Consider the following 144,179-nt stretch of genomic DNA (forward strand, 5'->3'; position numbering starts at 1 on the left):
GAGAGGACACAGGAGGGGGTAAAGAGGGCACAGGGGAGTGGGCTAAAGAGGACATAGGAATGGGGGGCAAGAAGGACACAGGAGGGGGGCTAAAGAGGGCACTGGAGAGGGGACAAAGAAAGGCACAGGATGGAAGGGGGCAAAAGAGGACACAGGAAGGTGAAAAGGAAGAGCTAACAAGGGCACAGGAGGGGGAGAAAGAAGGGCACATGATAGGGGCTAAAGAGGGAACATGAGGAGGGGGGCTAAACAGGGTACAGGATGTGAGGGGGCAAAACAAGGGAACAGGAAGGGGGCAAAAGAAGTGCACAGGGAGGGGTCCTGGAGAGGGCACAGGTTGGTAGGGGGCAAAAGAAGGACTCGGCAGGAGAGAGGGAAATGAAGGGCACAGGTGGTGGTGGTGGGGGGAATACACAAAGAGGTGCTGGGGGCACCGAGAGACATATACGGAGGGTCTGAGAGGAGACAAAAAGACACACAGAGGGGCTGAAGGGAGACACATACACACAGAGGTGCTAGGAAAAAAGACACACAAAGGGATTGGGGGAGAAACAGACACACAAAGAGGTACACAGAAAGGCCAGGGACCATGACAAACAGACACACAGAAATGCTGGGGGGAAGAGGCACAAGGGAAAAAAGTAACACAGAGTAACACAGAGAGAGGGATGGGGAATAAGAGACACAAAAGGGGTTTGGGGAGAAAAGACGACTGCTGGGGGAAGAGAAAGGTCTGCCAGCAACAGTAATTAAGGTGAGAAGAGCTACCTTGGGCTGGGTATCAGATAGTTATGTTATATCACAATATTGTAAAGGGGGGCCAGAGTGTTGGAGATAACCATCTCCAGGGCCCATTAGACTCCTTTGTAGTCTCTAATGGGGCCTTGAGTGGACTCTTTCTAACATACAGTAAACAGATTTGTATTATTGAAATCATAAAAAATAAAAAACTATGGGTGTTTTTCACGTTCTAAACTAAGATTGGGGTATCTGCCTCGGCTACCAAATGCTCTAGGTACGCCCCTGATGCCATAGATTGCATGTGCTGTATGAGAAGGAAAACTGAACTGAGATTTATGTGTTTTGTGAACAAAATATGCTTTTCTTTCTAACTGTCCTCATTGCCTAGAGTTGCCAGCCCTCCCCTGTTTACAATTGGAAGCTAAATACATTTTAGCACTATCACAGTCTTATATAGACTATATGGCAAATCAGTTTTGAAGACAATCATTTGCAGGGAACATTTTCTCTACATGGATAAATAGAAGAAGGATAGTGTACCTCTGGGGGAACTAGAGTAAAGACATAATGTATATATCTTATAAGGTGCCAGCCAACATCCAGACTAGATGATAGAGTATGAACAAAAAAATTAAAAATAAAATAAATAAATTGTATTATATCAATATGTTCAAAAGCTAACAGAAAGTTTAAGGTGCCCACACTTAAAGTGCTCTAAGTGCTCCTGTACATCATAAGTGGTGAATGCCTGCAGATAATTGGTAAGTAGACAATTACCCGCTCAATTTTCTCTACATGGTTTCAGTGAGGACAAGTTTTAACTATTACTATTTATGTGACATCACAACAAAATAATGCCACCTACAGCAGAATGCACTAGATCTGGCCTTTAAAGCAAGCACTCCTGCCACTAATTCATTAGCAAGTAAATTGTCATAGTTTCCTTCCACAGATATGTTCAGTTGTACATAGAGATTCCTTTTCGGGCAAAACTGCAATTCGGACGGATTGGGTGCAGATCAGGTGATCGGAAGAAATTCTGTTTTCTGTACAGCCACCAAACCCCCAGAATCTTGGGAAAAGTGACACACCTGACCCTGAATAAGCTTGTTTTCATTTGTAATTTGGAATGCCATTCCTGGCAAAACAATATAAAGCACACTCTTGGGTACACAGAAGCGACCACAAGGCAAAGAGTAGTAGCCAGAAAGGTTTAATGAAGGTCCAAAAATAATGACATAATTTGAATTAAAATAATGGTGTTGTTTGATTGAGACAGTTTGGCTCAGTGTCAATTTATGACTCAGGTCTTGGAATGTATAAATAAAGCGTTTAGAATAGATGCTGTGCATCCAAAATGATGCAGGATGGACACACAGTGTCAACATGCACAGCAGATTGATGCCTAGCAGATCCGGATAACTTGGCACTGTGTAGCTTCCATTTTATGCTCTAACAAGTTTTACAGTGTATCATTATAAATTGTAACTGTGATAGTGGTGTTTACACAGTGCTTTCTTAGTGTCATTTTAGCTCGTTTGAGCAGGGTCCTCTACAATCTATCGTTCCTGTAAGTTTTATTTTTTTTTCTATTTATAGTTACATTCCCCCCCGCCTTATAATATTGTAAAGCGCTACGGAATCTGCTGGCGCTATATAAATGCCAATAATAATAATAATATTAAATAGGAATACTAAATCAGAATATGAGGCACTGCTTTTTAAAATCACGCATTTTGGCAGTTCCGTAACAGCAGGACTCTCGTGGCAATTGCATTTAGTTGCATTCGAAGACTAGCATTGTCTTCGAATGCAGCTAAATGCAATTGCCATGCAGATAGCAAAATAAATTAAAAGAATATATTATTGTATATGCCCTAGTATTCTGAAATCAAATATCCTTCTGTTCTAATTGGGAAAAGAAAGGTTATTTTTTTATCTTTGTAAAGAATGTTTCAGTGCAATAAAGTTATTGTATTCTGGGCCCAGAGTCACCCTCTGTCTGCTGAGGTCACTTCCTGTGCTGCTGTCAGAATTGTCGATGTCAAAACACTTCATCGAGGAATCCTCCAACAGAGCACAGAGTGACAGAGCAATGAGCAAATTCCATTCTGATAGTGTTCACTGGTTGCCAGGTAACCATAAGGTGCAGCCAAGAAAGATGAGCCTGTTCAGTCCCTGCTCCCGTATATATAGCAGGGCAGCATGCACAACACAAACAAAGCTACAGACAAACACTACAAGCAGATCTGCAGAGACAGAATCCGGAGAGAACATCCACTACAGAAATGGGTAATTTCCTGAGCAGTCTCTATCAAGCTCTTATGAACTTCAATGGAACCAAGGCTCGTATCCTCATGTTGGGTCTCGATGCAGCTGGGAAGACCACAGTTCTTTACAAGCTGAAGCTGAATGAAACTGTGTGCACTATTCCTACAATTGGATTCAATGTGGAAACGGTTGAGCCCATTCGTAACGTGTCCTTCACTGTCTGGGATGTTGGTGGCCAAGAAAAGATCAGAGCCCTGTGGAAGCATTACTTTGTTAACACAGATGGACTGGTCTTTGTGGTAGACAGTGCTGACTGGGAGAGATTTCCTGAGGCAAAGAGTGAGCTGGAAGCCATTTTTGAGAATCATGAAATGAGAGGGGTCCCATTTTTGGTGATGGCCAATAAGCAGGACCTTCCAGGTGCCAGGAGACCAACGGACGTAGCTGAGGCACTGGGACTGATGAAAATGCAAGGTCACAAGTGGCATGTCCAGGGATGCTGTGCAGCAACAGGGGATGGACTGGTGGAGGGGCTGGAAATCCTCACGAACATGGTGAAAGAATTCCAAAAGAGCAGGCCATACTGAGCTCATGGCCAAAGACCATCTTATCTGACTTGAGTGCATACTCATTGCAAAACTCAGCTCTGCATTATGGCAAGAAGCACAAGATGTGAGTAAATGCACATAATTGACTGGTGGGCTCAGTGGCAATTTAAAAAAAGTGCAAAAACATAAAGCATTGACTTTTCAGCTCATACTGACTTTTCTAACTGCTGAAGAACTACAGCGAAAGGTGATGGAAGGGGAACTGGAACTCGCTAACTGATGGTCATCCTTTGGATTTAATTTTAAAAGTCTTAATTGGCAGAACCTTTTGCCAGTTTTTTAGTAGAATAAAGCAAAAATTGAATGATTCTATAAAATATGCATGGCGATGTTATACTATCTGCCTTATTTTCCAAGTAATGTTCTATTAAATTTTATTATTTTACAAATAAAATCTATTTATTTTTCCACAAAACTAAAATGCGTGTCTGTGAATGAATGGCATGTAGTATTCAATAGTTCATAAATGTTGTTAGCATGTTTCCATGAGAAAAGTTGTAGAGTCTTATTAAAATATAAAAAGTTTTTTATAAACTTGTTTTAGTCAAATAACTTCATATCTGTAAATGTTTAACAAGGTAGAAAAAATATATATCTAACCGTGTTTCAACAAATCAGTTGTCAATTCACTGTTTAGTGAACTGAACCCTAACTCAACTGCAGTACTGCAGATGGCCAGAGAGGGCACCTCACAGAGAATAAATCCATGTTAAGAATTATTCACTAACAGGGGAACCATCAGGGAGGTACAGGAAATTCCTGCCTTGCCTATCCCCCGTATTATAACTGTATACATAAATCTATACGGCTACATGGAATAAGACAATACTTGCATTTAATTTGCATTACTATGGGCATTTAACTGATGCTGGATGTTCTGATGCAGAGCGTGAGGACGGCCAGCATTAGTTGGTGCCCAAAAGTTGCCTACAAAGCAGGAAGTACCTCTAGTGGCTGTCTGACAGCCAGTAGAGGCAGTCTTAGTCTTGCAATGTAATTACTGAAGTTTTTTGAAAACTGCAATGATTTATATTGCAGGACTAAGAGGGAAAGAGACATTGATTGCACCCTGACCATTTTAATGAGCCGAAGTGGCCTGGGTGCCTATAGTGTCCCTTTAAATTTAGTACTGGAGTACATGGTATGTGTAACGGATCACCTTCCGTTGACGGATGCTCCTAGCGCTTCCTGAGGACTCCACGCACTGCAGATGACACCACAACCACCGCAGACTCCACAACCGCCGTAGCTTAACTGGAGCCGCACCGTCTTCCTTCCACCCTGAATGAACCTCCAGCATTCAGGACCGTGTGGGAAAGACCTCTCCTCCAAGGAGAGCGTAACAGGATCAAGCTCTCAAAAGAGCTAAGTGATTAAAGCTCCAGGGAATATGCAGAGCATAGCAATCCCCAGTGTGATATAGCAGTTCCCTCCAATAACGAGACAAGGCTACGTATTAAGGGTCAAGAAGAACTCTGGTTTAATGACAGGGACTCTGCTTTTATGCAGTGCTCCCCTGCAAGGGAGGCGCCCACAGGCAATTAGGTATTAACCAATCACATATCGGTTACATCCCACAGATTCCCTCCCCTCTGCTTGGGAGATAATTGAGTTTCCTACTGTATCTACTCAATTATCTCCAAGCTAAAACTTATACATTTTATACATTTCTATAACTTCTAAAATATACATGTCACAAACATAAAACATACATTTTCATAATCAATCCATTGAGGGGAACAACATATTAAAAAAATGGCACGAATCAGACCAGGGGTTCAAAAGTATTTTTAAAAACCCACTGCCAGCATGGCTTTCCGGCCCAAACCAGTTTCAGAGTCTTCTATCCTGGAGATAATTGAGAAGTAATCCAATTATCTCCAAGGACAGAGGCAAAACTCCATTAGCCACATGGCAGACAAAGTACAATAAAAGACATAAAAATACATACTGTTACATTTATCACATAGAACATACACATTCTACCTATCCCCAGATAGCTTAGATCTGAGCGCACATTATTACCGGATGGCGCTCAGATCACATACATACAGTTCAATCGCCATGGAGCCAAAGTCTTTCATACACGAGACACGTCTTTCAGTATACGACTGGGCTCCATGGCATAGCTATCTGGGGTAGCATGGCTTTAACAGTCCGCAGAAAGGCACAAATAAACCTTTCGGCAGGGAAAATAACAGGTTTGAACTGCAGGGCCATAGTCGCAGGGCAGGAGGCTAGCAATAAGTCCTCTCCAATGCCCAGTGGCAAATGGCAGTTTGTCACATATATCCCCTTTGGGGGGAAGACTAACCAGGCACCTGACCTTCTTTCGGTCAGTGCCTCCGTTAGTCGATCCACCAACCCACAATAAACCAGTGCCATAGCAGCCCCCCACAACAACAAAGTGCAAGAGTAGCCCACCCACAAGAAAGAGTTACTACACCTGGGGTGGTGGGTAGCTTGTCCATGTCCAGGTGCCTCACCATGGCTGTGCAGGAGACTGGTAGACTGCCTTGGTGGGTTGCTGAGTGGGCATAGACCAGCGGTACTCTGCCCTGGTGCCAGCGCTACCACGGAAGTAGCCTGGTTGGAGCCTGGTTGTGGGAGGGGGAGACCGACTGTCTCCCCTCTGGATACACCGCTCTGTGGCTGGGGGACAGGACCGAGCGTCCTTACCCCTTGTGCTGCAAGTACAGAGACTACGGTCCCATCTGCACCGTTGGGGGGTGTAACATCTCCCCTTGGGGGGTTAGGCTGCCGCTGGAGAGAGGGTGTAACAAGCTCCTCTCTCTGAACTGTAAACTGCCGCTGGGGAGAGGGGGTAGCAGGCTCCTCTCCCTGACAATCTCTCTGCTGGTGGAGAGGGGGACCAACCCTTTCAATATTTTGTCCTGCTGCTGGGGTGCGAGACTGATGGTCTCTGCTCCCTGCAGGACACTCTGCCGCTGGGGAGGAAGGACGGCACCTTCAGCTCCCTGGGGTACACACTGCCGCTGGGGAGGAAGGACGACACCTTCAGCTCCCTGGAAAACACACTGCCACTGGGGAGGAAGGACGGCACCTTCAGCTCCCTGGGGTACACATTGCCGCTGGGGAGGAAGGACGGCACCTTCAGCTCCCTGGGGTACACACTGCCGCTGGGGAGGAAGGACTGCACCTTCAGCTCCCTGGGGTACACACTGCCGCTGGGGAGGAAGGACAGCACCTTCAGTTCCCTGGGGTACACACTGCCGCTGGGGAGGAAGGACGCCACCTTCAGCTCCCTGCGATACACACTGCCGCTGGGGAGGAAGGACGGCACCTTCAGCTCCCTGGGATACACACTGCCGCTGGGGAGGAAGGACGGCACCTTCAGCTCCCTGGGACACACACTGCCGCTGGGGAGGAAGGACAACACCTTCAGCTCCCTGGGGTACTCACTGCCGCTGGGGAGGAAGGACGACACCTTCAGCTCCCTGGGACACACACTGCCGCTGGGGAGGAAGGACGGCACCTTCAGCTCCCTGGGGTACACACTGCCGCTGGGGAGGAAGGACGGCACCTACAGCTCCCTGGGATACACACTGCCGCTGGGGAGGAAGGAAGGTACCTTCAGCTCCCTGGGGTACACACCGCTGCTGAAGACTATATCCATATCCTCAACCTCCACAGTTGTCGCTCAAATACCATTGCCGCACTGTTCTCAGCACTCAACTGGCGCATTACTTTGGAGACCACCTCCTTTGAAAGGTCTGGGCCATAGCAGACCAACCACCTCTTTACCTCCTCAATGTAAGCGTCGTATTATTTTGAGGTGCTCTTCGCAGGGCTCTCTCCATGTCTGCTCCATGCTGCCGTAGGTAGGGACGCTGCGCAGTGGCTAGCGTTGCCCTCAATTTGTAACCCCAAACATTACCAGTGTCTCTGAGCTGCTTCTCCTCGCACTAGGACGCCATCCCATCGCTGCCACCAATGTAACAGCTACCCTGGTAGTGAGAGGGTATCAGCCGTTGTAGACGTCCTTTTTACCGGCAAGTCGCTGTGTAGTAATAGAGTTGGTATAATCCCATACAAAGATCCAGGGGGAGAGTCAGGTTCAGCTGTAAAAAGGCCTTGTCTCGTTCTTGGAAGGGGATTTTACTGCATTATTACCTTGCCTTTTTACAGCTGAACCTGACTCTCCCCTTGGATCTTTGTATGGGATTATACCAACTCTATTACTACACAGCGACTTGCTGGGAAAAAGGACGTCTCCAACGGCTGATACCCTCTCACTACCAGGGTAGCCGTTACAGTGTGTCTTCTAAGCCTTAAAGCGTTAGGAGTACAATACAAACACATATTTCTAAAGCTTTAGTGTCACTGTCCCAATTTAACAGTAGCCCCCACCCCTGTTGGCCATATTAAATAACACAAATGTTTTGCAAATGCTTCCTGATTGTGGCTTGCCTCTCTGCCTCCCCCAACATCATGATGGAGGCATGGCCTCCTCCACCAATGTCCAATTTAATGCTCCTGACAGCGGATTGGGGACCAGGATGCTAATGCACGGTGCGTGCCATAAGGGCATCACAGCTTCCCTGCAGGAAAGTATTGAATCAATTTGATTTCATTTGTGGAAGGTCTTCTAGTGGCTGTCAGTCTGACAGCCACTAGAGAAGGATTTAATCCGACAATGTAAACATTTACGATTTTGAAAAACTGCTATGTTTAACATTGCAGCATTACACAATGCTGCAAGACCACTGCACCCAAGACACTTCCTTGAGATGAAGTGGCCAGAGTGATTTAATGATTCTTTAAGAGGACTTAAACCAAGGATTGAAGGGATCTTGTAGTGCCAGGAATAGAAAGCTGTATTCCTGGCACCATCGCTCCCCCTGCCTCCCCCTTCCCTGGTAAATAAAGGGTTGAAAACCCCTTTACTTACTTACCTTATCCCATTGCCGGTCGACGCTCCGACCATTCCTCCGTCCCGCGATGAGAGGATTCTAATGCTCATGCGTGGCGAATGCTGTGTGCACATTAGACCTCCTCATAGGGGCATTGCTGTTTCCACTATTTCCCGTTTACCGTATTTCATGCAGTATTACTTGGCACCTTAGATACTATTAACTTTATTTTTGCACCATGGCACCTCGATCATACTACTAGTTATTTGGTCACTTTTTATTCGCCCAATTATTTTATTACAGGAACGGGTGGGATGACGAGCATTGCACAATAGGTTAGGGTTTGCTTTAGGGGTAATGGGAGCCCACGAAGGCATAATAGGGAAAGTTATTTGCTATCTTCCATTTCCCTCTGTTTTGTCCCCCCCCCCATGCTACCGTTCGATCACCCCCCTATTTTTCCACCCCATTCAGTACCCGTTATGATTTAAAGCTCTCTCCTTACCATCAGCAGAAGATTCAGCTACATCTCATTTATAACGCTTACTAATTATCAAATAGTAACATTCACAATGAGCAGAAGTTGCTATTGATACAATTACATTGATTACTGGATATATGCCTATTTGCATCTTTATACCTAACACTCAATATAAGTTATCTACAATAACCCATTGAGATAAACTAGGATCATTGTGCTGAAGGTAATGTAATTTTACATCTTTACCACTAAAGATATTTGTTTAAAGGGACACTCCAGGCACCCAGACCACTTCTGCCCCTTGGAGTGGTCTGGGTGCCAACTCCCACTACCCTTAACCCTGCAACTGTAATTATTGCAGTTTTTTATAAACTGCAATAATTACCTTGCAGGGTTAACTCCACCTCTAGTGGCTGTCTACTAGAAGGCCACTAGAGGGCACTTTCTGCTTCATAGCAAAGATTTTCTTTGCTAGAATGTCGCTGGACGTCCTCATGCTGTGTGAGGACCTCCAGCGTCGCCTAATTCCCCATAGGAAAGCATTTAAAAGCATTTTCCACGCTTTCCTATGGGGAGACCTATTGCGCGTGCGCGGCATTGCCGCGCATGCGCATTAGGTTTCCTCAGCCGGTGGGCGGGATCAGTCTCGCCCACCGGCTGACGTTATTACTGGGAGGAGCGACGCCGACCCGAAACCACCACCGAGGGACATCGGCGGGGTCTCAGGTAAGTGACCTGAAGGGGTTTTGATCCCTTCAGCTACCTGGGATGGGAGGTGGGAGGGAGAGGGTACCTGCAGTGTCAGGAAAACTGATTGTTTTCCTGGCACTGGAGTTTTCCTTTAATCTTTTTCAGGTGCCTAGTACATCTATAGTACATCTATTTTATATAAAGAACTAAGTATGTGCCTACTAACAATAATTTAAAAACCGTCATCCTGTATAACAATACAGGCTACTGACCTCAGTATACCAATTATATTGATTCTACTTAGAATTTATATGGGGCACTTACTACTTTAGCTGCATTAGTGGAACAGCCTTAGTTGTTTTAACCAATTTATGTTTTGTGTTTTTGTTCATAGTACTATTATTTCAGTTTTGTAGTCTGTTCCACTTGCCCCAATTGGGACTTTTTAAAATAAATCAGTGTATTGAATAAAAGTTACGTTTTATTATAGGTCTGACTCTACCCTTTTAGTATTCAATTTTTCAACACCAGGTGGTGCATCCTCCATTCCGTCTCTTGTTTGCTTATCTGGTTCTCCTCATAAAATAAAGTTAAATCAAGAAAATTAATTTCGCTCTTATTCCACTCTGCAGGAAATTTTAGATTATGTTCGTTATGATTCAAGTAATTAACAAAATCCTGAAATACAGAAGAAGGCCCCTTCCAATTAATAGTAACGTCATCTATATAATGCCACCAGAGCACCAGACTTGCCCTCCAGTCATGGCAAGACCACACAAATAAATCTTCCCACTTCCTCATGTAGGTATTGGCATAACTGGGGGGGAAACCTGGTGCCCATGGCGTTCCTCGTGACTTGTAAATAAAAATGTCCATTAAAGAAAAAATAATTATGTTCTAATATAAATTTAACCAAAATCAAAATAAAATCCCTCAAATTGTAAGGGAGATTAAGATCCTGACTCAAATAGTGGTTAATGGCTTCCAGGCCCAAGTTGTTACTAATAACGGTGTATAGAGATGAGACATCGAGTGTGGCCCAGCTATAATATGGATCTCACTAAATGTTCTCAATCGATATTTAGTGTCTTTGATATACTATAACGCCTCCTGTGCGTATTTTTTGTAAAAAGGAATCCAATGCAAATGTTGACAGGTTGGCCAGAATTGAATCCACACCACTAAAGATGGGGCATCCTGGGGGGTTAAATAAACGTTTGTGAATCTTAGGTAAAAGATTAAATATTGGAATAATGGGATATTTTCCGGAAAAAAAATCAAAGTTTTTTGAGAAATGGGGTCATTGAGCTTAGCTGTGTCCAATATAATCTCTAATTCCATATTGAACTTATTTGTAGGATCATTTCAGAGTACAGTGTAAGTATTTTGATCTCCCAAAAGGTTTGATGATTCTTTCAAATAATAATCCATAGACATAATGACGATACTTCCCCTCTGCCTCTCTAATGACTATGTCATCCCTTTTCATTAGTTGTTCCAAACTTAATTGTTCTTTTTTTAGTAAGGTTGTAAATATCTCCGGCCTCTCCTCCGACGTCAGAACACCGCGAGCGCCATGTGAGCATTAGACATTTAATGCTTTCCTATGGGGGATTTGAAGATGCTGGACATTCTCATGCAAAGCATAGGGACAAGTAAAACTCAACTGTGTGGTGTATACACTCACCCCAGTCAAATGGTGGAGCGCTATAAGCTAAAACACTTACCCTTAAAACAAACAGAAGTGTGGCCTAAAATTAATAAACGCACATATAGTGCAATATGACCAATACTTTATGTGAATAGTGATGTAATTTGATACACTCACGTTAGACAGAGCCTAATAGGAAACTCCTAGTGCAATATGCAAATTCAATAAAGTGCAGAATACAGAATATTGCAAACTGCTCACCTTATATAGAGCCTATGGTACCTGGATCTAAGTATGCAGACCCTTGTGTGTCCACATGAAGGATCAAAAATAGTACTATTTATTACAATATATAAAAAAGTAATAAACAACTAAACATGTATTTAAACAAAATTTAAATCAATATAGAATTCTCCAGCAGTCCTCCCCAAAAAAGTTTTGACGGTAATCGGCGGATCATACCGATTAGAATTTTTTGTTTTGAGAAATAACACACATACATTCAAATAAGCAGTAATATACCATACCACCCAACTATCCCTGTTTTGGAAAGACAGTCTCTAATTTAGGCCCAAATTCCTTTCCAGCTTTAGTATCCTAATGCCCCTCTTTTCTAAAAGCCTCATATTGATGATATTGTTACAACAAAGCTCCATAGCAATTATTTTCACAGTAATTTGTCTTAAAACTCCAATAAATATGTTTAGAAATTAGTCTTTGTAAATAAGATACAGTGTTCTTGTTCAAAATTACATTTTAGCTGCATAAATTGTTATTGATAAGTCACCTAACATTTATTCCGAACACCCCCACTCAAATAGCTAAAATTAAAGTGTCCCTCTGTCCATTTGAAATGTTAGAAGGTATGACATACATAGATAAACATTTATGTTCACTCATTCATACACATTCATATACACACATACATACACAGACAGACAGACACATTGATATACATACACACAAACTCATAGACACCATACTTCCCTAGTGTCCCTATTTTGGGCACAAATCTATCTGTCCCTCTTTTCTTTCCAAATGTCCCTCTTTTCTCGGAGCACTATAGTGCTGGTGGTGTGTCTGACTGCATAACAGAGTTCCACAGCAATAATGCTCACAGTAAGTTGTCTTTAAAATGCAATAAAAGAAATCTGTTTAGAAATCAATATGTGTAAATAAGATACAATGTTCTAAAATATATTTTAGTTGCATAAATAGTTTTTAGTAAGTGACCTAAAACTTATTTAGAACATCCCCCTGGCCATGGACACCCCCTCTCCCTTAAAGTGTACTCATTTGAAATGTTGCGGAGGTATGCAGATACCTAACGTAAAGAAAAAAATACTCACTGTTTTAAGTGCAGATACATATACACAAACACACATTGATAAACACACACTGACTTATATAAATACACACATATTTATATACACACTTTTCACAATTTTTATTTTATTCAAGTATTTTGGGGGAAGGTCTTGGGGGGGGGGGCGTGTGGTCACAGTAAGATTCACCTTGCCTCTTTTTTCTTTCCTTGAGAAGGGCAGCTGAAGCATCTTTGTACAAATTGTTTTAGTATAATAAAGTTATTGTATTCTGGGCCCGGCGTCACCCTCTCTCTGCTGAGGTCACTTCCTGTGCTGCTGTCAGCAGTGTCGATGTCAAAACACTTCATCGAGGAATCCTCCAACAGAGCACAGAGTGACAGAGCAATGAGGAAATTCCATTCACAGAGTGTTCACTGGTTGCCAGGTAACCATAAGGTGCAGCCAAGAAAGATGAGCCTGTACAGCCACTACTCCTGTATATATAGCAGAGCAGCATGCATGACACAAACAAAGCTACAGCCAAACACTACAAGAAGATCTCCAGAGACAGAATCCAGAGAGAACATCCACTACAGCTATGGGTAACTTCCTAAGCAGTCTCCATCAAGCTCTTATGAACTTTGGTAGCACCAAGGCTCGTATCCTCATGTTGGGTCTCGATGCAGCTGGGAAGACCACAATTCTTTACAAGCTGAAGCTGAATGAAACTGTCTGCACTATTCCTACAATTGGATTCAATGTGGAGACAGTTGAGCTCTCTCGTAATGTGTCCTTCACTGTCTGGGATGTTGGTGGCCAACAGAAGATCAGAGACCTGTGGAAGCATTACTTTGTTAACACAGATGGACTTATCTTTGTGGTAGACAGTGCTGACTGGGAGAGGTTTCCTGAGGCAAAGAGTGAGCTTGAAGCCATTTTTGAGAATCATGAAATGAGAGGGGTCCCATTTTTGGTGATGGCCAACAAGCAGGACCTTCCAGGTGCCAGGCAAACAATGGATGTAGCCGAGGCGCTGGGACTGATGAAGACACAGGATCACCAGTGGCATGTCCAGGGATGCTGTGCATCAACAGGGGAAGGACTGGTAGAGGGTCTGGAGATCCTCACCAATATGGTGAAACAATTCCAGAAGAAGAAGCCATACTGAGCTGGGAGTCAACGAGAATCTTATCTGACTTGATTGCATGCTCATTGCAAAACTCTGTATCTTGGCAAACCGCATGAAATGTAAATCAATGTCTGTTGACTGCAATGGATAGAACATGAGTGACAACCGCATTGAAGATCTGATTTTCAGTTCACGTGGATTCACGTGTATTTCAATACAGAAGAACTAAAATTCGAAGTGATGGAGGGGGAGATATTGTAAAATCTCCAAAGTATGCTTTGCTTTTTGAGTAATCTTTCTTCGAACATCTAATTGACCTCATACCAGACTAAAGCAAAATAAAAAAGCATGATTCTATATACTGTGTATAATTACAATGTAATGTCTATCTTATTTTCCAAGTATTGATGCAATATTACTAATTGTTCATTTTACAAATAAAATCTAAAAAAAAATTCTACAAAAAAAAATAGCTTTTTAAGTTGCTTTTTCCGATGTATTTAAGTGTAGGACGTGTTATTTAAAAATCCATCTCACAGTTGACTACTGCAAAAAAATGTATCCAAAAAATGTATCCTGGCATTATAGCGGTTAAAGGACCACTATAGTGCCAGGAAAACAAACTTGTTTTCCTAGCACTATAGTGTTAATAGGTCCCCCCCACCCTCATGGCCCTCTTCCCGCTGGGCTCCAGTGGGAGGAAGGGGTTAAAGGCTTACCTTTCTCCAGCGCCGGGCTCCCTCGGTGCTGGGGACTCTCCTCCCTCTTCTGCCAAATGCGCATTCGCGACAAGAGCCGTGCGCGCATTCAGTCAGTCCATAGGAAAGCATTCTCAATGCTTTTTCCTTTGGACGCTGGTGTCTTCTCACTGTGAAAATCACAGTGAGAAACGCGGAAGCGCCTCTAGCGGCTGTCAATGAGACAGCCACTAGAGGCTGGATTAACCCTTATGTAAACATAGCAGTTTCTCTGAAACTGTTATGTTTACAGCAGGCAGGATTAACCCTAGAGGGACCTGGCACCCAGACCACTTAATTGAGCTGAAGTGGTGTGGGTGCCTATAGTGGTACTTTAGGAAAATCGCAATGTGAGCCATTGTCAATTTCACTGTTCCATAAATATACCCCTCACACAATTGCAATACTGCTGATGACCAGAGAGGGCACATCTATATAATTGCTATTAGTAAAGTCTAAGAAGAAGAAGACAAATAAAAATTCACAGCAAAAAGTGAATTTTTATTTGTCCTCTTCTTCAAGCAGGAAAACATAGATTGTTAATGAAGTACTCTAGGTAACAATTAGTGTTTTAACAGTCAAACTGTGAAAAGGCTTTCTGTCAATTTTTGCTTGGCTTACGGTAGATTCTTTGATCTACCACTTAAGACAATAAGCAGGCAACATAAACACGGGGCTCAGAAAGTGTGTCCTTCTAGAGAAAAGAACAGGTTTACCTCTCATACACATACAACCTGCATACATGCCAGCTGTCCCAGATCTGGAAGGACAGTCCTGAATTTAGCTCTTTGCACTTCTGGTTTAGAGTATTTTTCTATGGTCCTCCTAAAATGCAATGCAAGCATGTTATTAAAATCAGGACACCTGATTACTAAAACATCAAGACATCTGGTGTGGGCGGGCAGGAAATCATTCACTAAAAGATTTTTTTTTACATACTGTAAATGGCATAAATTATGGCAAAGCTTTATAATGTACTGATCAATACAAGTAGGCAATTTGCAATAGGACACCAATGATCGGTAGAATGAGAGACTTTATTAATAACATGTATATAGCGCCAACATACTCCACAGTTCTTTGCAATTATTTAAATGAGATGGAAAGAAGGCCCTGCTCAAACTAGCTTGCAATCTATGAGAATTTGAGGTGGACAGGTTTATAGCATTAGGTGTTTTGCTCAAGGACACTTAATGGTAAGGGCAGCGCAAATAATTACTGAATATATTAAATTGGTCTTCATGGAAACCCCATCACCACATGATTTATCTTCATTTGTTGAACCTTTATCTGCATTGTTTTTATCTGCAAACATTGTAGGCAAATGAAAGGAATTAAAATCACCTGTAAGCAAACCTGGGCTGGCCATCGGGCAAATTTCCTGTGGGTTGCAAACCAATGGCCACGAGCCAAAAACACACAGGGAAAATTAAAGGAGCACTATAGGGTCATCAACACAAACATATATTTCTGACCCTATAGTGTTAAAACCACCATCTAGTCCCCCTGGCCCCCTCTTGCCTCCATAAATATAGTCAAATCTTACTTGTATTCAAGCCTGAAGCTGCTGGTTTTGTCTCTGTTTGCCTCAGAACAGCAAGCTGCCTGCTGACATCATCAGAAGTGTTGTCCTTATCCAATCACAATGCTTCCCCATAGGATTGGCTGAGACTGTGACGGAGGCAGATCAGGGGCAGAGCCAGCACAAGTCAAACACAGCCCTGGCCAATCAGCATCTCAGCTTTGAATGAATTGAATCAATGAGGAAAGTTCAGTGCCTGCATGCCGAGGGAGGAGATACTGAATGTTGTGATTCAAACTAGGCAAGACTGAGATAGCAGCTCTAGCGGCTATCTAAGGAGTGGCCAGTGAAGTTATCACTAGGCTGTAATGTAAACACTGCATTTTCTATGAAAAGACAGTGTTTACAGCAAAATACCTGAAGTGAATGATTATACTCACCAAAATAAATGCAAAGAGCTGTAGTTGTTCTGGTGACTATAGTGTCCCTTTAAAGCAATGCAGGCCCAAAGATGGAACTGTTATACCCCAACACTCCTAGGGGCCTAGAGAGTTTGAGCATGAATTGTTCCCGCAAGTGTATCAAAGTGTTGCACCGAGTTACTATGGAAACTCTTTGATACTCTCTGCAGTGGTAGACTGGAGAGAGCAATATGTGTGGTCTGCACCTGGAGGAGGTGCAGATCCCATGTTCCACATACTAGGTAGCAGGGAAAAGCATGTCCCTCTCCTTGAGCAAAGGTTGGCAAGAGTAATGGGTGAATTACATAATTAATAATGTTTTTTAATAACTTACCTTTACACACACACTAAAGCCAAAACATACTGCAGCACAGTTCTTGTCACCCATACACTTCCTATAGCCCGTATCCTCCCACACACTACAGCCCTAAACCTCCAACCAACCCCCTCTCCACCAAAGACTCTACAGCCTCTACCCCCCACACACACAACGGACCCTATGCCTCAACACACGTTGCAGACCGTAATCCCCTCACAAACACTATACAGTCTTTACCCCCCACACATACTTCCAGGGCCAGCTTCCAGGGCCGGTGCAACGATAAGGATGCAGTCAAGAGAGGGATGGCGTTAAAGTGTATTATTAAGGGACATATTTGTCCATAAATTGGAATTTCATTTCAGCATGCATAGTCAGGGCTGCCCATACTCTGAAACCTACTGAAGCACATGTCTATGGGCTGGAATAGGATGTAATCCCTCTTAACTGCTGCAGAGCTAACCACATCTTGCTCTAAAAGAGCGACACCTAGTGGCGATTAACGAAGTAGAAATTAGCATTGAACTGGTATTTCCGGTGAAAGCAACAAGTGACCCATAAGCAGCATGACAAAAAGCAATGCCCACAAATTAATCTAAACATGAACAATAAAAAAAAAAAATATGATTAACCAGCAATCACGCTGCATGAAAAACACGTCCAACAGAGAATACACATTTAAGAATGGAAACTCATTTGTCTTCTACACCCTTTGTAACTGTGCGCCCAAATTATCTTTTTGCAAATATATGTCTGTTAGTGCACCTATTGTACAGCTGCAGACTTTGTTGGCGCTTTATAAATAATAATAATAATTAGTAGAAGAGTAAGAAGATGAAGAGGACAAAAAGAATAAAGGAGGTAGTAGCACAAAAACTAGACGAATTAAATGATATGTAAATAAAGATATACACGGCAGCAAAACTAGTGCTGTTATAGTCTGTGGCCTGCAGGCTGGTGGGGGGTGGGGGGGGGCTTATAGGGTGTTCCATGCACTTAGGACCACCCGACGGTTATCGCTAAACACTGGTGTATCTGCAGTCTGGGAGGAAGTGACAGACGGTCACTTACTCCAAGCTACAGGGATAGCCGGGCAATAGAGAGTAGAAGGTGGGAGGGAACTGAGAGAGAAGGAGGCAGCTCCAGAGAAGAAGGAGGGAGCCAGCACCAGACACTCAGCCAGCAGCTAGACACCAGGCATGTCACCCTCCTGCACACAAAAGGTATGTAAACATGAGGGAGACTAAAAATATAAAAAATTATGTGTGTGTCATGGCATGTGTATTTGTCAATGTGTGTATCAATGTGTGTGTGCCTATGTGTCAGGCAGAGTGTGTTAGGTTGTGTTTCTGTGCGTCAGGGGGTGTGTATGTGTCAGTGTGTGTTTCTGTGCGTCAGTGTGTGTGTGTGTATCTTTGTGTGTATCTGAATGTGTGTATGTGTCAGTGTGTATCTGAGGGTGTTTATGTGTCAATGTGCATGTAGATCTCTTTACGTGTGTAAGTATATGGTAGGTTATATATGTATATGTGCATACACCCCAGTAATCAAACGCCAACACTTACATGCAAACACCGCCCTTCATTAATACTCCAAATTTATATACAAATGCATCCCTTCATTCAAACACCAACACTACACACACATGCACACCTACATTTAAAAGCCAATGCTACATACACCCTCTGCAATCAAACACAAACATTACACACAAACACACACCTGTATTAAAAAGCCCAAAGCCCAAATCCAAGCCTTTTGTGTACATAGAAAAAGTCTTAGATCTTTGAGTTCAGCTCATGAAAAATGGGGGAAAAAACAAAAGTGTTGAGTTAATAATTTTGTTCAGTGTAATAGAGCTATAGATGAGCTCAAATCAATCAGCATATTGAGATAATATTCCTGCTTACGGATATAAAGTGGTGATCCTCGAAAGCAGGAGATGGATAATTAAACAAGAAGAAAACAAAAAAACAGTATAGTGCATTATATAAAATTACAATGAAATAAAGAAACATAAAAAATGGCCACTCACATACTTTTATATATAGCTTTTTAAAAGCACAAATGTAGCAGCATAAAGTGGTGTAATCCCCGCTTCTGGATATGTTTCTAGTAGATGTCTACAGTGGTTAAGCACCCATAAAAGTATCCTAATTACAATGTATTGAGCAATGTATTAGATGGTATTATTCCAACCAAGGATATAAAGGAGACCAGGAGTATCTGCCAAAGAAATCCAGTGGACAGTCAGGAAAAAGCACAATCCATGAGTTATTATTACACTGTGTGCAGAATTATTAGGCAAATGAGTATTTTGACCACATCATCCTCTTTATGCATGTTGTCTTACTCCAAGCTGTATAGGCTCGAAAGCCTACTACCAATTAAGCATATTAGGTGATGTGCATCTCTGTAATGAGAAGGGGTGTGGTCTAATGACATCAACACCCTATATCAGGTGTACATAATTATTAGGCAACCTCCTTTCCTTTGGCAAAATGGGTCAAAAGAAGGACTTGACAGGCTCAGAAAAGTAAAAAATAGTGAGATATCTTGCAGAGGGATGCAGTACTCTTAAAATTGCAAAGCTTCTGAAGCGTGATCATCAAACAATCAAGCGTTTCATTCAAAATAGTCAACAGGGTCGCAAGAAGCGTGTGGAGAAACCAAGGCGCAAAATAACTGCCCATGAACTGAGAAAAGTCAAGCGTGCAGCTGCCAAGATGTCACTTGCCACCAGTTTGGCCATATTTCAGAGCTGCAACATCTGGAGCCCAAAAGCACAAGGTGTGCAATACTCAGAGACATGGCCAAGGTAAGAAAGGCTGAAAGACGACCACCACTGAACAAGACACACAAGCTGAAACGTCAAGACTGATTTTTCTAAGGTTTTATGGACTGATGAAATGAGAGTGAGTCTTGATGGGCCAGATGGATGGGCCCGTGGCTGGATTGGTAAAGGGCAGAGAGCTCCAGTCCGACTCAGACGCCAGCAAGGTGGAGGTGGAGTACTGGTTTGGGCTGGTATCATCAAAGATGAGCTTGTGGGGCCTTTTCGGGTTGAGGATGGAGTCAAGCTCAACTCCCAGTTTCTGGAAGACACCTTCTTCAAGCAGTGGTACAGGAAGAAGTCTGCATCCTTCAAGAAAAACATGATTTTCATGCAGGACAATGCTCCATCACACGCGTCCAAGTACTCCACAGCGTGGCTGGCAAGAAAGGGTATAAAAGAAGAAAATCTAATGACATGGCCTCCTTGTTCACCTGATCTGAACCCCATTGAGAACCTGTGGTCCAACATCAAATGTCAGATTTACAAGGAGGGAAACCAGTACACTTCTCTGAACAGTGTCTGGGAGGCTGTGGTTGCTTCTGCACGCAATGTGGATGGTGAACAGATCAAAACACTGACAGAATCCATGGATGGCAGGCTTTTGAGTGTCCTTGCAAAGAAAGGTGGCTATATTGGTCACTGATTTGTTTTTGTTATGTTTTTGAATGTCAGAAATGTATATTTGTGAATGTTGAGATGTTATATTGGTTTCACTGGTAAAAATAAATAATTGAAATGGGTATATATTTGTTTTTTGTTAAGTTGCCTAATAATTATGCACAGTAATAGTCACCTGCACACACATATATCCCCATAAAATAGCTATAACTAAAAACAAACTAAAAACTACTTCCAGAAATATTCAGCTTTGATATTAATGAGTTTTTTGGGTTCATTGAGAACATGGTTGTTGTTCAATAATAAAATTAATCCTCAAAAATACAACTTGCTTAATAATTCTGCACTCCCTGTAATAAAAAAGCATGTAAAATTTCTTTTAAAAATCTATCAAATCCCCTCGCCTTAGACCCATGGATCTACCTTTTAAATAGAACTATAGAGGGATGGACGAGAAGGGAGCAGAAATTAGTGCGGACGATAACCTTAAGTGCACGCAGAGCTGTAGCAACGGCGTGGTTAGCACCTGGAGGACCGGAGTTCGGAGGGGGTGATTTCTAGGATAAAGGACAGCAGAATCATGGAAGATCTCACTGCTAGGATGAGAGGAACTATAGCGACGTTCAAGAGGGTTTGGGAACCATGGGACAATAGTGTACTGGGCTCTGGGAATGCTTGATGGGATAGATTTATGATTTCAACCGAGATCCGATACAGCCGGATCGAGGTTGGTCTGGAGTTCCATTGCTCGTTCGTCTCCACCCTCCCCCTTCTTCTTTTTCCTCTTCTCCAATCTTACTTTTCTCTTTCTCTCTTATTTTCATGTTCTTCTTCTTGTTACATAACCCTTGGTATACGAGGGTACCTTCTCATATTTTACCTTTTTCTTACTAATATTGTCTCAGTCCTTATGGACATTGTTTTCTTTCCTCGCACAGGCATATGTGTCCTGATGGAGAGCTGGGGATGCCTAAAGTTCCCTCCTATTTGGGTAGAATTAGGGCTCCTGTTCGGGGTACAAGGCCTGATTAGCAATACAACATCGTTGACGAGAGGCAGGTAGTCTAGAATTCCAGAGGTGGCTTACCTTTAGGGTCAATGTTCTAATTTGAGCTCTGGAGGATGTTATATAACATTGTATACTTCTGCACAAGCTTTATCATTGAGCTGACATCGCTATACCTCTTGTAAGCAACAGCAAGGAATTGAAATGATGTAACTATAGAAAAATGAAAATCCTCGATAGGGGCAAGTGGTACGGAATTCATAAAGTGGCTTGTCGTATCTGCTGATATTGATATATTTATATCTCTGTGTGAGTTCTTTTATATTTTGGCTTCTGCGCAAGCCTTCAAGTTGTATAATTCTTGTATTGCCTATCGTGTGCAAAAATAAAGAATTAAAAAAAAAAAAAAAATCTATCAAATCCCCAGCATAGTACCCTGTGATCTTTCCCAAGGGAGCTCCCTAAAATCCAAGGTGTCATTTGAAATCTTTAATGTAAAATTGGTTGCTGCAAAAGGGGGGCTGGGAGGGTATCACAGCTAGATTTAAAATTGTGACCAGAAAATAAACTGGAAAAGTTGCTGTTGAGGGCAAATGTAGGGGAAATGTCACAACTTACTTAAGGACCACAAAAAGGCACCACAAACCATCTCAATAAAGTGGTTTGTGTGCAGTGGTCCTGTCTTTTTACATTGTAGGGTTAAATATGCCTCTAGTGGCTGTCTTCCTTACAGCCACTACAGGTGTTTCTGCTTCAAAAACCATTTGATTTAAGGAGCACGATGTTTAGCTGCACGTGTGTATCTTGTCCACAATTCTTCTCTAAGAGAAGTATTGAGTTGTACAAGATCTCAGAAGACATCAAGAGGCATGCAGAAGAAGGAGGCGAAGGTGGCTGTAGTGGAAGAGTGCCAGTGCTGGAAAAGGGGTAAGTAAAATAGATGTATCTTCACTTTTACACCAGCAGAGGGGGGTAAACAGATGTCAGAATCATATAAGGGAACTTATAGTGTCGAAAAAACTAATGGTATTGTTATTGTTTGGACTATATGTTTCATTTAAAAGTTACTCGCCAGTGCAAGCCATAGTATGCTCAACAGGGGTGAATTTCTACTTGCAAGGGCTAATTTTTATTCAGCCAATGGCTAGTGCAGAGTGGAAATTTTGATATTGATACATATCTGTATATAACTCTATAAAAAGCCAGCACTCAATGATATTCTTATTAAAAGATTACTTTTATTGGTATTCCAAAAATTACATTAAAAAAGTAAAAAAAGTCAGTGTTTCAGTTCTGCATGATAACTTTTCAGGATATACACACACACACACACACACACACTCTGTAACTGAATTCTCATTGTTTTTGTGTGTTTTTAAAACTTTATGCTTGTGGGCTTTAAAGTCAGCTTCTCGTTGATTCTCTAAGTATGTGTGTTTGAAGTTGATGCAACGGTTGACTTCATATCCACATAGTCTTTAACTGTGTCGGCGGAGAAGCATAAATATATACATAGATACATAGACACACACATAAATAAACAGCTATATATAGCTATAGAGGGGAGTGATTTTCTGCATGAGGTGTATGCCATGATTGATGAAGTATGAGCTCAGGGTGTGGGCTGGTTGCAGTCTTGGGAAGATAAGAAATCCAGGTGCCAAAGGTTACAGAGGCCGCAACATTGTGCGGAGACGGGGAACGAGGCTGTTCCATAGTACATGACGGACTTAAAGAGCTAGTTAAAGCACCTGCCATGGCAGGAATGGGCTACAGGAATCTGTTACTGTTACTTTTAATAGTGGAGTGTCTACTCCCACGAGCACAAACACAATGGCTGATTTTTGGGGATCGGAACAAACCTAAAGAGACTACTCCAGCTATGGCCTTAACAATCTCTAGTGAAGACACAGGTATGTGAGGGGCATAGTTTAAGCCTTTACCAGTCCTAATGCACGTTATTTGCCTTTTTTGGATTATCTAGCACAAATCATGTGTTTGTTTTGTCCCATATACCTTTTCCCAGATTGCAGCCTAGAAAACAATATGGTTTCTGGCATGTTCAAAGTAGAAACATAGAAAGGCATTTTGAAAAAGAGTTCTATTTTATGTTCAGATTTGCATTAATGATGAGGAAAAGTAGCAGTATAGACAATGGGCCAGAGCAATTTTAAATTTAGTTAAAACTAAATATAAGGGATGACAAATGTATATATAAATATTACACAGCTCACATTTTAGGCAATAACAAAATTCTTTACTCTAGTCTAGGTTGTATCTAAATCCCACCATGTCTACATTTTCATGTTTACTGTCTACTGATATGTTTACAGTATGTTTGTATGTTCCTCTGTCTCAAATTATGTTTGTATTTTCTTTTCTCCCATTCAATAGAATAGACTCAGTGTGATCTCTTCTTGGTGTAGTTGGCATTCCGATCGTCTATGTTCTCACACTTTATTGAATAATTTAGTATGGTCTCTCAGTGATGGTCTAGGTAAGGGGTCCTCAAACTGTGGCCCTCCAGATGTTGCTCAACTACAACTCCCATGATTCTCTGGCTATCCATGTAATTCAAAGAATCATGGGAGTTGTAGTTCAGCAAGATCTGCAGGGCCACCGTTTGAGGACCCCTGGTCTAGGTGATGGTTACTCATTTCCTTCTATTACACATAGTGCCATCTTCTCTAGCAGGGGTAATGCTGGCAGAGCATCAGGGGAGATGCAGTCCACAACATGTGGAGTGCTAAAGCTGTCTACCTCTGCTCTATACATATACAGTACCTCCCCAGGCTTTCCATACAAGTGAAACATATTAATATATATTATATTAAAGTTACCCCTTCTTGTGTATGCTCCCCTTTCAGACCCAGAATTTGAAGAAGATAGTGACGATATCCTACTAACCAGAGCTCTATTGCCTGAGACCCCAGAACCTCCAGGTATATATGAAGAGTTAGAAGATCTCAAATCCCAAAAAGAAATTTCTACAAAACCGACGACTCAAGATCAACCACATGCAGCAAGAAAGACAACAGTCTCCTCCACACAACATCCTGAAAGAAAAAATAAACTTGATGTTCCAGATGAGGAAATTGTCCACACCATACGAACTTCACACAGACCTCCAGATGTAATACATATCAAAGAGACGACTCCGCTCACTTCTCAGAAACAGACTACCAGTCAGCTCCACTCAACAACAAAAAGACCTCACCAGGATGACCTACTTATAAGCGAGGTAATCTCCTATGAAATAACTCTAATCGGGTAGTCATGTTAAAGTGTCAATAAAAAATTCAATTTCCCTTTAATCTCTGAAAAAAATAACATTTGCCAGTTAGAAATACATTTCTTATTTCTACATTAATCGTGGAGTTAAACATTTATGTGAAAGTAGTGTTTTGGTCTGAGATTTCTGAAGATTATTGATTAATGTTTATAACACATATTTTTGTATACTCTGTGTACAAAGCTTCAGTGAATAGTGTACTTTGCAGCAATACAAGTCTCAGAAATTATCTGTAGGCATGTCCCACGGTCAAAGTCTGGTGGTGATAACCTTCACCTACTCTATGTATTAAAAAAAAAAATCTTGAGTTGCTTAGACTGATAACTGTAAAGTGTAGATTTATAAATGAATGGAGTCCCTCCTATTTACTTAAGAAAAAGCCGTATTTGTTTTACATTTTATAAAGAGCGTTTCTGGGGCAGAGTTCTAGAAATGGGGCACTCACAAAGAACATTCCAATAGTTCCCATAGTGACATATTCATTTATATTGTTTTGCCTTAGAATTGTTCAACAGAGTTTAACCCCTTAAGGACACATGACATGTGTGACATGTCATTATTCCCTTATATTCCAGAAGTTTGGTCCTTAAGGGGTTAAAGGAACACTGACATTATTTTTTAATATCTTAATATAATCTTTTTCATATATATCTTTATAAGATGCTGTCTCATTCATTTCTTGATACGTGTATTTTTTTTTTTTCAAGGAATGATTTTGATTTAATTCTTTTCTTTCTGACAGTCATCTTTATGCAACTTTGGTCAGATTGTTAGTTATTTGACTCAATCCTTATTGCCTGACAGAAAATAGTGAACATAGTGTTGGATATCTGACAATCTGACCATCGGTGCATGAAAATTACTATTTAAACAAAAATGCCTAAAGAAACCACCAGAGGGCGCCAGACACCAGTTAATTAATTATAACATAACAATTACAAATAATTACCAATGGTATATTGTGGCGGTATACCCTCCAGAAGATGGGTTACTACCGCCCCTAGGACGTACCTTCCCAGTTGTGAATATCTCTAGAGTGATTATACCCTCCTGCATAGGTTACCGCTGCCTCACCCAAACACTAGTCGAGACTTAGTGAAGGGTGAATAAACTGTTTTATTAGGTCACTGCACACTGAATTTATACACAGACCCCTAGCATAGGGTCTCCATTCAAAATAACACAAGCCCGCCCAGGCTGGGAGATAAGTGTGTCAGCTCTCGGTTAAACTAATTATCTCCCGGACACAGAAATACTAAAAATAAACAAAAACATATAAAATACAGTAAAACACCCCCACATGTCATACATCCTTGGAAAGGTTTCTCTGGAGCGTCCACTCTGTCCAAAAAGCACCCTGATCGGATCGGTCTAGCCCGAATTAGATTAAAGTCCAGAGTTCAGCAGGACACTGCCAGCCTCCTATCCGGCACAGGGCTCCAGAGTGCTAAGTAGAGATTCACGGTCACCTAAAACCATAGCGCTTTCCGTGGGTACATGGAGCTCAACAAAGTTTTTTGTGTCTTGGATGTCTCATTACCCCCTCTATCAACCTTCCAAAAAGCGCCCTGCTTGCTGGTTCAGGGGCCGAGAACGCTCTGATTGAAGTTTCTTTGGACTGCAGCTACTCTGAGATCCGCTCTAGAGTTCCATAAGATTTCAGAGCTTCTCTTGGATCCTGCATAATGTGTCTTCCTGGCTTGCTGGCCATTATAGGTTGCTCCTGGTGCCGTAAACCAGTCTGGTTGGCTCGGGAGACACGGGATGGAGGGTCAGTATCTAGTGACAATAGTCTTTTTGGAGAGGGTGAGAGTTGGGGACAACAGTACCTGGATTAGGTTACCTGAAGGTTCGTCACAAATATAAACACTCTAAGTCAAATAAAATTCTGCACTTCCTCAGGAGCGGACAGCCTCTGAGGAAGTCCGGAATTTTACTAGGACGAAACATGCTGAGCTCTTTACTTTTGTGGCTTCCCACCTTACTAACAAGCAAAAAAGGGCTCCTTGACCTCCATGGGTGTTCAGGACTGGAGTCCTCAAAATCTCTTCTATGGTGGCACTAGAATCCGGTATTAGCAAAGCCTTTCTTGACCATTTCTTTGGGTTTGTACAATACCATTTGTGAGTGTGTTTATATGTCATTATTTTTTAACTTACTAAATTGTACTATATCATGATCGCTTTTCATTTCCCCTGTTTGAGATTATTTTAGAACTTGGAGTTCGACTAAGACTAAGTTCGTATGCCATTGGTAACTTTTTCTCATTGGTATATTATAATTAATTAACTGATGTCTGGCGCCCTCTGTGCCTATGGATGGTTTTTGTATGCATTTTTTTTATATGTTAATTTGGGGATTTTATATTGGAGTGATCCTTTGAATTAAAGCATTCATTAGCACTTGGGAGATTGTAAACTGCCAAAATTGCTTTATACTGTTGTTTCTTTGCATACAAATGGCTGTCAGAGATGGAATTGGTCAAAAGTAGACTAGTCATTTCTTAGTTAACCATAAATTCGATATACGGGAATTAAAAATTTATGAAATGGTATATTATAACAGAAATATTATATTAAAATATTAAGTAAAATGTTAACGTCAGCATTCCTTTAAATGAGTAAGTAGCATCTCTAGAAATTGGTACCTGGCATATTATAGCACCTTTGCAATGATCAAAATAAATATATTAACCTATAGGATTACCCACATAGATTACTTAAAGAGACACTTGAAGCAGCGTAGCATAGTGCAGTAGTGGTTATGGTACCAGGAGTGCACTGGTACCACCTATTGTAAGTAGTCAAAACATTTTAGGGCACTGCTCCCCACCTCCTGTCAGCCTTCAGGAGAGCCGAAAGCTCTAGTTTAGGACTTTCTGTTAGCTCTCTCTCAAGCTAAGTTAAGATCTGCCTGGTACCACTCCCTGCCTGCACTACTTCCACGAGAGAAGTAGGGCTCTGCAGGGCTGGTTCATTGGCTGAGAGCATCAGCGGATCTCTCTCAGCCAATGAGGTATGCTCTCCACCACCAGTCTTAGGTCCGTTCAAGACAGGACAAGATCTTGGTAAACACTCTTTTTGAGCTGAAACATTATTTACTATCAAAAAAGGTCTGCCTTTGGACATCATGCCAGTGTCCAGTCCTTCCTTTGTACTATTGTAGTGTTCCTTGAAAATTCTATGCAGTCAACTGAAGCTGTGTTCCATATTAGATAACCTTGTTGTACATTACCTTGTGATGTCAGGGGAAATCACACATAATTCGGAAGTATCTCTCCTTACATCACATTCTTATAGCATTTAGCCCCCAAACAAAAACGTATGCTATTCTATCTTGTTCCTTAACACTCACAGGAAACTGAGAGAGTGAAACCACCACAACCAGCATCTACACCAGCTATTAAAACTCCAGGAAACGGTAAAGAGGAAGAATTTAGGACACACTGGATAAAAGGGGATCTAGGTGAGTGTTCCATTTAAATGTAAACTAGTGATCATTTATATTTTAATGCTCACAGATACTTTCTGGTGTGGAATTAACACTTTGGTCTTATCTTCGTATAAGCTAACAGTCATTTATCCGAAAAATGTCTCATTTACTCTCAACTTCCTTTCTGTACATGTAGAAAAAGCACTTCTTATAAAATATATATTACTCTACTTCTTGGGTGGCTTGCCGTGATGTTAATATACAAATATTCTACAGTATTTATTATATTTTATTTATACTACTCAACTCATTTCCTTCACCACCATACCTTATACATCATCTTCTTTTTCTCCCCATAGGATCTTTTGAGGACAAAGAGCTTGATATATATCAGGTCATAGATGGAGTGCTAGGGATAACAAAGTCTCACTCAGATCCAAACAAGGTAACGCATCCTTCTCTTGGCTGAAGTCGATATTACTAGTGATGGGGCATTGTATGTTGGGTTATATTTCATAGGAATTTTCTCATCAGTATTGTGTGTTTTTCATAATGCACTAGTAAGCACATATAGCCTTAAAGGAACACTATAGCCACCTAAATTACTTTAGCTAAATAAAGCAGTTCTAGTGTATAGATCATTCCCCTGCAATTTCACTGCTCAATTCACTGTCATTTAGGAGTTAAATCACTTTGTTTCTGTTTATGCAGCCCTAGCCACACCTCCCCTGGCTATGATTGACAGAGCCTGCATGAAAAAAAAAACTGGTTTCACTTTCAAATAGATGTAATTTACCTTAAATAATTGTATCTCAATCTCTAAATTGAACTTTAATCACATACAGGAGGCTCTTGCAGGGTCTAGCAAGCTATTGACATAGCAGGGGATAAGAAAATCTTAATTAAACAGAACTTGCAATAAAGAAAGCCTAAATAGGGCTCTCTTTACAGGAAGTGTTTATGGAAGGCTGTGCAAGTCACATGCAGGGAGGTGTGACTAGGGTTCATAAACAAAGGGATTTAACTCCTAAATGGCAGAGGATTGAGCAGTGAGGCTGCAGGGGCATGTTCTATACACCAAAACTGCTTCATTAAGCTAAAGTTGTTCAGGTGACTATAGTGTCCCTTTAATTGACTGTATGTGTATACGGGACACACATATTTAATTTATTGTAAATTAATTTTCTCTTGATGGTACTTATGTTTACTGTTTTCTTGAAGGATTGAAAAGGTTACATTTTTTTGTATGTTATGCAACCAAAGGCAAAATAATCCTCTTTTACCTGTTTAAAAATTACAAAATTAACAGGAGAGGTGAACGGGTTGAATTTTTTGCACAAAAACAACAAAAACCTGGCATAGAGAACAGAATAGAAACTAAGTTGGAACTCATTAAAATTCCAAAACAATCAAAAGATATACATAAGACAAAGTAGGTAGTGACTACCACATCCTACCATGAACAGGCATCATCTTCTCTTCTCTCGAGATCAGAGTGTTCGAAGTGCGATAGTACTGAGGCCATGCAAGGCAAACACTCCACAGCAAAGGTGTTAAGTTGCTAGAAATGACTAACTTTGGCAGCAGAAAATGTTGTTTTGTGATTGTGTTGAAAACAAACTTGCAATACAAGTCAAATGAAAATAACTTGGGATTGTGATTCAGGCCTCAATAGTAAGTAATTGTAAGTGGACAACAAATGTTCACAATTTGGAGCAAACTAGCTCAACGGAAAAAAAAACTATTTAAAGTGGCAGTGTCACCATCTGGGTACTTTGCAACATTGAGGATCTGGTGGCCGAGGGACTGACAAAGGTGAGTTTTAAGCGAATTCCCTGCAGCCATCACTGGTGACGCTAGAGAGGATTCTAGAAGGCTGTAGCTCGGCCCCAGTCCCTACATTGTCTTGGTATATCTTTTGACTGGGATGGAATTTCAGTGAAATTCCAACACAGTCCATACGAGAGTTCCGTAAAGATTTTATCTTTATGAAACACTAATTTTTCGGGCAGGGATGGTGTGAGAGTGCCGCTTTAAAGTCGATTGTCAACTCACAGCTCATGTTTCAGCTAGCTGTTTAATTCTGTGTTTGAATGCCATTAGATGAAAATAAAGCAATGGATGGATATATTTAATGATATGCCTTCCTGTATTTCCTTTGTTTTTCCCAGTCCGATATTTCTGCCTGTGTATGTCCCGTTGTAACTGGACCACCAGGGCCAAAGGTTAGTAAAAATAAGTGTTTTAATATAAAGCACATTAAGTAATATTTATCTATCATAAACCCTCTGTAGTCCTTATGTCCTGAAGGATGAGATACTTCATACTTTAGAATAAGTATGCCCATTGGTAAGTCACCTGCCATTCTGGTACCACAACTTTGGTGATACTTTTTTCAGTCCATGCGTGACTTATTTCTCATGAAAGCTGTTGTTTCAATTTTTCAAGAACTGGTGAGCTAACTTCTGGCTCTCCAGAAATAAAAATGTAGAGGGTTTTGTATGAAGGTTAGTTTGGGCTCAAAGTTCTAAAAGTGGAACAATCAGCAAAAATATTCAATTTCTTTGTATAGTGATGGAATGTTCCCTCTCCTTGCGCACATTTAGAGCTTTGTATCAGAAGTTATCATTACACACAGCTGCTAAGCCAATGCCATATTGGGTATTAAACTAACAGGTATTTCCAAAGCCATGTATTTAAACTCACATGTGTGCGGTCAAAAACATCATGAAGTGTGTGCTTTGCGACCAGTAAGGACCTAAAAAATAAGTGATATGTCATCATATGGGTACCCATTCTAATTTGTGTGGATGCTTCCAAAAAAAAAAATGTTTTTTGCTTAAAAAAAATAAAATGTATGTATATTTTCAGGAAAATTTTCATAGTTACCGTAATTTTCTTTCCTTTATTATTCATTGCAACATTGTTTTCTCTCCCTGAATTTTATTGGACATGTTACTTGACTGTGGATCACAGGCTACTGGAGACCTACTTATATCTATGTCTTCATTTATTTTAATTGATGCTCCTGTCCTATTGGCTGAAGTGGGGAGCTAACCCATTAGTTAAATGCTGCCATGGTTAGCCAAGGAAAAATTATGAACATAAACATAGTGGAACCAAATATGGATTTTAAATGGGAGAAATTGTCTTTTTTCTGTATTGCAAATACATGTGTTTTCTTTTCTTTACAACTCTTTCGAGACATGGACAGAACATTTTTCCTTTTTCACTTGGACCTTGCAAGTCATTCATTGCCACTGCATATTTCTTCAAATGTATATTAAAGTCTTTCCATAATTTATATTTCAAAAATATCTATAATCTACTACTCCAAAGTAATTAGGCGTATTTATGAAAGATTTGTGTTTAACAGGGTGAAACAGGAGAAGTTGGTTCTCCAGGAGCTCCTGGACTTCCAGGTAGCCCAGGTCGCATCGGGGAGAGGGGATTAGATGGACAACCTGGACTACCTGGTTCTGAAGGACCACCCGGCCCACCAGGGATACCAGGGTACTCTGCAGCAGGGGCCTCCACTGCCCTTGATGAAGACAAAATGGTGAGGAGTATAAGAATAGATGTAAGAGGTTGACCATGATTTGTATATTTGCAATTTAATATAAACTAATTTCTTTAAAATGGGAATATTTTTCTTCCTGTTCATATTACAAAATAGAGACTTGCAAAAATAAATAGATATGCTTTTTCCATTCTCCATTATCTCTTAAACATAAGGCTCATTAATTAAGCCATGTTAATGCTTCTGCTATATTACATAATCTTATATCTAGTTGGAAATGGTGGGATAGTGAATATTCTCTTTCTGGTCATCAGTTATGAATATACCTAAATAATAACGATTAATTTAACTAAGCTATAAAGTCATATAGCGTATGGCAGGAATGGGATACTACAGACATACTAGGGTTTCCTGAGAAGCACTGTTTGACTTGTGGAATGCCCTTAAAAAGTACATTCCACTCTCCCTATCTCTACAGTCATTCAAAAAATCCCTAAAACACATAGCATGAGAGAAGCCTATCAGCTTGCCCATCAACTGCTTAACTTGTATGACCTTCCCCTGCCATCTCCCATCTATAGGGCGCCTTCCTCCCAAACATCCCTCCCATCCTTTCAAATATATATATATATATATATAGATCATTTCATTTCTTTTAGTGTAATTTCCAAATATGAATTTCATCCATATTTCTACATTTTAGTGTTAACTTTTGTAAATATTTATATTAATTCAGTTGTGATTTTTATTGATTCTATTATTCTATGTAAGATTATATATATATACATTAATTCAGTACGCACACACATATATACCTACATATGCACAAATGTATGCATACAAATACACACCTACGCATAAATCTTTGCACAATTACATTTCTTCTATAAGTTTTATTTTTTTCCCCTTTTTTCCTTCTCTTTATCTTATTATATATCAATTATCATCTACTGTGCTGCTTGTTTTTATATCTGTGTTTTCATTCCTTACTCATTGATTCTATAAGTCGGCTATTATATATAGCATTCCATTGACCCTTTTCCCAGTAGTGGAAATTGCATTTCTCTCATTCCTACCTACTTTGCCCATCATTGTTATTCATGTGTATCGTTTAATAATGTATAACTCTCTTTTCTAAACCTTAATTTTCTTTCTTTTTTTTTACCTAGCAGATATATTTAAGTCCCTCTTGACTGTTATACTTAATGGGATGCCCCATCGAAATAGGATGTTTTTTCATTTAATAAATGGTTTATCTTTGTCTTGCCAATAGTGTTGAGCGTGATATATCAGGAAAAATCTGAATCGTTGCTTCTCTATACTGTATGCTCTGTTGTTGTTTAGCTTTTCTCAGTATTTTTCTTTTAGAGCATGTGAGTGGAGACAGCATACAATATTTCTTGGGATGGAATTAGAGATTTCTTTAGGCTTTAGAATGCAATGTGCTCGGTCAATCAGAACTTCTGCAGTATTTTCTCCGTTCAGGATCTTACATTTTAGCTTGTCCACTTCTATTTCCACACTCTCCTCTCGGGTGTGCTCGGTGTCCTCGCCGGATCGTATTAATTCTTGGTCCGTCAGAGGGGAGATTGATAGCGGCATGAGAAAGGATTTCAAGCTTTGTGTTGCTTCTTTGTTCTCCTTCTTAAGAGTATTGGGGTTGGAGTTGGCTTTTTTGTTTTTGTCCATTTATTTATTTTTTTGGTATTAGGTCTCGTGGATCTCTTCAGACGTTCGGTCCTTCCTAATAGCTTGCGGGGTCCGGACCATGTCAGAGCGTGCGCGCTTACATCTTTTACCTGTCACATCCCCTTTCTAAGATCTATTGACCTGTATTTCTACATTTTCCACTGTGTATTTGTCCTTCATCCATTTAGGTTGTAAGCTTGTTTGGGCAGAATCATCTTCATCTACTGTCCCCATATGTCAAATGTGTTTTGGTAGAATAATTTGTATGTGTTATTTTAGCTATTGTACAGCGCAGCAGAATAAATATTTGTAATTATAATGTGTATAATAATTTGTATAATAATGTGTAATATAATGTGTATATAATATATAACTTCATCAAGTAACATAGTTGTGTTGCCTCATATTTTATATGTGTTGGCCCAACACAACCTACTTTCAAAAAACTACATACAATTATTTATTTGTTGCAGGTTTTTCCAGCAGTGGCTGGTCCTCCAGGGCCTAAAGGACAACGTGGATCTATTGGGTTTCCAGGCCCACCAGGATTACAAGGACCTGAAGGGCCACAAGGTCCCCCAGGGACTCCAGGACTTCCAGGTCTTTCTGGACATCCTGGAAATTCTGGTCCAGAAGGACCACGAGGAGAAGTAGGTCCTGAGGGTCTACCAGGTCCAAGAGGTTTTCAAGGGGCACCTGGGCTACAAGGCTTTGAGGGCCAGAGGGGACCTGAAGGCCAAAGAGGACCAGAAGGACCACCAGGACCTCAGGGACCCTCAGGAATAGAGGGAATGCAGGGACTCCCTGGCTCAGTAGGGACCCCTGGCATGATCGGATTACCAGGTTTGCCAGGAATGGATGGATCTCAGGGTCCTCCAGGTCCCGAGGGTCCAGAAGGCGCTGCTGGAATACAAGGTTTACCCGGGACAAAGGTACTGTAGCAGCTGAACAAATAATTTCTTCAATTTCTTCCATATAAATGTTTTATGTGTTTACTTTCTTAAGGTGTGTTGTTTTCTATATATGAATAACATATTGGTAATCAATGTAACATAAATCCTGAAAAATATTCAAAACTTGACCTCTGAACAAGAAGAACTGGATGGTTAAGTACATGCAGCATTTGGTTCTCACCATGTCCATTTGATCAGTCATCAATGTCTCATTTAAAAAACAAACAAACAAAAAAAAAAAAACAGGCAACAGGATTATAGCTTACGGTAAACATTTTTAGTGGCATATATTCTAGGAACAACACATTTCATGTACAATGGTGCCACTCATCTGATCTGAGAGCAAATGTAATTTCTGGACTATAGTACATAGAAGAGGATTGTCATAAATTATGTTACTTGTGCAGCATCTGACGTATTGATCAGTATTGCATAACTTCCAGTAATAGAAGACATCAGAAGAAGACAATGGCACCATGCATCTACTGGCCTTATCGCAGAATCCTATGTCTAATCGGAAATGGTGGAATAAGTGTCCCTATTTTGTGCCCAAATCCCTCTGTCCCCCTTTTCTGTCCTAATGTCCCTCTTTTCTACGAGTTCCATATTGTTGGTGTGTCTGAGTGCATGGGCGTAGGAACCCCCCAAAAATCTGGGGGGGATAGCATTTTTACTCGTCGAGTATATTCTGATTCCGTAAACTAGGAGTTGTTTATCCCATTGTACAGCGCTACGGAATTTGCAGTCGCTAAATAAATGATTAAATAATATACCCTACATTAAGCTGCAGTGGTTCTGGGGACTATAGTGTTTCTTTAATGTGAGGTAAATTAGAGATTAGTGCCACCAATAATATGCTAGATTGCCTACTTACAACCAGATGAGGATGATGATGGGCTCCAGCTGCAGTCTGGCTCCACTGGTCTGGTGTAGAACAGGCTCTCTGGAGGCTGTTTGTAACTGTGGTCACAAAAATCAATGTTCTGGGAGAACGGGAAGCAGCTCCATTTTTGGGGGGCCCTTTACACAGCTCAAGGTCTGGGTCCCAGGGTCCACCTTCATGTTCCACCAATGAGTTTGTTCACAGGGGGTGGAGTGTTTAGGGGATGTCCTGATATGTGTGTAAGGAATGCATTGTGTGAATCTGTGTTTGTATGTGTAAGGGCTGCAAGGTGTGTTTCTGTGTATGTACAGGATGCAGTGTGTGCGTCTGTAAGGGGTGCATTGAGTGTGTGTACGGGGTGCATTGAGTGTGTGTAAGGAATGAATTGTGTGTTTCTGTGTGTGTAAGGGTTGCATGATTGTGTGATTGTGTGTGTCACTCTTTCTCCCCCTCCCTCCCTCCCTCCCTCCCTTGTCACTCTCTTTCTCCCCCTCCCTCCCTCCCTTGTCATTCTTTTTCTCCCCCTCCCTCCCTTGTCACTCTTTCTCCCCCTCCCTCCCTCCCCCCCTCCCTTGTCACTCTTTCTCCCCCTTCCTCCCTCCCTGTCAATTCCCCTTTCCTACCTCTATTGTAGCGTGGCCGAGCTCTGTATGATCCGCGGGTACAGGGAGCTTTTGTTTCCTGTACCCGGCCGGATTAAAAGGAAGTGCACACTCAGTGTGCACTTCCTGTTAGTCCGGCCGGGTAGAGGAGACAGATGCTCCTTGTACCCGCGGACCATACAGGGCTCGGCCACGCTACAGTGAGGGAGTGACAGGAGGGAGCGCGTTCCTACGCCCATGTCTGAGTGTATAACAATGCTCCACAGCAATGATACTCCCAGTAATGTGTCTTTAAACGATAATAAATGCGTTTAGAAATCAGACTGTGTAATTAAGACACATTGTTCTTGTTCAAAATTACCTTTTAGTTGCATAAAGTGTTATTAGTAAGTCACTTAAAATTTCCCAGAACAGACCCACTCAACCCCCTACTTACACCCCAAAAATAAAAATATCACTCTTTGTCCATTTGACATGATGGAAGGCATGGTAGTGGTCAGAAATTCCAAAATTGCCAAAGTAGCTGAATTAGAAAAATTATCCAAGTTAATCTAGTTTTCAGTTTGGCTATTTGGCCTAAGATTTGAAATTCACTATGAATTAACAGTAAATTCTTTGCAATTCTCACATTAGTAAATAACCCTGCAAGTGAAAAGTCCCTTTCTTTCTTTTGTTACAACTATTTTGACTTAAACCAGTTTGAGTAAGCACAATGACATAATTTTATACTGAGCAGCAAATTCAGGATCATATTCAAAACGCTTTGTGCTAAGTGTAACGGATCACCTGGCACCCCGACTGGGTACCTCCGTTAATGGATGCTCCTAGCGCTTCCTGAGGACTCCAAGCACTCTGGCAGACACCACAATCACCGAACCGATGCAGCATATGACTCTTCTCAAGCATATGAATGCTGTAGACAGTTGAATAGGAAACCATACGAATAGGTTTGCACTCCTAGCAGTCAAACTGGAACAGCATGCAATAAATCCTTCCCCCAATAATGAGACGACACTTCACTTTGAGGGTAAAACAGGAACTCTGGACTGGCTCATCCAGCCTGGCTTTTATTTCCATCTCACACATACAGGCCACACCCAGGGGGAGGCATAAAATGACCAATAGTATCACGGGTGCAACCCACACATCCCCTCCCCTTAGTGTGACACATAATCCCATTATGCATACAGTTTAAAATATACTTTTTACACAACTTTCATAACTCTAAAACCATACATCACATTCACATAAAAATACATATCCACAATCAATCCATTCAGGGGAACAACATATTAAAAAATTGCATGAATCCGACCAGGGGTTCAAAAGTTACTAAAAGTATCTTTTGTCCCTTACTAGCCGCATGGCAAACCGGTTTAGACAGGTTTTACATAGGCCTCTATCCTGGAGACAAAGAGGGAAGTAATCCAATTATCCAGGGCTAGAAGCAGACTCCATTAACCACATGGTTACAGAAAGACATAAAACACTTTAAAATACAGAAAGTTACTTTTTATCCATAACACACAGACATTTCACATATCCCCAGATAGCTGGGATCTGAGCGCACAAAACTACCGAATAGCGCGCAGATCCTATTCACACAGTACAATTGCCATGGAGCTAAAGTCTTTCCCATAGTCTTTCATTATATGAATAGGCTCCATGGTATAGCTATCTGGGTTAACACATTCACATAAAGTCTGGTCCATAGTCCAAAGGCAAGAGGCGGGCAAGCAGCGCCCTCCAAGGACACGTGGCAAGGTCGGTTTCGCCACACTTCTCCCCTTTACCCCCCAGACTTACAGGGTATCTGACCTCCTGACGGTCAGTGCCCTTGTTAGTCCCGCAGCCCACCCACAAAACAGAAACAGCAGTACAGCCCACCCACAATAAATGGTTACTACACCTGAGTAAGAGAAAAACTTGCCCAGGTCCAGGTGCCTCACCATGGCTGTGTGGGGGACTGGTAGGCTGTTTTGGTGGGTTGCTGAGTGGGCAGAGCCCAGCGGTACTCTGCCCTGGTGCCAGCACTACCCCGGGAGTAGTCTGGTTGGGGCCTGGTTGCTGGAGACCGACTGTCTCCCCTTTAGATGCACAGCTCTGCTACTGGAGACCGACTGTCTCACCTTTAGATGCACAGCTCTGCTGCCGGAGGGGGAGACCGACTGTCTCCCCTTTGGATACATAGCTCTGCTGTTAGAGGGGGACACCGACCGTCTCCCTTTTGGATACTCTAAGCTGTCGCTGGGGAGAGGGGGTAACAGGCTCCTCTCCTGATAGAACACTCTGCCGCTGGGGAAAGGAGACTGAGCTCTCTATTCCCTGCACATTACTGATCCGCCGCTGGGGAGAGGTGGTAGCAAGCTCCTCTCCCATACATACTTCCATACTCTGTGGAGGGAGACCGACTGTCTCTACTCCCAATACAGTGTCCTGCTGCTGGGGAAAGGAGACTGGGCTCTCTCTTCCCTGCTGGACACTCTGCTGCTGGGGACCGACTGTCTCCCCTTTGGCTAAACAGCCCTGTCGTGGGGGGGCAGGACCGACCGTCCCTACCCCCTGTGCTGGAAGTGCAGAGACCACGGTCCCATCTGCACAGGTGGGGGTCTTACAGTCTCCCCCTGGTACATTAAGCTGCCGCTGGGGAGAGGTGGTAACCAGCTCCTTTCCCATTAGAACACTCTGCCGCTGGGGAATGGAGACTGGGCTCTCTATTCCCTGTACATTAATAATCTGCCGCTGGGGAGAGGTGGTAACAATCTCCTCTCCCATACATACTTCCAGTTTCTGCGGAGGGAGACTGACTGTCTCTCCTCCCAACACAGAGTCCTGCTGTTGGGGAAAGGAGGCTGGGCTCTCCATTCCCTGCTGGATACTCTGCCGCTGGGGAATGGAGACCGGGCTCCAAATTCCCAACAAATCACACTGCCGCTGGGGAGGGAGGACGGCTCCTTCAGCTCCCTGTAACTTGGGCGCAGAGACCATGGTCCCATCTGCGCTGGTGTGGGGCTTACTGTCTCCCCTTGGTGTGCTAAGCTGCCACTGGGGAGAGGAGATAACAGGCTCCTCTCCCTGAACCGTAGACTGCCGCTGGGGAGCAAGGACGGCCCCTTCAGCTCCCTGTAGCTTGGCCGCAGAGACCACGGTCCCATCTGCGCTGGTCAGGGGCTTACTATCTCCCCTTGGTGTGCTAAGCTGCCGCTGGGGAGAGGGGGTAACAAATTCCTCTCCCTTACACACTTTCAGCCGCTGGGGAGAGGGGATAACTGGCTCCTCTCCCTGAACCGTAGACTGCCGCTGGGGAGGAAGGACGACACCTTCAGCTCCCTTTTTGTCTGCTAGACCCTGCAGATACGCTGCCGCTGTTTTCCTTGTGCTCTGTATGTATTTCTCCTCTGGGGGTTCTGGTCCAAAGAAAGCCAGCAGCATTTTCATCATAGCGTCAAACTCCTGTTGACTGTAACTGGGCGCCATGCTTGCCCTGCCGACGTTGCTTCTTTTGTAGATAGGGGCGCTGTACGGGTACTAGCGTTGCCCTCCCTTTGTAATCCAAACGAACTGTGTCTCCGAGCTGCTTTACCTCACACTAGGACGCCATCCCACCGCTTGCCACCAATGTAACGGATCACTTGGCACCCCGACTGGGTACCTCCGTTAATGGATGCTCCTAGCGCTTCCTGAGGACTCCAAGCACTCTGGCAGACACCACAATCACCGAACCGATGCAGCATATGACTCTTCTCAAGCATATGAATGCTGTAGACAGTTGAATAGGAAACCATACGAATAGGTTTGCACTCCTAGCAGTCAAACTGGAACAGCATGCAATAAATCCTTCCCCCAATAATGAGACGACACTTCACTTTGAGGGTAAAACAGGAACTCTGGACTGGCTCATCCAGCCTGGCTTTTATTTCCATCTCACACATACAGGCCACACCCAGGGGGAGGCATAAAATGACCAATAGTATCACGGGTGCAACCCACACATCCCCTCCCCTTAGTGTGACACATAATCCCATTATGCATACAGTTTAAAATGTACTTTTTACACAACTTTCATAACTCTAAAACCATACATCACATTCCCATAAAAATACATATCCACAATCAATCCATTCAGGGGAACAACATATTAAAAAATGGCATGAATCCGACCAGGGGTTCAAAAGTTACTAAAAGTATCTTTTGTCCCTTACTAGCCGCATGGCAAACCGGTTTAGACAGGTTTTACATAGGCCTCTATCCTGGAGACAAAGAGGGAAGTAATCCAATTATCCAGGGCTAGAAGCAGACTCCATTAACCACATGGTTACAGAAAGACATAAAACACTTTAAAATACAGAAAGTTACTTTTTATCCATAACACACAGACATTTCACATATCCCCAGATAGCTGGGATCTGAGCGCACAAAACTACTGAATAGCGCGCAGATCCTATTCACACAGTACAATTGCCATGGAGCTAAAGTCTTTCCCATAGTCTTTCATTATATGAATAGGCTCCATGGTATAGCTATCTGGGTTAACACATTCACATAAAGTCTGGTCCATAGTCCAAAGGCAAGAGGCGGGCAAGCAGCCCCCTCCAAGGACACGTGGCGAGGTCGGTTTCGCCACACTAAGACACATTTGTTTTCCATGCTATAAGGCACTCTAAACATCATAACCACTACAGTGCCTCTCTAAGAAATCAATGGGCCATCTCCTGTACCCAATGACAACAGTCCCTGGAACCCTGATGACTCCTGTAGAGTTAGAGTATAATAAAATATGTAAATTCTAAATACCATTATTTTTGTTCTATAAACTTCCTTACTCTATTCTAGTCTAAGCTCCTGGTTCATGTAATGTAAGCATCTACAGATGAAAAAAATAATGGCTGATGCTTTCCTTCATGTCCCAAACAATATTTATATACCAATGAATCTATTTAGATTTTAACATTGCATGTATAAGCAAGTGGGCTGCTTTTTCCCATCGTGCGTCCAGCAGATTTTCGCTTCTCCAACATGTTGTTTATTGCCCACAATTCATATGAACTCTACAACATTTTGATTAGCTCAGGAAATACCTATGTGAGCAAAGCTACAGCATCATTAAAGGACCACTATAGGGTCAGGAACACAAACATGTATTCCTGACCCTATAGTGTTAAAACCACCATCTAGCCCCCCTGGGCCCCTCATGCCTCCATAAATATAGCAAACTCATACTGTATTCAAGCCTGAAGCTGTAGATCTGCATGCTGTTTGACTCAGAAAAAAACAAGCAGTCTGCTGACATCATCAGACGTGGTAGCTTGATCTAATCACAGTGCTTCCATATAGGATTGGTTGAGACTGACAAAGAGGCAGATCAGGGGCAGAGCCAGCATGATTCAATCACAGCCCTGGCCAGTCAGCATCTCCTCATAGAGATACATTGAATCAATGAATCTCTATGAGGAAAGTTCAGTGTCTGCATGCAGAGGGAGGAGACACTGAATGTTTGGATGCATTTTAGGCAGCCATGACTCAGGAAGGATCTCTAACAGCCATCTGAGGAGTGGCCAGTGAAGTTACCACTAGGCTGTAATGTAAACACTGCATTTTCTCTGAAAAGACAGTGTTTACAGCAAAATGCCTGAAGGGAATGATTCTACTCACCAGAACAAATTCAATAAGCTGTAGTTGTTCTGGTGACTATAGTGTCCCTTTAGTGGTATAGAAACCGGAGAAGGGAGTCTACAGGTGTAACACACTGTGGAGGAGTAATACCTTGAACCTTGTACCTCGAAGATGTAAACTTATGTATTTTTTTTATTATTTGTTATTTGTCACTTTCTTCTATTATTTTAATAGTGACTTCCTCACTAAATCTTTTTTTAATCCAACAGGGAGAGAAAGGTGATACGGGTATGCTAGGACTACCGGGTTCCATTGGCGCACCTGGTGAAAAGGGAGAAAGAGGTATGCCAGGTCCACCGGGATCCTCGGCTGACGCTAAGTGCTGCAATGTGAGTACCGAGTTGTATGTAGTAAATATCTGAAAAGCAAGTACAGAGCAGCGTATGGTTTAAGAGAAATGTAAAAAAATTTATTTGTATGCAGGAAAACGGCATTCCATCACCTCCTGAACAATATGCAGGACTTCCAGGATTAAAGGTGAGAATCATCTAAGTATATGCGTGTGCCATGTTATAAGAGGGTGCCCAAAAGTTCCAAACTGCAAATTTCATGATGATCCAACAGCCTTTAGTTCTAAAACATCTGAGAGTATAACTTTTGGGCTTCCTTGCTGTAAGAATTCTTATACCACAATTGGATAATATATGACTGTGTAATAGAGTTGATGTGTTTAAACACACCTTGACACTGTTTACATTTGCCAAAAATACTCCAGAATTCACAGATAAAGCCAGGCTCTCCAATGACACATCCATCTATTCTGTGTATATAAAGAACACAAAAATATAACTCAATACATTCTTGGCCATAAGGCATGCTTTACAGTCAAAATACGTCAATAGATATTCAAGGATTTTTTTTCCCCCACATCCCTTATTGATCCTACATGAGTCTAAATGTATGTGGTGGAGGGAGGGAATGAATTCTCAGATGATGATAAATGTGTAAAGAAATAAAAGAGAGAAAAAATAAACTATAGTGCAGTATCTGTGGTGTGAGTGGGTAGGAGAAAAAAAGGAAAGGCACTTACAGTTAGTGATGTCGCGAACACAAAATTTTTTGGTTCACGAACGGCGAACGCAAACTTCCGCAAATGTTCGCGAACCGGCGAACTGGGCGAACTGCCATAGACTTCAATGGGCAGGCGAATTTTAAAACCCACAGGGACTCTTTCTAGCCACAATAGTGATGGAAAAGTTGTTTCAAGGGGACTAACACCTGGACTGTGGCATGCCGGAGGGGGATCCATGGCAAAACTCCCATGGAAAATTACACAGTTGATGCAGAGTCTGGTTTTAATCCATAAAGGGCATAAATCACCTAACATTCCTAAATCACAATGGATATGGATTGACACCTGACATATGACATATTGACACCATGACATATGGATTGACACCTGTCCTCAGAGACCCTGATACACACTGACACAGAGCAGAATAGGGACTGTTCCCCCTACATAGGGTCACTTGGCAGATATGGATTGACACCTATCCTAAGGATCCCTGATACACACTGACACAGAGCAGAATAGGGACTGTTCCCCCTACATAGGGTCACTTGGCAGATATGGATTGACACCTATCCTTAGGATCCCTAATACACACTGACACAGAGCAGAATAGGGACTGTTCCCCCTACATAGGGTCACTTGGCAGATATGGATTGACACCTATCCTAAGGATCCCTGATACACACTGACACAGAGCAGAATAGGGACTGTTCCCCCTACATAGGGTCACTTGGCAGATATGGATTGACACCTATCCTAAGGATCCCTGATACACACTGACACAGAGCAGAATAGGGACTGTTCCCCCTACATAGGGTCACTTGGCAGATATGGATTGACACCTATCCTAAGGATCCCTGATACACACTGACACAGAGCAGGATAGGGACTGTTCCCCCTACATAGGGTCACTTGGCAGATATGGATTGACACCTATCCTAAGGATCCCTGATACACACTGACACAGAGCAGAATAGGGACTGTTCCCCCTACATAGGGTCACTTGGCAGATATGGATTGACACCTATCCTAAGGATCCCTGATACACACTGACACAGAGCAGAATAGGGACTGTTCCTCCTACATAGGGTCACTTCGCAGATATGGATTGACACCTGTCCTCAGGGACCCTGATACACACTGGGGGGGGACACCTATTGTCCTCCCCCCGCCCCCCACCCCTGCTTGGTGGGTGGGGGCCATAAAAATAATGAGGGGGGGACCTACTGTCCTCCCCCCGGCCCCCACCCCTGCGCGGTGGGTGGGGGCCATAAATCAACATGGGGAGGACCTACTGTCCTCCCCCAGCCCCCACTCCTGCGCGGTGGGTGGTGGCCATAAAAATAATGATGGGGGGGACCTACTGTCCTTCCCCCCGGCCCCCACCCCTGCGCAGTGGGTAGGGGCCATAAACCACAATGTGGGGAGGACCAACTGTCCTCCCCCTGCCCCCACCCCTGCACGGTGGGTGGGGTCCATAAAAATAATGAGGGGGAGAACCTACTGTCCTCCCCCCGGCCCCCACCTCAGCGCGGTGGGTGGGGGCCATAAATCACAATGGGGGAGGACCTACTGTCCTCCCCCCACCCCGGCACGGTGGGTGGTGGCCATAAAAATAATGAGGGGGGGGACCTACTGTCCTCCCCCCCAGCCCCCACCCCTGCACGGTGGGTGGGGGCCATAAAAATAATGAGGGGGGGGACCTACTGTCCTCCCCCCCCTGGCCCTCACCCCTGAGCGGTGGGTGGGGGCCCTAAAAAAAACAATAAGGGGGGGACCTACTGTCCCCCCCAGCCCCCACCCCTGAGTGGTGGGTGGGGGCCCTAAATAAAAATTCCCCCCCACCCTCCTTAATCAAAGGTGACTAGGGGTCCCCAAGCCCATAGTCACCCACCCCCCCACCCCCAAAAGAGTTACCCCCTACCTACTCCCCTCACGCTAAAAAATAGTGAAGGGGGAATAAAATAACTAACCTGTAAAGAAAAATTCAACTTACCATTCAACGTCTTCTTTTTTCTAAAATCTTCTTTTTTCAGCCCCAAAAAAGGCCAAATAAAAATCCATAAGAACCGACGCAATAAAAAAAAAATAAAAAAAAATCCATCTTCACCCATGGAGGGCTCCGCGCAGACTGAGCTCTGCAGGGCGGGGGAATGCTTATAAAGCCTTGCCACGTGTCACGATTCCGGGAACCAAAACACGCTAACATACACACAGAAAAGGTGCAGTACCGGACCTTAGAGTGTCCGGGCTAAGCACACAAAGAATAGTCAGGAGACAAGCCGAGTAAGGGGAACCAGAAGACAGAATAACGAGAGACAAGCCGAGGTCAAAGGTAGGAGAAAGTCACAAGGTCGGATAAACAAGCCAGAGAGTACGTAAACCAGAGAGAACCACAAGTAGAACAGCAATACTAGAAAGCAAAGACCACACCAGGGCAGAGAGAGATAGGAAAGGTAAGTATTTAAACCCATTGCTTAACTCTGGATAATTTCCAATCATAGTTAACAATCACACGTGGGAGATATTTATACCTCCCACTGTGATTGAGGCACTGTGCCTTTAACGCCGGGTCAGGTGGCTGACCCCGGCGTTTACAAAACTGGGCGGTCTCCCAGCGTGCAGCGTCATGCATGCTGCCGCTGGGGGACGAAGAGGAAGACGCGGGCGGCATCCGAGGGTGGGAGGATGTCGCTCGCCGAGCGCACGAGGAGAAGGGAACCGCGGACGGCTGGAGGGTGAGTGCCGCGAGCGGACTGCAGCCTCCGCTCGCAGCCGCCCGCGGGATCCTGACACCACGCCCTGCAATTAGGCTAAGAACACTCTGATTGGCTGGTTTAAGCCAATCAGAGTGCTCTTTGTCATTTTACACAGCGTGGGAAAATTCCAAAGAACTTTCCCACGCTGTGTAAAATGACACAGAGCACTCTGATAGGTTAGATTCCAAGCCCGCCAATCACAGTGCTCTGTGTCATTTTACACAGCGTGGGAAAGTCCTTTGGAATTTTCCCACGCTGTGTTAAATGACAAAGAGAACTCTGATTGGTGGGCTTGGAATCTAACCAATCAGAGTGTTCTGTGTCATTTTACACAGCGTGGGAAAGTTCTTTGGAATTTCCCCACGCTGTGTAAAATGACAAAGAGCACTCTCATTGGTGGGCTTGGAATCTAACCAATCAGAGTGTTCTGTGTCATTTTACACAGCGTGGGAAAGTTCTTTGGAATTTTTCCACGCTGTGTAAAATGACAAAGAGAACTCTGATTGGTGGGCTTGGAATCTAACCAATCAGAGTGTTCTGTGTAATTTTACACAGCGTGGGAAAGTTCTTTGGAATTTCCCCACGCTGTGTAAAATGACAAAGAGCACTCTGATTGGCTTAAACCAGCCAATCAGAGTGTTCTTAGCCTAATTGCAGGGTGTGGCAAGGCTTTATAAGCCTTCCCCGCCCTGCAGAGCTCAGTCTGCGCGGAGCCCTCCATGGGTGAAGATGGATTATTTTTTTTTGTGCTCGTTTTTTTTTTTTTTAAATTGCGTCGGTTCTTCTGGCTTTTTATTTGGCCTTTTTTGGGGCTGAAAAATAAGATTTTAGAAAAAAGAAGACATCAAAAGGTAAGTTGAATTTTTACAGGTTAGTTATTTTATTCCCCCCTCACTATTTTTTAGGGTGAGGGGGGTAGGTAGGGGGTAACTTCTTTTGGGGTGGGTGACTAGGGGCTTGGGGACCCCTAGTCACCTTTGATTGGGGTGGGGGGATTTTAATTACTCAGGGGTGGGGGCTGGGGGGGACAGTAGGTCCCCCCCTCATTATTTTTATGGCCCCCACCCACCGCGCAGGGGTGGGGGCCAGGGGGGAGGACAGTAGGTGTCCCTCCCCCTCATTATTTTTATGGCCCCCACCCACCGCGCAGGGGTGGGGGCGGGGGGAGGACAGTAGGTCCTCCCCCCATTGTGATTTATGGCCCCCACCCACCGCGCAGGGGTGGGGGCCGGGGGGAGGACAGTAGGTCCCCCCCTCATTATTTTTATGGCCCCCACCCACCGCGCAGGGGTGGGGGCAGGGGCAGGACAGTAGGTCCTCCCCACATTGTGATTTATGGCCCCCACACACTGCGCAGGGGTGGGGCCCAGGGGGGAGGACAGTAGGTCCCCCCCCTCATTATTTTTATGGCCCCCACCCACCGCGCAGGGGTGGGGGCTGGGGGAGGACAGTAGGTCCTCCCCCATGTTGATTTATGGCCCCCACCCACCGCGCAGGGGTGGGGGCGGGGGGGAGGACTGTAGGTGTCCCCCCGCAGTGTGTATCAGGGTCCCTGAGGACAGGTGTCAATCCATATCTGCCAAGTGACCCTAAGTAAGGGGAACAGTCCATATTCTGCAATGTGTCAGTGTGTATCAGGGATCCTTAGGATAGGTGTCAATCCATATCTGCCAAGTGACCCTATGTAGGGGGAACAGTCCCTATTCTGCTCTGTGTCAGTATCTGGGGGGAGTATCTGCAGTAATACAGAGTGTCTGGAGGGAGTATCTGCAGTAACACAGGGTGTCTGGAGGGAGTATATGCAGTAACACAGGGTGTCTGGAGGGAGTATCTGCAGTAACACAGGGTGTCTGGAGGGAGTATCTGCAGTAACACAGAGTGTATGGGGGGAGTATCTGCAGTAATACAGAGTGTCTGGAGGCAGTATCTGCAGTAACACAGTGTCTAGAGGGAGTATCTGCAGTAACACAGGGTGTCTGGAGGGAGTATCTGCATTAACACAGAGTGTCTGGAGGGAGTATCTGCAGTAACACAGAGTGTCTGGAGGGAGAATCTGCAGTAACACAGGGTGTCTGGAGGGAGTATCTGCAGTAACACAGAGTGTCTGGAGGGAGTATCTGCAGTAACACTGGGTGTCTGGAGGGAGTATCTGCAGTAACACATGGTGTCTGGAGGGAGTATCTGCAGTAACACAGGGTGTCTGGAGGGAGTATCTGCAGTAACACAGAGTGTCTGGAGGGAGTATCTGCAGTAACACAGGGTGTCTGGAGGGAGTATCTGCAGTAACACAGAGTGTCTGGAGGGAGTATCTGCAGTAACACAGGGTGTCTGGAGGGAGTATCTGCAGTAACACAGAGTGTCTGGAGGGAGTATCTGCACTAACACAGAGTGTCTGGAGGGAGTATTTGCAGTAACACAGAGTGTCTGGGGGGAGTATCTGCAGTAATACAGAGTGTCTGGGGGGAGTATCTGCTTGTAACATTTATATGCACAAAAAAAATTTGGAAAAAAAAATTGTTGCAGCTTCCGAATGAATCTAAAATGGATGCTGTCCAGTAGACGGTCTGCTAGGGAGGGTGTGCTGTTGATTGGCTGGAATGTGTCTGCTGACTGTGAGGTACAGGGTCAAAGTTTACTCAATGATAAAGAATAGGGGGCGGACCGAACATCGCATGTGTTCGCCCGCGGTGGCGAACGCGAACATGCTATGTTCGCCAGGAACTATTCGCCAGCAAACCGTTCGGGACATCACTACTTACAGTGTGTAGAGCTAGAATTAGCTCTACTTTAATGGGCCAGGGGAGTTCAATCCCCGTCAGGGGAAATCTTGTGTGTTCCTTAATCCAATGGCAAGTGTTCCAGAGAGCATGAGAAATAAACAGAAGACAAATCCCTATGTAGTGTTGTATATTAGGATACTGAAGGAGAATAAAAAATGTGTGGAAATACACTCATAATATACAGCCTCCAACTGACTCCCAGAAAGCAGCATAAAACCCCCACTTAAGGATCTTGTTAGCTGGTAGGAGATCGTGTCATGTATTATGTAGATAAAAACAGAAGATAAAAGGTATAGTGCTCAAATATTGTTTTTTTTTCTCAGTCCAGAGGGCCCAGGTGGGTGGTAGCTTCCCCACCAAAGGAAAAGGTTTTCTGGCTCCAAAGTAAAGTGAGGGGACCTACCCTCACTTTTATTAAAAAACAACTGATTTATTAGCTCTAAAAAATAAATATTGAGAAAATCTTGTTGAAGGTGATTACTATATTGCTTTAACTTTTATATTTATTTTTAAGAGCTAATAAATCAGTTACCATCAACATTCACAACACCCATGACCCAACCTCATGAGTTGCTGTCTTCCTGAAAAACCATTCTTGAATCCTTGAAAACTTGATGACTCCTACAATAAGGTTCCACCGTATGAGTCACATTTCTCCCTCTCTCTGTAAACCTTGCCAACTATGTCAAGATTTCAAGATTTCAAGGTGAAAAATAACCATAAACATGCTGCATTGCAAGGTATTCAATGAAACCCTGCCTAACTACTACATGACCGTTTTTTTTATATCAGATGGTTGATTTGATAATCAGCTGCTTGATGTGAAAAAAAAATTAAAAACTAGAATCCTAATGTCCCCCACTACCTATCAAGATCTGGGGCTAAAGAACACCACATTTGGGACATTCATCCCCACCAAAGCTCCCCCCACAGCCATGTTTTTGCTACCTAAGTAATTTTGAGTGTGATGTCAGTTGTCTGGATGAAGGCAGCATTGATTATTCTGAAACATTCATGGTGATATCCAAATAAATAAGTTAAAGTGTTTATAGTATAGTGGTATAGTAACAAAAATCACTACATAACCTACCACCAGTTGTCTTAATTACTCTGTCTATAAATTAAATTAGGTCCAGGCACACAGGATTGCTGCAGGAAGGCAGGTTTATTGGAACAAAAAAGTGCAACACTTTGGCCTACACAAAGGCCTTTATCGAGCTTGATAAAGGCCTCTGTGTAGGCCGAAACGTTGCACTTTTTTATTCCAATAAACCTGCCTTCCTGTAACAATTCTGAGAGCCTGGACCTTATTTATTTTATCTACTAAACTAGGTTTTGCCAACCATGGCCCTGATAAGCACCTGGATTCCTGAGTGTGAGTGCGGTATCCTCCGTTTGTGAATTACTCTGTCTGGCAGCAGTCTGCCATACAATCTTGTTAATGCACAATAGCCCACCATTAAATCCACATAGAAGGCAAGTCTATAGAGTTATCAACCATATAATCACTTGGTTTGGTTTAATATAGATTATGCAGGAAAGTAACAAAAACGTTAAAAAAGTAGAAATGATACTCACCTTTGAGGTTCCAGTTTCTGCAAACCCCGGGATTTGCATCTTCTTCAGTAAGCTCTCCCCACACAAGAAAATTGTTGTGTACTGTATAAAGCTTAGGTTGCATTGGTCCTTTAACCCCTTAAGGACACATGACATGTGTGACATGTCATGATTCCCTTTTATTCCAAAAGTTTGGTCCTTAAGGGGTTAAAGATGAATTATGACTTTTCATTGAAAATCAGTTCGTGATGAAGGGATACTATAGTGCCAGGAATACAAAGCTGTATTCCTGGCACTATCGCTCCCCCCTCCCTCGCACGCCACCCTCCCCACTGAATAATGGGTTAAAGTCCTTTATGTACTCACCTGATCCCAGCGCCAATGTCCCTAGGCGCTGGGCCGTGCTCTGCCTCCTCCTCTGTCCTGCCCGAGAATAAAACCTCCCCATGGGAAAGATTTAAATCAATGCTTACCTATGGGGAAAAATCTGACGCTGGAGGTCTCTCATGCACAATGTGAGGACATCCAGCTCCAGATATCAAAGGTCTGTTTCAAACCAGGAAGCCCTCTATAGGCTGTTTAGTTCTCTGGAACTTCAATGTTTTACATTGCAGCACTAAGGGCAATAGGGACAGTGAACCCAGACCACTTCAATGATCTGAAGTGGTATGGGTGCCTACATGTCCCTTTAACTTTTTTTCATGTGTAAATCTGTATTAAGGATCTAGCAATTAAAGGTGGTAGGCAACTCCTACCACCAACACGAGTATTTCATAACGATAACATCTTTATTAAATACTCATATTGACTGTGTGTTAGTCCTTTTTGAAATTGTATTACCCTTTAAAACCATGACACTGCTGTCTTTACAGATAGGGTGAATTTGAAGGGAAGCTACAATATAGCGCCATCTAGTGCAAAAATAAGAGAAAGCAAGCAGAAATAATATGTATATCCAGCCACGGGGAGGGACAGCAAACGCTGCACACTCTCAAAACTCGAGAGGGAGCCCTGGAGGCTGTTCATCTGTTCCTGCACCAAGTCCTCTCACTCTTGCGAGCCAAGGCTGTCAGAGCATTGTCGCAGGTTACAATGGCAACAAATTGATGCTGAACTCTTCACACACACAAAAAAAAAAAAAATTACCCAAATTACAAAAAATATGCAAGAGTGGTTAGCACTACATCACACAAGAACAGTCCACAATATTACCAGCATGCTGATGCTGTCGGACTGTGTTTCTGATTAATACATACAGTCACCACCAAGTTCTGCACCCTGCATCATAGTAATTACAAGGCTGATCTTCACATTTAAGTTAAAGCCATCTTATCAAAATGCTTTAAATGTCAAACAGTTTTGAATAGTTGCGCTGTTACATAGTGTTGTATATGTTCTATATTTTTACTATTTTTTAAAATGTAGCTTCAGAAGGTATGAATGTTGGGTATTTCCTTTTCACAATTAATATTTTGAGAAAATGCAATAATGTGAGATCTATTAAATATTGAATTATTTCAAAGATGCACCATTTCATAGTTTATTTATAGCTTTGTATACTGGACTTGAAGACTGGCACCTTCATGGGGTTTAACAAAAACAAATGTATTAAAGTAAGTTGTAACCAACATAACCACTGCAGTGAATCGAGAGCACTAATGGCTCCAGTGTTCTGTAGTGGTTATGGTGCTTAGAGTTTTCCTTTAAGGATGCTGAGTCATTTTTTTTTGGTTTTGGTTCATCTTGATATGAGGTTTTTTTTGTTTGTTTGTTTTTTCGTTATTTTTTTTATGCGGTTCCTATTGTATTCTTACATTTATTATAATTAATATTATCCTTTAGCTATGATTAATTTAATTGTTTTTGTTTGTTTGATTTTCAGGGAGAGAAGGGTGACCCAGGAGAGGTATGTATTTAGATAAATAGCTTATCTACACAAAGCCGTCTCAGCTAAAATAAGTCACTCTCCATACTCTGTCCATTATGGTACACGTCCTAGCATCCGGCTCCAACAGACAGTGTAAGACCTGAGCCAGCAACTGTTACTTTATATGCACTCATAACCTATCCTAATTAAAGACGCATCTCCGGTGCTGTAAAAAAACTGCAAAGAACATAGGACAGTTTTACTCTTTGAGTTGTCATGTCTTCGTTTATTAAGAGCTATTTTCATCCACCAAGATTTTATTGGTCTCATTCACATGAATACAGTGATTTTTACTGGCAGATAAGTGTCGTTCTATAGAAAACTTGCCAAATGCAATAGGTCTAGTTTGTGAATTTACAAGAATGTCAATATTTCTAAGGGCTGTTCCAGTTGCCATGAAGACAATCGAATAGTGATCCCTGGTCCCTCAGGTCCTGTTGGGCCTCCTGGGCTACCTGGTTCCCCAGGGCTACCTGGACCCCCTGGACCTCCAGGAGAACGAAGTGTTTCTGAAACAAACATCCCCACAGAGGTTAGTACAAATGTAACACTTTACATACATTTATATTATAATGTTAATTATGATCAATAAATCTATCTATCGATTTATTAATTGATATGATCTTCAAACAGAGCAAATCCTCTCTGTAAATGTGTATGCTTTCCAATATAAAAACCTATATTTTCTTCAAGCACAATGAGATTGAAAGATGTATTGCCACCATAACTTATTCTGAGTTCTTTTTATATGAAATCAATGTAAAATTATACACTTTAAAGGCCTGGCAATAGCATTCCATAGGATGCAACTGCATTGAGCCCATAGACCCTCGGATTACTGACATCATCTTTCATAGGGTTACAGAAATAGAGATACCCATGATTTAGGTTCTCCCATGATAATTTCCCACTTCAGGGCCGTATTGATTAAAATAAACAGATGCTAATTTTAATCATGATCTAACAACACTAGGCATGGTAAATGGGCTTCCATAGTACCCTCTTTTAAATGTGGCAAGCTTTACACAGAGATTGAACAGGATTGTGAGATCTGTGTCACCAACCTTACAGTCTTCTTACCTCCCACTGAACCAAATGGCCTTGAAACCTGTGGCTTTCTCGTCTTCCTAAACTCCGGCCACCCAGATGTTGCCGAACTACAACTACCATGATTCTTTGAATTACATAGATAGTCAGAGAATCATGGGAGTTGTAGCCCAGCAACATCTGGGGGGCCAGAGTTTGAGGACCCCTGACCTAAACCATGGATTGAGTAGATTGACAAAAATAAAAGTTGTTTGACAGTCATTTGATACTTCCACATTGTATTGTAGAAATATTATAATAAAGTAACCTATAGCATTTCCATCTTTAATGAATACTATAAATGGCATCATTGTGGCTAGGAGGTTGACTTTTCTGGATCCGACTTTAAAAACTATATGAAGTAACATTTAATGGTTTCTTCCCCATAGGACAGCAGATCAGACGTATATGGCTCCCTGCTCTTTTCTGTGAGTTAAATCGATGTTTTTCTGTGTATTCATTTACGTTTCAGAAAACCACATTGACATTATAGTGTCTATTTAAGGTCTATCAGTCTCATCAGTCTTATTACAGGAGCAACTTTATAATAAAGGGCCATACAACGCTACAAATACACAATGGACACGTAGAAGAGATAGATAATAAATATTTCATTGAGTTTTATGGGCAGGGTGAGAAAATAGGGAGCAATGTATACACCATAGGATAGGAAAGGTGTTATCTAGGGAAAAAAAGAGAATGGCGTAAATGACAAGAAAATGTGGAGAGAAGAATTGTGTGACAGATGAGAAGGACAATGAGGGATCTGAACAGGTAATAAAGTTCTGAAACATAAGGAGCCGGTACACCAGAGGGGTGTAGAGCATGTTGAGATGGTGGAGAAAAAAAAGTGATCCAATGGTTTCCCGTACATATGGGAAAGACATGGAAGAGACATACCCAGAGTCGATGAAAATCATATGAGAAACTTGAGGGAAAAACGGTGTGGAGCAAAAGGAAGGGCAATAGTTTAGAGGGTAAATATGGTGGAAAGGATACTTACTGAGAAGAAGAAGAGGTTGGAGAAAGAACACAAATGAAGGATAAAGAGAAGGATCAATGGAATGAGATTGACATAAGAACATTGATGTGGAGGATAAGGGGAAGGGAAGATGAAAATGGAGTAAAGGTTGAAGTATTTTTAAAATGTATCTATGCATATGTGAATTTAATGCTGTGATGAAGAGATAATACAATTTTTGTAGACACCCTGTCGCTGAATATGTCTTCTTAAAAGATCTGTAGTTGTGACCCTATTACTAAATACTTGGAGTTTGAACCCTGTCTTGTTTATTAATGAGATTTTGAAACAATCCATTGTTTTTTAGGGTGTTCCTGGAAGTCCTGGATTACCAGGCCCACCTGGGCCTCCTGGACCTCCTGGAGTGGTTTATGTTAATGTAAGTTTTGGTCTCTTGGGCTGACGGGTCATTGGACACTGTTCCTTCTCCTCAATAACTTTATAGTAGCAGAAAAAAAGTGGGAATCTGGATGTGAAAAGCAATCCAGGGAAGCTTTTTTTTCTACAAGGCTGTAAGAAAAAAAACTTGTACAGTACAGTAATCATATTATACATCGAAAAATAAAACAGTAATGTAGTTATACAGTGTGCTGAACAATCAAAAAAGACACGGCTGAAAATAACACAGTAAAAGTACGATCTTGGAGGTGGTAATAATATTATCCAGACACCAAACAAAAAAGGCTGGGTTTTTTTTTCAATTAGAATTTTTTTATTTTATTTTTTTATTTTTTTTGTCAGAACAGAAGGGGAGGGGTACAAAATGGAAGAGGGGGTGCAAGTATTTAGTCAAATTATCACAATTACACGGTTGGTGCTGATACACTATGGTTACACAATATACTTAATCTCACCAATATTTAGATATTGCGGCTGGACAATACAAATACAGAAGATTGCAGTAACAGTGTGGGTGCCAGTACAAATCTGTCTCCATACACTTCTCGATTGGTTCGGTGCTCTGTGGGCCAAGAGTGTGAGAAGGGTCGTTTCTAAATGGAAAGAAATACTTTAGGGGGGGTGTCGCGGTCCCACAACTTACATAATGAGACCCTCAGTACTCTCTTGGGTACACAAACGGGTTTCAACTGTGGTACCAATGATATCTGTCAAATGCCTAAGTGTGGATTCAACCGAGTACAATGTAACATAGTATGTTGTAACATAGTATATGGTAACCTAGTATGTTAGGGTGCCGATCTCCAAGCGCTTCACTGCTCCCAGGAGAGGCGGTTCTTTTTAATAAGCTTGCAGTCACTACTCTGCTTATGAAAATAAAAAGAGAGGGTGAGAAATAGAACTAGGCCCTAAAACCTATTTACATGTTGTGCCAAGGCACAGCCCTAGGCTAAGAAACTGAAGAGTAAACGGGGAAGGAAGAGTGGGCCACAAGGAGAAGAGGCATCTAAAAGATCGAAGATACATTTAAAAAAATATCCCAGGAGGTTATAGTTTCCTTTTTGCTATTTTGAATTAAAATTTCTAAGTTCACAGTGAATTCTCAAAAACACACAGTGTAGTGGATACGCCTTTAAGTATTTGTTTATTCCTGATTTATTTTCACAAACAATGCTCCATTTTATATGTCTGTCCCTTTTTATTTTTTTTAGCTGTAACCTTCTGTGGGGAATTAAGATGAAAGTACTTTTGCTGTCCTTTTTACAATTCTAATTTTAGCGTTCACACCGCCTAATTATTCTTCAATGCATTCTTGAATTCTTCAATGCCTTAAATACATTTCTGACCTAAGAGTTCAAAAACAAGTGGTGCTAACTGTGAGAATGCATGTCTTTGCAGAGAGTATACCCAGTTCCTCACCGGCCCCATTGCAAGCACTCGGTAAGTTGTCAAAGCAGTCACCAGTAGCTGTACGTGGTGGAGCTAAGCACAAATAGGATTCTGCATAGGGTTAAAGGGACACTATAGGCACTGCAGCTGCGTCATCTTATTGAGTTGGTCACAGTGTCTGGATTCCTTTGGTGCTGTCAGTGTTAAACAAGAGTCCCCAGCAGCCTGCTTGGATCAATGAGGAAGCATTAGCCGGAGCAGCAATTGGGCAGCTGTGATTGGCTTTCAGCTTATCACAGCACTCTTTGCTGGTATGAACTGGTATAATAAGAAGGAAGTGTGTAATCTCTGTTTTAGCCACACCTCCAATAGGGGCTGGACTGTGTGTGGCCATTGACCCTTATTTAGAGTTAAAGGGACACTACAGGCACCCAGACAACTTCTGCCCATTGGAGTGGTCTGGGTGCCAACTCCCATCACCCTTAACCCTGTAAGTGTAATTATTGCAGTTTTTATAAACTGCAATAATTACCTTGCAGTGTTAAGTCTTGCTCTAGTGGCTGTCTATCAGACAGCCACTAGAAGGACTTCCGGGTTCCTAAAACGCGAAAAGTTTTAAACAACGCTGGACGTCCTCACGCTCTGCATGAGGACCTCCAGCTTCGCCAGAATCCCCATAGGAAAGCATTGAATAATGTTTTCCTATGGAGAGGTCATATGCGCACAAGCAGGCCATTGCCGCGCATGTGCATTAGGTGGGCAGAGCCTGAACCAGCGCCGAGGGATATCGGCGCTAGATTCAGGTAAGTCACTGAAGGGGTTTTAACCCCTTCAGCAACATGGGATGAGGTTGGGAGGGAGAGGGGCACTGCACAAACCTCCAGTGTCAGGAAAACGGATATGTTTTCCTGGCAGTGGAGAGTCTCTTTAAACTGCTTGAAAAGGGTTTAACACTGAATGGAGGGAGAGCAGCAGTGGAAGCCAGGCATTACAACAATTACAATTGGCCATGTCAACAATGTTCCTTTTAAAAGCATTTTGTAAGGACACAGACTTTGATAATGCTAGTACTTGTTACAAAGTTCAGATTTTACAGTTTTAGGATTGGGAACAGATCTACCAGCCTTATTTATTTCTATGTAGGTACCCAAAACTGAATCAGTGGATCCAGGTAAGATGGTCGTCCCTTTAGCCTTGCTTAATTTTCTTGTCTTTCTTTCTTTTTTTTTATTAATTTTAATTATTTCCTGCTATGTCTTTCTCACCCTTGATTCTGTCCCATGTTTGCTACATGCTTAATGATTTGTGTTTTCCCAAAGGCTCTGTTCCAGTTTCTGATGAAGGCCAGAAATATCTGAAGGTAGTATAACTTTAACACCAACCAGTCTTCCATTATTCTATATGCTTTTCAGTATTAAATCAGAGGGCAGGTTCATAGAGTACACAATATGTATTTAGTTCAGTTTAATAACATGTATCTAATGACAAAAAGTAGCATATTATACAGGGCAATAATTATCATAAACTTATAAAACAGGCAACTATAAAATCCATTAAGAGCTGAAAAGCACTTGCTACATTAAAGGGATTCTCCAGTGCCAGGAAAACAAACCCGTTTTCCTGGCACTTGAGAACCCTGGAGTGCCAACCTCCCTCCTGCCCCCCATCCCACGTCGCTGAAGGGGTTAAAACCCCCTTCAGACACTTACCTGAATCCAGCGTCGTCCATGCTCCTCGATGGCTGCGTGCACGCATTAGACCTCCCATAGGAAAGCATTATTCAATGCTTTGCTATGGTGATTCAAGCAATGCTTGAGGTCCTCATGCATAGTGTGAGGACGTCCAGCGTCGTTTAAACAACCAAAAGTCTTCTAAGAAGCTGGAAGTCTCTCCAGTGGCTGTCTGGTATTCAGAGTGGTATTTGGCTTTACGGCTATTGGCTGGCCGATTCGTGGGGTCGTGGTGGTCGTATGGTGATCCGTACTTGCATGTACCCCTTTTTTGACAGGTCCTAACTTGTGATTGCAAGGACCAATGTCAATTAGTGATCAGTATAGAATGTAAAATCCCTGGTTGACTTTTGGCCATTGGTCTTTTTGTCAGGACGATATTGCAAGTTTATTAATAAACAAAGTGGCTCCAGCAGTAGTGTAGTGGTGGTGATCATAGCTAACGTGTATTATTAACCTAGTCCAAATACATATGCGTGTATGTTTCTTTAAACATATTCACATTGGATATTTTAGGTATGTTTGTCAGATGTCCTTTGGTATTGGTGTACTACTCATGTATGCAGAGTACACCTATTTTCAAGGTTCCAAAACTATGTTTTTATGTATGTATTAAAAAGGCTTCAACATTTACAGAATGTTGAGATGTGCTATTAATACAACAGGGAATCACCAGTGTGCTATTTATGGAATTCCAGGTGGAGAGTGTCATCTTCCAGACTAAAAAGGAGATGATTGAGGCATGGGAAGAGGTAACAGAAGGCAGCTTGGCATATGTACGGGAGCAGAACGGTGCCTTCTTCAGGACTAATGTAGGATGGAGCAAAATAGTGGTAAGTTCCAAGAATTTTGCACGTTTCTTTGTCAGTTAATGTTAAAGGAATGAGAACTAACGAGGCTGGTAATCCCCTAAAGATAGGAGGAAAAAACAGCCCCACAGGGAGTACCTCTAGTTAAATACAATATAGGGTAAAAACTTTTTTATTGAGAAAAGCACATACTATACAAAAAAATACAAAAAAGGTGCTCATGCAACCTAGAAGTGATATAGAAAAGTGTACAGAAGATGATGGTAGAATGACTGCTGAATCTCTATCCAAAATCCAAAAGTGTACCGCCGAAACGCGGGTCGGGCTGTTAATGCATGTACTTTGCTTTTATTTACACTTTATTTCATTCACGGTGATTTGACTCTGATACCTAACTTCTCCTATTACTACATATAACCTTTCCCTATAGCTCCACTTATTACTCCATATAACCTCTCTCTATAACTCCTCCTATTACGCCATATAACCTCTCCCTAAACCTCCTCCTATTACTCCATATAACCTCTCCCTATAACTCCTCTTATTACTCCATATAACCCCTCCTATTACTCCATATGACCTCTCCCTATAACTCCTCCTATTAGTCCATATAACCTCTCCATATAACTCCTCCTATTACTCCATATAACCTTTCCTATAACTCCTCCTATTACTCCATATAACCTCTCACTATAACTCCTCCTATTACTCTCCTATAACTCCTTCTATTACTCCATATAACCTCTCTCTATAACTCCTCCTATTACTCCATATAACCTCTGCCTATAACTCCTTCTATAACCTCACATATGCTGTCCTTATAACGTCTATTACTCCATATAACCTCTCCCTATAACTCCACCTATTACTCCATATAACCTCTCCCTATAACTCCACCTATTACTCCATATAACCTCTCTCTATAACTCCTCCTATTACTCCATATAACCTCTCCCTATAACTCCTCCTGTTACTCCATATAACCTCTCTCTATAACCCCTCCTACTACTCCATATAACCTCTCGCTATAACTCCTCCTATTACTCCATATATCCTCTCCTTATAGCTCCCCCTATTACTCCATATAACCTCTCCCTATAACTCCTCCTATTACTCCATATAACCTCTCACTATAACTCCCCCTATTACTCCATATAACCTCTCCCTATAAATCCTCCTATTACTCCATATAACCTCTCACTATAACTCCCCCTATTACTCCATATAACCTCTCCCTATAAACCCTCCTATTACTCTGTATAACCTCTCCCTATAAACCCTCCTATTACTCCATATAACCTCTCCCTATAACTCCTCCTGTTACTCCATATAACCTCTCTCTATAACCCCTCCTACTACTCCATATAACCTCTCACTATAACTCCTCCTATTACTCCATATAACCTCTCCCTATAACTCCTCCTATTACTCCATATAACCTCTCACTATAACTCCTCCTATTACTCCATATAACCTCTCCCTATAACTCCTCCTATTACTCCATATAACCTCTCATTATAACTCCTCCTATTACTCCATATAACCTCTCCCTATAAATCCTCCTATTACTCCATATAACCTCTCACTATAACTCCTCCTATTACTCCATATAACCTCTCCCTATAGCTCCTCCTATTACTCCATATAACCTCTCACTGTAACTCCTACTACATCATATAACTGCCAACTATAAGTTTTGCTAATGTTTATTGTTACCAGTTACAGGATTCTGACTCCAATCTCCCAGCAGATGAGCCATTTGAGCATGGTGAATTTACAGTGAGTACAGTTATACAATCATTTCTTTTCACTCACACAGGAACACGTACTTTACTGTATGAAAGTTATTTACTAAGCTCTGCATCTACAAACTGCCAAATTTGATTACAATATTCAGATTTAATTAAAAATCCAGTATCTACAAATATTTAAATTAGACTCCTAAAATTGCATATAATTTAATTAGAGCTAATCTGTGTCTTCTGAAAAAAAGGTCAAATCCAGTAATTCCAGCAACAATTGTAGATTAACTGTAAGGTGGTCAGGGACCTTTGTCCAGTTTTAACCCCTTAAGGACACATGACATGTGTGACATGTCATGATTCCCTTTTATTCCAGAAGTTTGGTCCTTAAGGGGTTAAACCATTCAAAAACAGCTTAACTCTGAATGGAGAGATGGCACCAGTACACCAGTACACTCCAATGGCATACAGTGGTTACACCGCCTAGAGTGTCCCTTTTAAGTACAATAACGTGAATCCTCTGAAACTGTTTGTATACCACGGTAACATCATGGGATGAGAAAAAGAGAAAGGTTGTAGGCCTTCCTTGTTACAGGAGTTTTTGGTGGTCCTTTTACCCTTTAATTGTATTTTAATATATTTATATTATATTTTTTCACTTCTTACAGCTTTAGCATTTTTGGTATACTTTGTAGATAACTTGTGCTAGGTTTAATACTGCTTGCAATAGGATATATGTTTATAATTTCTTTATGAAAGTACATATCTGTCTTGTTCTATTTTGCTACTTTTTATTTTATCTCCTTCTGTATACAGGATGATGACCCTCCAAATCTAGTTGACATTGCACCAGTGTATGAAGAGCCTCAGGATCGATTTGAGATTGCATCCGTCCCACCCAGTGTCAGTGCCAGAATACCATCTGTAAGAATAACTTGGTTCTATGATCTGTCTGTTGCTCCTTGAGGAACTGTTGCACAAAAAGGGAGTTATTTAAAAAATAAATAAAAAGGTGTCGCTCTTCATATAAACTCTCCTCCTTTAGACCAATGTTTGTCTCTGATCACTATTTAAAGGAGCACTATAGGATCAGGAACACAAACATGTATTCCTGACCCAATAGGGTTAAAACCACTATCTAGCCACCCTGGTCCCCTCATGCTTCCCTAAATATAGTAAAATCTTACTTGTATTGAAGTCTGCAGTTGCATGCTTTGTCCCTGTTTCCTTTAGACCTGCCCACTGCCTGCTGACATCATTAGAAGTGGTAGCCTGATCCAATCACAATGCCTCCACATAGGATTGGCTGAGACTGATAAAGAGGCAGATCAGTGGCAGAGCCCGCACAATTCAAACACAGCCCTGGTCAATCAGCATCTCCTCATAGAGATGAATTGAATATATGAATCTCTATGAGGAAAGTTCAGTGTCTGCATGCAGAGGGAGGAGACACTGAATGTTTGGATGCATTTTAGGCAGCCATGACCCAGGAAGGATCTCTAACAGCCATCTGAGGAGTGGCCAGTGAAGTTATCACTAGGCTGTAATGTAAACACTGCATTTTCTTTGAAAAGACAGTGTTTTACAGCAAAAAGCCTAAAGGTAATGATTCCACTAACCAGAACAAATTCAATAAGCTGTAGTTGTTCTGGTGACTATAGTGTCCCTTTAAACATCTATCCAAGGTCTTTGCTCTGATATTAATCGTTTATTACTATGACTATTTAATCCAGATATCTGCCTCAACTTTCTCTAATTTCATCTGTGGTATGTTTTAGTCTTCTGGTATGTCTTTCCTTCATTTATTTCTTCTGATGTTTCTCCATGTTCCTTTCTCATTCACACAACAGCTCCGTCTAGTGGCTCTCAATGTCCCACTCTCTGGAGATATGAGTGGGATTCGAGGAGCTGACCTGCAATGTCATCGACAAGCCCAAGAGATTTCCCTCTATGGAACATTTAGAGCCATCCTCACCTCTTCAACTCAATTGCTTTCCTCCATCGTGAAGAAGACAGACCGAGGCCTACCTATTGTTAATTTAAGGGTAAGCTCTTTTGGTTCAATCACAAAAACAGTCACACCACAGTGAATATGAAATATATGAATTATCCCTGTGTTTTTTATAGGGTGAAATCCTTATGAAGAACTGGAATTCCCTTCTGGATATTAAGACCCCTGTATCGTTTAAGCCAGGTGTTCCTATTTACTCCTTCAATGGAAGGGACATCATGAATGACCCTCTCTGGTGAGCCAATTCTGTCTGACTCTGTGGCCACATTGTTAGTTTCTCGTTAGTTTAACTGCTGCTTGGCATGTTTTATTATAGGAACACTCCAAGAACCATAGCCACTACATAATGCTGTAGTGGTTATGGTGCCGCAAAACTATCATTCCATAATGCAGGACTTACAATGCATCGCTTTCCTTCTAAGGCCCTTATACATGGATCAGATACCACTCACATATCATCAACTGTCTTCCCCACTTTCCTTTTATCTGATTCATTTTCTCAGAATCTTAAGTCTTCCCTATTTATCAAGCCTGCTATTTATTTCTCCACTATTGCTCCATAACATTCCTCCTTCATCTAACATTAAACAAGGGACCCACCTACACCGCCTTTCTCGTTTTCCCATCACTACCATCTTCTCTTTGTCTCCTCCAGGTCTCACAAAGCATTCTGGCACGGCTCCAGCCAAAGAGGTACTCCTGTTCGTAACAGAAACTGCAGAGAATGGAGAAGTCACAGTAACGTGGAAGGCCTGGGTTCGGCCATTACCGGGAGATGGCTAATGGATCACGACTCCTACAGCTGCTCCCAAACACTTGCTGTCCTATGTATAGAAATAGCTTTCCCTTACCATTACATGTGGTGAGCATGAGATAAAGACTCACAGAGGAGGGAAAACCTGCACATCCATTTCCTAAAAACCCTTTTCATGCTTAGTGCTAAAACTCCTAGATATGTATCTTAAGTCCCCCAAGTTTTGACTTTGTTAAAGAATCGAGTTACAACAATCGGTCTAGAACACCCTATTAGTTCAATATCAACAAAATGGCATTATATTTCATATATCTTCTTCTTCAATATTATTATATGTTATATATATTGTAATATTCCAGGGAATGGAATTTAAGCTAGTATTTTGTTTAAAAGTGTTAAATAATGTATTTGTATCGGTCACCAGTCCTTATCTTATTGTCTATCAATAGTTACTGATGTTTTATTTAATATAGCAATTGCCTTGACCTCTTTCTACAGCCATCCCACTCTGGTGCTATATTGGTTTATATACCTTTGTATCCTCTGTACTTGATTCGATTACATCTACAAAGGAGAGCTAGGATGTTTACAATGCTGTAACCGGATATCAATTAACAGTCCATTTTTATGTTACCATAACTCCTCCCCACCCCCCCTCCCCTTAAGGGGTTAAATAGATATACAAAAAGCAGAGGATAAAATCAACCTAAAAAAAAATTAACAAAACAAACATAATAGTGTCAAATACTATTTGTAAAAGAATGGACCTAGTGTTACTATATCACATACAAGAGTGAATTTAAAGAAGATCTGTCACCATCTGGGGACTTTGCAAAAAATTAGCAGCACATGCGCGACAGTACAGAATTGAGATCTATGGATGAGTACAGAATTGAGATCTATAGATAGAGCTAATTTCCCTGCAGCCGTCACTTGTGGCGGCTCAGGGAAGTGATATGGCTTGACAGCGGTGGTAGCTCCACCCAGTGTCAGGCGTAGGAGAAATACACCTTTTGAATGGGTTGGTATTTCCAGTACACCTTTTGAATGGGTTGGTATTTCCATGAAATTCCAACACAGTCAATATAAGTATTTCATAGATTTTATCTTTCTGAAATACTAATTTTGCTGGTGGGTGTGACAATGCGGATTTAACCCCTTAAGGACACATGACATGTGTGACATGTCATGATTCCCTTTTATTCCAGAAGCTTGGTCCTTAAGGGGTTAAGGACACATGACATGTGTGACATGTCATGATTCCCTTTTATTACAGAAGTTTGGTCCTTAAGGGGGAGTTTGAAATGGGTATAGTTAGTACAATTCACATTTTCATGAATGCTTCCTCTTTAAGAATTTCCATTTACTTAAAACCTGCCAAACGTGAGTCTTATATAGTGAGTAAATATATACTACGTGAAACATGTGCCGAAACTGCACCTCTTCCTTTATATACTTCTCACATTTTATTTTTATTCTCTTTTTTTTTTTTTAAAACAACATTGTCGTTTCCATTGTATATAAAATGATGCAAAGGTGTACCATTTTTTTCTGACAAATTTGCTGGCTTTCTGTGACGAGTAAACAGCTTTCACATGTATAAAAAAACAAAAAAACAAAAACAAATTGTGAATATAATTAATGGTAAAATAAATAGTAAAAATAAGGAGCTGAAATGGCAGGTTATGTTTGGCCACTACAGAAAAGGCCGAAAAGAGGCACCAATCTATAAAGGGTAGAACAACTTTTTAAGACATTACAAAATGGTGCATGCGCACAAAACAGGTGCTGATGTAAAAGCGAACATGACACATTTTATTCATAACCCTTAATGTATTGATCTTGAGTTCTCAGTGAGATATATTGTCTATATATGCATTTACCCCACGGATGTTTGTGCCCCTGTACCTGCCTCACCAAATCTACAAGATAACATGCACTGTCAGCAATAATCATATACCAACACTAGATGGTGCTATAATCCTCAAATTGCAAGAATCTTATTGGAGTAAACTAGGAGTGATAACATATATAAGAACCCCATAGATTGATGGTAGTGTTCATTGTGGCTGCAAATTTCAATTTAGATTTAGTCATTGTCTTTTGACTAAAAAGCCATTTTAGTTTTAGTTGTATTTTAGTCGTCCGAATGGTTTTAGTTTTAGTCGACTAAATTTTCAGTACATTTTAGTCAACATAAGTAAAATTTTATGGGTTTAGTTAAAGCCTCTACCTGTATCTTTTGCCCCTTCCCCAGCCCCTCTGTGCAGTGGTAATTTTAGCAGCAAATTTCAATTTAGTTTCAGTCATAGTCTTTCGACTAAAACGCCATTTTAGTTTTAGTCGTATTTAAGTCATCTGAATTGTTATAATTTTAGTCTAGTTTTAATCGACTAAATCTTAAATTTTTTTTGTCAACTAAAATCTGAATAACATTGTTGGTCGACTAAATTAACACTGATTGATGGACAGTGGTTGTATCATTCCTCTAATTAAAAATTGTCTATCCCTTAATTTATTTTCTATTACTTACTGCCTTGGTCACAAACCTGGGGATAAATCCTGGTCATCTATTCAATTTTTATTATCAAATATTTTTAACTTTAATTTAAATATCTCTTTAGTTTTTAGTTTGCAGGCCTAGCTGCTAGCACACTAAAGCAAGCTGATAGCTATGTTAGTATATAAACTGACATAAAGATTCCCAATTAACAGTTAATAGAGATAAGATGGATTGGGAAAGCTGTCAATGTGCAGCAAACAGATCACAGATTTACATTAGTTACACACACACACACACACACAAAAAAGTGTCTGCCGAATAAAAACTCATAGGGGTTAGTTTTTTTTGTTAGTCAGTTGTTGAAGCCCAATAAGTGATTTTTTATCAAGGTCAAAAACAACCAAAACAGAATGTATATTCGAAGAAGCAAGTTCAGACAATCCAAGTGTCCAACATCCAGGAAGCAAAAGTTCCTGAATAGGAAAACAGACCCAGCCATGGCAATGCACCCTTAACATGCCTCTCGTCTGACCTCGGAGCACTGCTTCCTGGTAGGACATGGGAGCTTGGCACCAAAGATTGTGCTCCAATGGGGAGACAAGAGGATTGAGTCCCACTAGCACTATCTTCTGGACATGGACACAGTGGCTTAAAGCAGGTAACAGGTAAGGAGTCGCAGGGGAGCCACGACAGTATGTGAGGTGTTAAAGTGTGCCCAAGCTATAAAAATAAAGTAATTTAAAGCCTGACTTCTGCAGCATAATTTAGTTTGTATTACTTAGATTTATATACTTAGTTGTAAGAAGGTAAGAGAAATAAACCAGGAGAGTGCTGTTAACATCTTGATGCGTTTTGGCCATGGGCCCAATGGCCAAAGCACATCAAGAGGTTACATTCAACCTGCTGCAATTGAAAGCACAAAGTCCTTCTGAGTTTTGTCCCTTGTTAATAAAGACAGAAAATCATGATGTGGCCTCCAACATAAACCATCAAGGATGAACCCAAAAAGTTAACCTTATAAAAGAGATGAGACCCACTATGTTTTGGGATCAACATCACCGCTAATGGCTGAAAGCAGTGTATAGCCACAATTTCCTGAGGTGATCAGACTTGGAACCAGGAGAAAGGAGCCAGGGCTGTCTTCTTTCTGATAATGAAGAAAAGGACGATGCACAAGTGAACATCATGGTAACTTGCAAGTAAGCATAGGATGGATCCCAGGTTCTTTTCTCGATGAGTCTTTAGTTTAGCTTTGTGAAATCTTCTGTTAAAAGCCGGAAAACCTTTCCCTTCTGCGTGCCAGCAAAGAATTTGGAATAGCTTCAAAGTATGGTCTCGAAAGAAAGGTAGGATTTTTTTTTTCCAACGGACCATTCAGATGGAAAACACACAGGTCACAGACCTTTTATGGTCCAATTTGGAATTCATCCTACAGTTAGTTCGTCCTGCGGAAGGTTCTGTGTTGGGTATCAATACCTTGGACGATCACCTGACTGATCTGCGGGCCTAGTGGTCTTGAGTTAAGAACCGACTGGACCATTCTGTATTTCTCCAAAAGAGACTGGTAAATCACAGGGCAGAACTTTACTATGGTCCTGGACAGATGATGCTGATGTGGATGCCAGCCCTCTAGTCATGCAGATCCACCTCAATTTCCTTTTACACTTAGAAGGAACCACACAATGTGTGATTATTTGGGGGTGAAGGTAATGTAAGGGTTCTTACCAATATTGACACATCAGCCTCAATTCAGCCACAGTTCTGGGTTACTAGATTCCATTCAAATTCAGATGCAACCACGTCTATCCAGCAATCTTGTTCCAGTACTGATGCAGATGTGTCAATTGGGCCAAGATCAAAGCAGTATCAATGCAGCATCATTTTTATTATGTCATGATCGAGTCGTTCTGTCTCTAAACCAACTGAAATTGACGCAAGCTGTGACCTGAAGTCCTGACATGGAGTCTTCTCCTGTCTGTTTATAAGACCTATCTATGCTCTTACAAGCTTTGGTTTTATTTTAGTTACTGGGCCTAGCTGGTCATTGTAATTCTCCCTAGAATTAAATATATAGTGCAGGGGCCCCCAGCAGAGCTTCTCTGTAAGGTGTGAGAAGTCACACGTAAGTGGCCTGGAAGTCTGGTTTCAGTATAAACCAACTCTCTCATTTGCCATATGTCTTGATTCCCTCTTGGATAAGGAGTCCTATGATATAAACTAGACGTGTGTTCCAATATCATATCCAAAAGAGACATAATACCTATCCACAGATTAATACTCAAGCCTCGTTTTTATCATATTTAGAATGGGACAAGCCCAATCTTCCAATCAAGCCTATACATGATTTGTGAAGAAGGGGACCACACAGAATCTGTTCGGTAACCGAACAGAAGGGAAGAATTCCATTTGAAGGCAAGGAAACATTAGACGATACAAAGTATAATTAAAGGAACACGTACGTCCCATATCCCGTGACAGCAACCTTCAGCACCCCAGAGCTTGTGGTCTACATTTCCCAGAATACTTTTACAGCAATAATGCTAACAAAGAATCAGGGAAGATGTAGTCCACAAATATGCAGTGCAGAAGATTGGCTACCCCCTACCCATAGTGTATTAGGTGTGTCCAGGCACATTTTGTGATTCTTTTGTTTACCACAAGAAAACAAAAATGCAATTTTTAGTCCCATTTTCTAATTTTAACGTTTCATACTTAAAAAAAAAAAAAAGTTAAGTACAGTTGTAAAAAAACAATCAATGCTACTGCTACTTGACTGTTAAAGAAACACTGTAGCGTTAGGGCTACGAATGTGTATGGCTAGTGCTGTAGTGTCCCAGTTACATTTTAGGTGTCCTCTAGTGATGTTGCGAACATAAAATTTTCGGTTTGCGAACAACGAACGCAAACTTCCGCAAATGTTCGCGAACGGGCGAACCGCCATAGACTTCAATGGGCAGGCGAATTTTAAAACCCACAGGGACTCTTTCTGGCCACAATAGTGATGGAAAAGTTGTTTCAAGGGGACTAACACCTGGACTGTGGCATGCCGGAGGGGGATCCATGGCAAAACTCCCATGCAGAATTACATAGTTGATGCAGAGTCTGGTTTTAATCCATAAAGGGCATAAATCACCTAACATTCCTAAATTGTTTGGAATAACGTGCTTTAAAACATCAGGTATGATGTTGTACCGATCAGGTTGTATCGATTGCTGCAAGTTTGTTGCAGCAATCATATGCATATCTCTTGCCATAGGATCCTCATTAATATATACCGAAGAAAAATAGTTATTTAAAACTTCTGCCTTTTCCTGGTCTTCATTGACTAACAGACACATCTCTGTTTTCAGTGTACCTACACTTTCATTTTTTGTTTTTTTAGAATTAATGTACTTGAAAAAATGTTTGGGGTTGGTTTTGCATTCTTTGGCTATCAATTTCTCATTTTCTAGTTTAGCCACTTTAATTGCCTTTTTGCAAGTATTATTGGCTTCCTTATATCTTATATAGGATGCATCTGATTGGTCTGATTTAAATGCTTTAAAAGCCCTTTTCTTATTTTTAATCTCTCGTTTAACTTCTCCACTAAGCCACATTGGTTTTAATTTGTTTCTTTTATATATATTTATTACCCAATGGTACATACTGTGAAATGTACCTTTCTAATATTTGTTTGAATAGTTTCCATTTTTCCTCAGTGTTTTTATCACTAAGGCATTTATGCCAGTCGATATGTTGTAGAGCTGCCCTAATCTTATTAAAATTGGCTTTTTTAAAATTATACGTTTTAATATACCCCACATGCTTTTGCTTTTTTGAGTTTATTTCAAAAGTTACCATATTGTGATCACTATTTCCCAAATGCTCCCCTACTTGAATGTTGGTTAAAAGATTAACATTGTTTGTTATTACGAGATCCAGACAAGCATCCTTTCTAGTTTGTCCTTGTACCAGTTGTGACATAAAGGTGTCATTTAACACATTCAAAAAACGGATTCCCCTAGCTGAAGTACTAGTCCCTCTATCCCAATTTATGTCCAGGTAATTAAAATCTCCAATAATTAATGTGTTCCGGGGGGGGCGTGTCCGGCGGCCGACCAAGATGGACGCATAAACCCACAGCTCCTCGTGGCGCCCGCTTAACCCGCACACATCACGTTCATCCAGCTCACCCACACACCGCAGATGGGTCGCACGAAGAAGCAAGCTGACCCAGGAAGCACCCCGAGACCCGCGGGGGAGAACAGTCGATCAGAACTTACCTCCACGCCACGGCCCGCGCCCAGTCACCGCAAAAGGAGATGGAGACCTCAAGCCAGGTACCGGAATCACTCCCATCCACGCCAGCCAGATACTCCCCGGCCCCATCCTTCACCTCAGAGCCCCAAGTGACGCCGGACGGCGAGTGGAGGGACATACTACCCAACCTCCTCACTAAATCAGATTTTGAGGCCCTCTCAGACCGCCTAGGCCACGTAGTCCGCGAAGAAGTCGCCCAACTTCGTGCGGACCTTTCCAATGTGGAGGCCCGCATGACAGTAGCGGAGGCCGAAACCAAGGCCCTGCGGACAGACCTAGAACACACTAATTCAGCAGTAACAGCCCAGGAAGCAGACATGGCGCACCTCACCACATGGGTGGACGACCTAGACAACCGCGGCCGCAGGCTGAATCTGCGCGTCCGCGGGGTGAGAGAAGGGGGCCCATCGGAAAATGTCCCAGAAATGCTGAGGCAGATCTTCACCCAGGTACTAGGGGGCCAGCATATACCCAGAATAGGCCTGGTAAGGGCACATAGAGCACTGAGACCACAACCAGCACCAGAGGACCAACCCAGGGATATAATATGCTGCCTAGACAATTATCAGCTAAAAGAAGAAATCTTACGCATAGCCCGCCGCATGGGCACACTCCGCCTGGAAGGGCAAACTATAACCATCTATCAAGATTTATCCCAATACACGCTGCAGGCAAGGAGAGCCCTGCGCCCAGTGACGTCGGCGCTGCAGCAAGCAGGAATACCGTACCGCTGGGGGTACCCATTCTCCCTAACAGCCAGGCACGGCCCTGACCAGCTGGTGATAAGGAAACCAGAAGAAGTCCCGGGCTTCATGCGCGCCATGGGCCTCCCACAAGTACAAGTACCCGACTGGCTAGCGAGGTCGTTCCTCCAGCAACCACCAGGACCGCCTCAACCCCGCAGACCCGACAATGGCCCCCAAAGGCCCCAACACCAAGACCAAGCGAGACGGGATCAATAAACAGAAGACGCACCACGCAGCCAAGACGACAACAGGGGGACCCATGAATCACCGACAGAGCACGACGAACAGTGAGTAACAGGAGGGGGAAGGGGACACAAACCGGGGACAAACACGGGCTCACCATCTACACGAACAGAATTTGGGGTGGGGGACGGATACCAGGGGGACAGAGGGGACAAAAATTGCAACATTCACAGCATTCCAAGGGGACCCACACCGCAAGGAGGGGGAACAGAACTATTGGGGAGGGGAACGGGAAAGCATGTCAACGCCGCCGCCTGAGAGGGCTGACGAGAAAGCAGGCGAACCCACTCACAACTATCCAGCACCGTGACTTTGAATGGCAAAACAACTGCATGCAAAGGTGGCCCGAAAATTAGAATCGCAGCCACATCACACGTGGAGCGGTTGGGAAGGAAGAGTGAGACAAATGCAAGGGAAGGGAGGCAAGGGAGGGAGGCAAGGAGGGGGGGGGGATATTGGTGCAGGTGGGAGGGGAGACAGAAGGGGGACAGGATGGGATACACGGGACGTGGGTAGGGGGAGGAGAAGGAAAAGAAAGAACAAATAGGGGTGGAGGGGACGGGGAGGGAGGGAGGGAGAGGGGGGGGGGGGGAAATATATAAAAAAAAAAAAGTTAATTAAATATAGACACCATAATACCGGACCAGGTACCGATCAGGGGGACCAGGCACAGATATGGAACGGTCTAAGGCTAATACATACGCCTACCAACCACCAAACCAGGTCACATACAGGCAACACAGCATAGTAATATAGGGAATAGATAGAGGGCCAAAAGCAAAACAAACCTTTGCAGAAAAATATTAAGCATACAAAACGGAAATGACCACGGGGGTATTTAATTATCTTTAATGATGTAAATGTTACAAATGTTACAATTGTTACCAATGCTACAAATGTTAATGCATGTCTAACGCTCCCCACACACGCACGCCTCACCCGAACCCACCCAAATATGGCATCAGACGAGCACCTAATAATGAATCTGACAGCATCCGTGACCTAGAGACGAGAAACACGTGGGAGAAGCGACGATCTAGAACACAGCTGAATGGTGTGACCTCACCCCAATCCTCACCTGCAATACGCCACAACGCGAGACTCAAAACAGGCTACGAAATAGCACTCTCAGACCTGACCCACGACACGGCCCACCCCAAAGCCACACAAGAACGCCCTGACCCAGCAAAACCTAGCCTCACAGAACCAATCTGACGCACAAACAAAACGATAAACCCACAAGACCCGCAAACAGAGGTCCCCCCCCAACTCAACCACACCCGCGGACGAGCTGACGAGACGACCAACCAAACTGACCACCCTAAGGCAGCAGAGGGACAGCAATAGCACACTTAACATACCATAGATGACCCACACATGAAATACAGCGAGAGACAGAGCGGACGCTCCAAACACACAGCCACTGAAGAGACGGGAGACCACGTACCACGTACCCACCACATATTACAAAACCCACATAAACTAGGCGGACGCCACGGCCGAGCCACCCCAGACACATAGCTCGCCACAATACTGGGTTAAGGAAAATACAATCTATAGACAAGTATATAAGTGTAAAGAAATCACCACAATAAATAATATATAAGTGACAAAATATATACTTATCTCAGTATTTCAAATGAGACAGCCTCCCAGGTCATCACCCAGATCGGATGACCTTTACACAGCAAAATATAGAACAACAGGAATATTTGGGATACGGCTGAGAAATCTATAATTGAAAAATAAAAGTGTACATAGTGTAAATCTACATAAAGTAATTAGTAAGTGATCATGAAATGCACTCACGAGATGTAGATGAAAAGATAGCGTTTCAAAGGTGCCTCCCCCGGTAGTAATGGGGGGCTGATGCCTTTCTCCACTTGCTCCAGACAATAGATGAGAAAAACAGGACTTCCAGGTGGTGGAAAAGATAAAACAATTTATTAAGGATGAAAAAAATCACCCAGCAATAAAAATAGAAATACAGGCTTTAAAAAGAGGTCCATTAAGGATGAAAAAAATCACCCAGCAATAAAAATAGAAATACAGGCTTTAAAAAGGTTTTAAAGCCTGTATTTCTATTTTTATTGCTGGGTGATTTTTTTCATCCTTAATAAATTGTTTTATCTTTTCCACCACCTGGAAGTCCTGTTTTTCTCATCTATTGTCTGGAGCAAGTGGAGAAAGGCATCAGCCCCCCATTACTACCGGGGGAGGCACCTTTGAAACGCTATCTTTTCATCTACATCTCGTGAGTGCATTTCATGATCACTTACTAATTACTTTATGTAGATTTACACTATGTACACTTTTATTTTTCAATTATAGATTTCTCAGCCGTATCCCAAATATTCCTGTTGTTCTATACATAGCTCGCCACCCCCACAGGCATAGGACGTAAGACCCCCCACCGGAAAGGGGTCACACAACTCCCGAAGTCGACCCAGACCTACCAACAGGCCGGTCCAACAGTCGCACCACCGGGACACTTGTCCATTAACCTGTATACAACACGTAGCGCCTAATACAGAACAAGACCAAACAAACCTAATACAAAAACCCAGACGAGACCACAACCGCACCAAACTACACCAACAAACACCCCTCCCGCACCATCCTTCCCCCTCCCTCCCCCCCACCGCCCTACCAAATTGTCTCCCCTGGCTGCCCGGGCGATGTCGTCCCCGGGGCCGAACTGATTCACTCGGGAGGAACTGAGTATAGTCTCCTACAACGTGCACGGCTTGAACATCAGAGAGAAACGAACGAGGCTTCTGCGCGACCTAAAACACTACAAGGCATCAATAGCATTCCTCCAGGAAACACACTTCCAAGAAGGCAGAGCACCGGCCCTAAGGGGCCGCAATTACCAAACAGGATACTTCAGCAACAACCCAGATAGGCGCACACAAGGAGTATGCATCCTCTTCTCCAGGTGAGTCCCTTACTCGGAGAAAGTCACCATCAGATGCAAACAAGGAAGGTATCTCTTCACAAAAGGCACGATCCTGGACCAAACTTACACGTTTGCCAACGTGTACGCCCTTAATACGAAACAACACCACTACCTACGACAAGTACTCAACATCCTGCTGAAATTCACAGAAGGCACTCTGATCATCGGCGGAGACCTGAACCTGACACTACATCCAGACCAAGACTCCTCATCCACACACGGCACAACTCCACGCAACAGATACGCAAACACACTCCGCCTCCTTCATCACCACCAACTAGCGGACTGCTGGCGGGCATTACACCCATCGACCCGCGACTACACCTTCTATTCAATGACTCATTCAACGTACACAAGACTGGACTACTTTCTCATGCCACACCAAAACCTGACCCTGCTCACCACCGCAGAGATCCTACCAATGACCTGGTCGGACCACTGCCCGATCCGCATACGGTTGAAATCACCGCTGTTTCGACCCAGACAGATGTCATGGAGACTGAATGAATCGATCCTCACGGACGTATCTGTAGTGGACAAGATCAGCCACTCCATCCAGGAATACTTTGAGGAAAACGAGACAGACGATGTGACACCTCTGACATGCTGGGAGGCACACAAGACAGTGATACGCGGCCAAATCATCGCGATATGCGCAACACGCAAGAAGGCAGCGGTGCAGGAGGTTCTTGACCTCAGCCAGGAAATAGCGCACCTGGAGGCCAGGCACAAACGCACCCTAGACGCGGAGACGTACAGGGACTTAATATCCAAACAAGACCAACTCACCACACACCTCAACCGCTCGATCCAACGCTCCTACCAGCACTACAAACACATGATACACGAACACGGGGACAAATGCGGGAGATTGTTAGCGAACCTACTGCGACAACGCAAAACCCAACTCTACATCCCAAAAATCAAAGACGCACAACAGCGACTCAGGCACATGCCGGATCAGATTTCCACAGCATTCCAAGCCTACTACCAAGACTTATACCACCTCCGCCAGGAGGCCCCTGGAGCACCGCGACCCAGTAACATTGCTGACATTAGGAGGTACCTAGCTGCAGCAAACGTGCCCGAAATAGAAGAGGCTGACCGAGAAACACTGGAGACACCCATAACACCGGAGGAACTGGCACACGCTATCAAGAGAGCGAAAACGGGCAGAGCACCGGGACCAGACGGCCTTCCGCTCCAGTACTACAAGACCTTTACACAGGAAACTGTACCAAAACTCCTCATAGCCCTCAACTCCATCCACGAAGGGGCCATACCAACAACCCAATTTACTTCGGCAAACATTACCCTTCTTCCGAAGGAGGGAAAAGACCCGACACTATGCCCTAGCTACCGCCCGATCTCAGTGCTAAATACGGACCTCAAACTCCTGGCAAGCGTCCTCGCGACCCGACTGGCACCGCTGCTACCTGCTACTATCCACCACGACCAAACGGGGTTCATCCCAAACAGGGAGGTAAGGACAACACCATTAGAACCATGAACATTATAGCCCATGCCAGAACACAACAGACCCCAGTGCTACTCCTGTCCACAGACGCAGAAAAAGCGTTCGACAGGGTAGACTGGGACCTGATGTTCGAAACGCTCCGACACCTCGGCATAGGGGCAAAATACCTCACCTGGGTGGCAGCGCTATACACATGCCCCACGGCATGAATCAGGATCAACGGCGCGCTATCGGACCCCTTCCAGATACACAACGGCACCAGGCAGGGCTGCCCGCTCTCACCCCTACTTTTTGCGCTGACGCTAGAACCCTTCCTCAACACGATCCGACGCAATACGGACATACAAGGACTAACAATTGGAAACACACACACCATAAAATCCTGGCATACGCTGACGACCTCCTGTTCGTAGTCACGAACCCGATGACCTCCCTACAAGCCATACAGACGGAATTCGAGCTATACGGCCACCTCTCGAACCTTCAAATCAACCACTCGAAGTCGGAGATTCTGAACCTAACCGTCAACCACACACTCAGACAAACGATCCAGAGGCAACACCCATACGGCTGGTGCAACCAACATATGAGATACTTGGGAATCTGGCTCACTCCAAACCCGGCGGATCTATACGCACACAACTACCTCCCGATACTGAAAACAGCAACAGAAGAACTACACAAATGGAACTCATACTATATGTCGTGGCTGGGAAGGGTGAATGCGGTTAAGATGACGCTACTACCCAAACTGCTATTTATATTCCAAACAGTACCGATACTTGCCCCGCAAACGTTCTTCTCGACGCTAAAGACAGAAGTCCGCAGATTAATTTGGAAGGGCAGATCCCCGCGTGTAGCACACTCCCAACTGATCCTACCTAAACTCCGAGGGGGCTTGGCGCTGCCAGATTTTGAGAAATATTACTACGCTGCACACCTTACGAGAATTATCAGCTGGTCGGTGTCTAGCGACACCAAACCGTGGACCCAATTGGAATCGGACATGACCAAATGCGACCTCCGAACCCTACCATGGATCCCCAAAACAGCGTACAGACACAAACACATCACCAATCCCTTTGTGGCGGCGACAATGCAAGTCTGGCACAGACAGGGCACGAAACAATACCTGACAACAGACCCGAGCCCACTCCTCCCTCTGAGGGGCAACCTCTGAGGGTCCCCTACCACCACAACCTATCTAGACTTCCTTACCCTCTCAACCCCACCCGTACTAGAGGGGCTGTTCCCACGGCTGTTAGAAGGAACAGCTTCCTGCAGTACAGCTACTCCTGAGCTGATGCACCCAACATCTTCACTCAAACGGGCAAATCTGTTAGGCTGCACTAGATCAGGACTAGCTAAACCTTTCCTCTTCCCTCCCCCTCTGCTTCCTCGCCCCACTGTTACCCAGCTATGTGCCTGTTCTCCAACTGTCTCATCTCCTCCCAATCCACTACCTGCACCCACTAAACTCTGCTCAGTGAGCAGCAGACTCCTCTCCAGATTATCAATCTCCCTCAGTGTTGCAATTTGCATCTCCAGATCTCCAATCCGAGCTTCCAGAAAAGTCACTCGCTCACACCCACCACAGAGGAATGGACCCTGGACAGATTTATCCAGGCATGCATACATGCAGCAGGATGTACACTGAGTAAAACTTGTAATCTCTTTGCACTCATCCCCAGTTACCAAATAACACAAGTGAGCAAAAACAATATTTACCCTCTTGAAATCAACTCCTGTTGTTTTAACTCCTACTTAAAAGAGAATACCTGAAATAGCCTACTTTCAAGCAACTCCAGTGAGCATGCTCTGTGAGTCAGTAGTGGGTTTATATTGGCAATACAAATCCCACACAGGTGGAAATTAAGGGGCACTACCCCTAATTAGCTCAGCAGCAGCAGCACCCACAAGGAGGAGGGGGAATAGAAACAACAAGAGAGGAAAAAAAAAAAAAGGAGGGAAAACATTTTAAAAATGTACACTACTGTTACACCAGATATGAGTTGCAAGCTATTGAGCCTGACACACAGGCTGGCAGGCAGGCAGGCAACTGCAATTACTTTACACAGAAAAAAGAAATAAAAAAAAAAAGCAGACTGATGTTCTAGCCCTAAAAAGGGCTTTTTGGGGTGCTGTCCTTACAGCAGAGATCAGATGAGTCCTTCAGGACTGTAGTGGACACTGAATACACTAGCCTAGCTATCAATTTCCCTATCAAATCAGCAGCAGCTACACTGTCCCTACTCTCACTAAGAATGCAGCTTCACAATGAATGTAAAATGGATGCTGTACAGGAGGTGGGAGGGTCTGGGAGGGAGGGTCTGCTGCTGATTGACTGGAATGTGTCTGCTGACTGTGAGGTACAGGCAGGGTCAAAGTTTACTCAATGATGACGAATAGGGGGCGGACCGAACAGCGCATGTGTTCGCCATCCATGGTGAACGCGAACAAGTGATGTTCGCCAGAAACTATTCGCCAGCGAACAGTTCGGGACATCACTAGTGACCTCCCCACCAATGCGTTCCATTTGGAGGCTAGTGCGCATTTCAGCAAAACGCACACTGCAACAATCAGATGGTTTCTAGGACCCTCCCGGGACAAACTATATGTCCCAGTACCACAACGTTCTGCTGACTTTACTGTCCCTTCAATGTTATGGTCTATGTCTCTTCTTACATATTTAATACATTCTATAGGCAACCTTCGGCACTCCAGAGGTTTTGGACTTCATCTCCCATGATGCCTTGCCAGCAGTATGGCTGTAAGAGCATAAGAGGAGATGTAGTCAACAACAGCTGGGGTGCCAAGGTGCCGGAGTATATATTATTACCGTGTTTCCCCGAAAATAAGCCCTAGCCGAATTTTCGGGGTGGGCTGCAATATAAGCCCTACCCCGAAAATAAGACCTAGGCATTTTACCTTTGGCGGGACTTCCTTCTTCTATGAGGAGGGGGAGGAGCATTGCGGGCCGCGGCATCGCGCAGCGTGATGACGACGTGCGCAGCGTGATGACGACGTGCGCAGCGCCGTCAGTCTGCCTTCACGGATCTTCAGCGGAAGGATCCATTCCAGGCGGTGAGGCACCCAGTGGTCGGACTCTTTGAACTGTGAGTAGATACCGGTATTTTATGTCTGGGACTTAATTAATTAAAGGGGGGGGGTGAATTAATTAAAGGGGGGTGAATTAATTAAAGGGGGGGTGAATTAATTAAAGGGGGGTGAATTAATTAAAGGGAGGGTGGATTAATTAAAGGGGTGGTGGATTAATTAAAGGGGGGTGGATTAGAGGGGGTGTGTGGATTAATTAGAGGGGGGTGTGGATTAATTAGAGGGGGGGTGTGGATTAATTAGAGGGGGGTGGATTAATTAGAGGGGGGTGTGGATTAATTAGAGGGGGGTGTGGATTAGAGGGGGGGTGTGGATTAATTAGATGGGGTGGATTAATTAAAGAGGGGGGTGGATTAATTAAAGGGGGGTGGATTAATTAAAGGGAGGGTGGATTAATTAAAGGGAGGGTGGATTAATTAAAGGGGTGGTGGATTAATTAAAGGGGTGGTGGATTAATTAAAGGGGTGGTGGATTAATAAGAGGGGGTGGATTAATTAGAGGGAGGTTGAATTAATTAAAGGGGGGTGGATTAATTAAAGGGGGTGGATTAATTAAAGGGGGTGGATTAATTAAAGGGGGTGGATTAATTAGAGGGGGTGGATTTATTAAAGAGGGGGGTGGATTAATTAAAGGGGGGGTGGATTAATTAGAAGGGGTGGATTTATTAAAGGGGGGTGGATTAATTAGAGGGGGTGGATTAATTAAAGGGGGTGTGGATTAATTAAAGGGGGGGTTCAATGTACATACCGGTACCGTAAATAAATAAGCCCTACCCTGAAAATAAGCCCTAGTGTGTTTTGTGTGACTAAAATTAATATAAGACCCGGTCTTATTTTCGGAGAAACACGGTATTACTACAGTGCCAATGCTGTTGATACAATATTCCTGTTGGCAATTCCTATCCTCCTACTGCAGTGTGAGAGCGTCAGGAAAACTGATACAAAGTATCAACACTCGACACAGGGGAAAAAATTAAATGTAGAACACACAACTATCATTCGATTGGCTAACGTCTGTTGAGCTGCATTTTCATTGGTTGTCTGCCCATGCTAAGATTCTATTGCAGTCTGTCTGGCGTTCCATCGTGTTCTCGCGAACGCTAGCTACAGAAAGAGAGAGAGAGCGCGCTTGCTCCTTATTGGATGATTCATACCGGCCAAAGCCCGCCTGCAGCCGCGCGATTGGTGCGTTTGTCTCCTGTCGGTCGCGCTGATTGGCCGTTGGGTTTAGGCGGGATTGAGAGATTTCAAGGCAGTGCTGTAACGGCTTCCCCGCGCAGTGAGCAGTTTGTCGCTGGGGAGAATCGCAACGTGGGCTCATACAGGGAGTTTTAGGTCGTTTACAGCCACCGGGAATTAGCTGCAGAAATGGCATCTGAGGCACTGAAGGTGAGGAGAGAGACCAGAGAGAGAGATCTATGGAGGTCTTCTCCCCCTGTGTCTTTATCATTATGGATTATTAGGAAAAAAAAAAATCCTTATTAAAATTTTTAGTCCCAAGTAGCCGATTTGAAAAGTTGAGTGACTTGAAAATGTCCAATTCTGGTATTTTAGCCTATTAATTAAAATTCACCCTTTAGTTTACAGCCCTCTGGCGCAGAAATAATGCAATGTATTAACATATGATACTTATTGTCAACTAATCTGATTATTTATTTTTCTTTGCTACTTTAAGGCTGGCAATGCATGGTGGGAGCTGAATATCGGCAGCATGTTTAAAATTTACATTTCACGTTTACCAGCATGTGCATCTAGTCTTAAAGGGATCTGACTCTAAACATCTAAGTCTTTATTGAAATTACTAGTCCTATGTCTCTTGTTAATTTTGTATCCGTTTACTTTTGTATTGGTAGAGGAAATAAAGGCTTGTGAGCTTGAAGCCACTATCTCCACCTCCTGGTTATAAAGGAATATGGCAAAAAGCCCTCTTCCTGTTTGTAATCACTCTGTAAATTTAAATGAACCGAGAGAGGATAGGGGGCACTCCCGAGATTCTCTCATTATGTAAATTTAAATGTGAAATCTTCAGATAAGATCAGGCATCAGTAACTGTATTTAAACTGTTACACCCTGGTGTATCTTTTCATTGAGATCTGCTTGTATATAACATGGGATGCATTGTCTACAATTTGTTTAACAGACAGATGACATCCATGTGACTCTGAAAAATACTGTAACTCTTAAAGGGACACTATAGTCACCTGAACAACTTTAGCTTAATGAAGCAGTTTTGGTGTATAGAACATGCCCCTGCAGCCTCACTGCTCAATCCTCTGCCATTTAGGAGTTAAATCCCTTTGTTTATGAACCCTAGTCACACCTCCCTGCATGTGACTTGCACAGCCTTCTATAAACACTTCCTGTAAAGAGAGCCCTATTTAGGCTTTCTTTATTGCAAGTTCTGTTTAATTAAGATTTTCTTATCCCCTGCTATGTTAATAGCTTGCTAGACCCGGCAAGAGCCTCCTGTATGTGATTAAAGTTCAATTTAGAGATTGAGGTACAATTATTTAAGGTAAATTACATCTGTTTGAAAGTGAAACCAGTTTTTTTTTTTCATGCAGGCTCTGTCAATCATAGCCAGGGGAGGTGTGGCTAGGGCTGCATAAACAGAAACAAAGTGATTTGACTCCTAAATGACAGTGAATTGAGCAGTGAAATTGCAGGGGAATGATCTATGCACTAAAACTGCTTTATTTAGCTAAAGTAATCTAGGTGGCTATAGTGTTTCTTTAAGACTTTGTATATAATCTTGCTGTCCAGTTTGTTCAAAAGTCCTGTAAAGATTATGTGGCTGGATTTAAATGATAAGTTTCGATCATCTTACTTTTTAAAGTTGCCTTCTTTAGTCGGTTAGTCTGTAGCTAGAGACACACATCCCCTGCACTAGGAAGGGTCTATAGTTATCATGTAAACTCGATGTACAAAGCAGAATGATGAATGAGAAGCTATGGATTTGTAAGTTTAAAGGATCACTAAAGTTTACTTTATCTTAGTGAAGTGGTTCTGTTATTTTAACCTCTCAAGGTAAAACATTGCCATTATGAAAAAAGGGCAATGTTTACGTTGAAGGGTTAAAGTGACGCTGTCACCACCTTCTGCAAAATGAGTATTTCAAAAAGTCATATTGACTGTTTTGAAATTTCACTGAAAGTTCAGATCAGTCGAGATACAAAAAGACAAAGTAGGGAATACTTTGTGTGAGTATTTTTGTTACACCTGACATTTCTTGAAACTGGGCAAAGCTACCGCCGTCAAGGACAGTCAATCCCCCAGTCGTCACAGACTGCTGCAGGGTATTGGCTCTGTCTATGGAGGGTCTCACGGTACCCTCTTTAACCCCTTAAGGACACATGACGTGTGTGACACGTCATTATTCCATTTTATTCCAGAAGTTTGGTCCTTAAGGGGTTAAACATCAATGCTGTACTCCCTTGCTGCTCAAGGGTACAGCAGTGACATTGCTATTGGCAGAAGAGGACTGGACGGAAAAAGATGGCGGCGCCTGCAAGGGACAGGTTCAGGTAGGTTAACCTCGTCTTTTCCTTCCCCCAGTAGCGATATCACCATTGGGGGGGGTCTTTGCAAACTCTGCCGTGACAGTGCCGCTTTAAACACAACTCTTGTGGATGTCATACTGACAGCCGCTAGAAGTGCTTCTGCTGCACTGACATTAAAACTGTTACCGCAAAAGCTCGTAGGAAAGTATTGTATTTACCTGGTAAAAGGTGCATGAAACCTTTCTTTATTTCGCTGGAGTAAGGGGGGTGGGTGTGCGCTGTGGAGGGAGTAAGAGGGTCCGGGCACACTATGGTGTTCAGAATACAGGTCTGTGTTCCTAACGCTATATAGTGTTCCTTTATGTTGGCCTGATGCGGTCACCTGTAAGTGCCACCATCCTAAATATTCAACCCCTGTCACTTTATCCACCAGGAGCCCATGTCAGTGCAACTGATGTCTATGGACAATCCCAGGAGATCATGGTTGGCTCCATTTATATTATCTCGTGATAAGCTAGACAATGTCTTGGGCTATTGCTGTCAAGTGACATTTGACAGCAGAAGCCCTACCTTTTGTGAACTTGAGGATTAACCACAAGACAAAGTAGCCCCTCCTTGTCTTATATCTTTATAAAATGATGAGATTTAGAGAGGTGGGGCTTATAGAGCCACTTTATAATCAGTCGACTTGGCAGCTTTACGTGTTTCTTTTTCTGTCAAGAGTTGATATGTGAAAGCAACCCTCCAAGCACCAAAACCACTACAAACCAAGCAGGGCCATCACTCTCAGCCAATGAGCTAAGCCTGGCTCTCAGGATGTGACCGGCTGTTCTGGTTATTGTACTTGGAGTGTTCCTTTTAAACTTGTGGAATTGTTTTTTGTTTGCTTTTTTTTTAACTCAAAAATCTGGTTTACTTTCCTTCGTTTCAGTCACTTGAGAATCAGTCTTTGGAAAAAATAAAGAAAAGCGATGGCAAGAGACTTTCTATTGAGAGGGTCTATCAAAAGAAGACTCAGCTGGAGCACATATTGCTCCGTCCAGATACCTACATTGGTTCTGTAGAGCCAGTCAGTCAGGTAACAAATTCACCATAAATGTGTGTAATTGTGATTGGACACTTTTTTTTTTCTCCTTTGAAACATAATATACAATTGATAAACTTTAAAGTCACACTGCGTGCGCCATAACTTCTATGAAATTAAGTTGGTTTCAGTAGGTCCCTGGCACTTCCTTACTCATAAGAGGTACATTTTTTTTTATGATTAAGAAGCAGCGATTGTCTTAGAGCATCAGCTGACCTCCCAGCCATTAAGTGCCTGCTGACAATCACTGCTTCCTGGATCTAAATTTGAGTAACTGGATATGGATATTGTTGTGTGGACAGTGAGGCGTTATGGTGCCCAGAGTGTTCCTTTAACCCCTTAAGGACACATGACATGTGTGACATGTCATGATTCCTTTTTATTCCAGAAGTTTGGTCCTTAAGGGGTTAAAGATTTTTGACATGTCGAATGATCTGTTTAAGTCCAAAGCTGACTATATTTAGAGTGTCATTCATTTTACTATTGACTAATCCTGATCTTATTTTACTTTATTTTTTTTTTTTTTTTATCTTTCAGCAAATGTGGGTATTTGATGAAGGGGAAGGACTGGTCTGCAGAGACATTACATTTGTCCCTGGCTTGTATAAAATCTTTGATGAAATTTTGGGTTAGTATATTCAATATCCATAGAAAAATTATTCTTTGCACTCCTTCTCACATACAAATATATTTGCTTATGTTGCAGCATCGTTGTGCAGGACTTATAGCATGAATCTGCTGATAAATGAATATGCACATATGCTTACACTTGCTGACATGGGGGTCAGTGTTTTTTGTTTTTTTTGTTAGCGTCTGAAGCCCATCTAACAAATTAAAATTTTCTGTCACTGCAGTAAATGCCGCAGATAACAAGCAAAGGGACTCGAAGATGTCGTGCATCAAAATCACAATTGATCCGTAAGTAACTAAAGTTTTGTAAGCTTGTGCTCTGCATCCTGAAATAGTGTAATCTTATCCAGCCCTAAGTGATGCACTGCTTTATTTATTTAAACAGTGAGAATAATAAAATCAGCGTGTGGAATAACGGGAAAGGTATTCCCGTTGTGGAGCACAAGGTGGAGAAAGTCTATGTTCCTGCCCTTATTTTTGGACAGTTGTTGACTTCCAGTAACTATGATGATGAACAGAAAAAAGTAACAGGTATGTTATCAGCTGGTTTTATCTGATGTGAACTTAATTTTAATGAACCCTGAGATGCAGGCTCTAATATATTTAAATTATTCTCTTCTCCTTCCTAGGTGGGCGTAATGGTTATGGTGCCAAACTGTGTAACATTTTCAGTACCAAGTTTACAGTGGAAACTGCTTGCAGAGAGTACAAGAAAGTGTTTAAACAGGTGCGTTTTCTAAACACACACATATAGATTTGTTCTTTTTGATTACAGAAGATGCATGCTAGCGTAACGGGCAACTATATACCCTGGCAAGTTTCTTGTAGGACTCAATGTTTGAACACACTCGGTAGTCAAGTTCTGTTTGAGATTGAGTTCTCTAGCAACCACAGCTGCCTTACCCTTCTTTGAGCCTCTCATGAGTGCGTGGGTTCTACGTATTGACCCAAAAGCACCCTTAAGGCCTCTGAAGGTTGTGTTGTACTACTGTTAATAAAAACCGTGTCTGTAGAACCAAAAGTTATTTTGCCAGCCATAATCTTATTTTTTTTAAAAACAAACAACTTGATATACAGTTTTTGATTCCTCTTGGCCATTGACAATCACATTGGAGTTTCTTGGTAACTGATCACGGAAAGAAATGCAACTAGAGGTCTGACACGCATTTATTTATTTTTGCCTTAACCGCTGAGTTTTTCTATTTTTGCTTTTTGATCTTGTGCAAGTTAACGTATCGCTAAGATAGTTTGATCAATTCTCTGATTGTAGAAATCCACCTTATATTTCTAGTATTGACGAAAAGGGTGTTAAGTGACACTTTAATGCATTACCTACATATGTATCTAGCTAATAGCATGTGACTTAATTCATATGAGTTTATAATAAAAAAAAAGGTATTGTGTGAAAAATGTAGCCCAACCAGTAGATTGATTTTAGTCTATTAGTATTGAGTATAATCAAGGATGTAATGCAAAAAAATCAGTTTGGAAAAAGGTGGGTGGGTGTGTGTCTGTCTTATCTTTTGAAGACTTTAACTTCTGAAAACTGTATTCTTTTAATAGTCCTGGTCTGACAACATGTCAAAAGCTGGTGAGTCAAAGATCAAAGCTTTCGATGGCGAAGATTACACCTGTATCACTTTCCAACCAGATCTGAGCAAATTCAAGATGGAGGTTTTGGACAAGGATATTGTTGCCTTAATGTCTCGAAGAGCTTATGACGTTGCTGGAACTAGCAAGGGTGTGAAGGTCTTTCTGAATGGGAACAAACTACCTGTAAGTGATAGGAGTTAGGAATTCCAACGCTACCTCCTCATATTCGAATGGTGGAGTGCAGCATTGCCACATATACACTTTAGGTTTGCCATAGGTTTTAATTTTAACACTAATATAATCTCCTACATATCTATAGTATCTCACAAGTGAGTACACCCCTCACATTTTTGTAAACGGTTTTTATTATATTGTTTCTTGTGACAACAACGAAGAAATGACACTCTGCTACACTCTAAAGTAGTAAGTGTACAGCCTGTATAACAGTTGTCACGTGAAAAGATGACAAAATATTTACAAAAATGTGAGGGGTGTACTCACTTTTGTGAAATACTGTATATGTACTAGGAGAGGAAATTACTGTGACAGAGCTCCTGTACTCTGACTGAGTACCTCCGCCAAGTCGGCTATCTCTCTAACAGAAACCCTTTCAGACCTATTTTCCGATCTATCAGAGTTCCAAGTGTGCGGCTGGTTAGACCCAGTTTCACAAAACTGGTATTCACGGTAGGACAGCACCCCCTACACAAAGGTCCCTGGATAGCTCTTCACTGTGCCCTTCCTGTCCAAATAGCACTCTTGATTGGTGGTCGATGGACCAAGCGATACCCTTTGAAATATTCACTGGATTGTGAATCCGTATGCAGCGGTTCTCCATACCCCCTTCCCAAAATGACAATAGCCGTTCCATCCCCCATTTTGGAATGGGGTTCCATGACATGAACTTTCTACAATAGAAGGCCCCAGTAATTACCTTGATACAATTGCTTCTTTTCAATTGGCCTTTCTCAGTGCACTGCAGAATTATTTATTTTTTTTTGCAGATATGAGCTGTGTATTTTGTGCATGGGGCTTACTCTGATTTGTACAAATTTTACATCTTTTTTGCTTATTAGGTGTCTGGTTTCCGTAGCTATGTGGATATGTACACCAAGGATAAGTTGGATGAAACTGGGAACCCTTTGACAATTCTACACGAGGTTGTGAACAATCGCTGGGAAGTGTGTTTGAGCATGAGTGAAAAAGGCTTCCAGCAAATCAGCTTTGTCAACAGCATTGCTACCACCAAAGTAAGTTCCTTGGTTTCTATAGATGTTAAACTTTCTGCCAACCTGTGTTTTGTCCACATGGAGCATTCGGGTCAACAGCGCATGGGTGACTAGCACTGTGCTCCTCCGATTTAAATGGCGGTTAGCTGTGAGGACACCGCTAACTCTGTTCTCACAATGAAAGCACCCCTAGTAACCATCAGGACCACAACCACTAAACCCTGCAATCTACGCATATCTGCTAAAACTAAAGGACTACTGCACAGGCAACTTCGTTGAGATATGAAGTTGTCTAGGTGCTTTTAGTGGCTCCTTAATACTCGGTATGATCCATGTGCTTTCTTATGTTTAGTCGAACTTATGAAGAATATTCACACACAAACTTTCTGGTTTGGAGAGCTTAAAAACTTTGTTCTGATGATTTTGATGTGCTTCTAGTCTGTGTAGAATTGAGTCCTCCAGCAGAGAAGGAATTCATAATGCATGTTCTGTTCCTACTGCATAATAGTTGCATGTATGTATTTTCCCTCCAGGGTGGTAGACACGTCGACTATGTTGCTGATCAGATTGTAACCAAACTTATTGAGGTTGTGAAAAAGAAGAATAAGGGTGGTATCGCTGTGAAACCTTTTCAGGTATGTAATTCTCCTGTCATATGATCCATTAATATCTACAATGAAGCCGTTCAGCCAATATGGTGCCAGATCTTTAACTGTTGTTTTTTTTTTTTTCTTGGCAATACGGATCAGAAACTCTCTTAGAGTATAGTCCCAATTTGAGCTACAGAATAAAGTTTTAATTGCCATACTATGCATACTAAACTCAATATACTGAATTCTATATGCATGTTTACAATCCCAGATCCGGTTTATTTTAAATTCATTGTATACAAGTAAAAGGACAAAATCTCTGCTTAACAGCTGGTCATGTGTAATTAAGAAAAACATACAGGTTCTGCTGTTTAAAATCTTAATACCATTTTAGAGAGTACCTGCTCATTGGAACAGCTATATTAATCTGGCCACAATAAACTGCCCACACTAAGTTCACTGTAGTAGCAATGCATTTTCCAGTGCAGTGGGGACTCTTCCTACACTTTGTAGAGTATAAGGGGTGACGTGTTTAATTTTACATCTGGTAAAAATCTATCTGAGCTGATATAACAATTGGGTTATTCGCCACCGTGAAAAAGACCAAGAACCATTGCACTAATTATTGTTAGAAAATTGTAACAAATTAAATGTTTTTTTTTTTTTTGTTTAAATATTTTACCCACAGATTAAGAATCACATGTGGATCTTCGTTAATGCATTGATTGAGAATCCAACATTTGACTCTCAGACAAAAGAGAACATGACTTTGCAGTCAAAAAGCTTTGGATCTAAATGCACATTGTCTGAGAAATTTTTTAAAGCTGTGAGTATCTTTTGACAACTGTGTCACAGACTGTATGTTAAATTTATTGTTCCATTTGGGCAAGGAAAAGTATCAAATGTGGTTTGCTTTAAACTGAGCATGTCACGACAGGTACACATTAATTGCTGGCATTGCCTTTAGCAATCAATTGATCATATGTGTATGTATATTGAAAAAAAATACCGGCACTCCAGGATTTGGTGAAAAGAGAGATTTGATAATCTTTATTCTTACAGTTCCAGTCAACGTTTCAGCTCTAGCACAGAGCTTTTCATTTATATATTTTATTTTGTTTTGGCAAGGATGATGGTAGTTCCTTTTGAATTATCCCAAGCTGGACCACTGAAGCAATTGTAGTGTATTTTCACTATAGTTGCTCTGAGGTTCGTAGAGACCTTGTCTGCCATTTAGGAGTTAAATCACTTTTTTATGCAGCTTTGTACTGGTCAATCCTATGCATTGGAGAGCTATGCAGGCAGTATAGCAGTCTAAATCCTGAATGAACAGGAGGCAGCATTTTTATTTATACTAGTTTTAAAAATCTATATATATGCAAGTAATTCTGCAATGTATATTTTTAATGTAACTTTCTTTTAATTCTAAGTTAAACAATGCAGTTACACCTTAAAAGGGCACTCTTGGCTCCACAGCAACTGTAGCCTAATGAAGTGGTTTTGGTGTATAGATCATGCCCCTGAAGTCTCATTACTGCAACGCAGAAGAAAGAAGCAGTAAACATGAGAAAAATAATTTACCAGTTTGCTTTAGGATGCTGATTGAGGCAATTATCATTCAAATTTAACCATTGTCTCAAAGTGATACATGTCCCTTTAAAGTTGAAAAAAAAAACATTAAAATAGTGTAATAAAACCACCAGTTGGTCTTTTTAACTCTGAAAGGTTGCATTCAAGCATTGTCAGTCTGTAGCGCACAATTTTAGTGGATGCCTAATTAGCAGCCTTTCAAACACTGCATCTCATATGTTGTGAATTACTTCTACCTTAGGCAAGCACGTGTGGAATTGTTGAAAGCATCTTGAACTGGATTAAGTTCAAAGCACAGACTATGCTGAATAAGAAATGTTCTGCAGTGAAGCACACTAAGATCAAGGGAGTTCCAAAACTGGATGATGCAAACGATGCAGGTAATAAATCTCCTAGATTTGGAGTTCTTGTTGTCCTTCCGGCTTCTTTTTAGAACCTTGGTGTCAACGTTTTGGAAAAAATGCTGCAATTACTATGCTTATTTATATAGCGTGCACGATTTTTTTGTTTGTTTTTTAAATCACACTACTTTTTTTTGCAGGTAGCAAACACTCCATGGCTTGTACATTGATCCTTACCGAAGGAGACTCAGCCAAGACATTGGCTGTGTCTGGCCTTGGTGTGGTTGGTAGAGACCGGTATGGAGTGTTCCCACTTAGAGGCAAACTGCTCAACGTTCGAGAAGCTTCACACAAACAGGTAGGTTATCTGTAAATTGGCGTATTACTAGTGAAATAAAGAACTGTCAATCAAAATGATGGCTTTAAAAAAAAAATAAAAATTGTGCAGTAAGAAGCAAGCAGATTTTCTACAATTCTGTTTTAATATTGTAAATTTCAATAATGTCCTCAATGGCTTAACAAAAAAAAAAAAATTTCATTAGAAGATTCTCATACTCCCATACTCCCATACTCCAGTGAAACGGTCAGCATTAATGCATGCATTAGGATTGTAAGTTTGCCCACGTTATGTTCTCACTAAGTTAGGATCCTTTGGATAACAAGTGCGAACTGCAGAGGTTTAGACATTTGATATTGTCAGGCTTGTGATGGCAAACTGCATGTTTTCAGTAACCAGATCTCACACGCAGGGTCCCTGTTGAAGGTTTACTGTTAGGAAAATGCTGCAGAAATAAGGAATTCTGGGAACATTAAATATAAAATCCAAATCTTCGTCAAAAAGCACCCAAATCAGGGTTATGAGCACCATTCTATTTCAGAGAGCCTTTTAGATGAGATATAGCTGCTAAAATGTCTTATAACTAAATCCCTAGTAAGCTTTGGAAGTTGTATCCGTATGCTAGCAAAGCATTATGGGATTTGCAGTTACCTGGCTATCGCCGCTTGAGATGCTAAATGATTCCAGTGACTTGCTGATTGTAGTTTACATAGTTTGCTCCTGTTTTGTCTTGCAGATTATGGAGAATGTAGAAATAAACAACGTCATTAAGATCATGGGGCTGCAGTACAAGAAGAACTACGAGGATACGGAAAGTTTGAAGTCTCTGCGTTATGGAAAGATCATGATTATGACAGATCAGGTGTGACTTTATGGCAATAAAACCTGCTTTGTGGTCCTCTATTGAGAGTTCTTTCACATAGGCATAGCCGGGGGAATCGTACATATTTAATGTTACATCAACAGGTCTATTAAATTCTGTACTAAATTACTGTATCTAGACTCTGTTCAATTAATCCTATGCCTTCTCCATGCTCAGGGGTAAGAAACCTCTGGCATCTTAACAGACACAAAATGCAAACTGAAGGATCAAACTGGTGAAAATGGAACCTTCTCTTGCTACATTTTGACTGTTAGAATCTTTACAAATTTTCAGAGGTCCTAGCATTGCTGCGCCAACGACACTCTCCACAATGAGTGTGTGCTAAAGGGCTACTCTGAGCACCATAACCACTACCGACCACTGTAGTGGTTGTCATACTAGAAATACAGTGCTGCCATTCTCTGCCAAAGGCGAAATGGTTTTGTAATTTGTCTCTTGCTTGGTTGCCATCGGACAACAAGGCTCCTTTCTAATATTGCCATGGTTCTGCCGAATTGATATTCGTTAGACTGGATAATGACACTGGCAGAGACGCGGTTACATCTCTGGCAGTAATATAAAATATCTGTTTGTTTCACGCTGAAACACTGCACTGAGGTGGTCCTTGTCCATGGAATAATCTTAGGTCTTGGCATAATTGGCAAAGATCCTCGATGTGGACATCGCTGAGGAGGGGTTGGCGTCTTTGTCTCCCTGGCGCTTTTCTGCAGCTCCTGGTGCTCTGGCTGCCAGGAGTTGGTGCCTGCACTGTACTCTTGTGCATGCGCGAGCGGATATCATTGAGGTTTATGGGTAATCCCGCAAGAGCCCCAAAGAAAGCGAATTTCCCTAGAGCCATCACTGGTGGCAGCTGGGAGCTATGATAAGGCTTTAAAGTGGTAGCTCTGGCTTGTGTCAAGCTTTGTTTGACAGAGGAACAATACCCTTACATTGTCCCTACTTTCTCTCAGTAAATCTTTTGACTGGGTTGCTATGTGTTAAATTCCAACATGGTCAATCTGATTATTTTTCATAAAGATTTTATCTTTATTAAATACTCATTTTGAAGTGAGGTTGCAAGTACCACTTTAAGGCGTATATGGGGATAGAGGCCTTTCAGCTGCTTCCCCAGCCTTCTTCTATTGCTTTACTCTATCCATATACCATCAGTCTAATTTTAACATGTCTTTATATGACTGTCTACTTTTCAGAAGCCCTTCCTCACTAGTTCTGTCTCTTACGGAGTTTCACTCTTTATGTGGAAGTTAGTGATTCATTCCTACAGGAAAATCTTGTACTTTTTGCCACAGTATTAATGTTAGTTTTGTTGATTAGTTTTTCACTAAAGTGTTGATTTTCCAAAATTACGGTCAATATTGCCCAACTGGAAAAATATTCTAAATCCGCTGTGCTGTCAGTTCGGCTACTCTGGCCTTTAATTTGATATTCACTTTGAATTCTCACCTTGGTAAATAGCACCCGGTAGTCGCCAATCTGCAATTAATGTTGAATTTATTTTGAACTTTTAGGATCAAGACGGCTCCCATATCAAAGGATTGCTCATCAACTTCATCCATCATAACTGGCCTTCTTTGCTCAAGCATCAGTTTTTGGAGGAGTTTATCACCCCCATTATCAAGGTGCGTACCATCCATACCCTTAAAACACCAGAGATTTAACATAGTCGTGACGTCTAAAGGGCTTATATAATGCTAAACTCTTATCCCATAGGTCAGCAAAAATAAGCAGGAGCTCTCATTCTACAGTATCCCTGAATTTGAGGATTGGAAGAATAACACAGACGGTCACAAAAACTGGAAAGTAAAGTACTACAAAGGTTTGTTATAAAACCCTGTGTGGTAGTGCCCTACCAGGCAAGTGACAACCATTTTATATTTACAAACCTCTGGTGATGGAATTGTTCACGATGCTGGTGTAGATTATTATGCACTTTCTTCAAGCAGCAACAATGTTTTAACTTTGCAATGTTTTATACTCAAGACTTTAAACGGTTCTTTTGTTAAAGGGGCAACTGTCATTACATTTTCACTTATATATTTTTTTACACTTCAATTTTAAATAAATTAAGAATGTTACTTGGTGTTGAGTCACATGTTTATGACTAACTGCTGCTCAACTTAACTTGTCTGCTACTGCGACTTGCTCTGCATGAACCTGCAGCTGCTTGTATCTTATGTTGAACAACAAAAAATCATTACATTTGAATGTAAACCATTTTTAATCAATAGATCAAAATTTGAGTGTTGTCCTTTAATTTCTTGCATCCAGTATATGCAATTAGGAAAGTTACAACTGTTGTATTCCCATTCATTCTACGCTGGAAACTTTGTTTCTGCATTAACATTGCATCTACTGGTTGCATGCACCTCTGTATTGTGAAGTTTGGTTTCTGAGCTGCCTTTTTTTATTGATCTGCTTTTGTAAAGTAGTAGCAAATGGAGGTTTTAGTCTCCTTCCATTCCTTTTGATTGAATGTATTTTTTTTTTTGAGAAATGAATGGGTTAAAAAAACCTAATTGAATCATCCATGTGCCATCTCTTCGAGTTCAGAACATAATTTTACAAGATAGTATTTATTTTTCCTCTGACACTGATTGCTAGTTCATCTGCAGTGGTGCAATCAGTCTGCATTTAGGACCCAAAGCCATTGATGAGACTTGTTTTAACATTCCTGACACTTGATGAACAGGAAATGGTGCCCATAATCTTGATAATAAAGAGCCCAGGACTATGATTCTTGCTTACGATTTCTAGGGTAATACACAACATTTAAGATTTCAAAGTATGTAATTGGATGATGCATATGAAGGCTCTTTGAGACTTGAATCTGTTTGGGGATCTAACCTGTATGTGTAACTGTAAAATTTCACACATGTCCAAAGTTGGTTTGCAAAAATGGGCATTGCTTACAAAGTCCATGACGATACAAAGGATCCCTCCGGCTTCTGTTTTTAACTGGAGTGACTTGTAGGTGAACTCATGAGACAGGTCATCATTGTATTCTTTTGATCTTGAATTCAGGCAGTGTCCCTACATATCTTGGCCACAGTACAAACCTTCTAATAGAGTAAGTGATCCAGTTGACTTTACCGTAGTGTTCTATAATATGAGAAGGAGTAAGAACACTTTCAATAAAAAGTGTTAGTGTGAATGTGTTTTTTAAAGATGGAACTCTGGTAAATGCTATTGAAGTAAAGAGATTCAAGAATGTTTGGGATGTGTTTTGAAGTTTACACCGGTAAAAGATCAAACCTAAATTAAGCATGTGTCCTTTTCTATTTTTTGCATTTCTCAATAAACAGGTCTGGGGACGAGCACATCTAAGGAAGCCAAGGAATACTTTGCTGAGATGGAGAGACATAGAATTCCTTTTAAATATGATGGCCCTAGAGATGATGATGCGATCACCTTGGTAACTAATAGAAAAATGTTAATATCTAGATAGAACTACCTCTGCTGCTAAATGAAATTCATTTAAATGACCATGCCAAACATAGCTTGGTTCTAGCAACCTAAACCTCACAAAAAGTTTGTTCAAAAGTTAATGGGATCTGTAATTGAAATATAGAAGTCCCTTAAAGGTTTACACCAGTTGAAAGTTGGTTTTTTTGTTTTTTTTGTGTTTTTTTAGTGAGTCACTTTTTTTGGTTGGAGAAGCCTTAAAATTACTTTCCTGTCCTTTCACACAAAGGCTAAGTTCTCCCTGTTGCATGATCCCCCTCCAGTGTCACCACTTCCACTCATTGCAAGGAGTAATGGGCAGCACAGAAGAGGGTCTGCCCTCATTGGTTGTCTGTCAGCATACAATGTATACTTTTGCTAATGATATCGCCGAAGATGGAGTTACACCTCCAGCATCAAGTCTTTCACTCCTACTGAAACACTGCGCATGCAGACTCAGAGCACCAGTACCACTTCAAATAACTGAAGTGGGTATGGTGCTTGGTGTAACTTAAGTACCAATTGCGATAATTCTGTCCTAGCAAACCAGCCTTTAAAGTTCAAATTCATATATCTGAATAGAATCTCATTTGTTTAACCGTGGTGTATAGAGCAGCATGTGCACAATTAGTAGGGTTTTTCATACTGTTATTTAGGGACTAAATTGTGGCCGTTAATGGATTAAGTAGCTTTATTTTAACCTCGCGCAATCTTTTCTGCAGAAAAAGAGCACTGTATGGCTAATTTCTTTGTGTGTTTTGTCTTTGTTTCTAGGCCTTTAGCCGAAAGAAAGTGGAGGACCGTAAGGAGTGGTTGACCAATTTTATGCAAAACAGGAGGGAGAGGAGACTGCATGGTCTTCCAGAGGTGAGATTATTTCATTTCCAATGACCCGGGTGCAGTATGAGTGATGTACGTTTAAGGAATCTCCAGAACATTGCTGCAGGTGCAATTAAAGGGATTTGATTTGGAATATGGTTACGTTGGTGTAAGAGAAATACTTTTTTTTTTTTTTTTTTCCAGACTTCTAATGCTGGACTAATACACAGTCCCTTTAAAAGCAACACTAGAAGACAAATCTCATTAGGTTTTTTTTTCAAGATTTAAAAAAAAAATCATAATAGGAGGCTATACATTTATACATTCTCCCTTTTCTCAGGGATGGGAGTTTTCTTGATATTTTTCCTCTAAACATTATTTATTACTAAGAAATGTGTTTTTGTTTTCCAGGATTTTTTGTATGGAAAATCCACTAAGCACTTGACCTACAATGACTTCATTCACAAAGAGTTGGTTCTCTTCTCAAATTCAGACAATGAGCGATCCATACCATCGCTGGTTGATGGTAAGGATATTCTTTGATGTTTCATACATGTCCAGCAAATTATGTATTGAGAATTAAACTGTGTTCTTTAGATATGTGCAACATGACAAACAGGCGAAATGTGTCATGCCATTTCCATTTGTCAGAGTAATTTTGTATGTAAACGGGTCGTTCAGAGGGAGCGCTTGGTATCAAGGAAGGAAAACCCGTACCGGTAATTCTCATGTCTATTAGAATGTTAACCTAGTGGTTGGGACCACTGAACTGCTGTATTGAAGGCAAAAAAGCAGGAACCAAATATAGAAATTGATTGATCACTTTAGTGCAAGCCACACCATTGTTCAGTTGGTATTCAGGTTGACACAGTTATTGTATTGGGTACAAACTTGCAGGCTTCTTAGCAGTTGGCCCTGACTGCTGATCACTTCCATCATTGCTTTGGTCCCTTTAAATAGTGCTACATATGTGGGAACTCTCGTGTTTTTTTTGGTACTAGCATATGAATCTTGAGTGCCCGCTTGATTTTAATTTCGTGTTCAAGGCCCATGGTTGGCCAACTCTGGTATTACACGAACAGCTTAGCCAAACATTTGAACAGATTCCTCTGACCCTGCACTGAACTCCCCTATATCAAATGCTAGAATATACATTAAAAGGCTGTAGAACATGCCTATTGAGGCTGCAAACATTAGGCTTCCATGTGGTGCTGCAATACAGGAGTACTGCAAGTGGATAACATAGTCTGCACTTTCAAAACTGTTATGGTATTCACTCAAGCTAGATGAATGTGACCATTGATTTAAGGTTGATATCTCAGAGAATGCACACTGCAGTAAAACAATAGAATATTGGATTTTTAATTCTCTGCTACAATGGGCACAGGGTAAGTTTGTCTCTCTGAAAAAAACGGGTTGTGTTCATTAATCTATTATTCTTCCGAAAAGGTCTTAAGCCTGGGCAGAGGAAGGTCTTATTCACCTGCTTTAAAAGAAATGACAAGAGGGAGGTGAAGGTGGCCCAGCTGGCTGGATCTGTAGCAGAGATGTCTGCGTACCATCACGGTGAGGTAAGAATTATTCTGCCTAAAACACAAACTGTAACCTGGCAAAATACCCAGTGGAATCAGTGTGGTGTTTGTTTTAATTTATTGGAAAATAGTCATGCTCATTATACGTAGTAAAAAAAAAAAAAAAGCACATCAGAATGAAATAAAACATACGTACTTATGTCCCACATACATGTGAACATGTTACATGATGAAAATACTTGAGTGCCCAAACATGATGGATATAGCATCCCTTTCTAAAGTGAAGGAGATTCACAAATGTCCCCACTAACTTTAATAAATTTAACTGTAAATAAAAAACGTATACAATGATATTCATGGCAAATAGTTGAAATAATCTATCCAAGGTTGCCAAATGTTAATAGAATTCTATCTAAGGCTTAAGCCTCAACAATGTATTGGATTGTTTCCAAAACACTGGAATTTAGCTGAGGAAATCTACAATGTCACCGTATAATATGTTCCAATGCACCAATTGTGAGTGTATTGTTACCAAAGCGTAACAGGATAAGCATTCACTTTTTGGGGATATTCGATACATGTTGAGCATACACCTGGCTGCCATTGTGTTCAACATTTGCAACTTGACCAATCTTAGGTGCCATGATTCACCCTTGTAAAGAATACACGTTGGCTATTTGAGAATGCTGTCGCATGACGCCAAGCAGGCATGGTGCAGTTAAACATTTAAAATTGTATAGGTAAAGTGGACCTTTTTATCCAAACTCCTGTCTTATAAGATCGATCTTGGACTGATAATACTTTGTTATTTTCGGTACACTCAAGAGTGCAAGTGACTTTATTTTGACAATCTTTAGTGACTCTCATTTTGTATAACGGTTATTTATTGAATTAAACTTTCTAAATTTACTGCACTTGCATAGACAGTGTGAAGCCTCTTCCAAATTCGGGAAGAAACTCCACAAATTAAAAGCCTCTCATTCTGGTCTACACTGCTGCATTTATAAGCAACTTGCAATATAACCTTTTTAATGAGCAAATATATTTGGGGTCAGTACAAACCTTTATCTGGAAATCTATTCATAAACAGGGCTATACATAGGACACGAGGTCACACATTTAGGCTGGAAGAAAGGAGATTTCATCTAAGGCAAAGAAAAGTGTTTTTTTTTTTTTTTTTTTTTTACAGTAAGAGCAATAAGGATATGGAATTTATTGCCTGTGGGTGTGGTTTTGTCAGTCACTACAGATGTTTAAACTGCAATTGGATAAATACTTGCAAAAACATAACATACAGGGATATAATTAGCTGGGGTAACAGCTGCTTGATCCAAGGAGACATCTGGCCGCTATTTTGGGGTCAAGAAGGAATTTTTTCCTTGTTTGTTGCAAAATTGGAAGCGCTTCAGACTAGGTTTTTTGCCTTCTTTTGGATCAACAGCAACAACATATGTGAGGAAGGCTGAACTTGATGGCCGCAAGTCTCTTTTCAGCTATGTAACTATGTAATTAGTTGTCATGATGCTTATGATTCCTTTTTATAAGAATGGATTAAGATCCCCCTGAATGAGACTCACGTTCACTGTGGCGAACTAGGAGACTGTGACATATCAGAAATAAGGCAAAAGAAAAACTAGATTGAGATTACAAATGAATACACCACATGCAGGCATTTCTCAGTAAAACGTCTCATATCACAGGTCCATTATAAAATTTAACATGTGAAATGGATGTTTAAAACTGTAAGTGAGCTCCGATGTGTCATGTTCTTACCCACCTGTCATGCTGATACATTTACAGACCTCCTTGATGATGACCATTATTAACTTGGCACAAAACTTTGTGGGAAGCAACAACATCAATCTTCTGCAGCCCCTTGGACAGTTTGGTACCAGACTGCATGGTGGTAAAGATGCGGCCAGCCCTCGATACATCTTCACCATGCTCAGGTGGGTTATCCGTCATTTGAACTCTCCAGTGCATGTTGCCAAAGAACTAGGCAATTTTCAGCCAGCAATGGGCACAGTCCGCACTCCAACTACTCTGGAGTAGAGTTATCTTTGAGTTTAGACAGCCATTTTGGCAAAGATTTCCTGCCCTGTCTTAATAAACTGTTGGAGTTTTGACCATTCAGATATGGAGTGATGCAAAACGTGCAAATGTATTGCACAAGACCCTCAGAGGGAGAAAATGTACGGATTGAGATTTCCAATACAGAAATGTGTTGTGAAATGGTTGTCTAAATGTCACTGAAAACTTGCAAAGGATATACGGTGTGCATGTTTGTGACCGAGTAAGGGTTGTCTTAAAAATCTACCTGAAAATAAAATTTACGAGAATATTCATAAGACTAGAGCAGGGTACAAAATTCCCACTAGCCAATGGCAGGTGAAAATTTTAACTCCGGGCTTACTGTAAGGCCTGGCTAGTAGCAGAGTACTTGAAATTTAAGTCGATTAATAAAAAATCTTGAAATAATAAGTCGATTGGACTGTTATCTGTAATGATCCTTGAGATGTGTCTTGGAATTGTGCTGAAAAGGCAATTAGTGCTTAATATTTCAGGTGTTTTACACTATCTCCCTAAATATTAAATATACTCCGAATATCCTCACTTGAAGTACCACTTCGTGTGGTACTTTAGATTATTTAGAAATCTTTTCAGTTTTGACAGATGACAGAACTGTGACTTAAAATGATGGCGTAATATATGCTTTCCTGTCTTTACAGCACTTTGGCACGTCTCCTATTCCCACCAACGGATGACTGTGTTCTAAAGTTCATTAATGATGACAATCAGAAGGTTGAGCCTGAGTGGTACATTCCCATTATACCCACTGTGCTGGTAAATGGTGCTGAGGGCATTGGCACTGGCTGGTCCTGCAGAATTCCAAACTACGATGTACGCGAGATTGTAAACAACATTCGCCGTATGCTGGAAGGCGAAGAACCACAGCCAATGGTAAACATCTCACCTCCACCCTTCCACTCTGCTGCCATTTCACTTTCTATACATCATTGAGTAGATATTTCCCTAGAATAAAGAACACAATCATACATGCCCTTTTTTTTTTATATATACATTCAACATAGGCCTTCTTTTAAAAAGAAATCTAATTACATCTACAAACTGTTTTATACTTCTTGTTTATGGATATTGTTTGTGCCTTTTTTTTTTTTGGTTATAGCTTCCCAGTTACAAGAATTTCAAAGGGCTCATTCAAGAGGTTGGTCAGAATCAGTCTATCATAAATGGTGAAATTTCTGTGCTGGATTCCACTACTATTGAAATCACTGAACTCCCTGTCAGAACATGGACCCAGGTAAGTTATTGCTCATTATAAACTGGTCTCTGATTCTGTTGTATCTGTTTAGCTCATTGTGTCGCTCATCTTTTTCATACTGTAACATTTTACAAAAATTTGCCTCTTCCTTTATTTATTTTTCTGTCTTCAGTTGCCTTGCGTTGCCAATCCAAATGAAACACTATTTTATTGGTCTCTTAGAATACTTATGTTTTGTTTTTTTCCCCCCCTGAAACCTAGAATTACAAAGAAGCGGTTTTGGAGCCGATGTTGAACGGATCAGAAAAAACTCCACCGCTAATTACAGACTATAAAGAGTACCACACTGATACCACTGTGAGGTTCGTTGTCAAAATGACGCCGGAGAAGTTGGCAGAGGCTGAAGCAGCAGGTCTGCATAAAGTCTTTAAACTTCAAACCCCTCTCACCTGTAACTCCATGGTAAGTTGACTATCTTTACCTCATTTGGTTTGTCTTCTCTGCTATTGATGTTGTTTCTTCAATTCCACAATCTTCAGTTTACACCATTTGTTTGATACATGAACACTCCAAGCACCATAGCCACTACAGATTGCAGTAGTTATGTGGCTGAGTGCCTTGGCGCTGTCACACTGTAAGTGGTCAAAACCAATTTAGTACTGTTTGACAGCATACCTAGGTCCCACCAAGTGGCCGCAGCTCCTTTTTCTGCTTTTCTCCTTAAGACTTTGGTTAACTTTACAGAGTGGAGTAGAACCATGCTCATTGGCTGAAAGTTAGCTGATCAATCTATTAACCATAGTGCCATAACCACTTCAGTGGGACACTAACTCGCATGATTCTGCGCCAATTTGTGGTTAAAACACACATTAGGGATTTTAGAAGAAATTGTTGCTCTCAAATGTTTAAAAAAAAAAAAAAAGGTTTTCAAAAAACGTTTTCCTGGCACTGCAGGTCCCCTCTCACTCCCCATCCCAAGCTGCTGAAGGGGTTAAAACCTATTGTGGTAAAGACCTATTGTGCGGCCGCCGCACACGCGCATTAGAACTCCCCGTAGGAAAGCATTGGAAAAAAGCTTTCAACGCTTTCCTTTGGGGATTTCAGCGACGCTGGAGGTCCTCACATAGCGTAAGGACATCCAGGGGAAGTGCCCTCTAGAGGAGGAGATAACCCTGCAAGGTAAATATTGCAGTTTATGAAAACTGCAATAATTACAGTTGCAGGGTTAAGGGTAGTGGGAGTTGGCACCCAGACCACTCCAATGGGCAGAAGTTGTCTGGGTGCCTGGAGTGTCCCCTTAAGCTGTCTTAAAATAAGCAGTCCCTGAACTGGACTAACTTCTGGTAACACGAAATCGCTTGTGAATGTTAATTTGCAAAACAATGTATATTTCTGTGTGTAAGAACATTTACATATGCTTGCATAACACAATTTCATGAGGAGACCATAATATTTGCTTCTATCATTTTAGTCACTGTCCCCATCTGAGGACTTTGCATAATCTGAGTGTCAAGCGTAGGAAAAATGCTGAAACAAAGTAGGCCATACTTTGTCTCAGTATATATTTTGACTGTCGATATGCGTATTTCATAAAGATTCTTTATGAAGTACTAATTTTGCTGTGGGGATGACACTGCCAGTTTTATATGGGGGGGAAAAAAAGCATAGTAACGGATCGATCAACTTACAAGGGACCTATCCTCAGACTGCTACTGCTAGAGCGTTTTTAGTGCCAGTTACATTGATACGGTCCTGAGAAAGCAACTCAGGGCATCCTAAATTGGAAAAGCTAGCCTGGTGTTCTGTCACAAGATACTCTGCTCATTTATTAGTTTTATCAATTTATATTTTGCAAGCCGTTGTTTTGCAATGCTTCATGCTTGCTGTTTCCCAATGTCCGGTTCTCCTAACACTGGTTTAGATCTAGCTTGAATAGTGATTTGTTAAAAGTCTTGATCTGGCTTTTGGTTCTTTAAGTCAAGTAACCACACCCTTTTGATTTAGGTACTCTTTGACCATGTGGGTTGCCTAAGGAAATATGAAACTGTAATGGACATTTTGAAGGAATTCTATGAGTTGCGACTTCGCTATTACGGATTGAGGAAGGATTGGCTAGTGGGCATGTTAACCGCTGAGGCCTCCAAACTTACCAACCAAGCTCGCTTCATTCTTGAAAAGATCGAGGGCAAAATCGTAATCGGTAAGAAAATGCTAAGCTCTGTAATATCGCTTCAAATGGTCGATTCGGGACCTGTGCTAACTTGTCAACGTTGTATTGTTTTCTAGAAAATAAGCCCAAGAAAGAACTCATTCAGATACTGGTGCAAAGAGGATATGACTCTGATCCTGTCAAGGCTTGGAAGGCCACTCAAGAGAAGGTATTTTATATTATCGTTTTAAATTAATATGACGGACATGGCGTTTTGGTTTTATTAGGAATGCCGCTTTTCAATTATTATATCCTGTTCATAATGACAAAGCAATTTGTGGGGAGGGCATAGACAGCTTGCAGATGCGCACATGCGCGGGAGAGCGTTCAGTTCATTCATAGAGGGGCACTCATTGCCGCTCTATGAAGAACCTGATAAGTGCTGCGCATGCGCACGACAGAGCGATGACTCTTCTCCTCAACAAGCATCTGAGCCCTGCTATTTCGTAATTTTTTTACGAAAAGGGGGCATGGCCTGCCGAGGAGCTCGGCACTGGAAAGGAGGTAAGTTTATATGATTACAGCTCGAATTTCTATTTTTAATGACAAACTAATATAAAAGCAAGAAAGAAGGCTAGAGGACCTGTCTTTCTTGCGTTTATATGTGGACTATGGTGATTCTTTAAGTATTCAAACAAGTTAAGTTATTATAGGGGGGTCAGGAAACAGATCTTTAGCAAGGAAAGGTCTCCTTAATTTTATGTTTTCCCTTCAAGGAACAAACTGGAGAATTGATTGAGGAGGATGATGAAGAAAATACAGATGAGAAATCTTCGGGGCCAGACTTTAATTACCTCCTCAACATGCCTCTGTGGTACCTGACCAAAGAGAAGAAGGATGAGCTTTGCAAGCAAAGAGATACAAAGGTACACATTATAAAGCATATGATCCCTATCCAGGATATCTGAACTGTGTGTTCTAAGTCTGCACACTTTGAGGAATGTCATCCTCATTAATGGTGTTATCTGTGATCTCTCTCTGTAGGTTACTGAGCTCGAAAACCTAAAAAAAAAATCTCCTCCTGACTTGTGGAAGGATGATCTTGCTGCCTTCATTGAAGAATTGAATGTAAGTAATACTGAGCCAAAACCATGCTTCCCATTGTCGTCCAGCACTTGAGGACTCTGGTGTTAAGATGAGGTGTGCCAGGATTCTTGGGATTTATTAGCAAAACTATCGGAGCATCTGCAGAGTTCTGAAATAATGTTTTCGCACAAACTTGTCTATCTTTGGGATTTTGCTTTTGTGTCCCAAATTGTGACTTGCCCTTTAGTTTGGGGGGGATGGTGTGACATTCTGGCAAATCCGGCATATCTTAGACATGTTCTCTCCATCAGACTTCACGTCATTAAATGGAACTCATAAAAATATAAATTTATTTGCTTCTCTTGCATAGGCACTTATTTTTGTTTTGTTTTCTTAATAGCATTTAGACCAGTTTCCATTTAACATATCTGCTGGAATGTGGCTTGTGTCTTGCTATGGGGAAAAATAAAATAAAGACAAGACTTCCTTGGATTTTACATGCAATAGTTTTCACGTTCAATGCTTCTATTCAAGCTAATAAATTTAATTCAGGTGCTTTTCTCAAAGTAAGGCCAAAGTAGCCGAGTAGCCGAACTGGTAACCAAGCTAAATGGTAATTTTTTTTTTTCAGTTTGGCTTTTTGGGACTTACATTTGAAATTCACTTTGCACTTTGAATCCGTGGTAACTTCCACTTTAAGGAGTAACCCTGACTCTTCCAAAGGTGGTGTTTTTTAAGCGGTTATTGGATTTTGCATTGAATACTCTAGGTCCCAGGGAACGTGCGAAAAACATTTTAATTGTGATGTTTTTACCCTTTAAGGGTCATTCACCACAATATATTGGAAAATCTTTCCATTCTTTCATAGCATTACTGCTTGTAACTGGATGCACAATACAATAGACTGTTACTCATGGATGTTTTTATCTTAACAGATTGTTGAAGCCAAGGAAAGGGAAGATGAAAAAGTTTCCAAAACTAGTAAAGTGGTAAAGGGCAAAAGTGGAAGAACCCAAGTTAAAAAGATGCTGTTGGAGGAGGTTCTCCCATCTCCTAATGGAAGAAGGATTATTCCAAGGATCACAACCGCAATGAAAGCCGAAGCCTCAAAGAAAACTCAAAGGCGAATAAAGGTAAGGCCTCTGCCTACACTAAATTATACATCTGATAATTAACTTTAATACTTTAAATCAGTAGAATTAAGATGTTTAAAACAGTTTCCATAGTGTATCCATTTTTTAGTATAAACTCTCAAGGTAGAATAATTAGAACCTCACAGAGCCACTGCCATCACTTTTTGTCAGTTCTTCCCAGCTGTCACTAGTGACAGCTGTGAGGGAAAAGGAATTGTCTATAAAGGATCCTGCAGGTTCCTTCAAAGACATCAGTGTTGTACTACTCTCTCGCATGTACAAGCACTGACATGGACTCCTGGGAGATCAATAGCTGAAGTTCCCTCAGATGGCTATGGCGGCCAGCTTCAGGTAAGTCACTTGAAGTAAGAGATAGATAGATAGATAGATATATATATATATATATATTATTTTTTTCTTCATGAGAGAGGTGGCCCCACAACTTTAGTGTAGCAGCATGTGCATAACATTGTTTATCACATTGTCTTTGAGTGTCTCTTACTACTAAAAAATCAGTAGGTTTGTTTTGTTAATAAGCTCCAAAGCAAGTTTTCACCCTTGCAATGTACTCACTATCATGATATGCCCACAATTTCCTCCAAGGGAATATAGGGCTTTGAGTTACAGGGAATTAGACTAAACACAGAATGATTCACTGGAACGGGTCTGTATCTATTAATCCCTTTCCCTGCATTAAAAATGTTCTGCGTGCTATCAAAAGTTGGTAAATGCTTGAGGGGAGCTGATCCTAACTGCTCCTATCTTGTATTTGCCAATGATCACAACATAGGTAAAGATGCAGACCGAAACCAAAATGCATTTCGTTCTTGTAACGAGATTTGTCCTTTGTGACCATGCTATTCCGTTTTGGCATTTGAAGGTACACTTAAAGCACTAATACAACTTTAATGCATAGTATTTTTTAATTTTTTTTGCATGCACAAACACCACGTTATAAGACTGGCTAATACTATAAAAAAAAAAATACAACATGTTAATGAGTTCAAAACCTTATTAACCTCAGGTGCATTAAAGTTGTGTCACTGCCTGTTGTTGTTTCCTTTTGAAGTTTTCAAACCATTTAAAAACTAATGAAGTTGTGTTTTTACTAGTCTGAAGACATTGCAAAGAGAATGGAGTTTGGCGATGAGGAAGGTGACACTATGGACTCTCCAGAAAACAGCCCAGAAAGTCTAAGTCTGGCTGAGAGATTGTCCAAGAAAACCAAAGCGGAGCCAGGTAAATTTATTTATTTGACTCTATCCCACTTGGCGTGGAAGCAACATATGTTTTGTTCACACGGTCTTGTTTTATAATAGGTACCACGGCAACAAAGGGGAAGAAGCAGGCGACCTTGCCCTTCAAGCCAGTGAAGAAGGAACCTGAAATAATGTCACAGTCTGATAGTGAATCAGATGAAGAGAGAGTGCCACGTACAATCCAGCCACGTCGTGCGGCTTGTAAGTATTTTATCGTGGGATATGTTTTGGCCTTTCATTAAGTATAAGTTCACTCTGCATACTTCCTGGCGAATTAGCCTCAACCTGAGTCTTTAATATTGATTTAAAATCATTCTGGAAGGTTTGTGATGAATATGGTTTAATTTATGTATTCTCCAAAGTTTGATGTAGTTAAAATTGGCAGCAAATGGTGTGTATGTGTGTCAAATATTTTGTAATGCGGTTGAAAATGTTTTTGCGTTGTCCTAGGTTCATATCATTTAAAGGGACACCCTGGGCACAAATAACACCCTGATTTCTCTTATAGCAAATGTTAAATACAGTCTCTCTGACGAGGATGAAAGTGACAAGTCGGATGAAAGCGATTTTGAGCACGCGTTACATGTTAGCTCTCACTCTGATTCGGAAGATTCGGAAGATTCAGAAGATTCCTTTGTGATTGCCAAACCTGCTCGAAAACCCAGAGCTGCCCCCAAGTGAGTGACTTTACGAAAGCCTTAAACATGTTAACCATATTTCAAACATGCTTCTCTAATTCAAATGCAGCACCCATAAATGAACAAGCAAGTTTAAAATATTTAAAGCGAGTCTCCAGGCACCATCACATATAATCCATGCATTTACAAAAATAGCTTCAACTGCATTCCCCTCCACTGCACATGAAGTTACATATCATATGGCCTAGCTGGACATGGGTATATGGGCATTTTACATGTTTCCATGCAATGGAACTAGATTCAGCAACGTCTTGGAGTTGGCAGACATGGGGTAACTTTAGGCACATAACAGTCAGATTTGTGTGTTTTTTTTCCTTAGCATAGTAACTTTTTATATTGTTACGCCTGTCCTAACTTTTATTTTTATTTAATAGGAAAGCTGAAAAGGCTAAAAAACCTACAAGTCCCGTGGGTGTACCTGCTCCTCCCGAGAAAAGTAAGTTTTTAAAAATTAAAACCTATCTTAGAGCAATGGGTGGACAAAGGTAGATCCCTGACTGTTGCAACCATGAACCTCCCAGTGAAACTGTTGCATCCTGTGAAGTGATTCTCTTGTTTCTCCACACCAGTAAGCTCTACTGCGGTAATTACTAGTCTAGGGTTTCCCAATTAATTTTTTCCCGTGGAACATCGTTGGAAACCCCCCCCCTCCACCCCCACAAAAAAAATTGTCGCTATTGCATAAACATCTATTTTTTTTATTCTTTTTGGGGGGGGGGGTGGGGGGTGTGGGGTGTGTCACAGATATACATAAACATACACAGCATCTGTATGTTTGTGTGTATCTGCCACTGGCGTGTCTCTGTATGTATCTGATACACATACATACACCCCGTGGCACACAGGGTGTATCTGTGTTTGTATGTGCCGATGTGTGTCAAGGTGTATGTATCTGTATGTGCCAACAAAACATATTAAACCGAATTCAATTTTTTTCTTTTTATTTATATATATATATATATATATATATATATTCTATCTATCTCAGCAGCAAGTGCCGTAGCACTGTACAAATGCTAATATTATGGCAAAAATGCAGAGCACTTTTGAGATTTTATCTAAACACTATTGTGCCCTATTTTACTTTAAGAGAGGGCATTATCAGATCATTTATGTTTTAAATTTAATCTTTCAAATAATATAACCAAATTAGGGGACAGAAATGCATGTGAAACCAGCATATCCTTCCATACAACTCCTAATGAATTCTCAAATAGTCTGGCGGAGCCAGGGCTGTGAATTGTACATCTTGGAAGGATTGCCAGTAATTTGTGCCACTTGTATTCTAGCTCAACCTGTTGCTCCAATGATAGCAATTGATAGTGATGACGAGGAGCCACCCAAACCCATTGTTTCTGTTCCGTCCGCCCCGGTTGCTGCTGCAGAGAGGCCCCCACCCAAAAAACTGGTTAAGAAGGCAGGACCTGCAGCATCTAAGAAAGGTAAGCTGCTGCTGATATTGTATGGAGAGAGAAAAGAGTATGGAGTGTAGTTGAAGTATTTAGGTGACTGAACGGATTGCAGTTGTGTGCGTTCCCCTCTTTCCTACAGAATTAATTTGTCATCTAAGAAAAGTTTAGTAATTGTCATCACTGATACAGTGCTGCTATTTTGCATTAGTTTATAAACAAATTTTAAATATTTAGGGCCGCACATAGGCCAAAGCTTGCAAACATATGAGTGCATGTTTAGACAGTAGCAGTTATTTGTCATTGTGTTCAGTGTCTCTAATTTTGGATGGTTGTGTGGAATGTGTGCAAGGATGCTTTCACATTAGAATGGTTCTGTCACTTTCAAGGGTATTTGTGCTTGTTGTGTAACTGCTCAGAGGAGAAGCTGAAGGTTTATATATTTACCTTAAGCTCTCCCTAGGTTGCTGCAATTTTTCTCCTAATGCCTTGTGCACCAGGAGTTACGTCACTGTCGTACCATCACACATGAATGCAAGTACAAAAAAGATGTTGAATGTTCAGTAAAAAACTTTATCCCCACAGCAGTTACTAGCAACATCTGCTGTGAAATTACAAAATGTCATGCGGCAGGCTATCTTCTCAAATTTTTTTTTTTTTTTACTTTTGGCTTGTATTTTAAACTTGATTGTGTTAGGTGTTCAGTGAAATTCCAACACAGTCAATAGAATATATCTTTATTAAACATATTTCTTCTTAGACAAATTTCTTCTTGCGTAGAAAGGGTTTTGACGTGTCTCCATTTTTTTCTTCTAGATAATCAGCCCTCCATTTTGGAAGCACTTTCGAAACCAAAGAAAACCAAATCCACGGCAACAAAGAAAATGACCTCTGGTTCAGATGACGACATCCCAGCAGTGAAGAAGGCAGCAAAAACAACAAAGCCCCGCAAGAGAAAGACCTCAGAGACAGAGGATTCAGACTCTGATTTTGGGGCTTTGAAGAAATCCACAGCACTAAAGGTAAGATCCTGCCTTGCTCGTTGTGTATGGTATAGATGTAAGTATATGGATCTGGCTGAATCAGTCTAATTATTGGCTTTATCCATTGAAACATTCTTTAACTGTTTAAACTACATCTCAAGTCTTATCCAGTTATGCAATTTGCAAAACACTTTTCAGTCTAGGGTGGCACACAAGTAAGATACCGCAGCAATAAAGATCGTGAAGAATCAAGTGAGAAATCTGAAATGACTGGAAGCGGAACCTGATTTAGTAATTTTTGGCCAATTGCGTCGATTTCCTTCAGGTTAACAGTGATAAAACACCAACTCCTAATGCTTGTAATTGTGTGCTCAAGAAGACAGGTTACTCTTTGAGAATTTGCAAATCAATAGTTATATTTAAGCTACAGTTCTGCTTTTAGAAGTAAAATCTGGAAATAAGACCAGGATTGCTTCGTTTTCCTCTGCTTTAGTTTTGACCTTTTTTCCTGTTTATAAGTGATTGTTACAAATTAAAATAAGCAAAGTCAGATGTGTTTGGTTTACATTAAAATGTTTTGTTTTCTTCTCATTTTAGAAACGAAAACCTGCAGGTGACGAAAGCTTTAATGTGCCCATTATGTCAGATTCAGATGGAGGAGATATTGTTCCACGTGTGCGACCGGGGCGAGCAAAGAAAACCATCAAATATGTAGAAGACTCAGACGATGACATGTCATAACTTTTTTTATTTATTATTTATTTAATTTTAAATTGTACGAATCCCTTGCGAAAAATGTCAGACTTCCGAGTGACCCACATTGCATGTAGTCTATCTGAACCAGAAATATGGCAGCTATAAAACTTGTTATTAAAAAAAAAAAACTACTTTTGTTAGTTGCAGGTAGATTATGACTCAAAACCACGTATTTGCTAGGTCTTCATTTTTAGACTACAGTTCCCAGAATTCTGTCCGTGCTGCTGGAATTGTTGTCCAGTCACCAGACAGCCACAGTTGGACCAGCCTAGTTTAGATGCACAGGTTTTGTAGAATGACAGATTTGCTTATACACACACACACTCTTGTACTGGTGGGTTTTATTATAGTTGTGTAGTTGTAAAACTATTTTAAATAATTGATTGTAATACTGAAAAGTGTAATATCTAAACTTGTATGAACTACTTCCCCCTGATTTTACTGTACTCCAGAGGTTATCAAGCCTCTATTAGTCTTTTTTGTTAAACTGAACTTAGGTTGAAACTTTGCATGCAGTTTGGACACAATGGTCTATACTGTGACATGCAGCTTCTGCGTATCAATCATTTGTGACTGCCTACACATACGCACTTGCCATATATTTCTATGTTTGTCTGTCTGTATATATGTTCTTTTAATTTCTCCTATTTTTGTCCATTTTCTTACACCTTTCTAATAAAAAATAATTGCCAAATGCAGTCTATTCGTGGTCACTGTATTAGTGAAATGTACTGGGAGGGTTATATAAAGGTTACTTGCACTCGCATGACTTTCGTGAAAATACATGTCCTCCGCACAGACCTCGTAGTGTCTAACAAGAAAAGAAGAAAAAATTCAAATGATAGAATGTAAAGAAAAATGAGCGTTTACATAACTTTATGCTGAAATAAAGTGTATTGGGCTAAAACCCTGTTTGCAGAAACTGTGGACCAATAGAATGACACTATAACCACTACAGCTTCTCCCGGTGCACTCCTATTGAAAGCAGTCAAACAGTTTGACTTGTTACTTGGTGTTTTAAGTACCTATAATTCCCCAAGTTGCTTCTGCTCTCTTAAAATGGCATAATATTTGGTTAATATATTTGCTAGCAAATGTAGATTGAGTGGAAAAACCTATTAAAAACATGGCTTTCGGTTGCGGAGTTAAGCGACTGACCTGATCAGATGCTCGATTGATGGACTCCGTGCACACAGTCTAATTTGGCTATTTTACGCAGTTTCAGAACCTGTAAAGCACAGCCTTTCAGCACTCCAACTATATGCCGAAAAAATCAAACATGATAGACCCATGCCCGACATGAATATCGGCAACCTTTGCCAAGTACATGGTGCATATGGGCCCAAGACGGCCGCTGTCTTTGCTTTCTTGGGCAATTCGGGAATTGACCCTAGATAAAGGGTGACGGCAAGATACTGCAGCCCCTCCTAAAAGCGAGACTCTGGGTCTTTGACGGCGGCGATGCCCCAGAATATCCAATAGTCCATTCAAGCGGATAGGGCCCTGCTCAGCACCGACATTACTGGCAATTGATTGCGGAGCTCCAACATGGGGTCCAATTACTCAAGCAACAGTCAAGCAGCACTTTACTGTGCTAGAAGGCTTGTGGTGCCGCAACAACCTGAAAGTCCGAAGGGTACTGGAGGATATCCCCACAGCAGAGCTTACCACGTCTCGCGGGGACTAATGACAAAGCTCCTAAACAGGCCAGAAGTGTCACCTTTGACAGAATCTTCCTGGTCCTGAAACACTGGTGTGCATGGGAATTTGCCCCCAGGAACCTGGTGGTGCGGTTCGAAAACAGCGCACACAAGGTGGCAGTACAGAATGCTCTCAAAGTGATTCTCTTATGACATCGATAATCTGGCCCTCTCCTCCTACGCGGACCTTTCGGGAGAAAGGCATGAATCAAGGCAGCCCTTCACTGCCCTGCTTAGAGGGCACAATAATCCATACTGCTGGTGGTTACCAAGAGCCCTACAAGTCTTGCAAGGTGACGCGGTGCACTCTCTGACATGCCAGGGGCAACCACTTCCTCACAAGCTGAGCCTACCGGGACACACTTTACAAAAGCCTATTCCTCAGGGGACAACACCAGCGGGGCACTGCTGGGACCCGGCAACACACACCTTTCATTCCAAGGGTGTGATGCTGGAGGCATACGCAGTGGTCACCACCTGAAGCTAAGGGACCACAACTTGCCACTTCATTTCCCTATACCAAGGATTTATGTTATATGCAGTTCGAAGTTGTTTATTTTTTGGCATGCTTATGTTTGACTTTATCTACTGGAACAAAATGCAGACCTGTCATGTCCATGTACATTGTGGCTATAAACCAGGTTCCTTCAGCCCACCCCACCTCTGCATTCAATAGGGCCTAGAGATTATTCACAGCGAAGTTCCATACTGTCGGCATGAGCTCCCCCATATGTTTCCCTGAGCTGCTTATCAGCCGGACAATAGGTCTAAATGTTCTAGCTATACCTCCTCACTTTTATAAACTTGTTTGTTTTGTTTTAAACTAATAGCCCTCATTAGTTACATTTTTCTCCTCATTATTGCTACCACTAGGGGCAGTGGCATACTAAGGGAGGGGGGTGGGCGGCGGTCTGCCCTGGGTGCTGGAGGGAGATGTGTTGGCTGTACGGAGCGGGTGCCAAATGCCCTAGGTACGCCCGTGCCTAGGGGTATTATAGTTTTATGTTTAGACTTCTGAAGACATAGGACACTAGCTGATTGTTACCCCCTTTAGATATAGCCACTAGTTGGACCCTTTAGGTCTAGAACTACAAAAATAAATAAACACACTTGGTGCACGGATTACGCTTTTCATGACATTGCTCATTATTGAATGTTACTGTGAACGTTTGCCTTATTGTACATGTTACATGTGAGTTTACAGAGGAAGAGGTTCTATTTCAACTGTCAAAACTGCCTTACTGCAGTAGTGGGGAAAGTGATGGAAACCATGTTAAAGGATAGGATTGTTGAACATCTAAAAACACATGGATTTCAAGATCAGAGATAACATGGGTTTACTTCAGGGAGATCATGTCAAACTAATCTTTGATTTTTTCTGATTGGGTAACTAAAATGATAGATCAGGATCGTGCAGTAGACATTGCTTACCTAGACTTCAGTAAGGCTTTTGACATTGTTGCACATATTTAAGTTTGGATTCAAACATTGTTGAATGGGTAAGGCAGTGGCTGAGTGACAGGCAACAGACGGTTGTAGTCAATGGAGTATATTCGAAGCTTGGGCTTGTCACCAGTGGGGTACCTCAGGGATCTGTACTTGGACCCATTTGCTTTAAAGTAACACTATAGTCACCTAAATTACTTTAGCCAAACACAGCCGTTTTAGTGTATAGATCATTCCCCTGCAATTTCACTGCTCAATTCTCTGCCATTTAGGAGTTAAATCACGTTGTTTCTGTTTATGCAGCTCTAGCCTCACCTCCCCTGGCTATGACTGACAGAGCCTGCATGAAAAAAAACAAAAACTGGTTTCACTTTCAAACAGATGTAATTTACCTTAAATAATTGTATCTCAATCTCTAAATTAAACTTTAATCACATACAGGAGGCTCTTGCAGGGTCTAGCAAGCTATTAACATCGCAGGGGATAAGAACATCTTAATTAAACAACTTGCAATAAAGAAAGCCTTAATAGGACTCTTTTTACAGGAAGTGTTTATGGAAGGCTGTGCAAGTCACATGCAGGGAGGTGTGACTAGGGTTAATAAACAAAGGGATTTATCTCCTAAATGGCAGAGGATTGAGCAGTGAGGCTGCAGGGACATGTTCTATACACCAAAACTGCTTCATTAAGCTAAAGTTGTTCAGGTGACTATAGTGTCCCTTTAATATTTTTTATTAGTGATATTGCAGTAGGTCTTTTTGGTAAGGTATGTCTTGTTGCTGATGATGCTAAAATATGTAACAGGGTTGATGTTCCAGGAGGGATAAGCCAAATGACAAATAATTTAGGTAAACTAGAAAAAATGGTCAGAGTTGTGTCAACTGACATTTAATGTGGATAAGTGCAAGATAATTGTGTCAAAACCCAAGGATAGAGTATAGAATATTTGATAGAGTCCTAACCTCAACATCTGAGGAAAAGGATTTAGGGGTAATTATTTCTGATGACTTAAAGGTAGGCAGACAATGTAATAGAGCAGCATGAAATGCTAACAGAATGCTTGGTTGTATAGGGAGATGTATTAGCAATAGAAAGAGGGAAGTGTTAATGCCACTGTAACCCTGTAAGAGTGTCTTAAAACTGTAAAATCTGAATTAAAGGATCACTACAGGGTCAGGAACACAAACCTGTATTCCTAACCCTATAGTGTTAAAACCACCATTTAGCCCCCCTGCCCCCCTGGGCCCCTGATGCCTCCATAAATATAGCAAAATCTTACTGTATTCAAGTCTGAAGCTGTAGATCTGCATACTGTTTGCCTCAGAAAAACAAGCAGTCTGCTGACATCATCAGAAGTGGTAGCCTGATCCAATCACAATGCTTCCCCATAGGATTGACTGAGACTGACAAGGAGACAGATCAGGGGCAGAACCAGCATGATTCAAACACAGCCCTGGCCAATCAGTATCTCATCATAGAGATGAACTGAATCAATGAATCTCTATGAGGAAAGTTCAGTGTCTGCATGCAGAGGGAGGATATACTGAATGTTTGGATGCGTTTTAGGCAGCCATGACCCAGGAAGGATCTAAGGAGTGGCCAGTGAAGTTATCACTAGGCTGTAATGTAAACACTGCATTTTCTCTGAAAATACAGTGTTTACAGCAAAAAAACTGAAGGGAATGATTCTACTCACCAGAACAAATTCAGTAAGCTGTAGTTGTTCTGGTGATTATAGTGTCCCTTTAAAAAGCATGCTGTTCCATCTTTGGACGTTTTTGACATGCTAAAATTGACCACTAGAGGGTGCTTTGGCTTTGATTATCTGCCTAGCAAGCTAAAGTTTGTTCCCTAACAATAGTTAATTCATAGTGAATTTTAAATGTAAGCGCAAACTGAGAAAATTCTCCAAAGCAGCAATGCTTCTTGTTTGCCCTTAAATTCCCAATACACTTTTTCTTTACTTTTTCATTATTTTTTTTTTATTTTTTTTTTAATAAACTAGTAAATCCCGATTTGTGGAGATATGTGGTATATAAAATATACACTCTACCTCATAGGCCTTCAGTAAACGTTTGAAACTGGTGTCCTCAATGTCCAGTCATCAATCATTAATATTAAAAGGGAGCTTTAAAATCCACATATGATAAAATCACACATACTATTAAACAAGTTCTTCAGCACGGCAAAATTCACAGACATTTCTCAGGTTTTGCTCAAAATTGCAAATCAGATTAAATGCAGTTAGGAGTTAGATTTGGGGAGATGCACCATAACCAGTTTCCTCAAAACTAAATTATCTGAACGCAATTCTTCAGGAGTTGCAACCACCCACCCTCCTCCATAAACACAAATTCTTAAATTATCAGTTTTGTACAAATATCTGATGATTTTTGCAGACAAAACCTACATCCACAATAATTACCCTACACCTACTAGTTCACATTTGTCTAATTTAATAAAAACATGAAAAAAACATAAAAAAAATAAATAGGTACCCCAGGCTAGAAGTACAAATGAACCATCTTGGTAACACCTATCACTTCACAAGATGGTTGCAGGGTTATATTAATTAAAGTGATACTCCATACCCATAACGCTTTAAAAAGTGCTTTGTGTGCAGAGTTAGCTTAGTTGCCTTAAGCTCTACCATTCTGTGTGCAGAGTTAGCTTAGTTGCCTTAAGCTCCACCCTTATGTCCCATTTGTCAAGTGTAGGAAAATACATAAAATAAAGTAATCCCTACTTTATCTTGTGTTTTAAAGAGAAATAGATCAGAAATTAAGAGAAGAAGAAGAGATTCTAAAATAGGAAGAGGAAATAAGGTAAATTTAAAGTGACAGAGCCACTTCAAAGGGATACTATAGATACCAAAACAGCTTTAGCTTAAAGGGACAATATAGGCACCCAGATCACTTCAGCTCATTTTAGTTGCAATGTCCCCGTTGAAAAGCATTGATTCCCATTGTACAAATCTGCAGAATTTGTTGGCTCTATATAAATAATAGTAATGCATTCCTGTGGGGGCGAGGGGGGGGCTAATGCACAAGCAGCGCTTGCCGCACATGTGCTTTAGGTCCCGACCCATTGGATGGTGTCGGAGAAGGCGGAGCGCCGAACCACAGATGAGTTACTTGCTTTATTCTTGTACTGTTTATATCTGTACAAGACATAATTAGTAGACTAAGGAGTCAATACATAAATTGTATGGCTATATTGTCTGAAGTGATGAATCCGATTTCCCTACTCCTAATTTTCCTCTTTATTGAATTTTTTTTTAAAATTCTTTATTTAAAGAAAAATGGCATAACACATCCGCGTGCAAGCATCGATAACAACGAACACAGATGTGAATGAAGTGATATAAAAACATTTAATATGTCAGTTGTATAAGGAAGCACATCAATAAGCACATAGTATAGTATCTATCAGGTATGGCAGTCGACTTTAAAAAGGCACAATAGTGCCAGTTTAAAATCAGTCTACAGTAAGGAGAAATGTCCATAGACCAGTCAAGCTATTATTGCTATACCACACATGAGAAAAATAACATTAAAATAGGATTAGAGAGAGTGTAAGGGAAATATGAAAAAAGAGGGATGTAAAGAAAGGGGTGACAAGTTCTGAATTGACTTTGATATTAGAAAGGTCCATGGATCCAACAGAATAGGCTACGAAAGGACCGTCTCACATAAGCGCTGAACCTCCATCCAAAATGCAGTGAGTTGTGGGACTGTCCACCACATTTGTATGTACATTCCCCCTCGAGCTACACATACGCCAACAAAGGTGCGATACAGGTATAACATACTATCAGAGCATCATTTAATACCCTGTTCCTGTAAAGTAACACACGCCGCTGCCTTAGTTGTATATTCTCACATATCATTCCAATCACCTGCTCTAATTTCACCCCCCAGTCCATCCTCACACTTCATCACACATGGAAGATTATTCCTGTCTACAACAGATGTTATAGTAAAAAGCATCCCAAGCACACCAGGAAGGATTGTTTGCATATAAAAAAAAGTATTTTATTCATATACCGGATTTACATACGTTGTACTGGAAAAGTGCTGATAACAGTACAGGTATACAAGCAGTAACCAGCTAACTAGTCACCACTATAGATGCATAATAAAGTGCTCAAGAAAAAAACAACAAAACCATAATAAACCAGGTATACTAACCAAAAGAGCAGGAGAACACAGAACCCCAATGTTTCTGCAACCAAGCCTTCCTCAGGGGAGAGTGTCACCTACCCTGAAGAAGGCTTGGTTGCCAAAACGTCGGGGTTCTGTGTTTTCCTGCTCTTTTTTAGATTTTTTTTTTTTTTGGCAAAGTCTAATATGGCCTTTCTATACTTGAGGCTTATAGTTTGCACCTTGTGGTGAACCCTCGATATTTGCTCTTGTGAAGTGTTTTCCTTATGGTACATATGCCTACCACCTGGAGAGTATTTTTCACTTGTTGTGAAGGAATTTTTCTGACCCTGCCATCATCCATCACTGTGGTTTTCTGTGGACATCCATGCCTTTTTGTGTTTCAGAGTTCACCAGTGTCTCTTTTTTTCTCAGAATGTACCATACTGTTGATTTGACCCCTCCGAATGTTCCTGCTATCTCTCCGATGAATTGTTTTTTGCAGCCTAAGGTTGGCCTGTTTCACTTGCATTGAGAGCTCCTTTGACCTGGTTCACAGAGAAACAGCTTGCAAATGTGAATGCCACACCTGGAATCAACTCCAGACCGTTTACCTGCCCAATTGATGAAGAAATAACAAAGAAAATAGCCCATGCCTGTCTATGAAACAGCTTTTGAGTCTATTGTCCAATTACTTCTGGGCTACATATTAAAGAGTTGCAATTACTAAACCCTTCCTCCATTTTAGATGGGAATACCCTCAAATTAAAGCTGGTTGACTGCACTTTAAGCCCATAATCATTATTTAACCGTAACTTATTTTGGTAAATAGCCAAAATGACAAAACTTGTGTCAGTGTCCAAATATTTCCGGACTTAACTGTATAACAGTCAAACTCGAATATCGGGTTGATCAAATGACACTCATTGAGAGCATTTGATTGGCGCAGTACGGCATTTTGCCATACATGCACACTGGCTTTTCATTTCTTTCCTGTAGGGAAGCTGTGAATTGGCTGATCTAATCCCACGCAGGGAGGCAGGACAGGGCTAAGAGGGATTTAAGGTAAACTCATCTTTCTTCATTATATTCCTCATGCTTTGGTGTTCCTTTTAGTTGTGCTTGTTTCACTTTTTCATTGTGGGTACAGGTCCACAGTGTGCATGCATTTGCATCCTTGGAATAATAAAGAAGTTGTTTAATTTAATATGCTTTTTCTGCTAGTGGTCCTATTTTCCTAGATTTCGGAGATAGTGCCCTGATGCTAGCTGAGGCTGATGGTAATGTGGGGCTGGAGCAGGGGGTGTGTGTGTGTGACTGTCTGCCTGTCTGTGTGACTGTCTGTCTGTGTAACTGCCTGCCTGTGTGTGTGGGACTGTAACTGTTTGCCTGTTTGTGTGACTGCCTGTGTGTGTGTGTGCGTGTTTTGCTTACTTTTTCTTGGTGGTTCTGTGGCATTGTAGTCTGCACCAATATTGGGTGCAGACCACTTTAAGAGCTTCCTCGTTGTTCTGGTGCACCAGGGGACTGTAAGGAAGCTCTTAAAGTGGTCTGCAGTCAACAGCGATCCAGACCACAACTCAACAAAGTGAGGGGGCATATTGCCAAGCAGGCTGATCATTAGCTCTTCCTGCTACTTAATGAGGGCACTCTCAGAGACAGAACTCTAGGTCCAGACAGGGATCCAAACAATCAGTTGTTATTTTTTTTAACAATTTGACCTGGATCCCCCAGGAGCCTGCCGTCTGGCCTTAAAATCTGTGAAAACTAAAGTGAAATGTCCCTTTTTATATTAAATATATCAACTTTTCCTGATGCTCTTAGTCATTACATTCTGTCCAAACACAGGCAGAATTGATATAATCAATTTGGAAGTTAACTTGACCCTCAAATAAGGCACCCAGGTTATCATCAGTCCTTTCAGAAATGGTTTGACTACTCACCATGGGATGGTTCAACAGACCTTAACCGCTAAAATGGACTGTAAAGCGTCCATTTCCAGTAGATAGCTTAGCAGAGTTGAGGCCTCTCATGCTACATATGACATTGCATCTAGCTTTCGTGATAAAAACGTGTTGCTGTCAGCACCTTGCGTGTTAAATCCTACTGCTAAACTGTGATTGGGATAAAGCAGGAGTGTGAGAAATTGCTGGAATTCACTGGTGTGACTGCTCATTGTCCAGATCGGAGATAAGGTGACCTTGGATGATAAGAGTTTAGACCACTGGGTATTCAGCTGAGACTCTGAAGGACTTTCTAACGGTTGGGCAGATACAGAGCCTTAAGGGGGTATTTTCATGAAAAGAATATTGTTTATTACCGCACCTATATTAGCAGCGCATTGACTGGGGTTTGAGATAGTGCACGTTTTCTTCTGGCGTTCAAGAGTAGTGAGAGTTTGAGTTACAGGGCGAATATATCAGTGTTATTCACTAAAGAAAGAATTGCTGGGTTGAATTTCAGATTTAAGGTCAAAATAGCCAAACTGCAAGCATAACTGGCTTGGATAATCTTTTAAAAAATTGAGCTATTTTGGCCTTAAATGGTTACTATAATCCTTTTGAGAGGGGGGACCTTTCTGGTGTAATATGCCCCACATGGCACTTTGGAGAAGGTCCCCCCTCTCAATCTGTAGTAAGACCTGCCAAAAATAATTAAAAAGATTTTGCTTGCCTGAAATCCAGTGACGGGTAAAGCTCTGGGCGCTGCTCTACTGCGTCCCCTCCTGACATCACTGGGGACACACATGGTTTGATCATAGGCTTCTCATAGGACCATTTTGCCAACTCAGAGCACATGTGCACCCTCCGGGTCAGCAAGGGGAGGAAGAGGGAGAGAGTAGGGAGGAGGGATGGTTTTAAAAAAATAAAAATAATGTGTGCCTGAAGGAGGTATGAGGGGGTACCCACAGGGAGGGTGACAGGGGAGACTTAGCTTCCCCTTGCCGGAAGATCACAGAAGGATTTCTACGTCTGTTGACGCTAACAACAATATTAATTTATGCACAGAATTGACATTAGGCTGCCCGGGACAGAGTTCTGGACTGCCAATGTCACTCGTGCTGGGGGTGCAACTAACCCCCAGCACATATATCTCATTATATGCAGTGTTTCAAGCTTAAACACTGCATATTCTGATTCCTTCCACCACGGCCACTTCAAATCACTGGAGTAATCCTTTAAATTTGAAAGACAATTATCACTATAGTGAATAATCCTGTATGTATTGTATCTCCCATTCTGACATCCAATCCCATGTGTTCCCTATTTAGGATCAATTAGTTTCTATGGTTTCATAAGGATACCCATTTCTGTTTCGTTAGAGATTTTGCCTTTTAACTCAAAGTAGTTTGGTGACTTGTTCGAGAAGGACAAGAGCTTTGTCTTGATGCGGGCAGGTGAGTTTAAATTCTTATTACAATGTTCAAAAAAACACATTTAAAATAGTATATCAAGGTTTTGCCTCACGCACAGTTTACAAGTTCTTCCAAGCATCATAGCCAAGAATGGTGGCAGGAGTAGCCTGGTGCCATTGACAGTAATAGGGCAAACCATTTGGGTCCCCAGCGGGCAACTGGGCTACTATCCTGCTGGCTCTGGGTTATAACTGTCAGAGTTGGAATGCTATTGTTAGTAGAATAACAGTGTTCCAGGTTCCGACATATCTAGAGGTTATATTGCAGAAAAAAACTAATGTGTATTTCTAACGCTATAGTGCCCTGCTGGCCATTTAGGGTTCCATTCCACCCCTCTCCCCCTGTAGGGAGTAAAAAGGTAGTTTACTCACCTTTTCTCCAGGTTAGAGCCGCTTTTCGCTCTACAGTCTCACCTCCCTGACCGAAAAGCATTGGGAGACCAGTGCACATACGTGGCAAAATGCGGTGCTCCACCAATTAGCTGGTCTTTATGAGACCATCTGATTAAAATAGCAGAGTTGAATCTGTTATTTCAGAGGAAGCGCCTCTGGTGACTGTCTGGGTGACATTTAGACCCTGCAATGAAAACATTTACGTTCTGCAGAACAGTAACTTTTCTCCTGCAGGGTTAATACTAGAGTGGGGGACACGGCACCCAGACGGCTTCTTTGAGATGAAGTGTCCCTTTAATGATACACCCTGACGTCGCCTATTGTGCCATATCCACAATTGAAGGAAACTGTAATGCCTTTCTTTTTGTTTTCCCATCACCGAGGGTGGGGGGGGGGGGGTTAGGGGAATCCTAGAGCTTTTTCTCCAAAGTTGAACTCAAAACGAAAACTATATACCGTACTTATAGAACAATTTCACTTTTGGTTTTCCCTAATTGTTCTCTAGTCAAGGAAAAAAATAAATGAAAACAGTAAAATAAAAAATAAATGATGTGCTTGGCCCTATATCGCGATTAGTTTATGTACTGTCAACGGAATCTTGCGGTGTCATTTCATAGAGTGAGAATTGTCGTGAATTCAAAGTAAATTTCAAATTTATGACCGAAGTAAAAGAAACTGGAAAAATTATCTTTAAAAAAAAAAAAAAGTCACTTATGCATCAAGTTCATCTACTTTCACCTTAAATTTGGAATTTACTTTGAATTCACGTTTAATTGGCAATTCACTCTAGCAAATAACCTTTTTTTTTTTCATTTTGCCCATTTTTTTGTGACATCGAGTGCCACGTGTATTCTGCTTGAGGCTGATGTGTTTGTGCCCAATGCTGTTAACATGTATATTATATCATAGTATTCAGCCATAGTGCGTTGTAAACACAAAGTAGCTCTGTTACAGTATGGGGGGGATGTACGGTAAATGGATAGGGTCAATCTGTAGTGTTAGTGGAACTCTGAAGAGTGAGGAGAGAGCTGCCAGTTTTTCCATAAACCTTTTGAGATAGCGCCTGGAGAGTGAAATGTAAATCAGAAGAACTTACTACAGTCTGACAACCATCAGAGTCACTTTCCCTGGAACTTGAAGGCTATTCTCGGACTGTTTCTATAGTAGTCGAAGAAAAAAAAAAAGAAAGAAAGAAAATCTCCATGTGTTATCAGCTGCTTTAACCCACTTATCGGGTATACAGTGACCTTCCAGATCTGGCTTGTGTATAGATAGTGCCCGTTTTAATGCCAACTTTCTTTTCTTGCACAGCACATGCCAGCAACCTCTGGAATGCTCAGGATATCACAACCCCTATCACTCAGATTTACAGACGTTAGGAGAGTATAGGTTGATCAAGGTGGCTAACTGCCGCCTGCAGAGGTACAACTAGACAGCATGTGATGGACCCTATATTGAGGCTCTAAGGAGACAGACACAAATTAACACTTCAAATTGGCATTCTGCTGCTGAGAGAGGGATTCTATTTTTATATATTTTTATATCTATTTTTAATTTTTTTTTATTGAATACACATGCCAATAAAAAAAGGTTAATGTAATTCCCTGTTAAAGTGTTTTTTTAAAGGGGATGAATTTCTGTAGGGGGATGAAGATGGTACTAGGATCACAAATTACTGTGAAAACCTAGAATTGCTGCTAAATATCTGTAAGTGGTAAAATGCGTCACCGAGGGCACTAGGCTCTGTAGGTGTGAAGGAAAAAAACAAACCCAATGTAACATCATTTTTATTTTTTATTTTAGAGTTTCGGGTTAGGAGCTGTAGTGGGAGGTTAGGGGCTTTAATGAAGAGACAGGGGCAGAGGGGAAAGTATTAAACAAAAATTATTCCCCCCCCCTTTGTGTGGCTTACCACAGGCCAGGGAGGGAGGGAATTCTGATCCACGGTGGTCCGGTGGGAGATGCACTTTATCTGCACTGCTGAATCTACAATGAAGGGTTCCCTGGTGGTCCAGTGTATATGCTCTTGTGAGCTACGTTGTTCGGAGTGTTGCCATGGTAACCCACAGCAATTATCTAAGCAACAGCGCTCACAGGAGCCACGCTGGGCTGGGCACTTTTCAGGTTTAAAGATGGCTGCCACCATGCTTAGTGACAATTTTTTAGTAAACTAGTATTTACCCTCTCCCTTGTCCGTCTGTCCCGCCGCTGTGCGCAACTGTAAATTATGGAGCTGAGGATAGTTGCCCATTTTGTACTGGTACAAGGTAGCTCTGAGAACCCACAATCTATTAGTGAATGTGACATGGACAGCACAAAAATTGTATCAGGGTAAAGGGGACATTACAAAGGACTGTGTAAAGCTGGGATAGTCAACAAGTAGCCCCCCATATGTTATTGAACAAAAACCATCACTCATTCTTTCTCTATGCTGGCTGGGGAGCAAGGGTGCGGGTAGTTAAGAATCAACTACAAGAAATGATACTCTGATAGTCCTCCTGCAGGCTATTACACTAGAACCACATCATTCAGTGACGAGCGTCCATAGCCACCAAGTGTCACAATTTGGACATCAGTCACAATATTTGGACCTATGTCTCTACCAAAGCTACCTGAAAGCTGTCCTGTAGCTTTCAATATACAGATAAGGCCAAGTTATATGCACAGCGGATTTGATTATATTAATACTTAATTGTGTTACATGTTTGCACCCCGTCAAAAAGAAAGGCATACAAGGCTAGTTAATATTTCCACATATACAAATCCCAAACCCTATGAACTAGGTAGATAAATCTATTTAGACGTACCTTTGGTGGCCAGATCTCCTGTTTTCAAACCATTACAGCCCAAAATAATGTTATTTTAAAATTCTAGCCAAAGCATGAACGTGATGTCTGAACCCTGTTTATTATGTCAGCAGAATACAGAATCCCCCACTATCCCCATTCACCTGTTATTTTTGATTTCTCCGTAAACTTCGGACAACCACAAATACCTTTTATTATTGTTTCCAGACTTATATAGGCCACGTATGCTCTGTCTGTTATCTCAGGATATCACTGGTCATCCTATCAAGTGTACATGGAAACTCCATTGGCAGAGGCCCACCCTGGCACCTCAAATAACATGGAAAATTTGTGCTAAGTACATTGTAGTGTCAAACCTTTAACAAAGGTTAAATGCTATAATCTGTCTTGTTTGTAAAATGATGTAAGTTATACACAGGGACAGGCTGACAACTTTCGGAGTCTGAGGAAACACGATTTGCTGCTGGTTCAGATATCACGCCGGTCAGTAGGCCTCACGTTTCCTGTAAAAAGAAAGACCTAAAACACAGCAAAATCTTTGCTTAAACTAAACTGTACATTTAAAAATCCAAAATATATAGATTGTTTTGGTAGAGAGCTTATTTATCAAACTATCTTGTCAATTAAACATATTTGTGCAAATATTCTTAAAGGGCCAATCTTATAGTGCAATTTCAATAATCGTTTGCATCAAATATTAGTGGAAAAAGTAAAAGAAAAAAGGTAAATGCAAATTCTTTAAAGTGTCTGTAAACCAAGTGCATTCAAGAATAAACCACCATTTAAAAATACTTTTTAAAAAATGTGTGTTATGTGCAAATTACAGTGCTTATAGTACATGTTTTTAAACAGGGCAGTGTCTCTTTAAATTGCTTAAAATTTACTTTTTTAAAAACCTTTTTGTATGCCTACAGTATTGTTGGAATCACTCTTTTATGCAGGAATAAAACCTCAAAGATAAAACATAAAAAAAAATTATAGTGCAGACAAAATAAGGAGAAACATGCTTAATTGTTAAAATGCCAATTCACAAAAGAAGAGCCAGGAATATGGCTCAATGTTGTAGCATTGGAGTCCTTCCTTTTGTAGGGGTATCTCTTCCTATTCCTTGGAGGTTTGTTGTCTTGTATGATGGTAATTTTATATGTAATAAAAAGGACATTAACAAATAGCGCAATATGTAGAAAAAGAGATATTGAGCATTTATAAAAAATATCAAAATCATATCACTAAATTACACTTTTTTAAGAGCCTTATAACACGCATTTTAGCAGTTATTAAAACTGCTATCTTATATAGTGGTTGATGAATTTATTCTTAGCAAAGTCGATAAACTATTTTTTGCAGTACGGCTCGTAAAACACCTTTATTTTCTGAAAAAAACAAGAACTCCTGTCATCCAGGCATATAGAACCCCTTCACCAGAAATAGATTGTGCAAAATAAAAGATCTACCAAAATAGAACATTTACTGAATTTTGGTATACTATTATATAATAATCGAGCTGTTTATTTTAGTATATTTTATTATTATTAATATTATTATTATTATTGCCATTTATATAGCGCCAACAGATTCCGTAGCGCTTTACAATATTATGAGAGGGGGGATTTCACTATAAATAGGACAATTAAAAGAAAACTTACAGGAACGATAGGTTGGAGAGGACCCTGCTCAAACGAGCTTACAGTCTATAGTATCTTTGGTATCTCTTGTATTGAATCTACATTCGGGGGGAAGTATATTTCAATACATTTAGTACTTGTACTGAGACAGTAGGTAAATGAACTATGACATCATGACAATCTAATGAGCTTGTATGTGTTTAGGACTGTGTTCACGGAGCAACATGTAAGCCAGATCAACAATGTGATTCCTTGTAAGGTTACACAGGCAAAATACAAATCTATACTCAATTTAAAGTGAACGAGAGGAAAACTCTCCACTGTGTAAAAGTATTTTGTAATTAATTAATATAAAGGTGAAAACACAATGTTTCAGTTTTAAAAAAGTCCTTTAAAGAAAAACTCTATTAAAAACTAAAAAGTAAAAGACATACACCCCTACCCTCCCTCCTCCCCACCACCACAAAAAAAAACAACAACATTAAATATTGGCTTGCAATAGCTGCAGATCTACTATCTGCAGCTACTGAAAGCCCTCCCTTTTTTCCGCAGCACAAACTTTATGTGGCTGTCCCAATTCTCAATGAGTTGTATTTGCAAGTCTTTTGTAAGTCTTTGCAAGGCAGGTGGTCTGAGCAATTTGCCTACCTCTTGAGTTTAGGAGCTTAAAGGGACACTATAGTCACCAGAACAACTACAGCTTATTGAATTTGATCTGGTGTGTATAATCATTACCTTCAGGCTTTTTGCTGTAAACACTGTCTTTTCTGAAAAAATGCAGTGTTTACATTACAGCCTAGTGATAACTTCACTGGCCACTCCTCAGATGGCTGTTAGAGATCCTTCCTGGGTCATGGCTGCCTAAAATGCATCCAAACATTCAGTGTCTCCTCTTCCATCTGCATGCAGACACTGAACTTTCCTCATAGAGATTCATTGATTCAATTCATCTCTATGAGGAGATACTGATTGGCCAGGGCTGTATTTGAATCATGCCTTCTTGTCAGTCTCAGCCAATCCAATGGGGAAGCACTGTGATTGGATCAGGCTACCACTTCTGCTGATGTTAGCAGACTGTTTGTTTTTCTGAGGCAAACAGCATGCAGATCTACAGCTTCAGTCTTAAATACAGTAAGATTTTGCTATATTTATGGAGGCATGAGGGGCCCAGGGGGTCAGCAATACATGTGTGTGTTCCTGACCCTATAGTGATCCTTTAATTACCAGAAAGTAACAGGACTGGCTGTTTGACAGCTGGGGAGGTATAATGATGTTCATTTATGAAAGTTTCTGTAGAGTAACATATATCGTATACAGAGCACACTATCCAGCATTTTCTCTGTTTGCCCTCCAGAACCTGTTGTATTTTTTTTTTTTATAGTTTTCATTCATATTCCAAGCTGAAAACCTCAAGTGTATAGGTAACAGATTTATGAAATAAGAAAAAAAAATTGACGTACATCACGATTAGTGATCAAACTAATCCTCAGCACTCAGCAATGGTGTCTCACGGTGGTTTCTTATGCCACTAAACGTGGGGGGAGGGGAAGCAACGCTTCGACACAAAGATGTGTCATTCTCAAGCCATAATTCTAAGTGTATCCTAAAGTGTTATATAGGTGTTGATAACTAATCAAATCACACATTTACATCACAATTAGTGAACACCAACTTAAATGATACAAAAAGTACAATTTATTTGTGCAATTTACTTGAATGCTTCTACCCATATCATATACTAATAGTTTTTTAAAAAGTGACAAAATGATAATCATTATAAAGTTTTGCTATATTTAAAGTGACAGTTACTCATATCTATCCTCTGTGTAAAGTGATGTGATTTAAAACTTTTTAACCATTTGTATAATACCAATTTGCATTTTAAAAAAAATGGAACCTCTGCACAAAAAAATATTGATCTGCCAATATAAAAAAAGGATCTTATAAAAAAAAAAATATGAAAAATACAATATGTTAAATCATGAACGACTAAAGCATTGTGATATGCTGTTGAGCAAGTAAGTTAAAAGAAAGGGTCCGTTATATATAGAGAAAAAGTAATTTGAAAAAAGTTTGATAATACAAAATATAGTAGAATTTATTTTTTCCAAATAACTGTACATAATCTCACAACAAGAATTATAAAAACCAAAATACCAATTTAAGATTCATTTATAATGAATATTGTAGATAATCATATAAGTAGGTTAACTGATATGGCCTCAGTCGGTATACTAGTGAATAGAGAGACAAGGAAAAACAAAGAAAACATCAGAGTGTGCAAGAGAGAGTTCTCACGGTGTGTGATCGTGCTTAAACCAGGAGTTGGATAGCTTGTCAGTCCGCGCCAGTTCAGCCGATGCCCATTTCGGAGGCTTTGAATGCAGGGCTGGTAGGTATGTTGCTGAGTCTCCCCTGCTGCTCTTCGTTGTCCCGTGTGTCTACGGCAGTCACACTGTGTGAACCAGAGGAGGCTCTCCTTCTGCCCTGGGACCTTCCAGGAGCCAGTACCAGTGTCTCACGGACTCGCAGCCATCTTGGAGCCAAGTCCTTCCCCCATTTGGGGTTGCGCAGGTTCGCACTTCGTTGCTGTCCGAGGCTTACTTTCCTCTGCAGGTGTGAGTGGTGTGTAGGGGTCGCACCCCATGCAGCTCCTCTCCCAGGTGGGCCAACAGGCTGGCAATATGTGGTTCTGATGTGCGTTTTGCCCGGATGGGGCCTCCCCGGCTGTGCCTTGGCCTTGTGCTTTGCTGCGGCCTGAGCTCTGCCTGGCCATCGTGCTTTGGGTGCTATGATCTTGTTGCAGGCCTGTGCTGGTGTCAGCGGCTGTTGCTTGTTCTCCAGGCTTTCCCAAAATTGCCTGCAGATGGCATTAAATTTTTTTTGGAAGGCCGCTGCCCATTCCGTGGGTGTCTGTTGTTCCTTATGATGAGCAGGGCCGCCGGCCTTCTTAGTCAGGCCACGCAGTGGTTTTCTGCCCGCTTTGTGTCCTGGATCGATTTGGTGGTGAGTGTTCACTTTGTGAGGCTAGACCAGGATGACCACCGCCGGTCCAGAGGGGGGGGGGGGGGGGAACAATGGCACTTGTGCCGATATGCGGTCTGTTGTGGCGGCAGAAAAGTGGTTGTGTCTCCTGCGTCTGCCATGCTGGTAGGCCTCACGCCCTTGTCGAGTGAGCATTGCACCAAATGTCGCTTGGGTGGTGTCATCTCACTCAGCTCGATGTCACCTCTTGATTGGCCTTTCTGCTTTGATTAGTCACCATTTGGGCTGTAAAAGATTGCTTTATGTGCTGTATGCAGTGGGAGCCGCAGAGGCTTGCTTCCAGTCAGCTCGGCAGTCAGGCCACGTCCCCAAAAACACCCTTTTTATACTAGCAGATCGATGTTTTCGTTTCTTTCAGATAAACGCAACAGATGTTCCATTTTCTTTTTAGGCAAACTGGTATTATATGAATTGCTAATATGTGAACGTTTTAAATCACTTTACACAGAGGATAGATATGAGTACCTGTCACTTTAAATATAGCGAAGATATATAGTGTTTCGTTATCATTTTGCCACTTTTCTTTTGTTAGTATATGATATGGTGAGACGTTTTATCATAAATTGCACAGATACATTGTAACATTGTTATACATGGACATTCGATTGCACAAATAGTAACATATTTTTATTGCACAATGAATTGTTCTATACTTACATACATTGCATTCTACTTGTTAATCCTGTTTGGAATACTAAAGGGTTAACATTTTGTATCACTTATATTGTATGTGAACGTGTGATGTGATTGGTTGTTATCACCTATAGAACACTTTGATGATACACTTAGAATTATGGCTCGAGAAGGACACATCTTGTTGTCAGTGCTGAGGATTATTTTGATCACTGATTGTGGATTCTCTGGAACAGAAACATTTAGATTTGTTGGAGTGTCTTCTAAATGTCTTCTAAATTCACACTTTTCACAGACAGATAGACAGATAGACAGATAGATAGACAGATAGATAGACAGATAGACAGATAGATAGATAGACAGACAGACAGACAGATAGATATATAGATAGATAGATAGATAGATAGATAGACAGATAGACAGATAGATAGATAGATAGATAGATAGATAGACAGATAGACAGATAGATAGATAGATAGATAGATAGATAGATAGATAGATAGACAGATAGACAGATAGATAGATAGATAGATAGATAGATAGGCAGATAGGCAGATAGATAGATAGATATTTTACCAGCATTTTTTGTTATTCCTGTAGGCTGTTAGTTTGGCCTGCTTGGGTGTGAGGATGGAAGCCAGCAATCTGCTCCAAGAGAAATGCAGTTTGTTTTCCATAGCAGCCAGCCTCAGCGTGCCACAAACTGTCTCCCACACTGTCACCCACCACACTGTCACCCCACTTCACTCAGTCACACTCACATTAACTCTTCCTAATCCTGTCACTCTCATCCCTTCCTACCATTACACATTCACTTGCTCACACACTCACCCTATCACATAACTCCCTTCCCAATCTTGTCACTCATCCTCCCCTACCATGCCACACCCGCCCTGTGACATAACCAGAGGCGTACCTAGGGTCTCTAGCTCCCTTGGAGCTGTATCGGATTTTTGCGCCCTCCTGGCGGTGGCCAGTTTCGCCAACTCTTAGGTACGCCCCTGCGCCTCAGCACTAAAACCCACAGTAATGTGCAGTGTGTATGAGTATCACAGAGCTCCACTGTACTAAAACTCACAGTAATGTACAGTGTATGAGTATCACAGAGTTCCACTGCACTAAAACTCACAGTCATATACAGTGTGTATGAGTATCACAGAGCTCCACAGCACTAAAACTTACACTAATTTGTAGTGTTTATTTTTTTTTTACAGAGCTCCACAGCTATAATATTTAAAGTAATGTGTATAGTAGATGAATATATCAGTGCTCCACAGTAATAAAACTCATACTTGCCTCATTGCATTAAAACTCACACCATGTTACACATAGCTCAGTTACTGCAGCAATACAACTTATAGTAATGTGCACAATGATTATATCACAATCCACATATCCAATAAATAGAGATGTCCTGAACAGTTCGCCGGGAACATATGCGATGTTCGGTCGGCCCCCTATTCGTCATCATTGAGTAAACTTTGACCCTGTACCCCAGCAGACACATTCCAGCCAATCAGCAACAGACCCTCCCTCCCAGACCCTTCCACCTCCATGACGAATAGGGGGTGGACCGAACATCGCATATGTTCGCCCGCCGCGGCGACATCGAACAAGCTATGTTCGCCGGCGAACAGTTCCCGGCGAATTGTTCGGGACATCTCTACCAATTAATAAAGTATTTAACCCCTTCTGGACCAGAATGTTTTGGCCATGTTGAACGTTAAGGACCAGGGCTCTTTTAACACTTTTGTGGTGTTTAGCTGTAATTTTCCTCTCTCTCATTTACTGTTCCCATACAAATTATATATTGTTTGTTTTTGTTTTTTTCAGGACAAAAAGGGCTTTCTTTACATAGCATTATTTGTATCATGTCATATAATTTACTTTAAAAAAAATAAATAAATATGGTAAAAAATGTAAAAAAATAAACGTTATTTTACTTTTGCTTGAAAAATCTTTTACTTACCTACAAAAGCTAATGAAAAAACTGCTAAATAGATTCAAAATTTTGTCCTGAGTTTAAAAACACCCAGTGTTTACGTGCTTTTTTGCTTTTTTTTTTTTTGCAAGCTATAGGGCTATAAGTACAATTAGGAAATTGCTGTTTCGAAATATATATTTTTAAAATGTATCAATAGTGACATTGTAACACTATCTGTCATAAATCTCTGAATCACATCCCACATGTACATATTTTTTTTAAAGTAGACAACCCAGGGTATTCAATATGGGGTATGTCCAGTCTTTTTTAGTAGCCACTTAGTCACAAACACTGGCCAAAGTTAGCGTTCATATTTGTTTGTGTGTGAAAAAAGAAAAAACTAAATTGAACGCTAATTTTGGCCAGTGTTTGTGACTAAGTGGCTACTAAAGAATGAACATACCCCATTTGCAATACCTTGGGTTGTCTTCTTTTGCAAATGGTATGCCATCATGGGGGTAATTCTCATTCCTGGGCTACCATACGCTCTTAAAGGCAAAATAACCAACCTGGCAATTTTCAATGTAAAATAGTTGACCCTTATATTTGACCCTGTAACTTTCAAAAATGCTATAAAACCTGTACATGGGTACTGCTATACTCGGGAAACTTTGCTGAACACAAACATTAGTGTTTCAAAGCAGTAAATTGTATCACAACAATTATATCATCAGTGAAAGTGCCATTTGTGTGTGAAAAATGCAAATAAAGTCACTTTCACTGATAATATCATGGTTGTGATATGTTTTACTGTTTTGAAACACTAATATTTGTGTTCAGCAAAGTCTCCCAAGTAAAACAGTACCCCCCATGTACAGGTTTTAGGGTGTCATAGAAAGTCACAGGGTTAAATACAGTGCTAGCAAATTAAATTCTCTGGACTTTCGGCCTAGGTTGACAGGCAGGTCCCTCAAATTGCAATCAATAAAATTACTTAATTATGTAAAAATATTACATAAATACACATGTAGAATTTAAATATATATGCATATTTATATAGTTGAAGTCTACGTGTATATTTATGAAAATATTTATGTAATTTTGTATATGGATATGTATATATTTCGTATTATTATGATTTATTTATATATACATAGATGTATATATAATTTCATTCTAAGTGTATTTTTTTTTTTTTTTTTTAATTCTTTATTTTTGAGTTAAGGCAAGGAGCGTTTCAATTTTCACATGCACCATGTCATTTTTACAGTTACAAAGGCAATAAGTGACTGTTTAATTTAATGTTGACATACATTGTTCCGTTTCTTCGGGCTGTACAAGTGTATATCTCACCCCTCTTCTTTTGCCCTTTTCCCATTGGACATTCTGCCTTGGTGTGTACCGCTGTGGATTACCTATCTAAATGCCAGTTAACTGCATGGCTCGCTCGTGCACTGTTCTGTCCTGTGATCGGAGTGTCATTGGTGCGTCTTTGCCCTGTTATGAGCAGTGTTTGTGCGTATGCCTACTGCTGTAGGTCATATCTGACCGCGTGTTAATAGGTGTCTGGTACGCTCACCTGCTGCCTCTGGTGTACAGGGTGCGTCTTGCTTATGACCGTGTAGGCTGTTGCTCCCAACCAAAACTGATTTTAGGGTAAGGAGGGGGGGAGGGGAGGGAGGAGGGGGGATGGGGAGGGATCCCGCCGGGTGCACTCACCGCTCTCATGAGGTAATGTCGCCTTGTCCGTCTCATGGCATCCGTAGCGTCCTGTCTATGTAGTCCTCCCATGGCTGCCATACTTTTGAGAAGGTGCCCATGGTGTTACGTACTTGTGCTGTCAATTTGTCCATCAGACAGTTGTCTTTTATTTTGTGTATTACTTTGTGCATAGGAGGGATGTCCGGGCTGAGCCATTGTTGGGTCAGTGCTCTTCTGGCCGCTAAGGTTATTTTATTGACTAGTTTCTGTTCTCGAGTCGTCAGGTTATCTTGTGGTTTTGCTAATAGATAGGTCCATGGGTCTTTGTTTATCGGTCGTGTTAGTACTGTCGTCAGCAGCGTCTCAATGTCCGACCAGTATCCTGCCACTTTGGGGCATGTCCACCACATGTGGATGTATGATCCCCTCTCCCCACAGCCCCTCCAGCATGTGTCCGTAGTGGTCTTCCCCATCCTATATAATTTGGCTGGTGTAGTGTACCACCTCAGGAGGGTTTTGTAAGCCTGTTCCTGGAGTGTGACACACAGGGACACCTTCGCTGCTGCTTCCCATATGTCCCTCCAGTCCTCCCCTTCCAGTGTGTGTTGTAAATCTTTTTCCCATTGGGTGATGTAGGCAGGGAGTTCTGCGTCTCTATCTGGGGCGCTGAGTTGTGCATATAATGTGGTGATCAAGCCCTTGCGTGTTGATTCTGTGATGCATAATTTCTCATAGCTGGTCAGTGGGGCCCTAGCTGTCTTTCTTATGTCGGGGTGTTTTGCGAAATCGTGTAATTGGATGTACCTGAAGAGGTCTCTGGTTTGTAATGGTGCCAGTTGTTTTAGCTCCTCAAACGTTTTGACTGTGTCCCCTTTGTATAATTGGTAGTACCTTTGTAGGCCCGTGTGTTCCAATCCTTTAAAATCGCGTGCCCTCATGCCAGGTGGGAATGCTTTGTTTCTCAAATAGGGGGTGAGGGGTGAGGGTGTTCTGGTCAATGCGTATTTATGTGCGGTTGTGTCCCATATTCTGATGGAATTAGTTATAGCAGGGCAGATTGTGCGCAGGGCTGGTCTATCTGGTTTTGGGACCCATATCCAGTACTGAGGGAGGTCGGATCCCATCATTAGTGATTCCAGGTCTGCCCATCTACGTGTCTCTGGGGGTGAATGCCACTCTATTATTTGAGCTAATTGTGCTGATAAATAATATAGGTGGAGGTTGGGCAGCCCTAATCCCCCCAGTGCCTTTGGTCTGTAGAGTGTGCGTCTAGCAATTCTATGCCTTTTGTGTGCCCAAATAAAATTATCTATTGTGGTTTGTAAGAGTTGGAGATCCCCTTTCGTGACTTTGATGGGCAGTGCCTGGAACAGGAATAACATCCTCGGCAAAACATTCATCTTGATGGCATGAAGTCTACCGATCCATGAGATCGGCTTTTCATGCCATTTTTCTAAGTCTTTAATTAGCGTTTTTATCATTGACGTGTAGTTTTCCTGAAATAGTCGTGTGACATCCGTCGTTAGTCGTATTCCCAGGTATTTTATGTGTTGTTGGTTAAGTTTGATTTGTGCCGTTGTCCCTATTAGCGCCGTGTCCTCTGCCGTCAACCCCAGCGGCATAGCTTCTGATTTCTCTAGGTTTATTTTATACCCCGATACCTGCGTGAATTCCCCTAGTAGGTGGATCAGGTTTGGGAGAGAGCTTTTCACATCCGTAATCGTTAGTAGGATGTCATCTGCATATGCAGATACTTTATATTGTTCTGTTGATATTGTCAGCCCTTGTATTTTAGGGTGGACCCTGATCTTGTGCAGGAGGGGTTCTAGGGCCAAAATGAAAAGGAGTGGTGAGAGCGGGCAGCCCTGCCGAGTACCATTGCTTAGCTTAAATGGCTTCGGGATCACCCCTGGCATGGCTATCTGCGCCTGTGGGGAAGTGTATAGTGCTCTAACCGCCGTGATGTAATTGTCTGGTAAGCCTATATGGCGCAGGAGGGCGAACAAGTAATGCCATTGGATCCTGTCGAAGGCCTTCTCTGCGTCCAGGGACAGGACGAGAGAAGGCGTTCGGTTCTGTCCGGCCCACCAGATCAGGTCCACGGCTCTTCTTGTATTTTCATATAGTTGCCTGGTTGGTACAAATCCCACCTGGTCTGCATGGACCACCCTTGGCAGAATATTGCCCAGCCTGGTGGCCAGGATTTTTGCATATATTTTAGTGTCAACGTTGATTAGGGAAATGGGGCGGTAATTGGTTACTTTCGTGTCATCTCTCCCCGGCTTTGGGATTAGTATCACGTCTGCAGTGGCCAGTTCCGCGTTGGGCCGTCCCCCCCCATCCAGTCCTGGTACATAGCCGTCAGGTGTGGTACTAGCTCTGTCCGTAGTGCTTTATAATAGGCCCCGTCGTACCCATCTGGACCCGGGGCCCTGTTACCCTCTATCGCCCCTATGGCCCTTTCCACCTCTTCTATTGTGATTGGTGCCCCCAGTTCATTTAGGTCTTCCCTATTGGGTCTGGGAAGGTTTACCCCCTTCAAGAATTCTGCGACTGCCTGGACGTGTTCCCTATTCGTGTCATCCTTTCCGGGGGAGTGATTGTATAGTTTTTGTAAGAAGTTAGTGAATTCTGCCGCAATATCCTGTGGGGAAGTAAGGGTTTGGCCCCTGTCGTTAGTGATGGACGTAATGTGTTTATGTTTTTGTTTGGGCCTGAGGGCCCTAGCTAGTAACGTGTCCATCTTGTTGGACTTTTCATAGAAAAGTCTTCTCGACCGGGTGATGTCCCTGCTCACCTCGTCTAAGAGGAGGTCCCTCAGCGTACGTCTGATATTCTGTAGCTCTTCTAGGTTGGTTTGTGTGGGGTTCTGTTTATGTTGCATTTCCCTCGTGCGCAAAGCCGTCTGCAGTTCTGTGAGCTTAGCTATTTTTTGTTTTTTATGGTGAGTTGCTATTTTTATTATAGTCCCCCTCAGTACTGCTTTATGGGCTGCCCATATTGTGGTGGGAGATACGTCCTCAGTAGTGTTTAGCTGGAAGTAGTTGTTTATTTCGGTCTGGAGCTGCTCCAGAATCTCTGGGTTTTTAAGAAGGGAGTTATTTAATCATTCTAAGTGTATTTTGATATAAATATATTTATATTAATATCGAAATACAGTTAGAATAAAATTTCACATATATATATATATATTATTTTTTATTATTATTTTTACGTTTTTAAAGTTATTTTAATTTACTTATTATGTGTATTTTATTATAATATATATATATATATATACAATATATATAGTTGTTATATATACGTGTGTAATTTAATTATAAGTGTATTTTTATATTAATATATGTATATATTAATATAAATATACACTTAGTATGACATTATATATTTATAATATATATAGACATATTATATAGATATAATATATGTCTATATATATATATATATATATATATATATATATATATATATATATATATAAAGTAAGAAAATCAGGCACTCTACCTTTAAAGACTTGTAGAAATAAACCTCGGTGCTACAGAGCGTGGATAAATAACCTTTTGGGTCGAAACGTTGATCATTTGGTATCACATATAAAGTTTGCTAAACAAATCCTCTGGAGTGCTCTTTTCAACATCCTGTGTGTGTATATATATATATATACATATACATATACGTATATATACACATATATAATTATATTTTTATTAACATTTTATTTTTTTTATTTTTTATTTTACACTAGCAGGGAGATTGCCTGTCAGCACAGGCAGTCCCCCTGCAGGCAGACACATGGACACCTATTGTGACCATGTGACCGCTCTGTTGAGCGATCACGTGGACGCGGGGTTCTAATTTGCCGTGGGGAGACTGTCTGGGCTGTCAGGCAGTCTCCCCACACCGGGAGCAACGCCGATCGCCGCCGAGGGAACAACAGTGAACGGGTAAGTACATATTACCGTCACCGGTCCTCAAGCGGATTTTTCTGATGATGGTCCTGAACCGTCAGCGGTCGTAAAGGGGTTAAAGGAAAATGTGTGTTTACAGCAGGTAGAATACCTAACAAAACAAAAACAAAACACCACAAAATGTCAACACTTTACATTAAATGTATGAACATTGTAAGTTTTCATGGATTGATATTTCCCGTTATGACTGTAAGGCTATGTGTGTATTGTGTGGGAGCTGTGTGCTTCCATAATTTGTATGTGGGTGTGTGATTGTCGAGTGTGCTGTTTGTGATTGCTGTGTGTGATTCCTATGTAATATGTATGTGGGTGTGTGGTGGCTGAGAGTGCTGTGTGTGACGGATATGTGGTCTGTGTGAGCTATTAGTGAGGTGGCATTTATTGAACCAGATGAAAAGCAACGTTTCGGCCCACAATAGGGCCTTTTTCAAGCTTGACAAAGGCCCTGTTGTGGGCCGAAACGTTGCTTTTCCTCTGCTCCAATAAATCTGCTCTGGAAAATGGAACCTCTGCACAAAAAAATATTGATCTGCCAATATAAAAAAAGGATCTTATAAAAAAAAAAATATGAAAAATACAATATGTTAAATCATGAACGACTAAAGCATTGTGATATGCTGTTGAGCAAGTAAGTTAAAAGAAAGGGTCCGTTATATATAGAGAAAAAGTAATTTGAAAAAAGTTTGATAATACAAAATATAGTAGAATTTATTTTTTCCAAATAACTGTACATAATCTCACAACAAGAATTATAAAAACCAAAATACCAATTTAAGATTCATTTATAATGAATATTGTAGATAATCATATAAGTAGGTTAACTGATATGGCCTCAGTCGGTATACTAGTGAATAGAGAGACAAGGAAAAACAAAGAAAACATCAGAGTGTGCAAGAGAGAGTTCTCACGGTGTGTGATCGTGCTTAAACCAGGAGTTGGATAGCTTGTCAGTCCGCGCCAGTTCAGCCGATGCCCATTTCGGAGGCTTTGAATGCAGGGCTGGTAGGTATGTTGCTGAGTCTCCCCTGCTGCTCTTCGTTGTCCCGTGTGTCTACGGCAGTCACACTGTGTGAACCAGAGGAGGCTCTCCTTCTGCCCTGGGACCTTCCAGGAGCCAGTACCAGTGTCTCACGGACTCGCAGCCATCTTGGAGCCAAGTCCTTCCCCCATTTGGGGTTGCGCAGGTTCGCACTTCGTTGCTGTCCGAGGCTTACTTTCCTCTGCAGGTGTGAGTGGTGTGTAGGGGTCGCACCCCATGCAGCTCCTCTCCCAGGTGGGCCAACAGGCTGGCAATATGTGGTTCTGATGTGCGTTTTGCCCGGATGGGGCCTCCCCGGCTGTGCCTTGGCCTTGTGCTTTGCTGCGGCCTGAGCTCTGCCTGGCCATCGTGCTTTGGGTGCTATGATCTTGTTGCAGGCCTGTGCTGGTGTCAGCGGCTGTTGCTTGTTCTCCAGGCTTTCCCAAAATTGCCTGCAGATGGCATTAAATTTTTTTTGGAAGGCCGCTGCCCATTCCGTGGGTGTCTGTTGTTCCTTATGATGAGCAGGGCCGCCGGCCTTCTTAGTCAGGCCACGCAGTGGTTTTCTGCCCGCTTTGTGTCCTGGATCGATTTGGTGGTGAGTGTTCACTTTGTGAGGCTAGACCAGGATGACCACCGCCGGTCCAGAGGGGGGGGGGGGGGAACAATGGCACTTGTGCCGATATGCGGTCTGTTGTGGCGGCAGAAAAGTGGTTGTGTCTCCTGCGTCTGCCATGCTGGTAGGCCTCACGCCCTTGTCGAGTGAGCATTGCACCAAATGTCGCTTGGGTGGTGTCATCTCACTCAGCTCGATGTCACCTCTTGATTGGCCTTTCTGCTTTGATTAGTCACCATTTGGGCTGTAAAAGATTGCTTTATGTGCTGTATGCAGTGGGAGCCGCAGAGGCTTGCTTCCAGTCAGCTCGGCAGTCAGGCCACGTCCCCAAAAACACCCTTTTTATACTAGCAGATCGATGTTTTCGTTTCTTTCAGATAAACGCAACAGATGTTCCATTTTCTTTTTAGGCAAACTGGTATTATATGAATTGCTAATATGTGAACGTTTTAAATCACTTTACACAGAGGATAGATATGAGTACCTGTCACTTTAAATATAGCGAAGATATATAGTGTTTCGTTATCATTTTGCCACTTTTCTTTTGTTAGTATATGATATGGTGAGACGTTTTATCATAAATTGCACAGATACATTGTAACATTGTTATACATGGACATTCGATTGCACAAATAGTAACATATTTTTATTGCACAATGAATTGTTCTATACTTACATACATTGCATTCTACTTGTTAATCCTGTTTGGAATACTAAAGGGTTAACATTTTGTATCACTTATATTGTATGTGAACGTGTGATGTGATTGGTTGTTATCACCTATAGAACACTTTGATGATACACTTAGAATTATGGCTCGAGAAGGACACATCTTGTTGTCAGTGCTGAGGATTATTTTGATCACTGATTGTGGATTCTCTGGAACAGAAACATTTAGATTTGTTGGAGTGTCTTCTAAATGTCTTCTAAATTCACACTTTTCACAGACAGATAGACAGATAGACAGATAGATAGACAGATAGATAGACAGATAGACAGATAGATAGATAGACAGACAGACAGACAGATAGATATATAGATAGATAGATAGATAGATAGATAGATAGACAGATAGACAGATAGATAGATAGATAGATAGATAGATAGACAGATAGACAGATAGATAGATAGATAGATAGATAGATAGATAGATAGATAGATAGACAGATAGACAGATAGATAGATAGATAGATAGATAGATAGGCAGATAGGCAGATAGATAGATAGATATTTTACCAGCATTTTTTGTTATTCCTGTAGGCTGTTAGTTTGGCCTGCTTGGGTGTGAGGATGGAAGCCAGCAATCTGCTCCAAGAGAAATGCAGTTTGTTTTCCATAGCAGCCAGCCTCAGCGTGCCACAAACTGTCTCCCACACTGTCACCCACCACACTGTCACCCCACTTCACTCAGTCACACTCACATTAACTCTTCCTAATCCTGTCACTCTCATCCCTTCCTACCATTACACATTCACTTGCTCACACACTCACCCTATCACATAACTCCCTTCCCAATCTTGTCACTCATCCTCCCCTACCATGCCACACCCGCCCTGTGACATAACCAGAGGCGTACCTAGGGTCTCTAGCTCCCTTGGAGCTGTATCGGATTTTTGCGCCCTCCTGGCGGTGGCCAGTTTCGCCAACTCTTAGGTACGCCCCTGCGCCTCAGCACTAAAACCCACAGTAATGTGCAGTGTGTATGAGTATCACAGAGCTCCACTGTACTAAAACTCACAGTAATGTACAGTGTATGAGTATCACAGAGTTCCACTGCACTAAAACTCACAGTCATATACAGTGTGTATGAGTATCACAGAGCTCCACAGCACTAAAACTTACACTAATTTGTAGTGTTTATTTTTTTTTTACAGAGCTCCACAGCTATAATATTTAAAGTAATGTGTATAGTAGATGAATATATCAGTGCTCCACAGTAATAAAACTCATACTTGCCTCATTGCATTAAAACTCACACCATGTTACACATAGCTCAGTTACTGCAGCAATACAACTTATAGTAATGTGCACAATGATTATATCACAATCCACATATCCAATAAATAGAGATGTCCTGAACAGTTCGCCGGGAACATATGCGATGTTCGGTCGGCCCCCTATTCGTCATCATTGAGTAAACTTTGACCCTGTACCCCAGCAGACACATTCCAGCCAATCAGCAACAGACCCTCCCTCCCAGACCCTTCCACCTCCATGACGAATAGGGGGTGGACCGAACATCGCATATGTTCGCCCGCCGCGGCGACATCGAACAAGCTATGTTCGCCGGCGAACAGTTCCCGGCGAATTGTTCGGGACATCTCTACCAATTAATAAAGTATTTAACCCCTTCTGGACCAGAATGTTTTGGCCATGTTGAACGTTAAGGACCAGGGCTCTTTTAACACTTTTGTGGTGTTTAGCTGTAATTTTCCTCTCTCTCATTTACTGTTCCCATACAAATTATATATTGTTTGTTTTTGTTTTTTTCAGGACAAAAAGGGCTTTCTTTACATAGCATTATTTGTATCATGTCATATAATTTACTTTAAAAAAAATAAATAAATATGGTAAAAAATGTAAAAAAATAAACGTTATTTTACTTTTGCTTGAAAAATCTTTTACTTACCTACAAAAGCTAATGAAAAAACTGCTAAATAGATTCAAAATTTTGTCCTGAGTTTAAAAACACCCAGTGTTTACGTGCTTTTTTGCTTTTTTTTTTTTTGCAAGCTATAGGGCTATAAGTACAATTAGGAAATTGCTGTTTCGAAATATATATTTTTAAAATGTATCAATAGTGACATTGTAACACTATCTGTCATAAATCTCTGAATCACATCCCACATGTACATATTTTTTTTAAAGTAGACAACCCAGGGTATTCAATATGGGGTATGTCCAGTCTTTTTTAGTAGCCACTTAGTCACAAACACTGGCCAAAGTTAGCGTTCATATTTGTTTGTGTGTGAAAAAAGAAAAAACTAAATTGAACGCTAATTTTGGCCAGTGTTTGTGACTAAGTGGCTACTAAAGAATGAACATACCCCATTTGCAATACCTTGGGTTGTCTTCTTTTGCAAATGGTATGCCATCATGGGGGTAATTCTCATTCCTGGGCTACCATACGCTCTTAAAGGCAAAATAACCAACCTGGCAATTTTCAATGTAAAATAGTTGACCCTTATATTTGACCCTGTAACTTTCAAAAATGCTATAAAACCTGTACATGGGTACTGCTATACTCGGGAAACTTTGCTGAACACAAACATTAGTGTTTCAAAGCAGTAAATTGTATCACAACAATTATATCATCAGTGAAAGTGCCATTTGTGTGTGAAAAATGCAAATAAAGTCACTTTCACTGATAATATCATGGTTGTGATATGTTTTACTGTTTTGAAACACTAATATTTGTGTTCAGCAAAGTCTCCCAAGTAAAACAGTACCCCCCATGTACAGGTTTTAGGGTGTCATAGAAAGTCACAGGGTTAAATACAGTGCTAGCAAATTAAATTCTCTGGACTTTCGGCCTAGGTTGACAGGCAGGTCCCTCAAATTGCAATCAATAAAATTACTTAATTATGTAAAAATATTACATAAATACACATGTAGAATTTAAATATATATGCATATTTATATAGTTGAAGTCTACGTGTATATTTATGAAAATATTTATGTAATTTTGTATATGGATATGTATATATTTCGTATTATTATGATTTATTTATATATACATAGATGTATATATAATTTCATTCTAAGTGTATTTTTTTTTTTTTTTTTTAATTCTTTATTTTTGAGTTAAGGCAAGGAGCGTTTCAATTTTCACATGCACCATGTCATTTTTACAGTTACAAAGGCAATAAGTGACTGTTTAATTTAATGTTGACATACATTGTTCCGTTTCTTCGGGCTGTACAAGTGTATATCTCACCCCTCTTCTTTTGCCCTTTTCCCATTGGACATTCTGCCTTGGTGTGTACCGCTGTGGATTACCTATCTAAATGCCAGTTAACTGCATGGCTCGCTCGTGCACTGTTCTGTCCTGTGATCGGAGTGTCATTGGTGCGTCTTTGCCCTGTTATGAGCAGTGTTTGTGCGTATGCCTACTGCTGTAGGTCATATCTGACCGCGTGTTAATAGGTGTCTGGTACGCTCACCTGCTGCCTCTGGTGTACAGGGTGCGTCTTGCTTATGACCGTGTAGGCTGTTGCTCCCAACCAAAACTGATTTTAGGGTAAGGAGGGGGGGAGGGGAGGGAGGAGGGGGGATGGGGAGGGATCCCGCCGGGTGCACTCACCGCTCTCATGAGGTAATGTCGCCTTGTCCGTCTCATGGCATCCGTAGCGTCCTGTCTATGTAGTCCTCCCATGGCTGCCATACTTTTGAGAAGGTGCCCATGGTGTTACGTACTTGTGCTGTCAATTTGTCCATCAGACAGTTGTCTTTTATTTTGTGTATTACTTTGTGCATAGGAGGGATGTCCGGGCTGAGCCATTGTTGGGTCAGTGCTCTTCTGGCCGCTAAGGTTATTTTATTGACTAGTTTCTGTTCTCGAGTCGTCAGGTTATCTTGTGGTTTTGCTAATAGATAGGTCCATGGGTCTTTGTTTATCGGTCGTGTTAGTACTGTCGTCAGCAGCGTCTCAATGTCCGACCAGTATCCTGCCACTTTGGGGCATGTCCACCACATGTGGATGTATGATCCCCTCTCCCCACAGCCCCTCCAGCATGTGTCCGTAGTGGTCTTCCCCATCCTATATAATTTGGCTGGTGTAGTGTACCACCTCAGGAGGGTTTTGTAAGCCTGTTCCTGGAGTGTGACACACAGGGACACCTTCGCTGCTGCTTCCCATATGTCCCTCCAGTCCTCCCCTTCCAGTGTGTGTTGTAAATCTTTTTCCCATTGGGTGATGTAGGCAGGGAGTTCTGCGTCTCTATCTGGGGCGCTGAGTTGTGCATATAATGTGGTGATCAAGCCCTTGCGTGTTGATTCTGTGATGCATAATTTCTCATAGCTGGTCAGTGGGGCCCTAGCTGTCTTTCTTATGTCGGGGTGTTTTGCGAAATCGTGTAATTGGATGTACCTGAAGAGGTCTCTGGTTTGTAATGGTGCCAGTTGTTTTAGCTCCTCAAACGTTTTGACTGTGTCCCCTTTGTATAATTGGTAGTACCTTTGTAGGCCCGTGTGTTCCAATCCTTTAAAATCGCGTGCCCTCATGCCAGGTGGGAATGCTTTGTTTCTCAAATAGGGGGTGAGGGGTGAGGGTGTTCTGGTCAATGCGTATTTATGTGCGGTTGTGTCCCATATTCTGATGGAATTAGTTATAGCAGGGCAGATTGTGCGCAGGGCTGGTCTATCTGGTTTTGGGACCCATATCCAGTACTGAGGGAGGTCGGATCCCATCATTAGTGATTCCAGGTCTGCCCATCTACGTGTCTCTGGGGGTGAATGCCACTCTATTATTTGAGCTAATTGTGCTGATAAATAATATAGGTGGAGGTTGGGCAGCCCTAATCCCCCCAGTGCCTTTGGTCTGTAGAGTGTGCGTCTAGCAATTCTATGCCTTTTGTGTGCCCAAATAAAATTATCTATTGTGGTTTGTAAGAGTTGGAGATCCCCTTTCGTGACTTTGATGGGCAGTGCCTGGAACAGGAATAACATCCTCGGCAAAACATTCATCTTGATGGCATGAAGTCTACCGATCCATGAGATCGGCTTTTCATGCCATTTTTCTAAGTCTTTAATTAGCGTTTTTATCATTGACGTGTAGTTTTCCTGAAATAGTCGTGTGACATCCGTCGTTAGTCGTATTCCCAGGTATTTTATGTGTTGTTGGTTAAGTTTGATTTGTGCCGTTGTCCCTATTAGCGCCGTGTCCTCTGCCGTCAACCCCAGCGGCATAGCTTCTGATTTCTCTAGGTTTATTTTATACCCCGATACCTGCGTGAATTCCCCTAGTAGGTGGATCAGGTTTGGGAGAGAGCTTTTCACATCCGTAATCGTTAGTAGGATGTCATCTGCATATGCAGATACTTTATATTGTTCTGTTGATATTGTCAGCCCTTGTATTTTAGGGTGGACCCTGATCTTGTGCAGGAGGGGTTCTAGGGCCAAAATGAAAAGGAGTGGTGAGAGCGGGCAGCCCTGCCGAGTACCATTGCTTAGCTTAAATGGCTTCGGGATCACCCCTGGCATGGCTATCTGCGCCTGTGGGGAAGTGTATAGTGCTCTAACCGCCGTGATGTAATTGTCTGGTAAGCCTATATGGCGCAGGAGGGCGAACAAGTAATGCCATTGGATCCTGTCGAAGGCCTTCTCTGCGTCCAGGGACAGGACGAGAGAAGGCGTTCGGTTCTGTCCGGCCCACCAGATCAGGTCCACGGCTCTTCTTGTATTTTCATATAGTTGCCTGGTTGGTACAAATCCCACCTGGTCTGCATGGACCACCCTTGGCAGAATATTGCCCAGCCTGGTGGCCAGGATTTTTGCATATATTTTAGTGTCAACGTTGATTAGGGAAATGGGGCGGTAATTGGTTACTTTCGTGTCATCTCTCCCCGGCTTTGGGATTAGTATCACGTCTGCAGTGGCCAGTTCCGCGTTGGGCCGTCCCCCCCCATCCAGTCCTGGTACATAGCCGTCAGGTGTGGTACTAGCTCTGTCCGTAGTGCTTTATAATAGGCCCCGTCGTACCCATCTGGACCCGGGGCCCTGTTACCCTCTATCGCCCCTATGGCCCTTTCCACCTCTTCTATTGTGATTGGTGCCCCCAGTTCATTTAGGTCTTCCCTATTGGGTCTGGGAAGGTTTACCCCCTTCAAGAATTCTGCGACTGCCTGGACGTGTTCCCTATTCGTGTCATCCTTTCCGGGGGAGTGATTGTATAGTTTTTGTAAGAAGTTAGTGAATTCTGCCGCAATATCCTGTGGGGAAGTAAGGGTTTGGCCCCTGTCGTTAGTGATGGACGTAATGTGTTTATGTTTTTGTTTGGGCCTGAGGGCCCTAGCTAGTAACGTGTCCATCTTGTTGGACTTTTCATAGAAAAGTCTTCTCGACCGGGTGATGTCCCTGCTCACCTCGTCTAAGAGGAGGTCCCTCAGCGTACGTCTGATATTCTGTAGCTCTTCTAGGTTGGTTTGTGTGGGGTTCTGTTTATGTTGCATTTCCCTCGTGCGCAAAGCCGTCTGCAGTTCTGTGAGCTTAGCTATTTTTTGTTTTTTATGGTGAGTTGCTATTTTTATTATAGTCCCCCTCAGTACTGCTTTATGGGCTGCCCATATTGTGGTGGGAGATACGTCCTCAGTAGTGTTTAGCTGGAAGTAGTTGTTTATTTCGGTCTGGAGCTGCTCCAGAATCTCTGGGTTTTTAAGAAGGGAGTTATTTAATCATTCTAAGTGTATTTTGATATAAATATATTTATATTAATATCGAAATACAGTTAGAATAAAATTTCACATATATATATATATATTATTTTTTATTATTATTTTTACGTTTTTAAAGTTATTTTAATTTACTTATTATGTGTATTTTATTATAATATATATATATATATATACAATATATATAGTTGTTATATATACGTGTGTAATTTAATTATAAGTGTATTTTTATATTAATATATGTATATATTAATATAAATATACACTTAGTATGACATTATATATTTATAATATATATAGACATATTATATAGATATAATATATGTCTATATATATATATATATATATATATATATATATATATATATATATATATAAAGTAAGAAAATCAGGCACTCTACCTTTAAAGACTTGTAGAAA

At 41.5% G+C, this 144,179-nt stretch overlaps 4 protein-coding genes across 5 annotated transcripts; all 4 read left to right on the top strand.

Moving 5' to 3' along the window:
- The first annotated feature begins 2,752 nt into the window (after positions 1-2,752).
- On the top strand, positions 2,753-3,994 carry LOC134565788 (ADP-ribosylation factor 1-like 2). Its single transcript, XM_063425438.1, has one exon. The coding sequence runs from the start codon at positions 3,030-3,032 to the stop codon at positions 3,597-3,599; it is 570 nt and encodes a 189-aa protein (XP_063281508.1). The 5' UTR covers positions 2,753-3,029; the 3' UTR covers positions 3,600-3,994.
- Positions 3,995-12,944: 8,950 nt separating this feature from the next.
- LOC134565789 (uncharacterized) lies at positions 12,945-14,079 on the top strand. The gene has a single exon (XM_063425439.1). It carries the CDS (start codon positions 13,222-13,224, stop codon positions 13,789-13,791), a length of 570 nt encoding a protein of 189 aa, XP_063281509.1. The 5' UTR covers positions 12,945-13,221; the 3' UTR covers positions 13,792-14,079.
- An 8,856-nt stretch (positions 14,080-22,935) lies between these two features.
- Positions 22,936-62,883, top strand: LOC134614844 (collagen alpha-1(XVIII) chain-like). 2 transcript variants are annotated; one of them, XM_063459067.1, is made up of 22 exons: positions 22,936-23,164; positions 24,119-24,492; positions 27,900-28,008; positions 28,335-28,420; positions 30,147-30,200; positions 31,352-31,534; positions 33,658-34,116; positions 41,505-41,624; positions 41,719-41,772; positions 51,286-51,309; positions 51,710-51,862; positions 52,806-52,844; positions 53,745-53,816; positions 55,235-55,276; positions 56,369-56,396; positions 56,545-56,585; positions 57,654-57,788; positions 59,484-59,543; positions 60,323-60,430; positions 61,357-61,551; positions 61,634-61,752; positions 62,173-62,883. In XM_063459067.1, exons 1-22 carry the CDS (start codon positions 23,008-23,010, stop codon positions 62,381-62,383), a joined length of 2,823 nt encoding a protein of 940 aa, XP_063315137.1. In that variant the 5' UTR covers positions 22,936-23,007; the 3' UTR covers positions 62,384-62,883. The 2 variants fall into 2 exon arrangements, with proteins under 2 accessions (XP_063315137.1, XP_063315138.1); XM_063459068.1 differs by having other exon boundaries at positions 24,194-24,492.
- Positions 62,884-78,880: 15,997 nt separating this feature from the next.
- Positions 78,881-108,616, top strand: TOP2A (DNA topoisomerase II alpha). Its single transcript, XM_063459066.1, has 35 exons — positions 78,881-79,003; positions 82,046-82,192; positions 82,736-82,826; positions 83,053-83,116; positions 83,214-83,359; positions 83,458-83,555; positions 84,392-84,604; positions 85,498-85,671; positions 86,184-86,285; positions 86,929-87,066; positions 88,072-88,210; positions 88,372-88,529; positions 89,245-89,370; positions 90,900-91,010; positions 91,102-91,207; positions 92,694-92,803; positions 93,607-93,699; positions 94,063-94,177; positions 95,101-95,222; positions 96,984-97,132; positions 97,913-98,144; positions 98,371-98,505; positions 98,728-98,928; positions 100,471-100,666; positions 100,753-100,844; positions 101,392-101,541; positions 101,660-101,743; positions 102,637-102,834; positions 103,947-104,073; positions 104,154-104,294; positions 104,602-104,770; positions 105,166-105,227; positions 106,081-106,233; positions 107,017-107,222; positions 107,781-108,616. Exons 1-35 carry the CDS (start codon positions 78,983-78,985, stop codon positions 107,922-107,924), a joined length of 4,713 nt encoding a protein of 1,570 aa, XP_063315136.1. The 5' UTR covers positions 78,881-78,982; the 3' UTR covers positions 107,925-108,616.
- Positions 108,617-144,179: the final 35,563 nt, after the last annotated feature.

This window comes from Pelobates fuscus, chromosome 6 (assembly GCF_036172605.1).
Source record: "Pelobates fuscus isolate aPelFus1 chromosome 6, aPelFus1.pri, whole genome shotgun sequence".
Lineage (NCBI taxonomy): Eukaryota > Metazoa > Chordata > Amphibia > Anura > Pelobatidae > Pelobates > Pelobates fuscus.

Coding starts and splice junctions, on each gene's coding strand:
- TOP2A (XM_063459066.1), top strand. CDS start 78,983: ATGGCATCTGAGGCACTGAAG. Junction 83,360..83,457: donor TGAACAGAAAAAAGTAACAG/GTATGTTATCAG, acceptor TCTCCTTCCTAG/GTGGGCGTAATGGTTATGGT. Junction 106,234..107,016: donor ACCTGCAGCATCTAAGAAAG/GTAAGCTGCTGC, acceptor TTTTTCTTCTAG/ATAATCAGCCCTCCATTTTG.
- LOC134565788 (XM_063425438.1), top strand. CDS start 3,030: ATGGGTAATTTCCTGAGCAGTCTCTATCAAGCTCTTATGAACTTCAAT.
- LOC134614844 (XM_063459067.1), top strand. CDS start 23,008: ATGGCAGGAATGGGCTACAGGAATCTGTTACTGTTACTTTTAATAGTG. Junction 41,773..51,285: donor CAGGACTTCCAGGATTAAAG/GTGAGAATCATC, acceptor TTTGATTTTCAG/GGAGAGAAGGGTGACCCAGG. Junction 61,753..62,172: donor ATCATGAATGACCCTCTCTG/GTGAGCCAATTC, acceptor TGTCTCCTCCAG/GTCTCACAAAGCATTCTGGC.
- LOC134565789 (XM_063425439.1), top strand. CDS start 13,222: ATGGGTAACTTCCTAAGCAGTCTCCATCAAGCTCTTATGAACTTTGGT.